Consider the following 142501-nt stretch of genomic DNA (forward strand, 5'->3'; position numbering starts at 1 on the left):
CTCAGAGCTGGAATGTAGCCGAACGTGCAAAACCACATCTAATGACGAGATTACGCATTAATGTGACCGGCGCTAAGACCATCGAACTCATGACACTTGAGAGCCCAGCTTCATCACAAACAGCTGCATGGATTCGAACCCAGGTTCTCAGGGATGCTGGCTCCGTGCTCTGACCCACCTGCTACTCTTTGGAAAACTTGATGTCCCATGCTGGTAGTCTCTCTAGCCAAGTCTGGCTTTTAAGATTTCAGTTTGCTGCTGCTGCTGTTGTTGTTTTAGCGTTCCAGTGGCAGGTGCGGCCTTATAAGAATGGCTTAAGGAATGATTTATGGGTTTTTTTTCTTTCCCCATTTCGCTTGCATCATTATCTCGCTCCAACTCAGTTGCGCTCTGCGAAAGAACAGGAGGCAATCGCCATCGCATGTGGGTGAACATGGACGTCACACTTGCCAACGCCACTGATCTTAGAGATAGGCTTGCCAATGTGGAACCTTTCTAACCGCGCACCAATGTTCGAAGCAAAAAAAGCGTTGTAAATAGTTTTGAATATCGATAGACTTCCGCATAAAGCGGTTGTGTTCACAAGCACGATATATACGCAATGCACAAGTTCGTGTGTGGCTTATGATTGATATTCGAGGGCAGTACTGCAGGTGTCAGGTTGCATATTCATAAGGCTAAGTCGGTGTACATCACTGGTATAATGAATGCATGAATGCATACACACGTGTGTGTAAATGTGTAAGGCTATATGGGGATACTTTCTTTCCTTTCTAAGCGTGAAATGAAATACATGCGTCGGTACATTCATGACGTACAGAGCGAGTTTGTGTAATTGTATGGGAAGCGGTGCTACAACACATGACGACGTGAGTTTGAGTCCCTGTCACTGTCAGTGGCGAGTAGTAACGAAACTGGGCATGGGCCTCACCTAGGTCGACTCAGTCTTAAATGAGTATACATCGTGCAGCGTGAAAACATGAACATTGGACAAAGGCGGACAGGCATTGTGTCGGTCACACCACTCCCTCATTCACCAACTCTCAAAGCAATTCAATAGGCACATCACATCCATCAAACAATGGAATGCTTGCTCTTCAGCCACCAAATATGAGATATTAATCTACTGCCGGATGTCCTCGTCCAAGCCACCTCCAACTCTTACGATCCTGCGATGCAACAATCCATCAATCACCTGCACGTGAGCTAATGTTTATAGCGAGACTTACGTACGAGTGGAAAGTATGGGTGCGGTTGGATTGGAGGTTGTTGATAAAGCGCTGAGCTTATGAGCTCCCTCCTCTAAAGCGACCGTGGTCAATGCTGCTCGACAGAGCGGAAGAGATGACATAATTCCGAGTGAAGTGCTACGAGTGCACAGAATTCTAAAGGCATGAGGTGTCCAGGTGACTCAGGGGATCAGCAGAGGGGCAGGGCACCGAGCCGTTGTCTGCGGATTGGGGTCCTAGGATGGAAAGCGTATTATACTGGTAGGAACCACCTGGATCCACCAGCCCACAGGGGATTATTGTGTCCGTCCGTCGTGCAGGGAGGTGCTGGGTGGGGAGGGGCTGGGTGGAGGGTGTGAGGAGTGGGGAGGTGCTGGTCATCCCGTGGTGCCCTTATAAAACTCAACGTTTAACCTACTCACGCCGGCTTGTGCCCGCCCTCACAGTCGGGCATATTTGCGGAATACACCACGCCGCCGTTGACCCTGGCCATTGACCGAGCAACCCAACGTTCCTACCAGCTCCCTCCGCAGGACAATGTGTTTACTCTTTTTTCCGATTACATGCTCTCCCGGGTAATACATACGATCTCCCCACAGCAACAAATGATCCTGACTATTCATGGTGATTGGTTCCCCTTACATATTTTTGCACCCCCTTATTTTGGTGTAACAAAGTGTTTTTTTGTTGTTGCGCATAAGTCTATAACCAAGTAATTTCCAAACATATTTGTGAAACAGCTGCTCGGTTTTCTTTCAGGATAGTTTAAAGTTTCTCATACAATGTTGGGGCCAAACGCCGTCCTCGATAATCTCGCCCTGGACCTCTAATCCTCATCCCGGGGTACAAATAAGTCAGGAGGCAAAATGTTTGCCGAATATTGGAATTTATATTTCAGCCGCCGGTTATCACTCCAGGTTCTCAAATTGTAGCCAGCTGACGGTCCTGGCACGATCGCCAATGACTACAAACTAAATAAAACCTCCACATACATTTTGGTTAATCACGTAGTTTGGCACATTTTTAGCTGTGAAATGAAATTAAAAAAAACCCCATTTAGTTTGCCTGCCACGCAATAACAAATCTCTGTAGTAGCAGGGCATGTGGGGGGGTACATCCCCCCCGAGTGTGAATAACTTTTTAAAAAATCTAATATTCCTTTCAAAAATTCCTTTCCACTTTTGGAATATTCCAGCATCTCCCTAATCACTCTGTATGTATCAGAGCATGAGGGAGATGCACCACCTAGTGTAGACGAAAGGCAATGTCACCCTTCAGAGCTTATTTTGTGTAAAACTTGTAAATACTAATTCCGGTTGGCCCTCCGATGAGTTGTAAAGTTTTACCGTGTGTTGTTCGGCACGAAGACTACACATGCGGGGAGCTTCCTGAGGAATTGAACATTAGAAAGTAAACATTTTCAGATCCTTTTTTTTTCAGATCCTGAGGAAGCTCCCAGCACGTGCAGAAAAACATCGGACATCGCACCAAACAACACACAGCAGAACCCCAATAACATATCGTAGAAATACAGCACAAGCGTGAATATCAACACAGTGAAAATTCATGTCTCATGACTTCAGATTTCAATTCAGATACAATTTTATAAAATATTATTATAAAAGTATACAAGGAGCAAATCATGAGCAGATTGTCTGACTTTATTGTAATGAGTTGTAAGTGTGGCGTATCTAGTAGGCATGTAACAATTCACCAACCCAGCGATTTTATTTTTCACGATTCAGGATAGCAATTCGTATTTTCTTGTCGGAGTTTTAACACCTCTTTTGTATTCCTCATTTCTTAATATCCAATCGGTACAATTTAGTCTGCTCCATTAGCCTAAATGTAACAGCGTACATTGGTATGGTGTGGTTGGCATGGGCCCTGACAAAACAGGGCCGCTTGTCCGCCTTTTTGGCGAGATCGGTGCCGAGGTGAGATGTTATCTACCTTGCCTGGTATACAGGTCGTGGATTTCATCCCGACCCTGACACCTGTATATTTGGAGTTTGCATGTTCTCCCCGTGGTCGCGTGGATATTCCTCCGGGCCCTCCGGTTTTTCCTTCTACATTTAGAAACATGCATTGAAGAGTATTTGGCTGCTATACATTTACACACGATAAGCCACTTCGTTGAGCTATCATTTGTGGCCAGGTCGCTTCTGAAAAAGAGCTACATAGCTCAGTGGGTTTTACCTGGTAAATAAAAAAAATAAGTTAATTTTTCGATTTAAAGCTTTCGTGACTGCAAGGATTCATCTTCTTGGTTTTTTCCGTAAAGTCACGTAGAAGGGAAATAATAAAATAAATAAAATAAAACATAAAATAAAAATTCTCACGAGGTTTCGGCCACAACACAAGCCCTCGTAAGGACGGCTGCTTGTGTTGTGGCCGAAACGTCGTGAGAATTTTTATTTTATTATGTTTTATTTTTATTCTTTTATTATTTCCCTTCTACGTGACTTTACCGAAAGAACCAAGAAGAAGTTTATTTTTTATTTTTGTAGCCGTGTCTGGGCCCCTCCAGCCCGTGGTTCCCAGTGCAGTCGCACCATTTGCACACTCGAAAGCTATGCAACCTTACTTAGAATACTCGCTGCATAAATCATAAACACATTTAATCACCTCTAAGCGAAATTGATGTGGCAAATAGGATGAAATTCCCATCAATTCCAGATTACTCTGTTTTCCGCACAAATACTCGAATAACAGAATCAAGTAAAAAATTAAGTTTGTGCACCTAATCGATTCAGGGTCACAGATAGCGGAAACAATGAATAACAGACACGAGGATAAGACGGATTTCACCATTACATCTTCTCACACACAACTTAACGCGTGGATCATGAGGGCAATCGAGCAGTGGTGAGCTATCGAGTGTGCAGGCAGTCCAACTGCATCAGGGCCCACAGGGCAGAGAGCATCAGTTGGCGGGCTACGAAGGCATCTGTGAAAGAAAGCTTCATAGCTCATCGGATTCCTCCAGTCTAAATATAGATTCTGAACTAATTAAACCACGCTACGCCGCCCCCCCCCGCCCGCTAGCGAGGGAAACATTTTTAATCACTGGATGGACGCATCGTTACATTCCCAGTTTCCACAGCGTAGCAGAGTATTGTTGTGCGTCACCCCGTAGCACCGGTCCCAGTGCAGGCTACAGCGCCATGGCGAGCCACGCGGCCATGAGGCACAGGCCTCCGAAGGGCGTGACCCTGCCCAGCGAGCGATGGCCCGTCAGGCTGAGCAGATAGCATGACCCGGAGAAGAGCAATATCCCGGTGGTCATCAGCGACCCTGCCTGTGAGGTCGGCAGAGATGGGTAGGGACACACACGTGGCGAGCGGGTGGGCACACACAGCTGCTCGGTGAGCAAAGGGCATGCACACTCAGTAATATTCCATCATGCCTTAGTAGGCATGGCTCAGCCGTAGATAGTGCGGCTCGCATTGGGAAGGTTGCGAGTTCAAAAGCTGGTTGAGAATTGAGTCAGCCCATCATCACTCCAGCAACGATGAAATAAGTACCACTTTGCGAGGAAATAAACAGTGGCTGTACGAAGCTGTGATTAACTCCTTCCATTAAAATGTTGAATTTTTACCACTCGCTCGAAAAGGTTTGCGCCCGTCAATTTCTCATTTCAGTACGGAGAAGTTTTTTTGTTGGAAGACCACTCCAACCCTGCCGTACAATACAATACAAAGTGCCAAACCTCTAGACATCATTCACCTACCATCCTTGTCAATGAACCCAAGTGATGTATTCATAAACAGGGGCACACAACGTGTCTCGAACAACAGTGCTTAAAATGTATTAAAAGTAGTAAAAGGGTAAGTTTTAAAGGTCGGACCACAAAACGAAAGTCAGAGGGGTGAAATGCAAGATCCAATTGCATTGTACAATACTTGGGTATGTTGAAATAAAAGGGTTTGGTTCCACCATCAAGTGATGTTGCTGTAGGCCTAACTATTCACAATACACATTTTCCCAATTCTTAAACATATATCCCATGCAATGGTTGCCAAATAAGGTCTAGGGCGGAAAACACACCGTGTGCATCAAGATTAATGTTAGTTATTATTAACCTTGGCAAAGTCCATTCTATTTCTGCACGATACTTATTTATACAGGGCTATTAAATACATATCATCTATTAATAAAAACAGTAATAATTCACATTGCTGACTAATAATAATGCTAACATTACTTTCGTATTACTAAGCATGGGAATTGATCCTCAGACGCACAACTCCATTGAGCAATCGTGGGTTTATTTTCAAGTTCAAACAACGGGCATGGTCAAATCAACATCGGTCATTGTCTATCCACTGCTAGATGAAGGCCCCCAAATTCCACCAGCACCCATTAAATCCCGTGATGCCAGCATCCATCTCTCTCCATCTCCGTGGTGCTCCATCCTCTCAAGAACATTTTCTTATTCGGCTGACATTCTCCTTCGCAATTCTCGTCCATAAACCAAAATGCATCCTTGTCATGTGGTACCCGGACAAATGCCACACACTCCTCTTACATCTATGTACATGATCACCCCACTGCTGGATCAGGGGTTGCCCATGCCATGCGGGTTGTGGGAGTTTTGACCATACTTCACCATGCTGGTCAGTGTGGGTTGAGGATTGTGATGGACTGTGCTGCAGTGCCCTCTACTTATCGCTGGAGCCTATAACAACCTGATGTGCATGGTGGTCACCCATTGAAGCACTGTCCAGGCTACAAAATCCCACTTTTGCTTCCGATATATGACACAATGAGATGCATTCCGGGTGCATGGCGATTTGGTCACGTTTCCCCGTTACGGTAAATTATCATTCCACTCGGCCTCACGCAACGCTTGAGCACCACGCAGACATTTGTAGACTCACCAGCAAGGGCCGACTGGCCTGCGGGACAGCCAGCATCGCCAGCGTGTGTATGAAGTGGTACCGGTTCGCCGTCTCGAACACCTGCACACGGGCACAACACATGCGTCGGTGGCCGGGTGGCTCAGACGTCAAATCATTGAGCTGGAAATGAACGAAATCCTGGGTTTGAAACCAGGCAGGCGCCTGTGATTGAACGGGGTTCTCTGGTATGGTTAAGTTATGGTCTCATGCTGGTCAGTAAAGACCGTACAAAAAACCCCCTAGAATTTGTTTCTTGGATAAATTTAGTCTCCAAGAATGAAAAATATGAGTTGTTTCTGTCGAGCGACAGAACGTTGTTACTCCTGGTGGCAGAGTAGGTAAGTGCTGCACCCTAACGTGACAACGCACCCATCAGGGGGCAGCAAGCACGCATTGAGACAGGAAAATGGAACATGTGGATTGAAGAACGTGCACCACCCATTTCTGTCAACCCATACGGTTTACTCGTATTCTTGTACACGAAAATTGAGTTTTCAAGTTCATATGGCGTACAGCCATTTCAATAAGGGTAAAAAAAAAATCTGTCTAATTTGTTTGTGTTTCTCCCTTGTGATGGGAGAACTTTGTAGGATGAACGTTGAGATTTATAAGGGGCACGGGGTGACCAATAAGTTCTGAATTGGTCTGTAATTAGGTAGGGCACTGATAAGGGGTTGACAGGTATGGTATAGTGTATAATGTAGTGCGTAGTGTAGTGTAGAGGATGAACGTTGAGATTTATAAGTGGCACGGAGTTGTCCAGTAAGGTCTGAATTGGTCTGTAATTAGGTAGGGCACTGATAAGGGGTTGACAGGTATGGTATAGTGTAGTGTATAATGTAGTGCGTAGTGAGTGGGGCTTGGTCAGGACACTTGGCTGAAGGAGGTTCATGGCCGGAGGTGGAGACTTCACGATTCATGCGGCCAAGAGGGAACTCACGCTGCATGAACAACAACATGAGCCCACGTGCATGAGATAGAAGTTCGATGGGCTTGTTGGGTAGCAAGACCACGTGATCCGGCGACAGGCGAGGCCTTTATCCAGCAGTGAATAGATTCTGGCTATTGGTTGTAAACAGTCGCACGACCCCCAGTGATATGGTCTGTGTGTGCGTGTGTAGGAGGTACATACACTTTTGAGGTAAGCATCTGAAGTCGCAGGCTTGAACTCTGCACAGGAGAGACAATGTATATTGCATGCATTGATCACGTGGACTAAACACACACACACAGGTGAGTTTAATGCTGGTGGTTCTACACACTGTGACACAGCACACATAGGCTGAGGCTACTTGGTAAAAATTTAACTTTGGACCAAAATAAGCCCGACTTTTGCACGCTGACTGGATGAATTAGCAAATACTGCAGTGTCTACCTTATTCATACCCATCAACCCCTTATCACCTTATCACAGACCAATTCAGATCTTATTGGTCACCCCGTGCCCTTATAAATCTCAACGTTCATCCTATCACAAGGGAGAAACACAAATAGACTAAAATCAAAATTCCCCTGTACAAGAATACGGTTAAACCGTATGGGTTGACAGCTATGGGTGAAGTATGGTCGAATCGCCACCTGTTTCGCAGGGGATGCCCTCATCCAGCAGTGGATCAACATATATACTATATGACTATATGTGTAAAGCAAAACATTAACAAAGAGGCTCCCTCCCCGACTTTAATTGCTCAAGACGATATAGCAACGAGTCAGAGCGCGTCTTATAGAATCTGTCTCAAGAGAGCAAGGAGGAGACGTCTCCTAATGTGGCAACACTTCTGCTGACAGGCGTGCAACTTGAACAGACATCTCGGTTCATGGTGACTGGTAAGTGTATGGTAAGTGGTAAGTGTATGGGTAAGATGGTAAGTGTATGGTAAGTGTATGTTAAGAGGTAAGATGGTAAGTGTTAAGATGTTAAGAGGTAAGTATATGGTAAGTAGTAAGAGGTAAGTGTGTGGTAAGAGGTAAGTGTATGTTAAGTGTTAAGATGTTAAGAGGTAAGTGTATGGTAAGTGTATGGTAAGTAGCAAGATGTTAAGTAGTAAGTAGTAGTAAGTGTATGGTAAGTAGTAACATGGTAAGTGTATGGTAAGTAGCAAGATGTTAAGTAGTAAGTAGTAGTAAGTGTATGGTAAGTAGTAACATGGTAAGTGTATGGTAAGTAGTAATATGTTAAGAAGTAAGTGTATGTTAAGATGTTAAGTAGTAAGTGTGTAGTAAGTAGTAAGATGTTAAGAAGTAAGTAGTAAGTGTGTAGTAAGTGTTGTGTAGTGTGTTAAGTAGTAAGATGTAAAGTAGTGTGTGGTAAGTGTTAAGAAGTGTATGGTAAGTTCAGATGTTAAGTAGTGTGTGGTAAGTAGTAAGATGTAAAGAAGTAAGAGTATGTTAAGTAGTAAGAAGTAGTAAGTAGTAAGAAGTAGTAAGAAGTAGTAAGAAGTAATAAGAAGTAGTAAGAAGTAGTAAGAAGTAGTGTGTGTGCGTAGTCTTCGTGCTGCACTGTACACGCACTGCACTGTACGCACTGTGCGCTCCGTACGCGCCCAGACCGACCGCTAAGAACCCCGAGATCCCGGCCACCGTCAGGAACACTTTCTCCGCCATGGAGTCCCGATAATCGATAATCGATGTAATGCTTTGAAGTAAAAATAAGCTAGTTTACTCGGCTCGAGCAGAGATGAGTAGGAAACGTTGCGGCCTATGGGGCCTGCGTCGATTGCGTAACCAAAGCAACGGCAGCTCGCTGTTGCAATAACATAGAACGGATAGGGCCGATGCATGCTTGTCCAGTGTAACAAATGTAATGCGGAAGTCAGTTTTCACCTTGCCACATCAGAGGGTTTACCTCCAGGTGAAGGCGCAAGCCTCTGCAGTCGCGAAGCGGCCAAACCCAACGTCGCGTTCGTACGCGCGGCTGATGTTTCAACGCTCCGTCTCCGCGGCGGATGTTCCTCTCGCTGTGCAAACACCCCCCCCCCCTCAAAAATATGCTTTTTCTGAAATATTTTGCTGTTTTTTCCTGGATTTTTTCTGTTTGCGTAGTCACTTTAAGATGTTTTCTTGTTCGTGTTTTTTGTTTGTTGCACCCGATTCAAGAGCCGAATGGCTCAGGACTATATATATGAAAGGCAAAGTTGTGATTATGTGTGTCTGTTCAAAATGTTTTGCGTACTTCCCGACATGCAACAAACTTGAAATTTGCCATGTGGGTACTTTCCAGACTGTACACCATGCAAAAATGATAAAAATACACTTTAGTTTTTTGGGGGGGCGGGGGAGCTCAATAATGCATAGCTTTTTTGCACGGCAAGTGAGCTGTGACGTCACATCTGTCACGTGACCCGCGCACGTGGAAGCGTCACGCGTTGTGTAGTGGTTAGCGCGCCGCGCTACGAACCCGGCGACTCGAGTTCGATTCCCGCTCACGGCCACCACCGGTGACGATTATTTCAACCGCTCCTGGGCCTCCTCTAGGTCGACTCAGCCTCAAACGAGTAACTGCTGTGTGTGAACATCACCACTGGGGAGACAAAGGCGGCCGGGCGTGCTATTGCCACCCACCCCCTCGTACCAAATTAATGAAAACTGCAACTGATAAACGTTTTCCCGCCAAAACTGCAAAATTCCTACAGCGCGCGTGCGCTTGCTCGTTCGCTCGCCCATTGGCAGAGAGCACCGCCGTCATCGCCGTTGCCTCGCAGCCATTGGCTAAAGGGGTTGACGACGCTGGCCAATCAGGTGCGGCGCCCCCCACCCCCCACCCCACCGCGCTCGCTGTCGAGAATCAGCAGTGGAAGGTTGGCGGAGGCGACTTCTCTGAGCGGTGAGGGTCGTCGTTGGCGTCGTTATCGGCGTCTTTCGCCTTCATTCTTTCGGCGGGGGGATTTGACCTCAACGCCTCCTCTCGAGATACGTTCCCGCCGGCGATTTTGAGGGGAATTCTCCGCTGTCGCTTGGCTCGCCTCAGGTTCGCGAGCGGCGGCGGGGTCCGTTCGCTCAAAATGGCGGCACCTGCTGGCCTCGGTTGGCGTCAAATCGCTGCTGAGAAGTGACTCGTTTTACAATTAAATTACCGCTATTTGCAATCGCCGACATGAATTAAGTTGTGTTAATTGGTCTGCGGTTGCGAGCGTGCATTGTTGGGACTGTGTGTGGCTGTGGGGTTCGTGGTGATTCGTCGGTTGGGCGAGATGGGTCCATGTGAAGGCCCTCTGTTTGGACCCAGGCCCCTTGAATTCACAACATTTCACTTTATACTTTAAATACTATTACAATAGTATCTAGAATGAACACAAACAGTTGTTGTTGTTGCTGCAATATTGCTTGTGCATTTATTGGATTTATACGTAGCCCCTGAAATAGTTGTTAAATTGTAGATGCATGGGGTTTGTTCCGGGCTTGTCTGACGTGAGTTTATATTCTGCAATAAATAAGGAATAACACTTGAATATTGCGGTCAATAATGTTGTAATGGAATTCTAGCAATGTTTAAAACCACAGTTCGTGCTGTTGTAGCACTGAAATAAGCAAATACACGCCTCCATATAATCGTTCCCTCAAAAAAAAGATGCAAGTTGCACTAATTATATTTTTCAGAACGATGCTGATTGCTGTGTTACGTATATTATCGTTTTATGGCGAACTAGGACCCATAACTTCGATAAGGGATATGTATATAAACACGTGGACATCTGGCAGTTCACCAGCCTGGCTGCTGATGAGGCACTGAATGTCAAAACCGACGCAAGCGTTGTACTTGTGTTGAACCATTGCTGTTGCTAATGAAATGCGTGAAACCTTGATTTTTCTATGTGTGTGTATAGGGACGTGAGTGAAGGAGACGTGTGTGTGCTTGTTTATTTCATTACATTCTCCACGACGCTGATAGCGATGCACAATACAGTATTAATGGCGTTATATAATTGTGTTTGTCGCCGCGCCAATATGTGATGTTGTTACTCAACGTGTCGTCGGCGAATAATCATCTCACTTGTGTCTGAGCAATATTAGATGTTTATTTGGGTTGTGTCTTTACGTAACGTGGTCATTCACGAAAAGTACGGAACAAAGACTGAAAAGTGCACGGAGAAGCATGGAGAGATGTTTGAAAGTTACATTGAGACGCAGAAAACATGCAGGTTAATGGCATAAACCAAACTTAAGAACAGGCAATTGGTTTGTACATGATAAGTAATGGCTTCAGAGGAGGATGATAAAGGATGATCAAGAATAAAGACAGAGTGACAGCCAAGAAAAGGTGTTATAGGGGCCGTCCATAAATGACGTCACGCGATTTTCGACGATTTTTGACCCCCCCCCCATCGTCGCAAAAGTCAGACCCCCCCTCAAATATGACGTCACAAAGCTCTGCCCCCCCCCCCCAAGAAAAACACATGCTTCAAATTGCTTTAAACTATTGTCATTGCAGTTCGTATTTAATGTGGCGCTGCACTCTGATGTAGGAGAAAACATTTATTAAAAAGTCTACTTTATTAAGTAGAACGTGTTTATGTTTATTTAAAGTTGCGCATTTTGATGTGACGTCACATTTCTCAACCCCCCCCCCTCGTTACATATCGTCACAAATGTCTGACCTAGGTGCGTGACGTCATTTATGGACGGCCCCTTAGTACATTGCAGTATTGTGAGGTGGCAGCGGATGGGTTCGATGATCTTGAATGAAAGTTTATGGTCATGGTTAATTTGATGTTGTGCCACAATGGTAGTTGACATTTTGTCTGTAGATGAGTGACCCTTAGCAATGCGATCTTTGGTCGTGTTGACTTGAGTGCAGTTTGCACTGATCATTGTTATTTATCTATCAATTGTTACATTATTACTACACTGATAATCATGAACAATTTCCATGATCTACTGCTTTGGGAGGCCTTCTTCTAGCAGTGGATTGACAAAACCCTGCAAATTATACAATTTTGGAATATTAAAGTGCTTCCACTGCCTTAATAGCAGTTGCTATTTGTTTACCGAAAGATTGCTTTCTTTTTGTATGTCACTGTGTTGAACTTAGTTCCGCTGTATGCAGTTGTTTTGAGCTGCTTAATTAGCCTGAAGTCATACTAGTTTTTACAATGATTAAATTACTTGCTTGGTTTTTTACAAATCAGGTTTCCCTTTTAAGAATTGCTGTATTGATTTTTTTTTTAGCGCCCTGTACAGCGCTTTACGTTACATCTCATCTCAAACATTTGAAAGGGCACCCCCCCCCCCCACCACTGGCAGCACCTGGTCTGCATAGACATTAATCGGCCATTAGGGGGCGGTGGTTGCTATGCATAATTCCAATTGGAGTTATTTGCCTCGGCAGATTTCAGTATTTAGAATGCCATTTGAACATAGAAATCAACTTTATACACGTGGTGTGAAAAGTGCATTGTTCTCTAGAATTGTATGTGGTCATACTCCAAAATGTGAAATTATTTATGAAATTGCATGTGAGCCCCGGATTGGTTGTAACTTAGCAGTGTAGTTGTGTTTAATGATTATTTCACAATTGGTATAAAACCAATGATTCACTCACCGCATTTCATAACTTGTTTTATCCTTAACTCATTGTTTTTTTTGTGTTTATTATTTAGGTTTGCGTAATGCACACCAGAAACTTACAGACAGCAGAGCCTAAAGAGCTGGCTGGACACGCGTAAGATCTACTTGTTTCATGTTTCCCTTGCATGCATATTTTAGACATTTAAATGACACCTCATTTGGGTCATCTATAACAGAACTTGTGTTTACAATGAAATAATTTTATTTGGAAATGTATCAGTCCACTGTTGGATGAAGGCCTCACCACGCTGTGTCGATGAAGAGAGTAGTTGATTTATCAAATCTCATAATTGTAGTGATTGCCGGTTGGTGAACTTGGGAGACCCAGCACGAGTTCATATATCGCTCACCACTGATGTTAGCTGTAGTCAAAAATATAACTGGTTGCCAGATTCAGAGCATAGAACCTGTGTTAAATGTTAGATAATACAGCCGTTTGTCAATCCATGGCTGGATGAGGGCCTTCCAACTGCATGTAGATGAAATCCACATTAGGGTGTACATTGTTCATGAATATAAAACGAGGGATAATTTTATAATTTGCATTTAAGACACCATTGCAATATACAACATTGTTTATTATGTACTACGTTCAATCAAAAGCATTATTAGCTTCGTTATTTTTTCATGCTTTGGTCAAGTATATATAAAGGCTGAACAGGCCAATTAAAAATGACCATTCTCAAATAAATTATTTGAGAGAGTTCATGATCATTTGAGGAGAGATCGGCCACTTTCAAATTTTCTGAGGAACAGTTCTTAAAATGCATGGCTCTCCAGTGACTGCTGCTTTGACATTAAAACGTCTTAAAACAATGTTCTTTAACTTAATTTTCTGGCAGACCACAAAATAGCATTGTGTTTGCAGAGGACGACTTGATGTATTGTGTCAGGAGTAGGAATTTTATGGCAGTACAGACAATCCACATGTACTTGTGATCACAGTTCTGTGCATGGTTTTTCCTGTTCTCTCTTGTTTAACTAATTTTCATCTCGCTAATATTCATTGTCCACAATTCTCTCACCACTATCTCCTGTTTATCTCTTTCATCACTCATCTATATGGCAAGCCGTGTCGCCCAGTGGATCGTAGCTCAGCGGGTCACTTGCAAGAGCCTTAGCGGGCCACATCTGTCCCATGGCCGACGAGTTTTTAATAACCTTGTCTTAAAGTACAAACCAACAGAATATGTTCTTAAGTGTGGTCTTAAGCGCGCTGTTAATTGGATGTAAATATTCCCGCTAGGTCCGTGAAAGCGGTGGACTCCAGGCCTAGCAGTCCACACTCGCCCGCCACCAAGAAGCGATGCGCACACGTGGGGACCCCGAACCTCATCGGCCGCGCCTCCCTGCGGCAGCGTCCCGAGTCTCCGCGGAGCGCGGCGCCGCGTACACCCGCCACTCGCTCGCCGGACAAGCCGCGCTCCCCCGCCAAGCACGGGGTGCGGTTCCCTTCTTCCCATCTTTGAGGCAGAACTCTGCAGAAAGAGCTCTGAGGGTTGGAGGCGGGGGGACCTGTCTGGATAAATAAAGGACTTACGCAGGCGGATATATCGTGTCAAAACCCAAGAGTCGGGAGAAAAATCTAAATTGCACTCTGGAAATAATGAAAAGCCTGCAAGGAAATGCTGACTATTAGCTGCATCTTAACACTGTGCAGGAACGTCACGTACCAGGCAGTCCTAGGCTAGTACTGCCATGTAATTACTTTTGCATTGGATTGTGCGATCCAGATTTTCAGTGGTTTTAATGGAATTAATATTTTTCCTCTTGTATTTTTATGAACTAAAAAACTATGTAAACAATGTTACATGTTATAAATATGTTAAATTGGTGTAAAGGGGTTTTTTGAGGAAAGGCATGTATGCCCCAAAATGAGCCTGGTATTTCAAGAACATGCTGGGATTCGATCAGTTTTTTGATTTCCAATAATTTAGGTGACATTGATTATTTTATCTAATATGTAGTCTAGTTAGCATTATTTCTGCTGCGGTCTCATTTATTTTGACCCATTTAATTTGCCTCAAGTTAACATTTGAACATAATTTGTGTGAAATGGAAATAATTCTAATGTTCATTGCATGTACTGTTAGTGTAATAAAATCAATGTAGGCTTTTTATTGGTATTGCATTAAATAAAGAGGCACATTAATACAGGCTTCTCATGAAATAGAAGGGATTGCCGCATGCTGTTCTCCCCTTTGCAATGAACATTAGAAGTTGCATTTAGAAAGTTTCCTATTCGTTTTATTGAATATAGTTATTAATAATCACATTTTTTTCCTGTTTGGCGTATGTTGAAGAAAATTGTACTTGAACAAGGACTATCATGTAATGTAAATGCAAGCAATTTTGTTCTGTCTTTCATGAATGACCAGTGCTGTATTAATTGAACTAATGATTTGCATGTCAATTCGCTTCACACTTTTAGAGTCCGACGCAGAAGGTGGCACAGCCTCGCCGTTCGACCAGAGGTAGCAGTGCTTCACCGGCCACGGTTTCAGCCAAACGCACACCGCAAAAATCTCCCGCGCCGAGGACGAGCAAGCAACCATCTGGGCCGGCCTCGATCAAAACTCCCAACTCGTTTGCGGTCTCCTCGCGTCCATCCACCCAGGGGAAGAACTCTACTCTCAGCCGCTCGCCAAAACAGCCACAGTCGCCCGCACTTTCGTCTTCATCCAGAAAATTAACCAAGGTCGTCAGGGTTCCGGTATTGCTTGTGGAATTGGGGCATGCTGTGACACAGAGGTCGCCCGTCACCAGGACGAGGAGGACGCTGCCAGTTCCGTCTTCGTTGCCCAGCTCGAGCCGCCTCTTGCATGCTTTGGAGCGTAACAATCTGTCGCCCACAAAGTGTATGCCTATCGTGAGGCTCACGCCCTTAAAGAAGCTTGAAACAACCTGCGTAAAATTGTCTCCCAGCAGCGTGAAGAACGACAAGGAGATAGAGAGCTCTGTGAGTGGTATGCGGATGCTGAGGTCGCAGCGTAAGGGAATTTCTCTTTCCACAACACTCAGTAAAGTTGTGAAGAGTCTCTCCAGCGAACTGCTGAAAGTAGACTCCTCAACGAAAGACAAAAAAACCTGCAGCCCTGAGCGAGAGTCTCCACAAAGCTCCCAAAATTCACCGCTTGAAGATAATTCTCAAAATAAGCTGACAATAAAGTCATTTTACGGAACTATATTGGACAAAAGTGGAAAAGCTTGTTACAAGACACCACTGGACAGGAAGGCAGGGCGACTCAAAGAGGAGGAGGAGGTACACAAACAAGCAAAGATTGTTTGCGACAAAATCTCTCATTCTGGAGACATCTCAAAGACAGAAGTAATACAGGTCCAGAGTAAGGCAGCCACAACAGCGGAAGTGAAACCGTCATCTTCGAAGGGTGAAGGGCATCTCGTAAGCAAGGTCGGTAGTGGTAGTGCTGACAGGAGTCCGACCAGCCCCATGAACCAGCTCTCCGACCTGAGAAAACGATTCGCGGAATTGGGGGAGGAGGCGGAGGAGGAGCTCAAGGAGGCAAAGAGGAAAAAGTGTGAAGCTGAGAATGGCGAGACCAGCAATGGTGAACACGTATTTGACGAGGTGCCAGCCGATGAGACTGATGAAGAGGCGGAGAAAAGCGCAGCGAACGACGTTGCTTTAGTGGCAGAGGAGCCCTGGAAGAAGATCTGGAAGAAGACGGAGTCGGACGCAGCCAAACAGAAGCCACGGATTTACGTGGGAGCTGCGTTCTTCAGCCCTAAGCTAATTCGGCCAGGAAAAATGCGCAGTAACGTGGCACGGGTAGGCAATGCAAGCAATGGCATCAGAAAGCTGGCGATTGGGACAGCCTCACCAGCCACCGGCACTAGCAGAGGCTCCAGACTCTTTGCTGAGAGCCACGAGTCAAAGATGCTGATTCCCTCTACATCCTTCGTGTATGAAGCATCGGCCGCCGATTGCAAACCCCGAGTGGTTGCACCAGTTGCTGGCGCCGACAGGATCAGTCATTATGATGATGCAGATGATGGCACTGCGGCAGTGGAAGCGGTGGATGAGGGTGGTGAATGTGGGAGTGGACAATCGAGAGGGATGAATTTCAGCGTGAAGAGCTTATGTGAGGACTGGGAGGAGATTGCGGCTGAGAGTGGTACAGCTTTGTCCAAGGTGCTTATCTAACCCCCCCCCCCCCCACTAATCCACGAGCCTCCGCATGTCCCTGGGTGGTGGTCTTACAAATGGTATGGCTTATTATGATGAAAATATTCAATTGTCTATTGTCACATTCATTGCATATCCTGATTTAATGATGGCATAAAAAATTATACTGTACTTTTAATTTGTCTTAAAAAGCCTCACCGAGTACCGAAGTCTATTTTAGGAAGAACCTGCATTGAAGCATTTTTGCAAATTTCTTGTAACTTGCCTAGTGTTCGTTCCACTATTTAATGAGTGCATAGCATGTGGAATGAGATCGGAGAAAACTCACACTTTGAGGGGATTAATACTCTAAAAGTTTGGATATTCTGTTTCCCGAACCATTTACCCGTCCCGCTCAGCCGATTTACGTGGTTTCACAAATCTTCACGGCTGCTGATGTAAGCGTGTAATATCCACTTGCTTCATTTCAGGACGCAGAGCTGGCGCCATCGGAGGATGCGGTGTCGCTGTCGTCATGTAAAAAACATGCCTGCAAAGCTGGGGATGACAGGGAGAGCAATGGTAACACTTGCTGCGACGTCTGTCGCAATCACAAGCAGTTTTAATTGTTTATATATGTACGAGTACATCGATAGAGCCACAGCTCATGGTTTTGTTCATGCTTTACAACTAAGGTTGAAAATGTTTGGTGCATTAATTGGCTATCCATTCGTAATGGCACATTATAACTTTCAGAAAGATGATCCATTGTGAAAGAACCTGTAGCGTAGAGTGTTGATACTATCGGGGACTTCCTGTATTGAAACGGGCCAAATTGATCAACGTTGGCCAAAACCTAGATGCACAAACTTTCTGAATGAAATAATCCATGTATATGCATGATGTTTCCAAACTTGTTATCTTCTATTTACCACTCAGCTGGAAGCACAAATATATTTTCCAGTTTATTGTGTACATTGCAAATGTTGTTGTCCAGGCTGTGTATTCTCATGAATTGCAATTTTTGCTGCTCATGTTGTAGAAACCCTTTGGTGGCATTGCATAACCATATTCTGATTGTGATATACTTGTAAATACAATATTTACATGCAGGAAATTTCATTCAACCTCAAAATATAATAGCTCTTGTGCATCATGGAGTGTCTGAAATGACTTTAAAGTTTTATTATTGATAAAATAGACTTTAAAATCATGGGCAGGTGTGTCCATGGCATGGATGACTGTGATGTCACTCCCATATATTTTATTATATCAGTGCTGTGGTTTTACAATAGCACGGCTTAGTCTAGTGCTTGTCTACTACATATCGAACACCTCAAAAGAACCCTAAGTACGTTTTTTATGCATTCAAGATTATCTAGTGGGGTTTCTCTCTTCACAAACATTCTTAATATAACCCCTTCAAACCAACTGGTTGCTGGTAATTAAGTATTACATTCGGTATTCAGAGGTGTGTTCATATTTGCTCTTATTCAGTCAAACAGGTTTGTCCTGGATCAATTGTGAGTGTCCTCAGCTTAGGCAAGACAAAAGATGATAACAATCCCACTGTATGCTAAAATATAGAACGTTTTAAACACATGATACAACTTTAAATAGTGGAAAGAAAATTCTACCCTTGGAACAATAACTCAAGACCGCATATGAGTCTTGCATTTTTTTTCATTATAGTTTTTTGTGTTGCGTTGTCCTTCCCATGCACCTCCGATTAGCACGTTTGGCTTCTGGGCTATTGCCCAGTGCTGTGAGGTAAAACCTCGGCCTGGGTGTTACCGTGTTTATTGCATATGAATCGCGAACACAATTGTCAGGCATTGACATGTGCTGTAATCGTGGTTGTTTTGTGCTGTGTTCAGAGTCTCCGGTGACGAAAGCCGTGTACCCGATATTCGGCACGGCAGGCCGCCCTGGACCACCTTGTGGGAGGTCAGTCGGGGGTACCTCGCACCAGGCGATATCGGCGTCGAAACGTTTTGGCCCTTTTGTCAGTCCACTGCGGGATGATGAGAGCCTTCCCCCACGCCGTATTGGTTGTGGGCCGGTTATTTGACCACGCTTCACGCTGGTTAGTACAGGTGGGCTGTGGTCATCCAGACTTTGGTCATCAAAAGCAGACTGTACAGCGTATAACAACGCAATGCCCGATCCACAAATACAAAAGGAGACAACACAGCGATACACTCCGCTGCTGTTCTTGACCCGGTTGTCTGGCTTAATCCACCTGAAAGTGAAATTATTGTATTTGTTGCTCTGCATTTACATCATCAGCCGTACGAAAGAAGAAGACGTACAGGAAGGTGAAAGCTTGGGAGCGTAGATGCGGGTGAAAATAAGTGCAGTGCAACAATTGATCCTGATGTACTGCTGACCACGTAGTATGGCCTTGGAGCTACTTACAATCTGATCTGCAAGCTCAACCCTGGTTTGCATCTGAGATACAAAAGGAGAGTTGGCACCTTCCAGGTTATTTGGTCATAAACATCATTGGATACATTGAACTCTTGATCTATATTGACTTTTTTCAGATGCATGCATCTCTCAAGGCCATTTTGACGTGATTCTGCAGGTTAAAGGGGGGCAAGCATCCACTTTCACCACGGCAGGGCACGCCGGTGCCCCCCACCACACCCGTGCTGCCCCCTCCGTCACCACCATGTTCCCCGGAAAATGCTGTGGACGTTGCCTCGTCGTCGCCACCACCCGCTGTTACTCCTGCCGTCAAACCGGACCCCGTGTCCACCCACAAACTCCGGAGGCCTCGCAAGCAGACGGATGACGACGAACAGCTCATCATTGTGAGTGTCGAGTGGCAGCGGCGTTCAGCGTGTGCCCGCAAATAAAATTGGCGGGTATATCATCTCCTGCATATAATGGGAGTTTTAAAGGAAGTTGCATCACAAAAAAAAACATCTTTCTTGTTGAAAACCACCCAAGGCTTTGTGTCCTGGGCTCTGGCCTGAGTTTGAGGCTTTTAGTAAGAATTTAAGCTTTTAAAATGGACTTTATCTAGTTTTGGTGCCCTCGCAGCATTCACTGCAGTGAAAAGTAAAAAAATTGTCACATCAGTGGCAGCACTTGGGTATGCCTGAAAATCACTTTAAAAGTCCTCTTTTCTCATTAAAAGTTTTAATACTCATTTTGTACAGCCCATAGTAATGGCATCAGACCATTACTGTAGTCTCGACAGCTTTCTTGCCTTGAACAACCCGTACCGACTAGCATGGTGAAGTATGGTTAAAATAACCTCCACGACACATGTTGTGGGCATGCCATCCAGCAATGGATTGACAAAAGGGTCTGTTGGGGGGAGCAGGCGCTGTGAGAGCCACCACGTGTCGCAGTGTGTGACGGTGCTGTGCGTTGGCAGGATGCGGGGCAGACGCGGGTGGGCGTGCAGACTTGTGACACGTGCGGAATGATGTACTCGGCTGCCAGCCCCGAGGATGAGGCCCAGCACCTGCAATTCCACAAGCGCTTCATCAGCACCATCCGCTTTGTGGTGAGGTGCCCCCTCCTGCCTGCCCGCCTGCCTGTTCTCAACTTCACATTTACACTAAACGTGTCACCATCAATGTTTTTATTAACTTGGATTCCGTCATCCTTGGCGCTTTCATACTTTGTCAGTTTTGTTATTCGTGTAATGAAGTGTTTTTTGGCAAAAAAACACCCCACGACATGTAGCAATTAAAAATGTGGTAATTTGTCAACGTATATTAACGTTCCGATTTAAAGCTTTCGTGACTGCAGGGATTCATCTTCTTGGTTCTTTCGGTAAAGTCACGTAGAATGGAAATAATAACATAAGTCAAATAAAACGTAATAAAAAAAATCATATTTTATTATATTACTTTATTATGTTTTATTTTTAATAAAATAACAAAAATAAAACATAATAAAATATATTATTTAATTATGTTTTATTATTTCATTTTTTCCATTCTACGTGACTTTACCGAAAGAACCAAGAAGAGGTATATTAACGTCTGTCTTTCCTATTTTGAAGAAGAGACATTTCTCAATACTTAGCCTATTGTACAGGGTGCTTCAAAAAAATGTTAGCACTTATATGGGACTATCGTTTTTAATGGAAAAAGAATGGATAATACACTGTAACATGTATTTTAATAGCTTCAAAAAGTCCGTCTCCACTTGTTCGCCATCATTGTCAACACATGCCTGGAATCTTCTCCAGGTGGACTGCAGAGTGCGGAGGCACACATCTTGTTGTATTATTGCAAATTCTCAGAAGTGTGAACAGTTTTTTGAAGCACCCTGTTCGTGTTTTTGTCAGTGTAATGAAGTATATGGTGGGCACAGTTGTTAAATAATAAAGACTGTAGTGCATATGAGGGGTTATGTAAGTGGGTATAATGGCAGCTTAAGCCAGACAGTGTGACAACTAAAATTTAATTATATTGATCTCATTAATATAAGTTGTAATCGATCCATTTATTCTAGATTTGAAGCTTTCGTGACTGCAATGATTCATATTCTCAGGTTTTTTCGGTAAAGTCACGTAGGTAAAACATTAAAAGTAATGAAAGTAAAATAAAACAAAACAAAAATAAAAATAAAATTCACGACGTTTCGGAGGCAACACAAGTCTCCGTCATCAGGTGGGACCGTCACAGCCAGATTAGCTGCATCAAGTGAAGCAATGATTCAAAATGTAATCCCTTATAAGCAAGTTGAAGGGGGGGAGGAGAGGGGGGGGGAGTTCATCAGAATGTGGTAGCCAATGAATGGAACGTATCGGGTGGGAGGGGGAGGGAGCCAACAAAACATTTGGCGACGGCTTGGACGCGGCTGCTGCGCACGCCAACACAATGGGCAGAAAGGGGGGAGGGGAGGTCTGATACACATGATAGAACAAAGGAACGAAAATGCCCATGTTTATACCAATGCAGGCTGAAAAATGAAGAGAGTACTGTTAAAAATAACTGGGGATGTTAACACTCGGTGAAGTAAATTAAAATAGTGCCTGTCAGATAAGATGGTCCAAAAAGTGTAATTAAGTCTTTTTTGCGTGGTTAATAACATCTTTCCAGTGATTACTGAGTTTGTACCCATCATCACGGTTGAAATTATGTCTGTGTTTGTATATTTGTATGGCTTCGTGTACAAACCTTTGATGGTAGCCAGGAGGCTTGCAGAGAACCTTGGTCTCGGAAAAGACAATATCATGAGAGCCCGCCGAGTTGTAGCAATGATCGGCAACGGCCGAAGAATCAGTTCTGCCGTGTTTCAGATCTGACTTGTGCTCGCGGACACGATCAGCAACATGACGTTTTGTTTCTCCAATGTAGCAATCACCACAAATGCAACTCAATTTGTAGACTCCAGGATACTGTAAGTCAGGAACGACATCCTTCACAGATGGAATCAGATCACGGATTTTATGCACTGTGCTGAATCGGACTTGGATCTTATGTTTGTTTAGAATTTTGGAGATCTTTTTGGTCACGCCTGCTATGTATGGTAACGTGATAGTTTTGGTCGGAGTTTCATGTGGTTGTTTCTGTGTGGTGGGAGAGACAGCTTGGCGGATAGTACGGTCAGAGTATCCGTTCATCCTGAGGGCCCGATGTACATGTCTTAATTCATCAGTCAGGTGGTGTTGGTCAGAAATGCCATGGGCTCTGTGGTATAGCGTTTTGATGAGAGAATTCTTTTGAGATGGGTGGTGGTGGGAATCCGGTTTCAGGTAGGAATCTGTGTGGGTGGCTTTCCTGTAGACAGAATGTCCCAAGGATCCGTCAAGCCTCCTCTTAAACAGAATATCCAAGAATGGTAGTTTACCGTCTTTCTCCACTTCCATGGTGAATCTGATAGATGGGTGTCTAGAATTGATGTGGTCCAAGAAGTGGTTCAATGCTGGGAGGCCATGTGGCCAGATGACGAAAGTGTCATCCACATATCTCTTCCACAGGGAAGGACGCAGGGTGGATGTCTGGATGGCGTCTGATTCAAACTTTTCCATGAAAATGTTGGCTATAACTGGTGACAAGGGGGAGCCCATAGGGGTACCCTCATTCTGTTTGTAGAAGGTGCCATTCCAGGTAAAATAGGTGTTGGTGAGGCAATGCCTAACCAGCGCAGGTACATCAGAATTCAATCCCTGTTGGACTAAGTCCTCAATTATTGTTAGGGTGTCCGGTACTGGGACTTTGGTAAACAAAGATACTACATCAAAGCTGACGAGAATGTCATCAGGAGATAGTACCATGTCCTTAACCATAGAGACTAATTGGGTTGAGTTGAGTACTGCCGAAGAGGTCTTGCCTGTGAAGGGGAGCAGAGTATCTGATAGAAAACGGGCTAGTTTGTACGTCGGAGAGTTTATCGTCGACACGATGGGTCGTAGCGGGGTGCCTTCTTTATGGATTTTAGGAAGACCATAGAGTCTGGGAGGTCTTGCCGCCGATGGTTTTAGAGAGGGACGTTTGCTTGGTTCGATTAGGGAAGTCGAACTCATGATGATACTGTTGGTTTTTGTCGTTAGGCTTTTAGTGGGATCGTTTTTAATTTTGGAGTAACTCCCATCATTAAGAAGGTCCAGGATTTTGTTGTTGTATGAATCTTTATCCATGATGACCGTGGCATTGCCCTTGTCTGCCGAGAGGATGACTATATCATCTCTCTTTTTTAAATTCGCGAGTTCAGAGCGTTCGTTTTTGCTGATGTTACTAGTGGGTTTCTTAGCATTCTTGAGAATAGTAGCTATTTCAACTCTTGCTACATCAGCATGGATGTGTCCTATGCCTCTGAGGGCTACATCAATCTGAGAAATCATATCCTCTACTGGTATATATTTAGGGGTGACGGCGAAATTTAGTCCTTTGGCCAGTACCGTTTTTAGATTGTCAGAGATTGGAATGTTACTCTGATTAATCACGGTCTTGTTAACATCCAGCTTTGCGATGTGTGGCTCTGGTTTCTTTTTAGATAGGAGGTTGAATTTAGAAATCAGGTTAGCTTTGCATTTGGCTGACATTGAGTCAGCAGAAGCAGAAGTCATGTTATCAACGTGGTTCCAATCAGAAGGTGACATTTTTTGTGTTAACATTAGATGTGTTTGTAAGAGAGTCTTGTCTAAATTATCGAGTTCAGATCGGAGTAACCTTATTCTCTCCGAGATTAGTGATAGGCTAGCTTTAAATAAGATCTGTTTGGAGTTCGGTGAGGACACAGCAGCGGATGTGAGTGTGAAAGCGATGGGTATTACCTTGTTATCGCGGCATCTCTTGAGGAAGGCCAGCGTCTCGAGAAGCTGTGACTTCTTGTCTCGTCTGTTAAAAACTCTAACAGATAGGTTGAATTCCTCCCCGTAGAGGGCATTAATTCTAGATTTGAAGCTTTCGTGACTGCAATGATTCATATTCTCAGGTTTTTTCGGTAAAGTCACGTAGGTAAAACATTAAAAGTAATGAAAGTAAAATAAAACAAAACAAAAATAAAAATAAAATTCACGACGTTTCGGAGGCAACACAAGTCTCCGTCATCAGGTGGGACCGTCACAGCCAGATTAGCTGCATCAAGTGAAGCAATGATTCAAAATGTAATCCCTTATAAGCAAGTTGAAGGGGGGGAGGAGAGGGGGGGGGAGTTCATCAGAATGTGGTAGCCAATGAATGGAACGTATCGGGAGGGAGGGGGGGTGGGAGGGGGAGGGAGCCAACAAAACATTTGGCGACGGCTTGGACGCGGCTGCTGCGCACGCCAACACAATGGGCAGAAAGGGGGGAGGGGAGGTCTGATACACATGATAGAACAAAGGAACGAAAATGCCCATGTTTATACCAATGCAGGCTGAAAAATGAAGAGAGTACTGTTAAAAATAACTGGGGATGTTAACACTCAGTGAAGTAAATTAAAATAGTGCCTGTCAGATAAGATGGTCCAAAAAGTGTAATTAAGTCTTTTTTGCGTGGTTAATAACATCTTTCCAGTGATTACTGAGTTTGTACCCATCATCACGGTTGAAATTATGTCTGTGTTTGTATATTTGTATGGCTTCGTGTACAAACCTTTGATGGTAGCCAGGAGGCTTGCAGAGAACCTTGGTCTCGGAAAAGACAATATCATGAGAGCCCGCCGAGTTGTAGCAATGATCGGCAACGGCCGAAGAATCAGTTCTGCCGTGTTTCAGATCTGACTTGTGCTCGCGGACACGATCAGCAACATGACGTTTTGTTTCTCCAATGTAGCAATCACCACAAATGCAACTCAATTTGTAGACTCCAGGATACTGTAAGTCAGGAACGACATCCTTCACAGATGGAATCAGATCACGGATTTTATGCACTGTGCTGAATCGGACTTGGATCTTATGTTTGTTTAGAATTTTGGAGATCTTTTTGGTCACGCCTGCTATGTATGGTAACGTGATAGTTTTGGTCGGAGTTTCATGTGGTTGTTTCTGTGTGGTGGGAGAGACAGCTTGGCGGATAGTACGGTCAGAGTATCCGTTCATCCTGAGGGCCCGATGTACATGTCTTAATTCATCAGTCAGGTGGTGTTGGTCAGAAATGCCATGGGCTCTGTGGTATAGCGTTTTGATGAGAGAATTCTTTTGAGATGGGTGGTGGTGGGAATCCGGTTTCAGGTAGGAATCTGTGTGGGTGGCTTTCCTGTAGACAGAATGTCCCAAGGATCCGTCAAGCCTCCTCTTAAACAGAATATCCAAGAATGGTAGTTTACCGTCTTTCTCCACTTCCATGGTGAATCTGATAGATGGGTGTCTAGAATTGATGTGGTCCAAGAAGTGGTTCAATGCTGGGAGGCCATGTGGCCAGATGACGAAAGTGTCATCCACATATCTCTTCCACAGGGAAGGACGCAGGGTGGATGTCTGGATGGCGTCTGATTTGAATTGATTTGAATCAGACGCCATCCAGACATCCACCCTGCGTCCTTCCCTGTGGAAGAGATATGTGGATGACACTTTCGTCATCTGGCCACATGGCCTCCCAGCATTGAACCACTTCTTGGACCACATCAATTCTAGACACCCATCTATCAGATTCACCATGGAAGTGGAGAAAGACGGTAAACTACCATTCTTGGATATTCTGTTTAAGAGGAGGCTTGACGGATCCTTGGGACATTCTGTCTACAGGAAAGCCACCCACACAGATTCCTACCTGAAACCGGATTCCCACCACCACCCATCTCAAAAGAATTCTCTCATCAAAACGCTATACCACAGAGCCCATGGCATTTCTGACCAACACCACCTGACTGATGAATTAAGACATGTACATCGGGCCCTCAGGATGAACGGATACTCTGACCGTACTATCCGCCAAGCTGTCTCTCCCACCACACAGAAACAACCACATGAAACTCCGACCAAAACTATCACGTTACCATACATAGCAGGCGTGACCAAAAAGATCTCCAAAATTCTAAACAAACATAAGATCCAAGTCCGATTCAGCACAGTGCATAAAATCCGTGATCTGATTCCATCTGTGAAGGATGTCGTTCCTGACTTACAGTATCCTGGAGTCTACAAATTGAGTTGCATTTGTGGTGATTGCTACATTGGAGAAACAAAACGTCATGTTGCTGATCGTGTCCGCGAGCACAAGTCAGATCTGAAACACGGCAGAACTGATTCTTCGGCCGTTGCCGATCATTGCTACAACTCGGCGGGCTCTCATGATATTGTCTTTTCCGAGACCAAGGTTCTCTGCAAGCCTCCTGGCTACCATCAAAGGTTTGTACACGAAGCCATACAAATATACAAACACAGACATAATTTCAACCGTGATGATGGGTACAAACTCAGTAATCACTGGAAAGATGTTATTAACCACGCAAAAAAGACTTAATTACACTTTTTGGACCATCTTATCTGACAGGCACTATTTTAATTTACTTCACCGAGTGTTAACATCCCCAGTTATTTTTAACAGTACTCTCTTCATTTTTCAGCCTGCATTGGTATAAACATGGGCATTTTCGTTCCTTTGTTCTATCATGTGTATCAGACCTCCCCTCCCCCCTTTCTGCCCATTGTGTTGGCGTGCGCAGCAGCCGCGTCCAAGCCGTCGCCAAATGTTTTGTTGGCTCCCTCCCCCTCCCACCCCCCTCCCTCCCGATACGTTCCATTCATTGGCTACCACATTCTGATGAACTCCCCCCCCCTCTCCTCCCCCCCTTCAACTTGCTTATAAGGGATTACATTTTGAATCATTGCTTCACTTGATGCAGCTAATCTGGCTGTGACGGTCCCACCTGATGACGGAGACTTGTGTTGCCTCCGAAACGTCGTGAATTTTATTTTTATTTTTGTTTTGTTTTATTTTACTTTCATTACTTTTAATGTTTTACCTACGTGACTTTACCGAAAAAACCTGAGAATATGAATCATTGCAGTCACGAAAGCTTCAAATCTAGAATTAATGCCCTCTACGGGGAGGAATTCCACCTATCTGTTAGAGTTTTTAACAGACGAGACAAGAAGTCACAGCTTCTCGAGACGCTGGCCTTCCTCAAGAGATGCCGCGATAACAAGGTAATACCCATCGCTTTCACACTCACATCCGCTGCTGTGTCCTCACCGAACTCCAAACAGATCTTATTTAAAGCTAGCCTATCACTAATCTCGGAGAGAATAAGGTTACTCCGATCTGAACTCGATAATTTAGACAAGACTCTCTTACAAACACATCTAATGTTAACACAAAAAATGTCACCTTCTGATTGGAACCACGTTGATAACATGACTTCTGCTTCTGCTGACTCAATGTCAGCCAAATGCAAAGCTAACCTGATTTCTAAATTCAACCTCCTATCTAAAAAGAAACCAGAGCCACACATCGCAAAGCTGGATGTTAACAAGACCGTGATTAATCAGAGTAACATTCCAATCTCTGACAATCTAAAAACGGTACTGGCCAAAGGACTAAATTTCGCCGTCACCCCTAAATATATACCAGTAGAGGATATGATTTCTCAGATTGATGTAGCCCTCAGAGGCATAGGACACATCCATGCTGATGTAGCAAGAGTTGAAATAGCTACTATTCTCAAGAATGCTAAGAAACCCACTAGTAACATCAGCAAAAACGAACGCTCTGAACTCGCGAATTTAAAAAAGAGAGATGATATAGTCATCCTCTCGGCAGACAAGGGCAATGCCACGGTCATCATGGATAAAGATTCATACAACAACAAAATCCTGGACCTTCTTAATGATGGGAGTTACTCCAAAATTTAAAAACGATCCCACTAAAAGCCTAACGACAAAAACCAACAGTATCATCATGAGTTCGACTTCCCTAATCGAACCAAGCAAACGTCCCTCTCTAAAACCATCGGCGGCAAGACCTCCCAGACTCTATGGTCTTCCTAAAATCCATAAAGAAGGCACCCCGCTACGACCCATCGTGTCGACGATAAACTCTCCGACGTACAAACTAGCCCGTTTTCTATCAGATACTCTGCTCCCCTTCACAGGCAAGACCTCTTCGGCAGTACTCAACTCAACCCAATTAGTCTCTATGGTTAAGGACATGGTACTATCTCCTGATGACATTCTCGTCAGCTTTGATGTAGTATCTTTGTTTACCAAAGTCCCAGTACCGGACACCCTAACAATAATTGAGGACTTAGTCCAACAGGGATTGAATTCTGATGTACCTGCGCTGGTTAGGCATTGCCTCACCAACACCTATTTTACCTGGAATGGCACCTTCTACAAACAGAATGAGGGTACCCCTATGGGCTCCCCCTTGTCACCAGTTATAGCCAACATTTTCATGGAAAAGTTTGAATCAGACGCCATCCAGACATCCACCCTGCGTCCTTCCCTGTGGAAGAGATATGTGGATGACACTTTAGTCATCTGGCCACATGGCCTCCCAGCATTGAACCACTTCTTGGACCACATCAATTCTAGACACCCATCTATCAGATTCACCATGGAAGTGGAGAAAGACGGTAAACTACCATTCTTGGATATTCTGTTTAAGAGGAGGCTTGACGGATCCTTGGGACATTCTGTCTACAGGAAAGCCACCCACACAGATTCCTACCTGAAACCGGATTCCCACCACCACCCATCTCAAAAGAAGTCTCTCATCAAAACGCTATACCACAGAGCCCATGGCATTTCTGACCAACACCACCTGACTGATGAATTAAGACATGTACATCGGGCCCTCAGGATGAACGGATACTCTGACCGTACTATCCGCCAAGCTGTCTCTCCCACCACACAGAAACAACCACATGAAACTCCGACCAAAACTATCACGTTACCATACATAGCAGGCGTGACCAAAAAGATCTCCAAAATTCTAAACAAACATAAGATCCAAGTCCGATTCAGCACAGTGCATAAAATCCGTGATCTGATTCCATCTGTGAAGGATGTCGTTCCTGACTTACAGTATCCTGGAGTCTACAAATTGAGTTGCATTTGTGGTGATTGCTACATTGGAGAAACAAAACGTCATGTTGCTGATCGTGTCCGCGAGCACAAGTCAGATCTGAAACACGGCAGAACTGATTCTTCGGCCGTTGCCGATCATTGCTACAACTCGGCGGGCTCTCATGATATTGTCTTTTCCGAGACCAAGGTTCTCTGCAAGCCTCCTGGCTACCATCAAAGGTTTGTACACGAAGCCATACAAATATACAAACACAGACATAATTTCAACCGTGATGATGGGTACAAACTCAGTAATCACTGGAAAGATGTTATTAACCACGCAAAAAAGACTTAATTACACTTTTTGGACCATCTTATCTGACAGGCACTATTTTAATTTACTTCACCGAGTGTTAACATCCCCAGTTATTTTTAACAGTACTCTCTTCATTTTTCAGCCTGCATTGGTATAAACATGGGCATTTTCGTTCCTTTGTTCTATCATGTGTATCAGACCTCCCCTCCCCCCTTTCTGCCCATTGTGTTGGCGTGCGCAGCAGCCGCGTCCAAGCCGTCGCCAAATGTTTTGTTGGCTCCCTCCCCCTCCCACCCCCCTCCCTCCCGATACGTTCCATTCATTGGCTACCACATTCTGATGAACTCCCCCCCCCTCTCCTCCCCCCCTTCAACTTGCTTATAAGGGATTACATTTTGAATCATTGCTTCACTTGATGCAGCTAATCTGGCTGTGACGGTCCCACCTGATGACGGAGACTTGTGTTGCCTCCGAAACGTCGTGAATTTTATTTTTATTTTTGTTTTGTTTTATTTTACTTTCATTACTTTTAATGTTTTACCTACGTGACTTTACCGAAAAAACCTGAGAATATGAATTTGTAATCGATCCTTCAAAGAAATGGTTTTAGAGTGAGCACACGGTAGTGTTTAATATGGAAAGTAGAACAAGAATATTGTTGGCAGGTACAGAGGAACATGATGTGCCTTTCCTAGTTGCCAGCATTTATTTCTAAGGGCTGTTGTAAACCGTTGTGCAAGCACTGGCTCTCCTAACACGTGGTGTGTAACGTACAGGGCTGGAAGAAAGAGAGGGTGATTGGGGAGTTTCCTGACGGAAAGATCATCCTAGTACTTCCCGGGGACCCCAAATACGCTCTGAAAAAGGTGCTCCAGCGCAAACATTCACACTCTCAATATTGCCTTCTGTGTAAAAAGTTGTGTTTTTAATAGTTTTTTATGCGATGAGGCTGTCAATATCTGAGGGCTTGAGTCTGTTATTTGCGTGTAGGTAGTTTATTGTTGTGATATGTGACAGTGAAATATGCATCATTGTCTGCACAGTGTACAATGTGTGTCCCTAACATGGGGCAAAATACAATTAAAGATATTATGACTTTCATGGGTGTTTTCGTCAAAATGATTAATCAGCTGTGGATGGGAATTGTTGGGAGGAATATGTCTTCACCGTTACAATATCAGCACTTTTCAGCATTTTTTGGCAGATATAGAATACTCTTGTGTTGCGCTTGCATGATGAATCATAACCTATGGCTGTGCCTGTTAAATTAAGTATCTGCTCCTTTTATCGGGAGTTTTGGGTGGATTATAGGTTCGATATTAAACACTCAACACAGTTCAATGTCAGGTGTGTATTAGTGTGGCACAAAAAAACCCACAAAACATACTGCACTCACTGTTCTTTACAAAACTGATGTGTATGAATTTGCACTTCTCGGCATGTGGTTTGGCATAATGGCATTTTTATTGCATGGGCGGGATGTGTGCGTGAGTGGGCATGTGGTTAGCATGATAGGTGCAATTTGAGATCCGTTAAAGTTTAAGCCACCCAGCGCAATGCTTGTTGTGAGCATCTGTCCTGCACTTTCCTTTGTTGCTGTGTACCTCACCTGACTCATGTGCCTTGGTGATATTACCGCCAATTAGTTCGTGAATGACGGTTTTTATTTTTTGGTTTTCATGTTGTCAGGTAGAGGAGGTGCGGGAGTTGGTGGACGCAGATCTCGGCTTCCACGTGGCGGGCTTGCGCAATCCATCCCGCACGAAGACTCTGCTCTTTGTGTCCAACGACAAAAAGGTGGTGGGCTGTCTCATCGCCGAGCACATCACCAAGGTAAGATGTCCATCCTCTTGATGATTTCACTCATTGCTGTTTGCTCATTGGAACTTCCAAACGTGTGTTGTATATTTAAAGCAGCTGCTGGGAAAGTAGATGGTTTGCTGTTTTTATTTTATTTTGAAGTAAGTTTTGTGAGTCCTGCATTCATCTCTAACCATAATGGATGGTTTATTATTGAATGCTGCTAATGAATATTGGCAGTTACATATGATAGCCATTGAATTATTTAATCATTATACATGTTGGCCCTGCCTGTTAATTGCAGTGTGTGTTGGTTTTTAATTTTCCCACCATAGATTTGCTCACTCTTAATGACATTTTATTGATTGTTTATCATCAGCTTTTGGAAGGTTGCGAGCCTTAAATCATAATTAATTAATCATGTCAGGTTAGGGTCTTTAGGCTGTGTCTGGCTATTAATGTATAGTCAAGCTCCATCTCTCGATCCTTCACCAGGTCCTGAAGACTCATCCGGTTTCTTCCACTTTTAATCCATGCTGCAATTATTTACGCTGCAGGGTTACCGAGTTTTGCCAGATAAGCAGCCAAAGCCAGACCAGGATGCCGCCGCCTCGCCACAGACGGCCAGCGCTGGCGACGACACGAAACCCGGAGCGGCTCCACTGCTGGATGGCGAGCTGGCTGACATCAACGGGGCAACCAGATCCCCGCAGCCCACGGCGGCGACGACCAAAGTTGAGGCTTCACCGGAGCAGAGCAGCAGACCCCCCGAGGAAGGGGTCGGGCGAGGAGAGGGTGATGGAGCGGCGGTGGCCGTGGCGGCGGTGCCGGTGGCGGCAGCAGCGCAGGGTCTCGGCGAGCCGCTCGAGGCGCTTCTGGAGAGGCAGCAGGCGTGGTGCTGCTCCTCCGTGGCAGAGCCAGCCATCTGTGGCGTGAGCCGCATCTGGGTGTTCAGCCTCATGCGCCGGCGTGGCATCGCCACTCGCATGGTGGACTGTCTGCGGTGAGCGACGGTTTGTCCTTATGTTTAGGTAACCAGAGGACGATGGCACTAGGTGGTTCACACAGACCAAATCATCTCATTGAATCACAGCAGAAATATATAGTCGGTTACGATTGAGTGTTATTTGGAATATGCCAACTGTAAGGCACTTAAGTGGCTTTTTAATGGAAAGTGAAGGATTTTGTAAGGTTTTGGGTAATGGATCTGCAGAAAAGAGATGGAAGCCAGATACATTTTCGGTACTCTGTTTATGAGACCACATTTTACAATGTGTTTAAGTCCCTAATGCAAAGCTTTGACTGCGCTTTATGTCCACACGATGCCCATTTTTACCACTTACTCCTGCTGCATGGGTGTCACAGGAGGAACTTCTCGTACGGAGTGTACCTGAGCAAGAACGAGCTGGCCTTCTCGGACCCCACTCCGGACGGCAAGCTGTTCGCCATGCGCTACTGCCAGACTCCACGCTTCCTCGTCTACAACTTCATCAACTGACGAGACCCGCCCGGGACGGACGGGTCGTGCTGTGAAACCTCCCGACTGCTGCAGCCAAAGATCGATGTCTGGTGTTTGCGGCAAGGATTAATTCAGGATGTTGAGATGATGGTGGAATCTTGCTGATTACAGGTCGATTTTTCTACATTGGCCACTAGAGAGTGCTATCAAGTGGGTTCCACTGTAAGCGTTGGTTTGCATTTCGTTTTAAATGCCTTCAAAGTTTACCTGTGCTGCGGTTTGTGCGCTGCGCGTGACCTCGGGAGCCCGCAGAGAGCTTTAACTTTGTCTCTTCCACCCGCTCTCGTCCGTGCACCATCAAGCCTGTGCCTCTGCAGCAGCCACATCCATGCTCAATGGCATAGCGTGGTTGCCATGGGCTCTGGTGCAAGGCGTGAAATTGGGGCCCCTGTCAAAAATGGTCCACTCCTTCGTAGCCCGACGCTGGGGCCCATCCAACCTATGGGCCTTGCTGCAGTTTTAACTGCACACTTGATAGCTACGACCCTGCCGATTAATCTGTGCTGCAGATCCAACCCTTGTGGGCATTTTCAAGTTATTATACGCCAAGGGTCAGATTTACATCTAAACCAAGTGGCCAACACTCTTTGCTTGCGCAATTTTCACCATTGTTAGTGAAGAAGACATCGTCACACTTTTGGCCAGAAATGGTACAGAGGGAGAAAATTCTCAAAACACGTGAATCGGAGACCCTGTCAGCGCATTTGCCGAGACCTGAAAGCTGGCTTGCAAGTTGCCGTAAATATGAATGTACAGTACTAGAGTGGTGGGTGGATTGTGCCCAGATATCCTCACTTTGGGAGAATGTGGCTGTTAAGAGCTGCAGGCCACTACCATGTTGGGCTTTTTACGGAAACTGTTAGCCACGGGTTTGCCCTGATAGCGATCAGAAAATATCCTTTTTGGGATAAATTTGAGCCCGTATCCTAGCAGCTCGTGTAAAAGCCCTTTCCTAGGATTAATGACTAATGGTGCCCATTGCCGTGTGCCCTTCAGTATAAAATAACAATAATGTTCAGCCCCTTGTCAATCCACTGCTGGATGAAGGTCACCACACGCTCTGTTGGTCATGAGGGTTTTTTTGGCCATATTTTATTATGCTGGTCAGTGCCCTTTTAGTATGGCACAGAGCTGGTATTTAACCAAACCTTTCACGGGGGGGATCTGGAAAGCCCACTGCACTGCATAAGCATTTCCACTCGGACCTTTGCTACCTTGCGTGCCTTCTTGGTATGTGTGGCCATCAGCTGCCCCCCCCACCCCCTCCATTCGTCTTGCCCCTGCATCTGTTGATGGCAGGGAGTGTTGAAGTTTTTCACAAGTTCAAGACCAAGTGCCAACACTCGACAGTGTTGCTTAATCAAAGTGCGTTTGAGAGTCCGTTTTGCTTTTAATGCCTACGGTAGCAGTTGGGGCATTGGAGTATTTCATCCTGTTCATGAGTGTTGCAGCATTGAGACATTTATTTTGGGATGAAGTTAGTATATGTTGTGATAATTTTTTTTAACAAAAAGCGTTATTTGAACCTTTAAAAAGGAATAAAACATTGATTGTATTTTCTTGTGCTTTGTTTTTGATGGTCGTGCGTGCTGGTGCTAACAACCGTCTTACAAGCCACGCACACATTTTCTGCAAAGAGGATCTGCAATCAACTTAGAAAATATTTCTTTTGGCTAAAAAAAATAACCATGTTGTTTGGCTAAAATATTTGAATTTGGACAGCATGGCTAAATCTAGAATACCGTACAAGGCAATGTAAAGTCTGCAAAGTACATGTTTGCAGAGTCAGAGTATAATAGTATTTGTGAAGTGAAACCTTTGTCCACTGAGCGTGCCTATACGTAGTCTGCTGCTTTGAATTCAAGGCTCACAGTGCAATGGAACCCACAGGCCGAAGGGGGCCCAATGCGCTGGACAATAAAGAGGAAAATATGTAAATTTTACGGTGGAGGGGGGCACCGAGGGGGGATACATTTGACGGGGGGTGCCCAGGAGGATACATTTGACGGGGGGGGAGGGGGGCAAGCTTCTGGTTTGTGGGATCGGATGTTGAAGCTGAAGCCTGCGGGGTGGATGTGGCCAGGAGGTGGCAGTACAGTTGAAATTAGATGTCTCGGTCCAGTTTCCGCCCAAACAAAATGTAGCTTAGCATGATGGAAATATGTGAATGGCAGGACGCGCGTGAAAAAATAACTTGAGCTTTAGTGAGGATTTTCAGAATAAAAAAAACCCCACGCAATAACAGGACGAACTTCAGCACCATTACTGAGCACGTGCCTGAAACGTCAGCAAAAACAACGCGATCACGGTTGTAATAGAAAAGAGCACTTCTTGAATTAACCACGGTTATAGGAGTTTGGGGAAAACAGACCGTGGAAGGGAATTCCAAGCCGAGCAATGTGAGAAGGTAGAAAGGGAAAGTCGTGTTACGTGTGGGGACTGAACAGTGAATGAGACGAGACCGTGTGGTACACCCAGCCCTCAACATCGGTCGAGGATATCGATGAGTGAAGTCCATGGGAACACGTCGCATTGGTCGTAGCGATAGAAGCTCGATAAGGATGCAACAGGCTGCGATGCCCCGTTGCTACCCCATATCTTACAGCGTTCTAATACCACCTATCTGTTTTTACTCTCGAAATATATTTGACAGCATCAACCACGACCTGATTTAAATCTATTCGGTGCGTTCCCCGTTTCACACCGAGAGAAAATCAACACACACAAACAGACCACCCCACTACCGCCACCTCCATCTCCCCAACACACACACACAGACCAACCCCACTACTACCACCATCACCTCCATCTCCCCAACACACACAGACCAACTCCACTACTGCCACCATCACCTCCATCTCCCCAACACACACACAGACCAACCCCACCACCGCCACCTCCTCCTCCTCCCCCGTCTCCCCAAAGTTTGTTTTCACGGACAAATCGCATTGGCTGACAGCGCCGGCTAATCGGAGGAGTGGAACTCTTCGGCCGAGCCAGGCTTCAACCACGCCCACGTGGCGTGCCGAACCGGTGGGGGGGAGGAGAATCATCAGCAGGCAGGCACCACACCACACAGACAGCAGCAGCAAGTCCCGGAGTGGCAAATCAGTTTTTAAGAGCCTCCACAACCACCAATTTGCCGGCCGGTTCGATGTGCTGTGACGAACGCCTTTAGCAGGCAGCGTGAAAGTCCTTTCATAAGCCACGGGGCTGGTTTGAGAAGCTTAGCGTCGCTCGAAACGTCTGAGCGGTCTTCCCACCCTGCCTCCTCCCTCCCCGTGTTTTGGAGGAGAGGCGCAAAAGCTGTTGTCTTTTTCATATCTCACGAAAGGATTTGGAATTTTTGGAGAGGCTCGTTTATGCAAACAGCCCCCCCCCCAGGAGGAGGGGGGGCTGCCCCCCACCCCCACCTTAAGTCAGTTTTAAATCGAATTGATTGACGCGAGTGATAGTTTCAGTGTTTGGATCGGCAGCTGCCCGAAGCGGCTGGCTCCATTGCCCCGAGTCCGCGATGGAGGAGCGAATGAAGATTCTGGACAAGTTGGTCCGGGACTGCCACTCGCGTGTGAGCGCCGGGACTCTGCTGGTAAGGAATGGGGTGTGTGTGTGTGTGGTGTGGGGTGTAGTGTGTGTGGTGTGTGGGGTGTGTGTGTGTGGTGTGTGGGGTGTGTGTGTGTGGTGTGTGATGTGTGTGTGGTGTGTGTGGGGCGTGGGTGGTGGTGTGCTGTGTGTGGTGTGAGTGGTGTGTGGTGTGGGCGATGTAGTGTGTGGGAGTGTGTGTGGTGTGGGTGGGTTTAGTGTAGGTGTGTGTAGTGTGTGTGGTGTGTGTGGTGGGTGTGTGTAGTGTGTGTAGTGTGTATGTGGTGTGGCTGTGTGTGGGTGTGTGTGTGATGTAGGGTGTGTGTAGTGTGTGGTGGGTGTGGTGTAGCTGTGTGTAGTGTGTGTGTAGTGTGTGGGTGTAGTGTGGGTGTGGTGTGTGGGGTGTGTGTGGTGTGTGATGTGTGTGTGGGGCGTGGGTGGTGGTGTGCTGTGTGTGGTGTGAGTGGTGTGTGGTGTGGGCGATGCAGTGTGTGGGAGTGTGTGTGGTGTGGGTGGGTTTAGTGTAGGTGTGTGTAGTGTGTGTGGTGGGTGTGTGTAGTGTGTGTAGTGTGTATGTGGTGTGGCTGTGTGTGGGTGTGTGGGTGATGTAGGGTGTGTGTAGTGTGTGGTGTGTGTGGTGGGTGTGGTGTAGCTGTGTGTAGTGTGTGGGTGTGGTGTGGTGTGTGGGCGTGGTGTGTGGGGGGTGGGTGGGTGGGGTGTGTGTGTGTGGTGTGTGTGTGTATGTGTGTGTGTGTAGTGTGTGTGTGTAGTGTGTGTGTGTATGTGTGTGTGTGTAGTGTGTGTGTGTGTAGTGTGTGTGTTAGTGTGTGTGTGTAGTGTGTGTGTGTAGTGTGTGTGTGTAGTGTGTGTGTGTAGTGTGTGTGTGTAGTGTGTGTGTGTAGTGTGTGTGTGTAGTGTGTGTGTGTAGTGTGTGTGTGTAGTGTGTGTGTGTAGTGTGTGTGTGTAGTGTGTGTGTGTAGTGTGTGTGTGTAGTGTGTGTGTGTAGTGTGTGTGTGTAGTGTGTGTGTGTAGTGTGTGTGTGTAGTGTGTGTGTGTAGTGTGTGTGTGTAGTGTGTGTGTGTAGTGTGTGTGTGTAGTGTGTGTGTGTAGTGTGTGTAGTGTGTGTGTGTAGTGTGTGTGTGTAGTGTGTGGGTGTGTGTAGTGTGTGGGTGTGTAGTGTGTGTGTAGTGTGTGGGTGTGTGTGGGGGGGGAGCGGTGGTGCAGTGATCAGCGCACTACGCTCCAATCTCGGTGAACAGAGTTCGATTCCCGCTCGGGGTCAACAGCTCCATTGCGGGTATTTAGTTGTCTGTGAGCGTAATCCGAGCCGGTCCCGGGTCTCGCCTAGGTCGACTCGGCATTGAAATTAAACGTCGGCGCTTGTGTGGGCAAAGGCTGGCGAGCGTGGTGATGATGGCCACCCGCCCCCTCGTGTGTGCCGACCCTTCATAGGTGCTACTCGCCCACAGCACTCGTCCCAATCGTCTGTTTGAAGCTATACGGGGGACCTTTGTTTGGGAGAGGAGCGGTGGGCGCATCGGTTAGCGCACTGCGCTACGAACCTGGTGAACAGAGTTGGAGCCCCCGCCACGGTTAACATGACCGTGTGAGTGGCAAAATTACATCGTTTCTGGGCATCGCCTAGGTCTACTCAGCCGTAAACGAGTCTGGTGTGTTTAAAACATCAAAGGCGTCCGGGCGTGGTGCCGGTTCGCATGTCCATGTCCTCGTACACGTGCCTGTCTTAATAGGTGCTCGCTAACAACAGCCTGTGTAAGACTGTAGGGAGAGTCTTTGAGTTTTTGTTGTTGCTGTTGTTGTGTTTAATGGCACCGAAAACCCACCTGGGTCCGATTCCCACCACCGGGTGACCGATTCCGTGCGTGCGAAGGTTTTCGAAAGCGTGTTTGAGTGTATTCGTTGGGTGAACGAAACGTTGCTTCTTTGTGCGTGTTCTCCGGGTCACATGCAGAAAGGGGAAGTCGCTCCAAAGATTGGGACATGGGCACACTGTACGCCCCTTGCTTGGAGGAAAAGTATTGAGGTTGTTTGCAGGGCAAGCCGTGCTGTCGGCTTAGCGGGAGGGCATTGCCAAAGTTCGAACCAATGTCACTCGGCAGAAGTTATCACAAGTGGGCTTCGCTCCACTCCTGACGCTTGGAGAGCTGATTGGGGAGACCGAAAGAACTCACGGGACGGACAAGCTCGTTGTGAAATACCCAATGCAGAAGATCTTCCTGGGTTTAGATCTTCCCCCCGTTGGCCGTGGTCCACCCTAAAACCGCATCCGCTGTGGCAGCAGTAGACGCAGATGCCAACCTGGTGATGCACAGAGGGGAAATGTTCAACTGTGGCCATCCAGAGCAGACACCGTGACAACGTAAAGCGACGCAATGCCCCGATCCACAAATGCGAAGGAGTCCTCACACGAATGATGATGATGGTGACAGACCACTCCGCTGCTCCTTACGCGGTTATCAGGGCTTGGCCACCTCAAGTTTCATTTATTTGGTGTAGCCCTGTGAGCCATTCGGCTCTTGAATCGGGTGCAACCGCAAAAAACAAAAAACATGAACAAGAAAACATCTTAAAGTGACTATGTGCAAACAGAAAATCCAAGAAAAGACAGCAAAATATCGCAGTACCTGAATGCGACATTGTAGAAGTTGCTCTCCATCGACATCGTCGGTCTTACGACGACGACGGCAAGACGACGAAGACGACGATTCCACTCCTCCTGGCGGAAGAGCTGCCACTGTGGAGCTCCAGGGGGGCTCCAGTGAGACGAATCTTCCCGACAAGTTGAGGTGTGGTGGTGGTGGTGGGGTGGTGGTCTCTGGCCCTCCATCACAAAGAGATAGCGAATCTCAGCCGAGTGAGAGGACTGATAAGACGGAGAGAGAGAGGGCGACCATCACGATTGGTGGCTGTTTCATAATGGCACAGATAAAGATCGCCAATTTTGCATTCCGATGCCGCTTGCGGGAACCTCTCACGCAGTTTGAGGTTGGAATCGGGTGGCGTGTGACCAGCAACGACGGCCGTCTTTGTCTCCCTCGGTGCCTCTTCTCTTTTCGTATGGATGAATAGCCGCAGATTAAAGTTGCAATTTTAGATGTTGTTATCTGACTCAATTGTCTGTTCAGAAGCGGAGTGGATCTCGTCCCGTTCCTCCTTCAAAGGGGTGAATGTGGCAGCAGCAGCGGCGGCGGCGGAGTGTTTACAATGCGCGAGCCGACGACGGTTTTGGATCCGTGTCCGCACCACTCGCAGGCCGCCGAATCTTCGATGGCGCCATCTGTGGCATCGTTGGGGCGGCCGCGTCGGCCACGTGGCCCCGGCTCCCTGATTCGGGTGACGGGTCGACCGCTGGCGGCGTGGAAGGTTGCAACCGGGGAGGTTCGCTGGTCGGGTCTCCGCACGCGACGTTGGACGTTGACGTGGGCCACGGTCCACACTCGCTTCCGTTTCTCGCCCTCCTTGGTATTTGTCGCGTGGAGTGTGAGGCTGCAGCTGCCGCTGCGATCCCCAGTGGCGATGTTTGCACACCGACCTTGGCATCTCATTTGAGGATGAAGTTGGCGGACCGCTACCTGCAATGGCCACCGTGGTGCGTGGGGTCGGCCTTCATCCGGTAGTGGATTGATGAAAGGGCATGTTCATAACTCGAAGAAGGACCAGGATAGGTTCTTATACCGCAAGACACTGATGTTATCCGTGGGCTCTGCAATACAAATGAATTTGCAAACGTGGATTTGTAATACGTATTGCCATCCCTACAAACACCGTTGTAATTTGCTTGCGGTCATGTTACGTATGTGCTGGGCCCCACCAGAGGAATGTGGAATTTCCACCACAGGCCCAGGGACTCCGCCCATCGGGCGTGTGAGCACGGAGACACTGTTGACTGACACACGTGAAAGTAATCAAAACAACGACGTTTGATTCATGAAGCAGCGGTGTCGTGATGTAAACAGCCATTATTAAATCCAGCGGTGTGTGTCGGAGTAAGTGGAGTTGAAGTGACCAGTTCACCTGGAATGCGCCCTATCTCATCAGATCTCAGAATCTAAGCAATGCGGAGCGTGGACAGTGCCTCGAAGGGTGACCGCGGTGCGTAACAAGTGCTATAGGCTCTGGGGATGCGTGGTGGATAGAGGCCAGAGCAGAACAAAAATAATCCATTGTTATACTGTACTTCTATAGCCCCACGCCACATCTGTGCTCTCCACCAACCTGCGCAGACGAGGGTGGTGAAGTATGGTCGACGGAAACCCCATGATCTGCACGGTGTGGAGAGGCCACTCATCCATCAGTGGGTTGACATGTACAGTACAGGCAGTAGTTAAACACCTTGGTTCACATGATCAGGGAAAAAATGCGTCCTCTGTTTATCCGGGGAATATTTACTTGTGGAGTCTCAAGACTGCTATTCAAGAGGAGCCATGCTCTTTGGAATGTTTGGCCAGATCCGTTAATGAGTGTTTTAACGGAACACGTGGAGCAGTGAACATACGCATGCTAAGAGACCTCATCCGCCACGGAGATGGAGCGATGAAATCGGCTTGTGGGCACGCGCTCAGTGACATAGCAGGGTCGTGAGACAGGGTAATGGCTTCGGGGAGGCCTTCATCCAGCAGTGGAGTGTTATTGGCTTGTGACGACGATGATAATGGATGGGTGTGACTGGTCATCTGCACATAATGTTTAAAACCGAGATGGCACATTGAGTGCAGATGGTGGGAAATGAGTCGTGGACTTAAGAGTTAAATTCTAGATTTGAAGCTTTCGTGACTGCAAGGATTCATACTCTTAGTTTTTTCGGTAAAGTCACGTAGTTAAAAGAAATGAAATAAAAATTATTTTATAATTTTATTTAATTAATTTTAATTTCATTTTTTTTACTTAAGAGTTAAACTCCGTCGCAACGTATTTGAAGCATCCTCGCTGTGCTTTCATCTTTCCTCCTGCAAAACGTTCCTGTGCACGAGTTGCCTAATTTTTTCAACATTTTACCAGCTAAGGCCCCGCCAATGAGCTACGTAGCTCTTTTTCAGAAGCGTCTTGGCCACAAATGATAGCTCAACGAAGGTGGCTTATCACGTGGACATTTATTAGCAGCCAAACATTCTCAACTGACGTGAGATGTCCACTCTCGTTGTGATTCATTGCCCTCTTTTTGAAGTCTTTTGTGTGGGTGCTAAATGGCCACCATTCCTGTCGTCCAGAGACTTTAGTAATGTAATATATTGCTGTTTATGTTACTCAGGAAGAGCCTCACTGAGTCTCAAGACTCTTCTTTTTTAAGAGGGTTTTGCTGTTTTGGGACGTTTGGCCAATTCCGTGATTGAGAGTTTATCTTCGCGTTGGGAGGAAACGGCAGAGCCTGAGGAAAATCCACCACGCATACTCGGGTGGGGAGGTGACGCTCAATACTCCGCAAACATAGATTCAGTTAACAAACCGACCCAATACATTCGTTATGCGTATGCCCACTGGACATGAGTGATGATATCGGTTCATGCGCAGGAGTGAGACGGTTTGTGGCACCGTGCAGCAGTGGATAGACAATGGCCGATTAAAATGTAAATTGAAGGCCACTGCCTTACCTGGCCACCTTGCAGCCCGTTGCCTCACTCCTATTGCACCTGGAATGCCCTGGCGGTCACCCCAGGCTCAAACCAGCTCAGCTTCCGACTTCAAACGAGGTCGGGAGCATTCCAGTTCATTTGGTAACTGTATCAAAAATGTACTTTACATAAAATAATGAAATAAAAAGCCTACATCAGTTGGCCTTTGCAGCTAGAGTTGGTCCTGGTTTCCATTGCGTGAGATAATGGACCTCGCCGATCAGATAAAAGCGTGGTGGCTTGTCGTCCGTGATGACCCATTCGTGCATATGTTTGCAAGTCTAATGCTACATTTGAACAGAGGGGCCTCGTGACAACTCTAACCATCAGCGATCCTACGAACTGTCACAAGTCAGCGCCGTCCTCATGGTGAAGAGACCTTGTCATGGGGATGGGCGCTGCGGTGGCGAGATGTTAACTGCCTCGCCCGGTATACAGCAGGTCGTGGGTTCGATCCCGACCCTTGACGCCTGCTGCTGTATATTTGGAGTTTTCATGCCTCTCTCCCTGTGGACTCGTGGATTTTTCACCCGGGTCCTCCGGTTTTCCCCTCCACGTTTAGAATAGACGTGCGTTTAGAGGACTTGCCTGCTATAAGTTTCCACGTGATAAGCCACTTCGTTGAGCTATCATTTGTGGTTAGGTCACTTCTGAAAAAGAGCTATGTAGCTCAGTGTGGACCTTTACTGGTAAAATAAAATAAAAACTTAGATAAAAAAATGTTCAACACAGTTGGGGGTTCCCTGCAACTCACAAATCTCATGGAACTGAAACACCGTTGTTTCGGTTTTGCTTCCGATAAGTCACGCTGGAGAGCGTTTAAACAAATTCTGCTGGGTAACGTAACGCCTCGAAGGCCCATGGGCCGTCATCACCCATTACTTGGCGACTCGGCCGCGAATTTTTATTTCATTCCAATAAAATCAATCTAAGTGTTGTGCTCACACAGGCCTGGCTCTGAGTGAATCCCACATGTATGCATGGGAAGTCACGGCCGTGCGAAAGCAAGAGGCGCGTTCCGCCGGGCCGCACTGGACAAGAGTAGGAAACGAAACAAAATCGCGCCGCGATTATCCACGTCGCTCGCCAAAACAGGCCCCGCGTCGAGCGGGAAGTGCGTGCCACCAGGGTCGGTGTTTGTTGCCGGGCAGGAAGCCACCCTCTAGCGATTGGCAATCCCAGGCGTGATGTGTTGCGCGCGCTGCTGATGCTCCTGTTGCTGCTTCTCCTGCTGCTGCTGCTGCTGCTCCTGCTGCTGCTGCTGCTGCTGCTCTGCTGCTGCTGCTGCTCCTGCTGTTCCTCCTGCTGCTGCTCCTGCTGCTGCTCCTGCTGCTGCGGCTGCTCCTGCTGCTGCTGCTCCTGCTCCTGCTGCTGCTGCTGCTGCTGTAGCTGCTGCTGCTCCTGCTGCTGCTGCTGCTGCTCCTGCTGCTCCTGCTGCTGCTGCGGCTGCTCATGTTGCTGCTGCTACTGCTGCTTTTCCTGCTGATACTGCTGCTGCTGCTCCTCCTACTGACGCTGCTGCTACCCTTCCTGTTATACCAGTTTTCTCGCGGATAACTTCAGTGTCCTTTAAATAGTACTGTAATAATTACTTGATTCAAATTATTTTTAACGTATGTATGTTGAACTTCCTCTGCACCGTACGTAGCCAACCGCGCTGATCGGTGGTGCGGGGGAAGGACAACAAACTAAACACAAAAAGCAGTTCTAAAGAAAGTACTTTTCAATCCAGATTTAAAAGTGCATAGCTTCAGTGGCTTGCACTCATCATCAGTAGCCGTGATCTGTCCGCTGCTGAATGAAGGCTTCCAAAAGTTGTTAGCCATGTCTCGCTTGCAAACCAACTTGAGTTTGTTGCTTCTCTCCTTGGCCTGTGACTCCTTCGTGAGTCACCACGGCCACCGACCATCATCTCTTGCAAGCTACGTGGCCTGTCCACTCTCCTTAACAGTTTGAGTGAAGTTTCCCAACTTGCACCTGTTTTCTAATCCACGTGTTCCTCCGTAATGCCAAGCACGCATCTCCGCGGGCAAAAGACATTCGATTCTTGCAATTGACTAGTGACAAATCGACCGATGCGTAAAATCTGCTAGGCAGTACGTGAGTGGGCGATGGAAGAGAAATCTTCCCTGAACTTTGCATTCGACCCGGCGCTGGTTGTGCGCGTGGCAAACACCGTGGAGGCGGCGAGGGTTGGTGGATCGCACAGATTCGTGAAATGCATCAAGGTCACCGTCTCCCTGGGCTTGCCAGGCCGTTCGAGTTTCACGTTTATTTTGTTTAACAAGGTGATGAATCGTGGGAACAGGATGAGTTTCATTTGCGAGCGCGACCAGGCCCATTTGTCTTGTCGGCTGGGGGGCGATGATTGCTGCTGTGCATGTAGAATCCCAATTGAGTCATTTGCGATGTCATTTTTTAAATGAGCAAATTTCAACCCCATTCATTATTATACTGATTGTTGCCGATGTTGAATGTGAGGCCGTTCGAGCCACTTGGGGACGGTTATTAGTTTTTATAACGGCCACGTGTTGTACCGTAGTGATGATACAGAGGTGTAGTACAGCATTTAAGGCTTGGAATTGCAATTAGTAAAAATATATCTCTGATCAATTAAGCGTAGTCTGCCAACTTGATTACAAGGTTATTGATTCATGTGCCTCATGGTTAAACTATAAACCATAAACACTAACTATTTTTTAATTTCAACAGGTCATGCCCACTGAGCTATAATACAGCTCTTTTTCATAAGCGACCTGGTCGCAAATGATAGCCCAATGAAGCGGCTTATCACGTCGAAATTTATAGCAGCCAAAAACGCGTATTGTGGATTCGAAATGTGGAGGGAAAAACCGGAGTACCTGGAAAAAATCCACGCGACCACGGAGAGAACACGCACACTCCAAATATACAGCAGGCCTCAGGGTCGGGATCGAACCCACGACATCCTGTATAGCAGGCGAGGTAGTTAATATCTCGCCACCCATGGCGAACTAAACCCATTAAGACGCATGACGCGGCATTGCCTGTCTCGCGAGGGGCGATCTTCGATCCCATCGCCCGGTGGTGTTGCTGGAGGGAGGAGTGGGAATTGCATTGCTCCTTGCGAAACTCTACTTGGCAGAACGGACGGAGGTTCAAGCCTCACGCTATAAAAATAATCGCACTGATTGTGCCAGATGTCCGCGGCTTGCTGTGAACGCGCTATTCCGTCACGGGCAGGCCGGAGCCCCCCCCCCGCCGCTCAAAATACAAACTGGAGCTGCAAGAGTGCTGCTTGGGGGGATGCCTTCATCCAGCAGATACATTGATATCGTCATCATTGTCGTCGTGAGCCATGCTTAATCCACTGCTGAATGAAAGTGTCCCCAAGACACTGCCACCTCTCGCGATCCTGCGATGCAATAATCAACTCGCCCGGTGAGCATGCCGACGCTGGGCCAACGCTGGGCCAATGCTGGGCCAACGCTGGGCCAATGCTGGCACGTGGTTGTACCGACCTTGGCCCAACCACGTTCCACGCTCGCCAGGCGGCACCCGCTGATTTCATCGCTCCATCTCTCCCCAACCCCGCTGACGGACACGTTGCATCCCAAAGGCCGGATCGACAAAAAAGGGCCACGATAAAATTCACAAACGTGTTGAGAGCTGCCGTATGCTGCCAGCCAGCCGAGGGGGCACGGTCAAAAACGACCGCAGTCAATTAACATAGCGCACCCACCGACGTGTAAACAAGCGCGCAGCCACAACGGAGATGGGCCGTTGAGAGCCGGGATTCAAACTCGGAGAGAGAAAATAAACAATCGCACTGTACGAGCAGCGCGGGCAGGATGAGAGCAGCGGTGCTTCCCCCCCCAACCCCCCCCCCTCTTGCAGATCGTCATCTTGTTACGCTCAGTCGACGGGGACGAGGTTTGTTCTCCGCCTGTCGTCCGAGTAGTTCGCTGCGTCGAGCGGAACGGCGGCTGACTGACGGACCGAAGTGGCGAGCGGAGTGGCTCGTGTGCGGCGGAGTTGCACGCGACCGATACCGCTTGTGCGTGGACGTCCTCTGCAACAAGTTGCTCTTAGTAGAGACACCGTAAAGATGGAATGTGAGGCCAACGTTGGTCCATATGTTGGAGGACGACTGCCTCCAACTGGCCAGTAGCATCCTTCACGATAATACAGGTTTTTGTTGGGTTAGATCGCTTAAATATATAAATGTGTCGTTAAACCCGCCTGTTTAGAGTATCACACGTGCAGTGCAGCGTTTCTCTTCATGAACTCAATAGCAATTACGTCGCAAGGCAAACATTGAGGAAGTCCGGATTGAGAGATGAGTTTGTGAGTGTGTGAACAAGCGAGCGAGCGTGTTGCCCTGACACCTCTTTGACAAAGGTGTAGAGGTTAACGGACGGCGATGATAACGACGTTCGTTGTTGTGCCATTGACCCTCCACCACCCGACGACGAGGTTGCCGCGTGAACGTGCGAAGATGCTGCGGCAGTGTTTGCAATAAGTGCCGGCGGGTCGATCGCCCTGTGACCGCTAAAGCTGCAGCTCATCGACGGCGGCGGTGGAACTTCGTGAATATTCAGTGGTCCCCCCCCCCGCCACGTTCTTTGCTCTCTTCACGTTCAACACAATGGCCGCCTGTGAGACCCCTCGAGCTGTTTATGACAATGGAGTGATTGTTTAGAATTGCGCCCGTGCAGAAGAGCACTCTCATTGAAGTGGGACCCTCTGCGAAACTCCTCCTGCGGCGCGCTGGAGGGGAAGGTGCCCCCCTACAACTCCGGCGGTTCACAGTCCAGCATCTCTCGTAGCACCCACTTATGCCCCCCCCCCTGCCCCGTTCCGTTTCCCAAAAAAAAGGTGCACGCAGAAGCGTGGGGGGGGGGGGCGTGGTGCCTGTTTTTGAGTGGACATCTGTGAGAAAAGAGCTTTATAGCTCGCCTGGTTCCTCCAATATAAATAAACATTCTGATTTGATTCTGGAGTTGCATCGAGGCGGAAGAGGAGCGCGCGGATTAGAGCGCACGCACGCGGCGCGACGACAGAATGTGGACCCTGGTAAGGAAAGCAGCGCAGAAAACACGCAACTCGTGCGTCGGGACCACCGCGCCGGAAGAGAGGTGCATGCTCATCGACGGGGCGGGACGCGTCACGGCCCGCGGCCGGAGGAGGCGACGTCGCCGAGGGCACGTCGGCTGTGGAGATGGAGCAGCGGGATCGGCTCGTGTGCCCCGCATGCCACCGCAATGTCGTGAGGGATGGCGATGGATTTTGGGAGGCCATTCGTCCTGGGGTGGGATAGGTCGCGTCTGATGGTGATGAAGGATGCCCCAGTCCGTATTTTGGTAAATGTGTCCGGATTGTTTGATGGCAGGAGCCCTCCTCCTCCCTCTCCACCATCCCTACCCTCCCCACCACCCACCCCCCTCCTCCACCTCCTCCATCACGACAATGCCAGACCACCCACGCTGGCCTCACAACATCGTTGCATAATTCGGGTGGACTTTCCACGTTACACCCCAGGTCTGCTGTGGCACTCTCACATTTCTGTCCATGCGGTCCTCCTTTTTGAAAGGGCGCCCCCCTGCACCCGGCTTGTACGGGGCGCTGCCTGCGTCTGGTTACGGGCGTCGCTGACGGATCTGCACCGGTGATGGAATACTGGCAACCGGTGCCGCATTGGCACAAGGCCTTTGTCTTGAATCGTCATCTTAATAAAGGGGGGGGGGGGGCATTCCCTCCGAGGCTCGAAGCTCCTCTCCGCTGTCGCCAACCCGACAAGCAGCACGACGTGGGGGAGGCCCTCATCCAGCAGTGGATTGACAAAAGAGCTGTGCGTGTGCTCAGACTTTCTGTTGGTGACCCCGTGACCTGTTGCTGCGATCCATGGGGGAGAGAGTCCGGCTCTCCCTCGTGTTTTTGAGCCGTGCGGCACGATGTCCGACGTTTCGCTCTGACGTGCCGGCAGCCTCTTCAGGAACTGCGTAGAGCAGCAGAGTTTCCGTTCAATTTAGTCCCTGCGGCGGCAGCCCCCAGCACGTCGAGACAGAATGCCGAGGTGGTAGCGGGCACGCCTGTAGTCCAGCACTTTGGATGTGGGGGTTGATGGATCACACTCGTGTTGTGAATCTCCCTTCCCGTGGGCCTCGAGGTGCCATACCCTGGTTCGCCGGCAGAAAGCAACACAGCAAATGTTGGACCTCGAAAGTGTTCCGTCTGTATGGGATAGAGCGTTGCCCCCTCGCACACACCCGTGGGTTTTCTCCGCTCCCTCCGATTTATTGCCACATGCAAACACTCATTTATTTAGTTAATCCTCTTCATCCCCTATATGGGACATAAAGGCCGCAATGAGTTTCCCTCCACCTCTTCCTGTCCTTGGCAACATGTTGAGCCTCGCCCCGAGAGAGGTCGATCGCTGCCACCAGCTCGTCCTTCACGGTCTCGCGCCACGTTGGTCTCGGCTCTCCCGGGTCTCCTTTTGCCCGGCGGTGTCCATCTGTGGGCAATTTTTGGAATACTGTACGTCCCTGGTTCATTGTGAGAACGTGTCCGAGCCATCCGAGTCGCCGTCTCATTCATGACTTGGCTGAAAACGACTTAATATATAGAGGACCACAGAGCTTGGGCATTTGTTGTTGCTGGCTCACCGCCTGGCTGCTCCTGCTGCTGACTTCCCACTCCTCTGCGGTGCCTCCTCGCGCCTCCCAGTCGTCCTCTCTCTGTGTCTCTCTCGACGAGAGCGACGAGCGAATACCGTGCGACGGCGGCAGTGGCGGCGCAGCGAGTCGAAATCATTGTCATGATGAACACCACGCGGTACAACCCGAGTGCGAAAAGTTTGCCGTCGTGCAAACCGCTCCGATGCGCTCTTGGGGTCACGGCTTCGTGCTGTTCGCACGGCGGCGGCATCTTGCGACGCGGTCACGGCCGCCCGCTCTTCCACTCCGAGTCGTCGCGTCGCTGTAGCCCCTCGGTTGGGGGATTTAAGTGGGGCCAAGTTTGTGATGGTTCCAGACGCGGCCTTGCTTGGCAAACATGGCGTGGTGTAGCCCCTGCCAGTGGCCTTGGTGTGGAGTCTGTAGAATCGAGGTGTGTGTACGTGTGTACGTGTGTGTAGCGGTTAGGGCACTGCGCTACGAACCTGGCGACCCGAGTTCGATTCTCTGAACCGGTCCTGTGCCTCCCCTAGGTCGACTCAGCCTCAAATGAGTACCTGGTGCGATGTGTGAGCATTGCCACTAGGGAGACAAAGGCGGCCGGGCGTGGTGTTGGCCACCCACCCCCTCGTGTGCCGTGCCGGCCTTCATAGGTGCTCGCTAACAGCACTTGCCCCTACAGTCTAAGGCTATACGGGGGATCTTTGTCTTTGTATGCACGTTGTACATGTGTAAGTCTGTCGAACTTCTTTCGTACCGTACATAGCCAGCCGTGCTAATCGGAGGTGTGGGGGAAGGACAAACGACACGTCGATACACCGAGAGTAAAAACGCCCATTCCTAATGCTCGCAAATGCAACAATATGGGCGTCAAATTGTGTCCAATGACAAATGAATGTTACACGGCCCAGCCATAGCGCGTTCGTTTCTTGCAGCTTGTCGCGGTGATTTTCGTGGTTCGAATTGGACAGGCAGCCTTGGCTAATGCTGCCGGGTGTATTAACCGCAAAATACGCAGCCCCTTCACAGCGAGCGTTTGCAGATTCTAGGAGGAGTTGTCCATTGTGTTGCTGGCACCACAGTCCCAGTTTGACTAATTTTTTTAAGTTAACTCGCAAGCGGTGAGTACGCGGTTAAACAGCCTCCTTTCGCCCACAGGGGAAGGGTCGGTGGGGAAACATGCAGCAGCAGGCGGAGCCATGGCAGAACCTCCCAACAGTTGCCGGTCTTGGCGCTGATGGGAAAAACAAAACACAACGTCCCGCACGTTCAGAGCACGGCTCTGAACTTAATTTGCTTCCTTTTTTTAGCTGCGGTATTTGGCATGTATATATTTTTTTAACAGCATAGATATTTTTAAACTTTGCCATTAAAAGGCAGTTTATCACAAGATGTGGCTTTTAAATCGGCCTCAACTCCGCCTCTCCGCCAAAAATCTGCCAGGCTCGTTCCTCGCACACAAATTTGGTGTTGCAACGATCCCCGTGGTTTTCTTTTTGTCCTGGGGGGGGAGGGGTGGGGCAGGCTGGGTGATTTTTTTCTTGGGACCGGCAGTGACCCCAAAAGGATCCGCGGTCCGCCAAGGCGAGCGCCACGATTCCCGTCGTCTGCTGTCGGCACTTCTGCTGCTTCTCGTCGCCGATTCGGGCTGCCTCCTGCGAGCTGCGCTGAGGATGGGCAAGAGTTCGGAGTTTTTATTTTGTGGAAGAAAAATATTTAATTGCATTTCTTAATAAACAAAAAATTGGGGGGCTCGTTCCCCCGCGCTGCCCACTTAATTATCGCGGTCACCACACCGCGAGCCCGTGGGTGGTCACGTGTGTGGTCACGTGGGTGGTTAACATGGGAGTTCTAGCCTCTTCTCGCGCACGATGGCAGCAGCGATGCGGTTCGGGAGCTCGATGCCGATGTCGAGGTCTGCTGCTGCAGGCCACGAAGCGAGGGCGTCACGGGGAGACAGTTGGTGTGGTTGGAGACGGTGTCCTCGTGTTGATCGCCACCCCCCTCCCCCACGCGTTGTGAACGCAGCCAACGCCGTCGAGTGGGCACAATGGAATCCTGCGCGACGATCACTTTGGTTGCTGGAGGAGGAGAAGAAGCTGCTGCCGGCGTGTGGTGCGAAACGTCGGGCATCATGCCCGGCCGATGCCGCGCGGTGGCGCCGCGACGGCTCTCCCGGCGGTGGTCGCGTTCTCTCCTTGTCCTTCTGGAATGCTCTTCCTAGATTAGGAAGCTGCTGGGACCTATGCACTTTGAAATCATCTAGATCGAAAACGAATTTCTTTCGAACTGATTTTTGCGGTTAGTTTGTTTGTCTTTCACGCGCACCTCCGATTAGCATGGTTGGCTTCTTACGGTGTGAAAGAAGTTCAACATGCACGCATACGTAGGCTCACGCAGAGACCCATAGACTCGCGTCGACCCGTATGCCCGCACAGAGACCCGTAGACTCATGGTTGGCTACGTAGGCAGCGCTCGCTGCCTTTGAGGTGTGGGGGGGTGGGGGGAGTCGACCCGACGCGAACATTCTTCTGAAATGAAAACAGCAGAGAGAGAGAGAAAAAAAACACAAATTCCCCAAAAGATTTTTCACAGCTCTCGGTTTGCTTTTTAAATTCCTTGTTTTTTGTCGCGTAAATCTCGCAGCGGCCGGTTTCGGGAATAGTTTAGCCCTCCGCATGCTATCGCGGCCAAGATATTTAATAATTCATTGCTGCTTCATCCCCAAACCCAAAATAGCTTTTCGGTGTCTTAAAAAAACAAACGGCGGGGCGCTTTTGGGTTCCCTGATAATCTTTTTGCAGGAGCAGAAGAAAAAAAAACCTGCGAAGGATTAAAACTGCTTCCTGTTGCTCCACCGGCTTACGGGGTGTCATGAAATATTTACCGAAGGGGAACTCTCGGTTCTTGCCAACGATTATCACCAATACTTGAAAGGGAAAAAAACGAAACCCTAAATTTCCACTACCCCCCCCACCTCCCCGCGGAACGTTCAGTCGAGTTGTACACCACGTGAGGGTCCCTACTGGACACCTGTGAAAAAGAGCTTCATAGCTCATCGGATTTCTCAGGGCTCGCTCATGAAAACGAGCTCTCACCCGGCTAAAAAAAATGAAAAATCTACTTGAAACTTGAACACACGGCTGGGAGTGCCGCCGTCGATTCATCGACTGGAATCGATTCTCACGCTCGTGACGCAAGACGCCGGCTCCTGTGTCGTGCGCGTTCGCCCCCTCGTATGCCGTGGGAGATTTCCCCCGCGTTTTCCCGTTGTCTTCCCCGTGAAGATAAACGTCAATGGAATTCGCCAAGCATCACCAATGGAGCAGCACGCTCCCGATAAAGGGATCTCTTAATTCTCCGAGTAGTGGCTTTCATGGATGATTGACCGGAGGCGTTGTTCTTCCCCCGCACCTTCGACTCGCACGGCTGGCTACGTACCCTGCGAAAGAAGTTCAGCACACGTACATGCGTTCCAGGACTTGTGTATGAATGTCTGACTCTTCCGTCGGGTACGTGGGCCGCGTGACCGACCAGTCGGCGTTTGGAAGGTGTTTTCTGGTTCAAAGACTGCATCCTCGTTTCTGTTGTCGATCATGCCATTGCGCGTGGTCACGTGACTCTCGGAATTTGCTGTCCGTGTAGGGTCGGTGAGGTCTTGCAGTCATTTTAGTGCATTTTTCTGTCCCGCTCCGCAATGTTAATCGCGATTGCGCCGTCAGCGGTCACGTGGGCACGAGACGAAGAATCCTTTCGGAAATGTCGCGACCCTTCGTGTTCGGAGAGCAACCCACGGACGAGGGTATCGCAGACCTACCCCTGAGGTCTCTCTCAGCGACCTTTGGTCCACAGAGTCAAGGGCGGCACTCTGCCAAGCGCCCTGCTTCAAAGAGCAATGTTCGTCGCGCGACCGTCAAACTTTTATTTTTAAAGCTCCGAGCTGGTATTTGGCTGAATTAAGTGCAGAGCTAATTTTTTTTTGTTACATTCGTTGGTGACCTGAATTTAAACCTAGGATCTCACCGCAGGATGATGACCTCTGAGCCGTCCAGCCACTCCCCGCCTCTTTGTAAGGCTATGGTTGTCTTTGTAAGGCTATTGGGTCTCTTTGTAAGGATGTGGGTCTTTGTGTGAGTCTGTGGGACTCTCTGTGAGTCTGTGGGTCTCTGTGTGAGTCTGTGGGTCTCTACATGAGCCTGTGTCTTTCTGTGAGTCTGTGGGTCTCTCTGAGTCTGTGGGTCTCACCATGAGCCTGTGGGTCTATCTGAGTCTGTGGGTCTCTCCATGAGCCTGTGGGTCTCTCTGAACATGTGGCTCTCTGTGTGAGTCTGTGGGTCTCTCTGAGCCTGTGGGTCTTTGTGTGAGTCTGTGGGTCTCTCTGAGCCTGTGGCTCTCTGTGTGAGTCTGTGGGTCTCTCTGAGCCTGTGGCTCTCTGTGAGTCTGCGGGTCTCTCTGAGCCTGTGGCTCTCTGTGTGAGTCTGCGGGTCTCTCTGAGCCTGTGGCTCTCTGTGTGAGTCTGTGGGTCTCTCTGAGCCTGTGGCTCTCTGTGTGAGTCTGCGGGTCTCTCTGAGCCTGTGGCTCTCTGTGAGTCTGTGGGTCTCTCTGAGCCTGTGGCTCTCTGTGTGAGTCTGTGGGTCTCTCTGAGCCTGTGGCTCTCTGTGTGAGTCTGCGGGTCTCTCTGAGCCTGTGGCTCTCTGTGTGAGTCTGCGGGTCTCTCTGAGCCTGTGGCTCTCTGTGTGAGTCTGCGGGTCTCTCTGAGCCTGTGGCTCTCTGTGTGAGTCTGTGGGTCTCTCTGAGCCTGTGGCTCTCTGTGTGAGTCTGCGGGTCTCTCTGAGCCTGTGGCTCTCTGTGTGAGTCTGCGGGTCTGCGCTCTGTGTTCGCTGTGCTTATTTGAACAAAATTTCTCGTCTGTTCATAAAAGTCTTCCCCGTCCGTTTGACTCAACATCGACTTGTACAGAAGAGGGACGCTTTGTTTGGAATCATCACGCGCTGAATGTACAGTCTCACTGCTGGATGGAGGCCTCCCCACGTCCGATTTGTCACAGGGGGTTGTTTGACCATACTTCACCACGCTGGTCAGTGGGGATTGGTGAAGGGGTTGGGGGAGGCGTAGCACCGGTTCGGGTGTCTTAAAACTGTGCTTCGCTGGGTCCGGAACACAGTTATTGCAACAACAACAACATTCACTTCTTGGTTCTTTCGGTAAAGTCACGTAGAAGGGAAATAATAAAATAAAACATAATAAAAGAAATGTTTTATTTTTATTATTTTATTACTTCCCTTCTACGTGACTTTACCGAAAGAACCAAGAAGATGAATCCCTGCAGCCACGAAAGCTTTAAATCGAAATTTAACAACAACAACAACAATAATGAAAGAACGAACGAACGATGCCGTCGCTTGCTCGCCACCGTCTGAGACCCCCCCCTCGCTCCCCCAGCCCTGGCTCGTGTCCCCAACGCCCCTCGACCATCAACGCCAAACATGGAGCTGCCTCTGGGCTTTTGGTCGGCGGGACTCGGTTTCTGACGTCAGTCACCGGGGCGGGGGGGGGTGAAAGGAGTTGGGGGGTGAAAGGAGTGGGGGGGGGAAAGGAGTGGGGGGGGGGAAGGAGTGGGGGGGGGAAGGAGTGGGGGGGTGAAGGGAGTGGGGGGAAGGGAGTGGGGGGGGGAAGGAGTGGGGGGGGGGTGAAGGTAGTGGGGGGAAGGATTTGGGGGGGGGGGTGAAGGGAGTGGGGGGAAGGGAGTGGGGGGGGCCTTGTGGTTGAGCTTCTCTCGTCGGGGCCGGGCCACTGGACCTGTGGGTAGAGATGGGATGGGGAGGGTCAGAGGAGAGAGGGGGAGGGAAGAGGAGAGGATAGAGGAGGAGGAGGAGAGGGGAGTTGTGTATGTGTTTGTTTGTATGTATGTTTGTCTGTGTGTCTGTCTGTCTGTATATGTGTGTCTGTTTGTCTGCATGTCTGTGTGTGTGTGTTTGTGGGGAGCGGTGGTGTAGCGGTTAGCGCGCTGCGCTACCAACTTGGCGACCTGGGTTCGATTCCCGCTCACGGCCAACACCGGTGACGATTATCTGAACCGGTCCTGGGCCTTCCCTAGGTCGACTCAGCTTCAAATGAGTATCTGGTGCGATGTGTAAACATCGCCACTGGGGAGACAAAGGCGGCCGGGCGTGGTGTTGGCCACCCACCCCCTCGTGTGCCGTGCTGGCCTTCATAGGTGCTCGCTAGCAGCATTTGCCCCTACAGTCTGTTAAGGCTATATGGGGGATTTTTGATCTTTGTGTGTTTGTTTGTGCAAGAATGAGCACTTGGCTTGCAATAAGTAGACTACAAGTCCATATGTCTTGCCGTCATTGTATTCATCATCGGCAGTGATTAAACCAACACCGACTTCATTGCCAGTATTTTAGTATCATTGTTATTCCCGTAATTGACTAAATAATCCAGTCTTTTTATTGGTCATATCTGGTTATCATCATAAGCCCCACTTTTGTTATCATCATCATCGAGCTTCCGGGATGCAATTTCCGAATTGTTAAAATCTCCAACTTTTGGGATCTTTCCACCCATAACCCCGCACTCGGCAGTTTGCGGGACACGTTCCCTCTCTCCTCCACCACCACCGCCCCGCGTGCTATCGAGGGCACGCTGCCCCCCTTCCCCGGGCCAGAGGTTCGCTTTCGTAACGGACCCCAGGAATTCTCATCCGCTTGTGCCACTCCATCTCCCCAGCGGCTGAACGAGACGCCCGCCCGGCCCGCCCGCCCGCCAGCGTTCACGCGTCGCCCGCGTTCTGTGTTTTCGGGGCGCCCGTGTTTATCTGCCTTGCTCAGCGCTCGCCCGCGCGCCTCTCCCTTGGCCAAGAGGAAGCGATGACGCGGCGGCTCGCGCATCCTGCCCCCCTCGCATCCAGGATGCGCCGTTACAGGAGCGCGCCTTCACTGGCCGCTTACTTTATTGACCGAACGCTCGCACTCGGCACTGTACGTGTGTGTCGAGCTTCTTCCGCACCGCACGTAAACAACCGTGCTCAACGCAAAAAGCCGTTTTGAAGAAATGGGTTTTCAAATCTAGATGTAAAAGTGCATAGCTCCAGTGGTTTCCTAATATCGGAAGGAAGTGCGTTCCAGACGGCGACAGAAGCGCAACACGAAGTTCTTTACCGCTGCGGGCCGGCGTTCGTTGTGCCCGTGGGAAAGGAGCGTCCACAAATATTTGCCGCCTCTCTCTTTCTGAGCCGAGAGTCACGCGTCGGTGCGTTGACGCGTTGACGCGTTGACGCGTTGACGCGTTGACGCGTTGACGCGTTGACGCTTTGGTGCGTTGACGCTTTGGTGCGTCAGCAGCTCGGAGGAGTTTCTGCCTCCCACGTGCTTCCATTCCGCCGCGCCTCTTCTCTGGGTCACATCGGAATCTCCGTACTTGTGACTGGAGAAATCCGATGAGCTATGAAGCTCTTTTTCACAGATGTGCGGTCGGGGCAGGCCAGACCGCTACAACAACAAACAGTACGCAAACACGAGTCGCTTAAAAATATACCAATTAAACAATTTTTTTTTTATCTTAGCAGGTAAAGGCTCCCCCACTGAGGTTATGAACTTATTTTCCAGAGGCGACCTGGCAACAAATGATGCCCTTGCATAGAGATCCACACACTTGCGTACTCCTACATGGTCCATAGATTTGCGTACAGACCCACAGAGTTGTGTACTCCTACACGATCCATTTCCACGCGATGCCGCGCAGAGGGCAGAGTGCGCAAAGAAGCGTCGGAGAGACGCACACTTGGAATGTACACCGGGAGACACGAAGAGGAGCGCTGAGGAGAGTGAGTGGGCATTGACAGGGACTCGTCACAATGAGAGTGAGTGGGCATTGACAGGAACTCGTCACAAGAACGATCTCATGGCCAGAGACCAAGACGAGGGCGAAACCACGGCCTGGATCACGCTCGCCGCGGAGACGGAACCGCGAAAAACCGGCTCCGTGAGCGGGCGCTGGGCGGATGCTCTTGTCGTGAGACCGTGAGAGGTGGTGCCGGATTGGGGAAGCCTTCGTCCAGCGGTGGACAGATCACGTCTGTTAGTGGTGAATAATTGTGATATTTTTTTAATGACGATTAACAGTGATACGTTTCCTGTCTCTCTCGCAGGACGGCTTTGAGGCGTTGGTGCAGGACCTGGACTTCCCGGCGTTGCGCAAGAACAAGAACATCGAAAGCTTCCTCAACAGATGTAAGTCTCGGGATGCCGGCGCTCCAGAACTTGACCGCTCACGGCTTGGGAAGGCCTTCATCCAGCAGCGGAATGACCGTGGCTGATTCTGATGGTTGATAACCAACAGACCCTGTGCTCGTTGTTGTCGGTGCTGGCTCGTTGCCTCCGACGTTGCCGTCACGAACCCACCGAGCCCCCTACTTCTAACGTGACATCTTCTCGAATGAGTCCGGGCGGCGGTGGCTGCGCTGCTGCTGCTGCTGCACGTGGCTGCCCGTAATCCAGCACCGTGGAGGCAGCGGCGAGGGTTGGTGGACCACACACGGATGTTGCGAAACTCCCTTCCCGTGGGCGTCGAGGAGGAAGCCCGTACCCTCGCTCGCCGGGAGAAGACAGTACAGCAATTGTGGACTCGTGTCATCCGTGTCTTCTGCGTGGGATAGCTTTGGTCCCCTCGCACGTGTGAGTTTTCTCCGGTTTCCTCCGGCTTGTAGTAATCGCTCACGAATTGGCCAGTAACACCTTGATGTATAGAGGACGGCAGAGCTTGGCGGGGGAGAATTTGTCACCGGCTCGCTGCTTTGCGTCTGCCCTCCTTCCTTTCCAGCTCCTCGTCTGTGGCTCCTCGGAGCTGGGAGTCGTTCTCTTCTTGTGCGGGCGAGTACTGCCAGGGCGGGCGTGCGAGTATCGTGCGGTGGCGCCGTGTTACAAGCTGATGTCGCGTGCGCAGCGTCAGCAGTAAAACTCAACGACACTTCCCGTCGCCGCGTCGTCGTGGTGCCACCCCCCCCGCTCCCCCCCCCTCCCCCAAGACCCGGCAACATTTCCTTATACACCGACGCATCCAGGCTGACGCGCGTCACGTGTTTATTGACGCGCTCGGAATATTAAATGATAACCCACGCGAGTAAATAAATGATGAATACATTGTTGAATTGACAGCCCCCTTTTGCCGTTCCGCCGTTGGGCGAAGGGCTCCCCCACGCGGCAGCGCCCTGTTCGGTTGTAAGGGTCGTTGGGCCACATCTCGTCGCTGGCCTTCATCCAGCAGTGGATGGGCCATGGCTCAGTCCGGCGTTGAACCCAGTCCCTCACGAGGTTACACTGAAAGTCCTCCGCTGGCCGTTGTCCACTCTGGCCAACGTGCGATGACTGCTGCCGCAGTACCGTGCCTGGGATATGACCGCATGCGTGCAGCCCTTTTGACAATCTACTGTTGGATGAGGGCCTCGCCGCGCCGCGTGGGGTTGTGAGGGGCTATTTGATCGTACTTCACCACGTTGGTCCGTGCCGGTTTGGTGAAAGGCGGGGAGCATCATTGTTGGAGCGTAGAAATGCAGTACAACAATGGACGTTGCTGGACTGCCCTCTGGCGACAACGTAGCCTGCAACACGGTGGTGCCACAAATCCCAGCGCTGTCCAGGCTCAACCCAGCTTAGCTTCCGAGATCCGATGATTTCGGGCGCATTACGGGTAATGTGATCACATGTGCACGTAGAATACTTGAGCTGCGTGTGTGTGTGCGTGTGCCGCTGCGAATTCGACAATGCGATCGTCTGCCCGGGCCGACTTTAGTTTGCGTAGATTCATGTCTGTGCAGTAGCCTTGGTAGCTCATGCGGACGCGGTGGTTTCCCCTCCGGTTTATAATCGCAAAATGTTGGTGTACCCTTCATTGTTGTTCTTCTTATTATTATTTATTTGTTTTGTCATCGCTTTTATTGCGACCCACGTCAGTCACTCTCGCACACAAAACGAGACTCATCCTGGTCCCCCCGGAGTTGTCGTCAGCTGGCCACGTGACAACATCGACTTGACACTTGACCCGAGTGCTGTTGGAAATCACTTGGTGGGGGGGGGGGGAGATGTTAGCGTTGTCGTGTATGTGACGAGCCCCCCCCCCCCACCGACACACCGCTGCTTGAATAATTGACGTTGCTCTTCATCGGCGGGGAGCGGCCCTTGAGATTCCGTCTTGCATCCCGGGAGGTCCCGGCGAGGTGGCAGATTCGTAATGAATGCCACTCGAGACGTATGAACAAGAGCGGCAAGATGAAGAATTACAATCACTGGGCAGTAACACCGCTGCTAAGCGAGGGAGCAAACAGACTTGGCCGTTGCGGCACCGATGCTCTGGGACAACCCCGTTTCCTCCCTTGACATCGTCAGGTCTGCCTTCAAAACCAAATATCCTGAGGCAGAAGATTGTTGCCGGATACGGACACATTTTGCAAATGTGATTTGTAACTTTGAACGTTAGCCGCGTACCTTTTCGATAGTTCAGTGTTAATGTAATTGAGGGACTGTTTGTTGTTGTCTTGGTGTGGTCTGGGTTTATTGTTGTTGTTGTTGTTGTTTTGGTGTGGTTAATGACTTTTTGTCTTTGTGTGGTCCGGGAGTTGTTGTTGTTGTCTTGGTGTGGTCTAGGATTGTTTTTGTTGTTGTCTTGGACTGTTGTTGTTATTGTTGTTTCGCTGCCTTGCACTACTATGTTTAATTTAAATGTCTTTATTTATTTTGAGTGACTTGCTTACCTTTTCTCCATCTTGCTCTCATATTTATTTATTCGTCGTTGTAACTTGCTGAGCCACCCCTACTGGTGGACATCTGTGAAAAAGATTCCTCCAGGATAAATAATCGTTCTGATTCTGACAAAGTCTGAGAGGAGACATTCCAGGGTGTCACGGTGGCTAGGAGGTGTTAACTACCTCGCCTGGTATACAGGAGGTCGCGGGTTCGATCCCGACCCTGACACCAGTATATTTGGAGTTTGCGTGTCTCTCTCTCCGTGGTCGCGTGGATTTTCCTCTGTCGTCCTCCGGTATTTCCCTCCACAGTCAGAAATATTCATTTAAAGTATTTGGCTGCTATACATTTCCACCTGATAAGCCACTTCGTTGAGCTATCATTTGTGGCCAGGGTCGCTTCTGAAAGAGAGCTACGCAGCTCGGGGGGCCTTACTTGGTCAAATTAAATATTGTTTTAGTTTATAGTTGAAGTAAGGAGTCCGAGACACTGATCCGCGTGACCCATGGGGCCTGTTGCCCTGAACGTCGCCCATCGCATGCGTTGTCCTTCGGGGCGTCGTTAGTGGTGAATCGTCGAGTTGTCTTCATTATGTCTCCTTGTGCAACACTGCCGGTGAAGTGTCGCCCACTCGTTGTTGCGTACGAGCAAAATCGGGACCCATAATCCACTCTTAAATGTGCACTCAAGGTATATATGTGATTTCTACACATCTCAAATGCTTTCTTTTTGTTACAGCCATTTGTCAATTAGCAGCTGGGTGAAGGCCTCCCTCCCCGCACGATGTTGTCCGTGCTGGACAGCGCTGTGGCACAGGACTGGTTCGGATTTCACTCACCACCGATGTTAGCCGTGTATCGGAATCGCACTCGGGTTGCCACATTTATAGCGCAGCGCGCCCACTGCAACACTACCGCTCCGTAAACACACACACACACGTGCACGCTCGCGGTCTGTCGCTATTCAAATGCCACGGAGAAGACTCGAAGTGCGTGAGGGTAATCCTCCGCTGCTGCCTCCTGCATTATTAATCGCGGGTTGACAGCGCAATAAAGGTTGTCATGGATGGGCATTAACACATTTCTTGCATTGTGCAAGGTTATTCATGTTATTGTAAGAGCTTGGGGAAAACAGACGGTGAAGATGATGATGATGATGGGAGGAGGAGGAGGGGGAATTCCAAGATGGAGCAGTGTGAGGGAAGAAGCTGAACTATAAGCGTTGTGAGCTGCTGTGTGGTGAGCGGGTCGGCGGACGAGCGGGCGAGTGAGCATGCGAGCGGGTGAGCGAGTGAGTGAGTGAACGAGCAAGCGTAAGTGTGCGTGAGCGAGCGAGTCACTGTCCACACGCGGTTGGTGAAATGAAGCGGTTCGGTGTCTGGTCGACCTTCACCTTGGTTGAGCGAAATCGAGTTGAAGCGTGCGCCTTGGCCAACGGCACACCGCCGGCGCGTGTCACCGCACAGATGAGAAGGCGGTGGGCAAGGTGCACGACCTGCGCATGAACGTCCACGACTTCGAGCTCCTCAAGGTGATCGGCAGAGGAGCCTTCGGTGTGGTGCAGCTGGTGAGTTTGGTCGCTGTGCCATCCAAAGTCGCTCTTTGATGCAAATTTGTGGATTCTTTACCTTGATTATTTCGATGACGATGATGATGATGATCATGGGTCAGAAACCGGAATAAGAAGAAGAGATTTTTTTCGAATTCCGTAAAAAAACCTCAATATTTCAAGAGCCGCATTGCATGTGAAATACGAAACGGTGGCTCCTTAATAAATAATAAATAACGTCACAAATCAGTCCTTAAAGAGCCCCGTTTAGGCTCCGGAGCCGCAGGTTGGCGACCCCTGAGCACGATGATGTGACGTGCCTCATTATGACGATGATCGTGATAATGTAACATGCCTCGTTATGATGATGATCGTGACGATGATCGTGATGATGTGACGTGCCTCATTATTATAACGATGATGACGATCACGATGATGTGTCGGTGCCTCATATCCCGGTGCCCCTTGGCGCGACGCAGGTGCGGCACAAGCAGACGCGGCGCGTCCACGCAATGAAGCGGCTTAACAAGGGCGAGATGCTCAAGCGCTCCGACTCGGCCTTCTTCTGGGAGGAGAGGGACATCATGGCCTTCGCCAACAGCTCCTGGATCATCCAGGTTCGACTCCCGTCTCGTGCCGCCACCGCATGGCCGCCGGTGATCGTGGTGATGATCGCCGTGAGTGGTGGGTGGTGCAGCGGTTAGGCACGCCGCGGTACGATGCCGGCTCCCCTGGGTTCGACTCCCGGTCACAGGTAGCGTCGCTCGCCGCTAGGGGTGGCACCTCTAAGGCACAACATACCAGGAAACTGTCGTCGTGGGAAGAAAGAATATTTAAGAATACCGGAAGTGCGGGGGGAGTAACAGTGAAATGTGCAGTGGACACCTACGGGGCTATCTGCCCATGGATCGTGATGATGAATTTTACATCGCGTCGTTCACGAAAATTGCATCTCACAATGGAGCCCACCCCCTCTCCCCCCCACGCTCTCTGCCCAGCTGTTCTCGGCGTTCCAGGACGAGCGCTACCTCTACATGGTGATGGAGTACATGCCGGGGGGCGACCTCGTCAGCCTCATGAGCAACTACGACGTCCCCGAGAAGTGGGCACGCTTCTACACGGCCGAGGTGGTGCTGGCCCTCGACGCCATCCACTCCATGGGCTTCATCCACCGGTGGGCGCCCGCCACGGCCGTGGTGCCACCAGGGCCGGATTGACCCGTAGGCCAATGAGGCCTTAGGCCCTCATATTGTGTAGGCCCTCCGTTCCCTGTAGAAGTAACAGCGGAGTGACGGCGGCGCGGCCAGTCGTCAAAAAAACAAAAACGTGTCTTTGAATTTCGTTGACGGCGTTCGTGACTTTGCGACCGCTGAAGCTTGGAGGGAGTGAGTGAGTGATGCGTGTGGCACAGTTCGGCGCCAGCTATCGTAGGGTGCGGTCGTGTCGCTACAGTTCTCCGGGGTGAGTACAACGTCTTTAAAAACAACGGCGCCGCTACGCCTCTCTAAATACAATTAACCCTTGACCGCTTGCACGTTCTGAGATTCGGGGGCGAACGGGACACCACCCAGCCTGCAAATTTACGGACGTCATAGGGACGGGAAAGGGTTAACGGGTGCACGCTGACAGCAAATGCCCCAACGGTGTCCGTTCAAGGCTATGCAGTGGACCTCTTTGTGCGGGGGGACGTGTGTCTTCGGTGCAGGGACATCAAGCCGGACAACATGCTGCTGGACAAGCTCGGCCACCTCAAGCTCGCCGACTTCGGCACCTGCATGAAGATGGATGCCGTGAGTGACCCGCTTAACTGCCCACCCCCACCCTCACCTCCCACTTGGCCTTCGCCGGCTCTCCTGGCCACCTTTGTCTCCCCAAGTGGTGATCAGGTTTGTTGCTTCACGTGTGACCAAGGGTGAGAAACTCAGCGGGAGGGCAGGACGAGTCTCGTTCGCAAGAGTGGCCTGCGTCACTCGAAATGACAAAAGCAAAGCGAATCGAATAAAGTACAGCGGTGCAACAAATAGAAATTGGCACGAAAACAAATGTCCCATGCGAACAGCACTTGCCTGGTCAGGCTATTGGGGCATCTTTGGCTTTGTTACAAATGTGCATGCGTGTATGTGTAAGTGTGCGGGTGTATATTTGTTCGTGTGTACCTCTGCGCGTGCCCGTGTATAAGTACACGTACCCGTGCGTCAACGCACTCGCGCATCTAAACGTGCACGCGGTCGACTCGGCCTTCAAAGAGGACCTGGTGTGGCGCGTCGACATCGCCACTGGGGAGACAACGGAGGCGGCCGGACGCGTGACGCTGGCCGCCCCCACCCCCTCGTGTGCCGCGCCGGCCTTCACGGGTGCCGCGCCACTCGCTGTGACGGCACTCGCCCCAACGCCCCCCGTTAAAGGTTCCGTGGGGGGGGGGGCACCTTTGTCTGCGCAGGAGGGCATGGTGCGCTCTAACACGGCGGTGGGCACGCCGGACTACATCTCCCCCGAGGTTCTCAAGTCGCAGGGCGGGGACGGCTACTACGGCCGCGAGTGCGACTGGTGGTCCGTGGGCGTCTTCCTCTTCGAGATGCTCGTCGGTGAGCCGCACGCGACGGCGGCCGAGCGACCTTCCCCCCCCGCCCCCCCCGCCCCCCCCCTTCCCCCCCCACGGGACTCGCGTCCAGAGGCAGTGGGAAACGCGGCCAGAATAGGCGCCGAAACAAACTGCCCGAGGCTCTGTGGTCCTTCTGTGGTCCTTCTGTGGTCCTGTTTTGCTACGACGAGCCGCGACCCCGGGTCGCGCGATCCATCTCTGAGCCACGTCGTCCACCGACTCGGGTCATGTGATCGCGCCCCCCTTCCCCCCCCCCCACGTCACGCTACCGCACCGCACCGTACACATGACCACCCCGTGTCGCAAGACTGCCCCACGTCACATGTGACACGAGCCAATCACCGAGGTTGGCCCTCTTAGACATGAGCTCTAGGGGAGTGTTGTTGGCGTAGCTGAACCGATACCACCAACACGTTCAGTAACACGTTCAGTGACACACATTCGTTACCAAGATGTGTATGTGTGTATGTATGTTGAACTTCTTTCACACCGTACGGAGCCAACCGCACTAATCGGAGGTGCGGAGGAAGGACAACAAACTAAACACGAAAATCAGCTCTAAAGAAATACGTTTTCAACCTATATTTGAAAGTCCATAGCTCCAGTTGCTTCCTGATATCGTAAGGAACGTTCCAGACGCTCTTCCACTGCTGTGCAGTTTGTTTGACACGGTCTTCACGAGCCCCCAGAGATAGTGAAAGAGACATGCACAGCCCCAGGGCTTGGACCCAGGATCTTAGCAGTACTGGCTCGCTGCACGTGGCCATTATAACCCCCCCCCCCCTCTTAGACCAGGGAGTGAATCGGCCCCAGGGATAGGCCCCAAAATCTCAGAATTGCTGGTTACCGCCCACCAAGTTGCTGACATACACGCACACAAAGTCAAAGGTCCCCTGTGTAGCCTACACAGGCTGTCTTGGCCAAGTGCTGTGTTAGCAAGCAGCTGTGAGGGTCAGCACGGCACACGAGGGAGTTGTGTGGCTGGCTCTCATGCCTGGCCGCCTTTGTCTCCCAAGTGTTGATATTTACTTGGCACAGCCCCGGTTCCGATATTCGATGCCGGTGTTGGGCATGAGCGGGAATCGAACTCGGGTCGCCTCATTCGTAGCGCAGTGTTCTTAACCGCTGCGCCACCACTGCCTTGCGTGCACACACGCACACACGCAGGCGACACCCCGTTCTACGCGGAGTCGCTCGTGGGGACGTACAGCAAGATCATGGATCACCGCAACTCGCTCTGCTTCCCGGACGACGCCAGCGTCTCCAAGGAGGCGCGCAGCCTCATCTGCGCCTTCCTCACCGACAGGTGCGAGACGGTTGTGGAGCCACGGGGGGGTTTGAATATATACACACACACACATGTTGGCCCCAAACAATAAGAATAACCCATCCCCTTTTTCGATTTAAAGCTTTCGTGACTGCAGGGATTCGTCTTCTTGGTTCTTTCGGTAAAGTCACGTAGAAGGGAAATAATAAAATAATAAAAATAAAATAATTTAGACGCTGTCTTTCCGACAGAGCTGTTCTTCACCCGAGGACGGCTGCTTGCGTTGCGGCCGAAACATCGTGAGAATTGTATTTTATTATGTTTTATTTATATTATTTTATTATTTCCCTTCTACGTGACTTTACCGAAAGAACCAAGAAGATGAACCCATCCCCTCTCTCCCAATGTGCAGCTGTGCAAGGGCGCCCCCATCGTTGGTCATGTCCGCCACCTAGTGGCGACAAAAAAAAGATGTTGCGCACGAATAGCAAGGTCGCTCGCGCCGTTCGAGATTTACAACGAAATCACGGCCACGCGCAGCCCTGTTGTTTGTCTAGGCCACCGCTTAATGGCGGGCCCTCTCCCCCCGTGCTGTGGGCAGTGGGAGCGCGGCATCGCTGTGCAGCGGTGGATTTGCTGCCACAGGCTCCTGTTGACCACCGCGTGGCTCCACAGCAGCCTGTGGCCTACTTGTCTAATGCGTGGAAGTCGCCCATCAAAGCGGATGAGCAAATCGACTCGGAAATGTGCCCGATCTCATCGATCTCATCGGGTGCATTCCTAGTTGACCTTGGTCAATCCAAAACGATGCAGGGCTCTACCCTGCGCCCACACATGTGGACTTGTATCATCGGGTGCAGGGTAGATCCCTGGATCGTTTTTGGTTTTAACTTCCCTAAATTATGTTCCAGCACGCCGGCACGGCGATTATTTTTGTTGTTGCTGCTGTGAATTACACCTGCAAACCAGCACCGTGGAGGCAGCGAGGGTTGGTGGATCACAGAAACGTTGCGAAACTCCCTTCCCGTGGGCATCGAGGTGCCATACCCTGGCTCGTCAGAAGGCAGTACAGCAAATGTGGACTCCTAACATCTGTCTCTTTGGTATGGGATAGCGTTGGCCCCTTTCGCACCTGTGGGTTTTTTTTCCCGAATTGTCTGAAAACATCTTAATATAGAGAGGACCACAGAGCTTGGGTAATTGTTGGTAGCTTCTCGGCTTGTGCGCCACGTGCGCTGCACGTGACTGCGTCTCCGCCCCAGCAGTGCGGCTTGGCACGTTGTTGAGGACTCTCCGTTACGGCGGCCAGAAGGTTTGGGTTAGAAGCCTCGAGTAGGAAACCATCAATCTGGTCGAGTGACTCGGATATTGGCCATCGATGGCAAACACCGGAAGACGGAAGGGGAGGACCTTGTCGCGACTGCCCTCTGGTGGCAGTGGCGTGAATATTTATTTTCACTCGGGCCGTGTTTTTGTTTACGTGGGTCAAAGTTCGTAGGTTGTGCGTGGCTCATCATGGTAGATCATGGCACCTGGTCGGCTCGTCCCGGTCTCAACGGCATCAACACAAACCACTTTGAACCTGACGGAACAAATGAGCTTCCTTCTCGGACAGACGCGCACGGAAGTGTTGGGATACCGCGCTGGCAGTGATGCACCAGCACGGATATCGAATAACTCGACACGATCGTGAACACCACCGTGGCCCGAATGAGGAAACGTTGTACCAGGGGTGGCATTTTGCGTCGCGAGGATTTTGGCGGCCTGTGACCGCCTTGTTCTAGTTCCTGCCAAGGGCTTCTCGACACTTCGCGCCTCTCCCGTCGCCCCCACTGATGTCCTCTTCTTCCCCCCCCCTCACTCCCCCAAAGTGTGCAGACACTACTGACTCGACCGCATGTAGGGCAGAGGTCGCAAACGGGTTTTGATTCCTTACCCGTACCCGTACCCAGCCGCACCAGGGTCGCAAATGGGTACCCGTACCCGTATCCGGCCGGGTACGGGTACCCGTTCCCTACCCGTACCCTACCCGAAATGAGTGACAAACGGTTACTCAACAGTGACTCACGGCCTACCCGTACCCGGCCGCACCAGGGTCGCAAACGGCTACCCGTACCTGGCCGGGTACAGGTAGCCGGGTATCGGGTAGGGTAGTGTGTGTAGGCGCCTACAGAAGAAATGTCTTTTTTATTGGAGGGGGGTGAGGGGGGAGTGAAACTTTTTAGTAGGGAGGAGGTCGATAATTGTTGTCAACCTGTTGGATCAACTTTTTACACCCACATCTGGGGGGGGGGGGGGGGTCCACTTTGTTTAACTTTCAGATTCAGGCCTTCTGAAAGGCTCTCGTCATTTAGTTGACGGACAAACGGAACGTCGGGCTTTCACAACAGATGGTTCTTCTTCGTAACAGAAAGATCAGCCTTGTTGAAGGGCCATTGCCCACGACGTCGCTCAATACATTTTCCTTTCCTCTTCTGGGCGGTCTTATTGATGAACGTATTGATTTGTCCACGAACACGCGGGTGAAATGTGACGCGTATCGTACTACATTATAAAAAACAGTTTTGCTGGTTAGTGTGTGTGCGGGCGGGCGGGCGGGCGAGTGCGTGGCGGTGTCATCGCCACGTGGATCTACTTGATGGAGTCACTCGCATCCCCACAGCGTCGAGCACACATTCCTTGTGTGCTTGACGCCGTGTTGGGTCCCGTGGGCTAGCAGCGACTCGCTGGTGTTATCTATTTATTTGTTGTTTGTTTGTTTGTTTATTCCAGGGAGGTTCGCCTAGGGCGGACCGGTGTGGATGAGATCAAGAGGCACCCGTTTTTCCGCAACGACCAGTGGACGTGGCAGAACATCAGAGAGAGTGCGTGCGCCCGTCGCTGTCGTTTCCCGTTTCCGTGGTCTTCCGCCCGTGTCTCCGTCTGTCCTCGTCGGTTTGTGCCTCTCGCCACGTTCCTTAGCGTGTCTAGATTAGTCGGCGTTCCCATCCGTCTGTATCTCTCTTCGTCTCCACCTGTCCATCTTACCATCTGTCCATGTTTCTGCGTCTCTTTCTCCATGTCGCCATCCCCCCATGTCTTCGTGTCCCCATCTGTCCACGTCTCCGTGATCTTTTGTCCCCATGTCCCCATGTCCCCATGTCCCCGTGTCCCTGTGTCCCCGTGTCCCCGTGTCCCCGTGTCTCCGTGTCCACACGTCTCAATGTCCCCGTCTCTCCATGCGCCCAGCTCTCCGTGTCTCCGAGTCGCTTTGACCCTCCACGTCTCCATGTCCCTGCATTTCCATAACGCTCTCCGTCTTCCCGGGCCGCCCCTTGTCCCCGGGGTGTCCCCGTGTCTCCCCGCGTAGCCGTGGCCCCCGTGGTGCCCGAGCTGGCGAGCGATGCGGACGCCAGCTGCTTCGACGACGTCTCCGAGCAGGAGAAGGCCGAGGAGGAGGCCTTCTCCGTGCCCAAGGCCTTCCTGGGCAACCAGCTTCCCTTCATCGGCTTCACGTACCACAGCACCTACCGGTACGCCGACCGCTTTCTACCGCTCGTCATCACCACCAGCCGTGGTCTATCCGTTGCTAGATGATGGCCTCCCCCAAGCCTCACGATCCTGCGATGTAACAATCCATTCTAGCACTAGCCGATATTCGTCGCTTCGTCTCGTCGAAAGTTTGTCTGGTTTTTTAAGTCTCCCACTTAAATAGGAAATTCTCGAGCATTCGGGATAAATATTGGCACGAAGACTTGGGCCGGATAAGACAAAATTGGGGATGATGTAAAACTCGCGTCCGTGAGGATGTAGACCACACGTGAGTTTAGCGAGACCGAGCGGGAGTGTAGACGCTAAGCACGCCGTCGGTTTTTATTGCGAGTCAAAGTAATATGATTACTTGTTAAAGTAATCATATTTTTTTAAAGAAGGTAATCGGCTTTTGTCGGCGCCGTGTCAGCCGACCCTAGGTGAGTGAGGAGCAGCGATAGTTAAAGCGGCGCGCGTGTGAAGTTACTTTCACCGTTTAATGCGCAACCCGGATCATCGGGTCGTGTCGCCGGTCGTGTCGGTGGACTTGTCGTTGGTCGTGTCGGCGACGACTGCAGGCTGCTGGAAACCGACGAGGTGGACACACCGTGTGGACGAGGAGGTGGCACAACGACTCGAGGAGGAGACAACCAGGCGAGTGCTCTGCCCTTGTGCCACCCTGTGCTGATGATTGCTGCCGTGCACGATCCCAATTGAGTAAATTGCAGTGTCATTTTTCAGCATGTAGATGTTTTAGCCCACATCAGTTCCGTTGCACGTGTGCGTTTGTTTATCTTTCGGAGGAAACCATGCAGAACAGGGGGGAGAACGTATCAGCTCCACACTCTCACACGCACACACTAACACCTACCAATATTTGCACGATTTGCTACGTACCGTGCGAAAGAAGTTCAACACACGTACGTAGAAATTGCACTCGCTCACATTGCAGGATAGAGGCAGGTCATACAAACCCTCACGCAGCGAAAGTGCCCGAGCCAGAAATCGAACCCAGGCCCGAAACGTGGGGCATGGCGTTGTACAACCCAGACCCTCGTGGGAGATCTGTCCGGTGTTGTCGTCGTCGTTGAGCCGTAGCTGGAACGGGGGGACGGCCTTCGCTTCCGTTGACGGGAACGCCGAGCGACGAGGATGTGATTTCAACAAAAGCGGCGTCGAAACGGACGGGTCTGTCCGGGTCGGCCACCCGCAAAAAATATTTCCCTACACGGCCCACCACGTCCAGTATACCACCCGCTGCGCTGCGAACCCGGTGGCCTGAGTTCGATTCCCGCTCACGGTCAACACCAGTGACCGTTATCTGATCCGCGGCTGCTCCTCTCCTAAGTCGACTCGGCCTCAAATGAGTACCTGGTGCGGGGTGTAAACGTCGCCATTGGGGAGACAAAGGCGGCCAGGCGCGGTGCAGACCACCCACCCCCTCGTGCGCCGTGCCGGCCTTCGTAGGTGCTCGCTTAACAGCACTTGGCCCTGCCTCCTGCGCCGCTGACCTTTGCTTGGCATCCGAGATGTGTCGAGGTTGGGCGCGTTCCGCGTGATTTGGTCACGGGCCCGTGACCGACCCACCCGATCGTGACCGACTCGCGACTCGCCACCACCACCACCACCACCACCTCCGTGCTTCCGTGCCGTCTAATTATTCTTTCTTCCTGCGTTTGTGTTCCGACGCTGCCGACCCCGTCGCCGCCGCCGTCACGTCGCGAGCAGACCAAGGAGCAGGTGAGGGCGGTGCCGTGGCTTTCGTGCCATCGCAGCAGCAACCACCTTGAATCGCCGAGTCACAACCAGAATGTTGATTTTATTTCTTTACGCTGGAGGGACCGATGAGCTATATACACGTGTCCAGTAGGGGCTGGTCACGAAGTTACAACAACAAACGGTACAAAAAACACGATAGGAGTGCAAAGTATAGGAGAGGTAAACACATCACTTGCAAAAAATATTCAAAGAAAACTAAACTACTTATCTTACCAGCTAAAGCCCACTGAGCTATTTACTTATTTCAAAAGAGACCTGGCCACAAATGATAGCTCACCGAAGTGGCTTATCATGTGGACATTTACAGCAGCAAAATACTCAAGAAATTATTTTATTTATTTAGCTAATTTTGCTGAAACACCCACACAGTGTCTCCTCAACTTAGAGGCGCGATCCACCCCTGTCTTCTTCCCCTCCCTCCCTCCCCTCCCTCCCCTCCCCTCCCCTCCCCTCTCACCCTCCCCTCTCACCCTCCCTCCCCCCACCATCGTCCATCCTGCATCCACCAGGTGGAGGCCCTGCAGCTGGAAGTTCTCCAGCTGAAGGAGCAGCTGCACGCGGAGATGCAGGCCAAGGACGAGACGGAGCAGAAATTCAGGTGGGGGGGGGGGGGGCGCCTGCTACCAGTGCCTGAGAGTGGTTTGATCGCCCGCGAACATTTGTCCAGGATGAATGAGGTGTTTGTTCCCCCGGCAGAACCAATGGTACTGAACTCTGCCGCCGTCGCTGCTGTGCGAGCGACTATCTCTGCCGCTGCTCTGTGCGCCCGTGTGCAGGTCGACCAACGTGCGCCTGGAGAAACTCATCACCGAGTGGGACACGGAGGTGAGGGGCGGTGGTGGTGGTGGTGGTGGGGGGCGGTTGGGCCACGCACGATCACTTCGTGCGTTCGTGCACGTGCGGGGTGGGTGCGTGCGTGCGCATGTGTGTGCGTGTAGCGGTCTGCGCGGCGCGCGACGAATCCAGCGACCCGAGTCCGATTCACCGCCAACACCGGGTGACCATTATATGAACCAGTCCTGGGACTCTCCTAGGTCGACTCGGCCTCAAATGAGTACCCGGTGCGATGCGTATAAAACATTGCCACGAGGGTGACGAAGGCTGGCCACGTCCCCCTCCCCTCGTGTGCCGCGCCGGCCTCCGTAGGTGCTACTCGCCTTCATACGCGCGACACTTTCCCCAACAGCGTGCTAAGGCTGCACGGGGGGGTGGTGGTGGGGGATCTCCGTCTTTGCGCAGGTGGAGGGGCGCAAGGCCCTGGAGGCGGCTCTGCGCCAGCTGGAGCGGGACAGGGCGCTGCTGCAGCACCGGGCGGCGGACGGGCAGCGCCGTGCAGAGCAGGAGTCGGAGAGGAGGCGCGCCCAGGAGGCCGAAGGTCCGCGAGCGCCACCGCACGCCCCACCGCCACGCCCCACCACCACGCCCCACCGCCACCACACGCCCCACCGCCACGCCCCACCGCCGCACTTAGGCAGTCACAGTTGACCTTGACGTTGACCCCAGGAGAAACGGACCAGCGGATGGGCGAGCTGACGGGAGACGCGTGAGAGTCGTGCATTCCGGGCCTAGCAATGAGCGACCCACGAGATAAAATAATAAACACGCAATCTACTGATAATAAAAGGGTTTTTTTTTGGGTTATATTAGCACGGTTGGCTACGTATGGTGCGAAATAAGTTCTACATACATACATAGATCGCGTCAATATAAACCCGTCACCACCCGACGCAGCCAATTAGTAAGGTTTGTCACGTAAACTAAACGTGACAATTACTTTCTACTTCAGCACAACGGTGTGTTGGAGAGTAAACCCACAACATCCACAAGTCGAGTACGACGTACTTATGCCGTCTAACCCAAGAAAAGAAAAAAAACTTCACTTAATAGGGAACGGCGGCTGCTGTTTTTGTTCGTCCGTCCGCGGTTGAAGTCTGCGACACTGCTGCTGCTGCTGCTGCTACTGCTGTGCCGTCCTTGCAGTGCTGTCGCTCAAGGAGCAGCTGGAGGAGACTCGCAAGCGGAACCAGAGCTCGCAGGCGTCCAGCGAGAGGGCCGTCCAGCTGCAGAAGCAGGTGGGGTGCTCGCCCTCGCTCACACTCACCCCCCCATCTCCTCTTGTGACCTCTTGACCTCTCTTGCCCGCCCACCGCTGAAGGAGAGAGGTCTTGTCGCTGCTCAGGGCGGGGGTGGAGAGGTCTGCGTGTCTCCGCGTCCCCGCATGTCCCCATGTAGCTGGAGGAGATGTCGTCCCTGCTCAAGGCGGAGGTTGGAGGGGTTAGCTCGTCTCGGTGTCTCCGTGCAATCGTGTCTCCGTGCAATCGTGTCCCCGTGTCCCCGCGTCCCCGCGTCCCCGCACGTCTCCCCGCAGCTGGAGGAGGTAACGTCCCTGCTCAAGGCGGAGGGGGAGGGCTCGGCGCGGCACCGCAAGGCGCAGGCCGACTCGGCGCGCTCGCTCGCCGCCCTGGAGGCCGCGCACTCGGAGCTGCAGGAGAAGGCCCGAGGCCTGGAGGGCATCAAGCTGGCGCTGGAGAAGGAGCGCATCTCGCTGCAGTCGGCGCTGGAGGCCGAGCGGAGGGACCGCACTACCGGGCACGAAGCGTTCACAGAGGCACAAGGTGCGAACGGGCGGCGCCAGCCACTCAATCGCCCAGCCACTCAACCACTCAGCCACTCAACCACCCAGCCACGCAAACGCCCAGCTACTCAACCACTCAGCCACTCAACCACCCAGCCACTCAACCACTCAACCACGCAAACGCCCAACCACCCAGCCACTCAACTGCCCAGCCACTTAACCACCCAGCCACGCAAACGCCCAACCACTCAACCACCCAGCCACTCAACCACTCAACCACTCAACCACTCAACCCACCCAATCACCAAATCACTCAACCACCCAATCACTCAACCGGTCAACCACCCAACAAACCACTCAATAACCAACGACGGCTCCCATCTCTCTTTGCTTTCAAGTCTCCCCTAAATACCGTGCTGCTCCACCATGTGCCTTCAGTGCTTCATTTATCTCTTGCGTGAGCGAGTGGGTTGGTGAGTGGGTGGGTGGGTGAGTGGTTGGGTGGGTGGGTGAGTGGGTGGGTGGGTGAGTGGTTGGGGGTGGGTGAGTGGGGTTGGGTGGGTGGCTGAGTGAGTGCGTGGGTGAGTGGTTGGGTGGGTGGGTGGGTGAGTGGGTGAGTGGGTGGATGGGTGAGTGGGTAGATGGGTGGGTGAGTGGGTGAGTGGGTGGGTGGGTGAGTGGGTGGGTGGGTGAGTGGGTGGGTGGGTGAGTGGGTGGGTGGGTCCATGGACAAGTGAATGCCCCAAGAGTTTGTTGTAGGATATTCGGGGAATCTTTCTATTTGTGTACATGCGTGTGTACATGCGTGTGTACATGCGTTTGTGTGTCCGTGTGGTGTTCCCAGGTCGCGTGTCCGCGCTGGAGGAGGAGGCTCGGGGCCTGAAGCTCAGCCTGACGAAGGCCGAGACGGAGAGCCGGCATCTCCAGGAGCGACTCATTGACCTGGAGAAGGTCAGCGCACTCCCCGACCTGCCTCTCATCACCCCCCCCCGCCTCAACTCTGTCTCTTAACCCTTTTCCACTGGCACACCCGAGCCGTGCCAGCGCGGGGGCCCTCACGGGGCACGGGTGGTTTTCCACTGGCTGTTACCCGTGCCGAGCCGGAACCAGGCCGTGATGCGCTGCTTGCCTCGCAAGACGCCTGTAATCTGGCTCGGGGCCAAGGCAGGGCCAGGGGGCGACACTAATAATGCGTTGACCGCGCGCGCGACGTCTGCGAAGGCATCGTCACGGCAATCGTCTGCACGCGTCTCTCGCCTCCTGCCGTTGCGCGCGACGTCAGCAGCACGGCTCGGATGTGCAGTGGAAAACCAGCACTGGCGCCTCGAGAGCCGTGCCGGGCTAGCTCGGTACGGCTCGGATGTGCAGTGGAAAAATAGATATTTCTGTCAGCCCTCCCCATCTATATCGGCTGTATCTTTGGGGGGATGAGGTGCCCGGGTTGTTCTGGGGGTCGGAGTGCTGAACCAGCCCCACCGACTTGAGACCTGGGTTCAAATCTGCAATTCAGCTCGCTCCACATTAGAACGCGGTTTCATCACGCCGCGCTTAACTCGCGAATCGCAACGTTGCAAGCTCAGCCGTCGCAAACTTCCGCCCCCTGACGCCGGCCAGCCAAATCTGAACGGGGGGGCGATGAGAGACTCGGGGTGAGGGGGCCGCTCTGTAACAACTCGGTGACCCCGTGACCCCTCCTCCCACCGCAGGAGAAGAACGGCGCGGAGATCGAGCTGAGCTACAAGCTGCGCGCCGCCCAGCAGAGCCTGGAGCACGAGGTGGCGGCGCACCGAGCCACGATGGCGCGGCTCGACGACAAGCACACATCCATCGAGGGTGCCAAGTCACAAGCCGTGCGCGGTGAGTGGCGGCGCTCGGTGAGCAGTGGTGAGTGGTGGTGAGTGGTGGTGAGTGGTGAGTGGTGAGTGTCTGGGGAGTGGTGAGTGTCTGGGGAGTGGTGAGTGTCTGGTGAGTGGTGAGTGTCTGGTGAGTGGTGAGTGTCTGGTGAGTGGTGAGTGGTGAGTGTCTGGGGAGTGGTGAGTGTCTGGTGAGTGGTGATTGGTGAGTAGGTGGTGAGTGTCTTGGGAGTGGTGAGTGTCTGGTGAGTGGTGAGTGGTGAGTGGTGGTGAGTGTCTTGGGAGTGGTGAGTGTCTGGAGAGTGCTGATTGGTGAGTGGTGGTGAGTGTCTGGGGAGTGGTGAGTGTCTGGTGAGTGGTGAGTGGTGAGTGTCTGGTGATTGGTGAGTGTCTGGGGAGTGGTGAGTGTCTGGGGAGTGGTGAGTGGTGAGTGGTGGTGAGTGTCTGGGGAGTGGTGAGTGTCTGGGGAGTGGTGAGTGTCTTTTGAGTGGTAAGTGGTGAGTGTCTGGGGAGTGGTGAGTGTCTGGTGAGTGGTGAGTGGTGGTGAGTGTCTTGGGAGTGGTGAGTGTCTGGAGAGTGCTGATTGGTGAGTGGTGGTGAGTGTCTGGGGAGTGGTGAGTGTCTGGTGAGTGGTGAGTGGTGAGTGTCTGGTGATTGGTGAGTGTCTGGGGAGTGGTGAGTGTCTGGGGAGTGGTGAGTGGTGAGTGGTGGTGAGTGTCTGGGGAGTGGTGAGTGTCTGGGGAGTGGTGAGTGGTGAGTGGTGGTGAGTGTCTTGGGAGTGGTGAGTGTCTGGTGAGTGGTGAGTGGTGAGTGTCTGGTGATTGGTGAGTGTCTGGGGAGTGGTGAGTGTCTGGGGAGTGGTGAGTGGTGAGTGGTGGTGAGTGTCTGGGGAGTGGTGAGTGGTGGTGAGTGTCTGGGGAGTGGTGAGTGGTGGTGAGTGTCTGGGGAGTGGTGAGTGTCTGGGGAGTGGTGAGTGTCTTTTGAGTGGTGATTGGTGAGTGTCTGGGGAGTGGTGAGTGGTGAGTGGTGGTGAGTGTCTGGGGAGTGGTGAGTGTCTTTTGAGTGGTGATTGGTGAGTGTCTGGGGAGTGGTGAGTGGTGGTGAGTGTCTGGGGAGTGGTGAGTGTCTGGGGAGTGGTGAGTGTCTTTTGAGTGGTGATTGGTGAGTGTCTGGGGAGTGGTGAGTGGTGGTGAGTGTCTGGGGAGTGGTGAGTGTCTTTTGAGTGGTGATTGGTGAGTGTCTGGGGAGTGGTGAGTGGTGGTGAGTGTCTGGGGAGTGGTGAGTGTCTGGGGAGTGGTGAGTGTCTTTTGAGTGGTGATTGGTGAGTGTCTGGGGAGTGGTGAGTGGTGAGTGGTGGTGAGTGTCTGGGGAGTGGTGAGTGTCTGGGGAGTGGTGAGTGTCTGGGGAGTGGTGAGTGGTGGTGAGTGTCTGGGGAGTGGTGAGTGTCTTTTGAGTGGTAAGTGGTGAGTGCTGGTGTTTGGCGAGCGGCGGCACGTGCGGCATGAGCGCACACGAGGGGCCGGGCTCGACCCGCGACGCCCCACGTTGACCGCGACCCCCGTCGGGCCGCGTCACCGCCCTGCGTGCGCTCGTCGCGAGCAGAGACGGAGAAGATGGTGGCGGAGGAGCGGTCGTGGCGCCAGCGCGCCGAGGCGCACGCCGTCGCGCTGGAGAGGCGCCTGCACGAGGCCGAGTGCGACGTGCGACAGGCGCGGCACAAAGCGACGCAGCTCGGCCTCAGCCGGGAGGCGCTGGAGGAGCAGGTGAGCCCCCTCCCCAGACTGGCCACCCGCCCACTGACCCACCGACCTAACCACTTGCGCAACCAGCCACGCACCGACCCACCGGCTCACAGGACTAGCCACCCACCCACCGACGCACCGACACTGACCCACCTACCAGACCACCCACCCACCCACCGACCAACCGACCCACCCACCCACCGACCCAACCACCCACCCACCCAACGACCCACCAAACCACTGATCCACCCACCCACCCAACCACCCACCCACCCAACGACCCACCCACCCACCGACCCAACCACCCACCCAACCACCCACCCACCCAACGACCCACCAAACCACTGACCCACCCACCGACCCCCCCCCCCCCCGTCTCTCCCCCCTCACCCCCGGCCGCCCCCCCAGGTGAAGACGCTGTCGCTGAAGGTGGAGCAGGAGGCGCAGCGGAGGCAGCTGACGCAGGGCGACCTGAAGCAGCAGGCGCAGCAGGCGACGGCGCTGCGCACGAGCGAGAAGCAGCTGAAGCAGGAGATGAACGCGCTGCAGGAAGCGCGCATCGCTCTGGAGAAGCAGCTCGCTCACATGCGCAGGTGCATCACTCACGCACGAGCGTGGCGATGGTGACAGTGATGATGATTTGATGACGATGATGTGACGATGATGTGATGATGATGACGACAATGATTTGATGATGATGACAACGATGATGATGTGATGATGGTGATGATGATGACGATGATTTGATGATGATGACAACGAGGATGATGTGATGATGGTGATGATGACGACCACGATGATTTGATGATGATGACAACGAGGATGATGAGATGATGGTGATGATGATGACGATGATGTGATGATGACAACGAGGATGATGTGATGATGGTGATGCTGATGACAATGATGTGATGATGACGACGATGATGGTGATAACGACGACGATATGATGACGACGATAATGTGGTGATGTGACGATTGTGACGCTGATGTGATGATGACGACGCAACGATGACTGTGTCCGTCCGTGCGCGTGCGCAGGGAGAAGCAGGACAACGAGGGGCAGATGCGGGAGCTGCAGGAGCAGCTGGAGGCTGAGCACTACTTCTCCGTGAGTCGCCGCCGCCACAGAGCTTTAAGCGTCCGGGTTCGACTCCCTTTCGGGTTTTATTTTTGTATTTTGTTGTTGTATTATCAGTGGTGCTGAGCACAGGGCCCAGCAACAAGCAGCACCTTTGAAGTTGCAGTAGAGAAGCGTTTCTTGAATTGAGCCGGGTTGTTGTTGTTGTTGTGAGACCTCGGGGGGGGGGACGGGGGACGGGGGAGTTCCACCGATCTGCGACAACATACACCCGGGCGGCCAGAGGCTGCCGGGAACTTGGCTTGAACTTTAACCCCCCCCCCCCCCCCCCCCCCGGGTGACCTCCGGTTATTCCACAAATGAACTCGCCCACCATCACCCCGTTCGCCGCGAGCGCCGTCGAGGGTCCGACCGGCCGCTGTCCGTCCGCTCTCCGCCCTCCTGTGGGCACGCAGACGCTGTACAAGACGCAGGTGCGGGAGCTGAAGGAGGATGCCGAGGAGAGGCTGAGAGCGTGCAAGGAGCTCCAGACGCAGGAGCAGGAGCTGCGCGACGAGCGGTGAGACTCGAACTTCACCGTGAAACTCACCGTCACCGTGAACCTCACCGTGAAACTCACCGTCACCGTGAAACTCACCGTCACCGTGAAACTCACCGTCACCGTGAAACTCACCGTCACCGTGAAACTCACCGTCACCGTGAAACTCACCGTCACCGTGACCCTCACCGTCACCGTGAAACTCACCGTCACCGTGAACCTCACCGTGAAACTCACCGTCACCGTGAAACTCACCGTCACCGTGAAACTCACCGTCACCGTGAAACTCACCGTCACCGTGAAACTCACCGTCACCGTGACCCTCACCGTCACCGTGAACCTCACCCCGGGGATCCGTTCCTCGCTGAAGTATTCTCCGGTTTTGCTGGGCGAGTGCGGAGCAAGGGTGGTACGTGACACGTGACTCGTAGCCAGCCACAGCGAGAGAGGTGTATGCTGGACGTGGTGTGCCGGGGTGCGCGGGAATATTTCCTGGGTCGCCCGACACCGGACAGACCCGGCCGGAGGTTGAGCGCTTTGCCGTTACGTCCGCAAGCACGTTGCTCGCACTGCAACGTCGCCATCAACACCGTCACTCGCACCATTTCACCACCATCGCCATGCCTCACTTCACGCCAACAGTTTTAGTTTTTGCTTTAATTGGAGGCTCTCTTTGTGGACTGGCTGGACAGCTTGTTTTGTACAACTTTTCTGCTTTTTGTATTGTTGTTATTCATAATTAACCTTAACTTTCGATTTAAAGCTTTCGTGACTGCAGGGATTCATCTTCTTGGTTCTTTCGGTAAAGTCACGTAGAAGGGAAATAATAAAATATTAAAAATCAACATAATAAAATAATTCTCACCTTAACTTTACAGTTCGATACGCGACTTGTCGCTTGAAACTGCATTTAGGCATCGCCAGGTCAGGACCCAGGAAGTCGGAACCACCGCGTCACCTGACCCAGCTTCTTTCAGTCGGTGTCATGACCTCCCAGGAACAAGCAATCAGATTGAATCCTGATGTTAACCGTTGGAATTTAATGTATGACGATGTTATTCTAGTTCTATGTATGTACGTAGGTTGAACTTCTTTCGCACCGTACGTAGCCCACCGCGCTAATTGGAGGTGCGGGGGAAGGCCAACAAAATAAAACACAAAAATTAACCCGTAAAAACAAAGTTTTTCACTATAAATCCTTTATATGCATGGCATCGGTTTTATTTTATTATTCATTTCTGTTTTTGTTGAGTAAGGGTTTTATTTTTATCACATTGGTATTTTAAATAAAATATGACATTTTTTTTTCGTAAAAAGTGGAAATTTTTGGAAAAAAATTTTCACGAAAATAAATTGTCACGCACAACGAGTCTGTGTGCAAAATGTCAGCTCGATTGGATCACGGGAAGTGGGTTAAAAAACGACCGAAAGATTTGCACTGTCGTAAGCGCGCAAGCAAGCAAGCAAGTGAACTTAATATAAAGGATTTTAAAAAGCAGTTTTGTGTTGATTGTTGCTGTTTGTTGTTTTGTCGGTGGCGGCGGTGGCAGGGACTCTCTGGCGGCTCAGCTGGAGCTGACGCTGACCAAGGTGGACTCGGAGCAGCTGGCGCGCTCCATCGCGGAGGAGCAGTACTCGGACCTGGAGAAGGAGAAGACCATGAAGGAGCTGGAGTTGAAGGAGCTGGTGACGCGGCACCGCACCGACACCGGGGACCTTGAGGCACAGCGCTCCGCCGTGAGTCGAACGCACGCACGGTGATACACACGCACGGTGATACACACGCACAGTGACACGCACGGTGACACGTACGCACAGTGACACACCCACGCACACACATGCGATTCCCGCTCACAATTGGTACCAGTGACAATTATCTGAATCGGTCCTGGGCCTGCCCTAGGTCTACTCAGCCTCAAATGAGTACCTTATGCGGTGTGTAAACATCGCCAACCGGGGAGACAAAGGCGGCCGGGCGTGGTGCTGGCCACCCACCCCCTAGTGTGCTGTGCCAGCCTTCTTAGGAACCTGCTAACAGCACTTGCCCCAACAGTCTGTTAAGGCTACACGGGGGATCTTTGTGTACAAAAACACACGTTGATGGAGTTGGCCCAACATTTCAATATCGGACCGCAGAACTTGGGTAATTATTGGTGACGATTCTGGGATGGCTGCCACTAGGAAGGTGCCCTTCAAATAATTGTAGACGAGATGCGGTGCAAGGCGCTTTGAGTTGTCGATGCATTTAAGCAAACACCGTATAAATGAAGAAGATGATTATTAATTAATTTTAATGTTATAAGCGATATCGATGACCCCTGTGGCTGCTCTGTAGCTCGCAGAGGCCAACAAGAAGCTGACGGACGACATCGCTGCTCTGACGGCCGAGAAGGAGGAACTGACGCAGAAGTTCACCGCGATGCAAGAAGGTGGGCACCTCACTGCAGAAAAAACTTCGCTTGCACGCACACACGCACACACGCTCGCATGCACGCACACACGCACACACGCTCGCACGCACGCACACACGCATACACGCTCGCACGCACACACGCACGCAAGCGACCCTTAGCCGGCCTGCGATGGTGGCAACCACGCTGCACATGACTGCTGCGATCCAGCGTTGTGGAGACAGCAGCGAGGGGTTGGCGGATCGCCGCACACACACACACGGGTGTTCTGAAACTCCCCTTCTTCCAGTGGGAGTCGAGAAGGGGCCCGCTACCCTGGCTCGCCAGGAGAAGGCGGTATAGGGTGTTGCCCCCTCGCACGAGTGGGGTTTTGTCTGGGTGCTCCGGTAAAAAATGCTCATGAATTCACCGATAACACCTTAATATGTAGAGGACCGCAGCGCTTGGGCATTTGTTGGCGCCGGCTCAGCGCGTGGCTGTCGTGTGCGTACCATGTGCGTCATGTGTGTGTCATGCATGTGTCGGTATGCGCCATGTTAGCACCTCCGATTCGCACGGTTAGCTACTTACGGCGCGAAAAAAGTTCAACATACATTCATACGTACACGTGTATCATTGCGCGTCATGCATGTGTCACGTATGTGTGTGGCAAGCAGAGCTCGACAGCCTGAAGAAGGAGCATGCGACTCTGTCCATCGTCAAGGCTCAGGTGGAGAAGCAGCTGCAGGTGGAGAAAACGCTCAAGACTCAGGTGCGCTGGCGTGCGTGTGCGCGCACGCCTATGCGTCCGTGTGTTCATGCGTTTGCGTGTTTGCGTGTCCATGCGTGTTCGTGCACTGACTCGCATAGTTCCCCGTAGACTTATGTAGAAACCTATGGACGTGCACAGGGACCCGTAGACTCTCATAGGGACCTACAGACTGACGTTGGGCCCTGTCGTACCGTTGGATGCGTGCGTGCGGGCGCGCCCGGCAGGCCGTGAACAAGCTGGCGGAGGTGATGAACCGCAAGGACATGAAGATGGACCGACGTCAGGCGAGCGCCACCGACCTGAAGCGCAAGGAAAAGGAAAACCGCAAGCTGCAGCTGGAGCTGAACCAGGAGCGCGACAAGTACGGGCAGATGGAGGCCAAGTACCAGCGCGAGGTCAACGACATGCAGAACGTGGGTCTCTCTCCGCATCCGCCTGTGTGTGGTGTGTGTGTGTGTGGTGTGTGGTGTGTGTGTGTGGTGTGTGGTGTGTGTGTGTGTGTGGTGTGTGTGTGTGTGGTGTGTGTGTTGTGATTGTGTGTGGTGTGTGTGTGTGGTGTGTGTGTGTGTGTGGTGTGTGTGTGTGTGGTGTGTGTGTGTGTGGTGTGTGTGTGTGGTGTGTGGTGTGTGTGTGTGTGGTGTGTGGTGTGTGGTGTGTGTGTGTGGTGTGTGTGTGTGTGGTGTGTGTGTGTGTGGTGTGTGTGTGTGGTGTGTGGTGTGTGTGTGTGGTGTGTGTGTGTGTGGTGTGTGTGTGTGTGGTGTGTGTGTGTGTGTGATGTGTGTGTGTGTGGTGTGTGTGTGTGGTGTGTGGTGTGTGTGTGTGTGTGGTGTGTGTGTGTGGTGTGTGTGTGTGGTGTGTGGTGTGTGTGTTGTGATTGTGTGTGGTGTGTGTGTTGTGATTGTGTGTGTGGTGTGGTGTGTGTGTGTGGTGTGTGTGTGGTGTGTGTGTGTGGTGTGTGGTGTGTGTGTGTGGTGTGTGTGTTGTGATTGTGTGTGGTGTGTGTGTTGTGATTGTGTGTGGTGTGGTGTGTGTGTGTGGTGTGTGTGTGTGTGGTGTGTGTGTGTGGTGTGTGTGTGTGGTGTGTGTGTGTGTGGTGTGTGTGGTGTGTGTGTGGTGTGTGTGTGTGTGGTGTGTGTGTGTGGTGTGTGTGTGGTGTGTGTGTGGTGTGTGTGTGTGTGTGGTGTGTGTGCGTGTGTGTGTGTGGTGTGTGTGGTGTGTGTGTGTGTGTGTGGTGTGTGTGTGGTGTGTGGTGTGTGTGTGGTGTGTGTGGTGTGTGTGTAGTGTGTGTGTGTGTGGTGTGTGGGTAGTGTGTGTGTGTGGTGTGTGTGTGTGGTGTGTGTGGTGTGTGTGCGTGTGTGTGTGTGGTGTGTGTGTGTGGTGTGTGTGCGTGTGCCGGTCGTCGTCGCTGCGGTGGCTTGATGGCAAATTTGTGGGAGGCTCGGACGTTTTGGAACCCCTTCCCACCTCCACCACCTCCACCACCTCCACCACCGGATTCCTCCTGCAGTATAAATAGAGATTCTGATTGTGATCATGCCCTAATGTTGGCCGAGTCTCTCTCGCTGTCGCCTTGAAAGCAGCAATGTTTTTTTTCTATGTTTCCCCAATTCTATGCCGATCGAAGTCGCATGGTCACGATGTCGAGGAATCACATTCGGAATGGTGTTCGAGAACGGTCCGCGGAGGCGGATATCACAGAGCTCCCTCCGAGAACCCTGCAAGTGACCTCCGGTCAATGCAGTAGAGGGCAGCACTAAGCCGCCCTGCCACAGGGAGTCACTTCCATGGCATTTGAGTCAAACCGAGATTTCGAATTCTCAGCGCTGGAATTGAAGCCGGTGCGGTGAGTAAACATCGCCGCTCGGCAAAGGCGGCTGCTGGCCACGCCCACTGCCTCGTGCGCCGTTCCGACCTTCGTAGGTGTTCGCTGACAGCACTTGCCCCATCCGTCTGTTAAGGTTTGCCGGGGGATCTTTGACGTGGAAGTCTGTGAGTCTCTCTGCATGCCTGCGGATGTAAAGCATTAAGGGGCCAGGGAGAGACCATCAACCCCACTACTCTTGAGTACCCCGTTTAATAATCCCAGGCCCGTGGCTGGATTCGAACCCAGGATCTCAGTGGTAACCAGCTCAACCATCTGACCTCTGAGCCACCCGGCCGCAGTGAGCTATCAGTTGACCCCACGACGGCGATGATTGCGAGGATGGCGATGATTGCGATGATGGCGATTCGTGATGTTTGACCGGTGCCCCCCCCCATGGCATGCTGCCCTGCACAGCAAATGCTGGAGGAGAGCCAGAAGGTGCTGGAGCTGCAGATGGCTCTGGACAGCCGCGACAGCGACATGGAGCAGCTGCGCGCCGCCCAGCACAGCGCCGGCACGGACGCCACCGGGGCGCTGGTGCCGCACGCCGACCCCGCGTGGACGCTTGTGCACGGCCTCGCCGACGGTGAGGGGCCTTGGGGGGGTCGCATGCGCCACCACGCCTCATCGTCGTCATCGTCATCGTCGTCAACATCATCATCGTCGTCAACGTCGTCATCGTCGTCAACGTCGCCCTCCATCATCCTGCTCATCTCTCCTCCTTTAGCTCCCCCTCGCCATCCTCCTTCTCCCTGCTCATCCTCCACCATAGAATCCTCCTTCTCATTATCATCATCGCCCTCCCCCTGGCCGGGGTGGGGGGCGGAGTGCGGGAGGGGGGGTCGGGGCGTTGGGGGCATCGTTCTGCATCGCTTGCAATATCATCACGAACTCGATTCTGCACCAACTCCACCTGGGCTTCTCAACTCCAGTCCCTCGTCGCGACCTTGTCGTGATTTCCGATCGTACGTAGGCACGCGCCAATCAGGCCCCAGTGCTGTGGGTTAGAGGCAGGCACGTGCAGCGTAGCCACCGCCGCTCGGCTGCACGCAGCTGACGAGCGGTGGTCGTGGGACGCCGTATGGTCGAGAGGGCCGGAGCTGAGCATATAACAATAATCATAATTCTAGATTTTAAGCTTTCGTGACTGCAAGGATTTATACTCTGGTTTTTTCGGTAAAGTCACGTAGGTAAAAAATTTAATTAAATAAGTGAAAACAACTAAATTAAATCTTCAGGTGGAAGACGTAAGCTTGTGTTGCCTCTGAAACGTCGTGATTAAATTTAGTTGTTTTCATTTATTTTATTTTAACCTACGTGACTTTACCGAAAAATACCAAAGAGTAATAATCATCATTTTCAGACCTGCACCTCCAATTATCACGGTCGCGAAAGAAGTTCAACAAACATACATGACCAGTTTCGGCTTCATGGGTTCTCATCGGCATTGTCTCAGGCCTGTTAAACAAACATCGCTGGATTTTTCGGTATTCGTTTGACAAAGCCAGAGGGCTTCCATGAACACTTTCCCCCGGAAACTGAAGCCGCCCTCGATTTTCTCGTTTGCCCACTTTTATTTCATTCCTAATTTTTCTGCTCGTTTAACAACCAAAAGGACTCCTGCTGCTGCTGCTGCTGCTGTCTCGCTGTCTTCAGCTGCCATTTAAGATTAAACATTTTCGTCCCCGTGACCCTGTGTGTGTGTGTGCTGGGAATTGATCACACACAGAGACACGCACAGTTGATCTCTAGATTATGCAAAAGAATCACTTGAGCTGAATGTGTACCCCCTTCTTTCACACGTGGATATATCGAAATATAACATTTCTCAGCCCTCGCTCGCTCCACCACTGCATGAAAAGCCTCCCCACGTCGTCTTGATCTTGGGTGGTTGTTTGACCATACTTCACCACCTGTGCGGGCGGGTGAATAACAAGAAGACTACGGGGACCGGTTTCAGACATCACTCGCCACCGATGTTAACCGTGACCAGGAGTAAATACTGGAGGTGTCGGCTGGGTTCATGGCGCAGTGCGCTAACCACTGCACCACCACTCTACCCGCAGCTAGCCGCTAACGGTATTCCGCGTTGACCCACACGTTGCGTGCAGGGGGAAAATCCCGCCGCCGGCTTCTGGCTAACTCCGGCATTATCTGGTCCCTTATCTCCTCTGCCTCTTCCTCCTCCTTATCATCTCAACCACCCAGTTACCCCCCACACCGCCCTTCCTCCCTCTCACCTTCACCACTCGCCCAGTGGCTGGGAAAGCTTTGGGCAATGTTTGTTTGGTGGAGTCGGAGACGACTCGGGTCCAGTGCCGCCACCACCACCACCTCTGTTGCCTTGCAGAGAGAGAGAGCCCTCTTGAAATATTTACTGAAGGATTTGAAAAGGCCCTGCCGTCTGATAAGCGATAACATTGTGCTTCCTCGTCTGCCTGTTCTTCTCTCTTAAGTGGCGTTTATTGACACAGGCTTTTCACAAAACCTCGGCACGTTGACATAATTTCTAATAACAATAAATTATAGTCCTTTGTCAATCAACTGCTGGATGAAGGCCCCCCCCCTCCCGTGCCATGTCAGTAGTAGGGTTGTGGGTTGTTCGACCACAACCACATAGGCATGAGGTTAGTACTCTGATGGCCACCCATTCAAGTACGAACCAGGCTCTCAAGCCCGCTTAGCTTTTTGCTATCTGATGAGATCGGAGACCTTCTGAGTGCAACTTTGTTCTGCTCTGCGATGGCCTAGTGCAGGCTGAGTGCTGCGAGATACCAGCAGTGGAAAGCGGACATCGCAGAACCGCTTCTGAAATCTCTTCGAGTGACCTCTCGTTCACCGAGAGTGACGTCTGTCGCTATGGCGGTCGGTCCGATCATTCTCAAGTGTTTGACTTTAGCAACATTGGGGTGCAGCCTGCGGCGACTGGGCTGAGACCATCAACTCGCTGCACTTGAGAATCCGCTTTCATCACGGGCAGCGGTTAACACCGGCGATCCGAACCGAGGATCTTAGTGGTGGGAGAGCGGCGCACTGAACCCTCAGAGCCACCCAGGTCTTCCGTCTGTCAGAAGCAGGAGTACGTACGTGGGTGCATGCGCACGTACGTCGTCGTGTGTGTATGTGTACAGCCGTCTGTCCGTGATGCTATTGTCAGCAGCAACAGCACTTGCAACTGAGACCGAGTCAGACGAGTCGTCAAAAAGACAAAAAAGACAAAGCTCCCCCGTATAGCCTCAGCAGACTGTTGGGGCAAGTGTTGTTAGCGAGCACCTATAAAGGCCGGCACGGCACACGAGGGGGCGGGTGGCCAACACCACGCCCGGCCGCCTTTGTCCTCCTAGCGGCAATGTTTACACATTGCACCAGGTACTCATTTGAGGCTGAGTCGACCTAGGGGAGGCCCTTGACCGGTTCAAATAATCGTCACTGGTGTTGGCCGTGAGCGGGAATCGAACCTGGGTCTTCAGGTTCGTTGCGCAGCGTAGCGCTAACCGCTGCACCACCGCTCCCCACAAGACATCACACACACACACACACACGTGCACGCGCGTGCACGTGTGTGTGTGTAAATATACACCCCTTCAGTGTTTAAAAAGACACGTGGCGCGAAGAGGACAAATATTTAGGCCTTGGTGCACAATGGGGAAAACTGTTGGTCCCGCACAAAGCAAGAAGCGTGGCGGGTCGTCTATCCACTGTCATCATCTACCAGCCATGATCAGTCCGCTGCTGTATGACATCCTTCCCAGGCCATCAACGTCCTTCACAATCCTGCAATGCAGCGATCCACCTGGCACCGGCACACGACCCCCATTTCATTGCTCCATCTCTCGGGTGGACGTACACTCTCCTCTCGGGCGAGTAGCCTCTTAGGGCTGCCGTTCCGTCGTTTAGTCTCGGCCACTGGTCATCGTCGGCCGTCTCGCGACCCACCGGCCTTCTCGCGACACGCACTGCCCAAGGCCACTGAACTTTTCTTAGCAGTCGAATGTGCCGTCCCCTGGCCTGCGTGCGTTCTCCCATGCACGTGCTCCTCTTCCTGTCTCTGTGTCATTCCCAGCATGCACCTCTCCGTGCTGCTTTGCATGGAGAGGTGAACGCTTCGGTGGCAGCTTTTGTGTTCCCCTCGCGAAGGTCGGCGCTTCCGATTCGTGCGACTTCCAGCGGACGGTATCCACCGACCCTATTGTTCCATGGATACAGCTGCTCAACCTGAGCTATAAACGCTCCGATACTCGTATTGTCTTTGTGTTGTTCGCCTCTTGGCGTTCTCTGGTCTGACACAGGTGAGGCAAGGCCATAAAGAAGGCTGCTGTCTCTGGTGTAGGCCAATCATTTTAAAAGACAATGCAAATATTACCAGAGCCACATGTTTACATGCATGCTCACCACAAGTATGTGTGGTTAATGCAGAGTTGAGTCCTTGCTAAAAGGTTTTTGTTTGGTGTTTGAACGTCTTAACACAACTCCTGTTTCATTGCCAGATAGGGCAGAGACTATTCTTATTTTTCATACTACCCACTCGTGTTGCCACATCACATCCTGTGTCTGCGGCCGTCAGAGCCCTCCCTGCCCCGCTGCTGTAATTCGTTCTCCGCTTGATCTGGTCTGCTGAACGGTTGACCCGCCCGCTCGCCCACTCGCTCGTTTCGTTTGAGATGCTTTGTGACGCATAATGCAGCTGCATGTTCTTCACTCTTTATACATCGGCTCAATCAAGCGATATTACGATTCATAATTAATGTGTTTTTGGTCATGTCATTGCCACTTTTTTTTAATACTTTAACCCTAAACCACCCAATATACGGCCAATGTTGAAGAGCAAGCAACAATTTTTGCACTTTCATCATAAAATTATTCCGAAGTATCGGATTTTATTGTAAGTCCAGGAGTCCGATGAACTGAATTAATATAATTATTTTATCAACAATTACCGCGTAGACTCGCAGGGCGTCCGAATGCGGGCGCGTCTCAGGACGGTGGACGGAGCCAGTGGGGCATACCCAGGGATATGGAACAGAGGTCGATAATTTGATTCCGAGCGACCTTATCGTCTTTTTGTGTTTAATATTCCTTTCAAAAATACGGGTTTCAACGCTTCACGCCAATACCCCCCCCCCCCCCCGCAAGTGCTCCACTCTTCAAACAAGTTGCCAAACTCGTACTCCTGGATGCACGCTGCCTCCCAGACTCGCTCTCACGCTGCGTTCACAATGGCCAGCGTTGTCCTCGTGATTTATTAGTCAGGTAGGGCCGGCTGCCACAGGACAGGATCGTGGCAGGGGTGGCGGGCGCGCTGGTGGCGGGCGACCCGCTGGAATTTGCCGTGCGTGGGAGTAGCGTGGCGGCGGCTGTGCGCTGTTGACTCTATGGCTGCCTGTGGCCTCTGTGGTTTTTTTGCAGATGACCTATCCCACACATGTCTATCCAGCAACACACCTACCCGCCTAGCCAAGCTATCCACCCACCTATACACGTACCCACCTACCCACCCAGCAAACTACCCACCTACCTGCCCAGAAAACTACCCACGTACCCACCTACCTACCCAGCAAACTACTCACCTACCTGCCCTGAAAACTACCCACCTACACACCCAGCAAACTACCCACCTACCTGCTCAGAAAACTACCCACCAATCCACCCAGCAAACTACCCACCGATCCACCCAGAAACCTGCGTACAGTGCTGCTGCGCACCTTCTTTGTGTGCCGCTAAATCCATCTCTGCATCGTAACCAACTTATTTTCTTTTGCTCCATCTGTACTTGTAATTATGTTTTCTGTAGAAATGCATTCGCCCCCCCCCTCACCGATTCCTGTGTATACATGGGCATGTTTGTCGGGGAGACGCTCTATAACATTTAAAGTTGTTGTGCTTGTAAGCCGATGGAAGTTTACCAGAGCTAGAGAGAAAGATCTGCGTTGAACGCAGTCGATACGAGGCCACGGGGTCGGTGAACGAGGACGTTGGATGGAAGGACGGAGGGGGAAGGGGACGAGTGGTAGGCAGAGGATCGGGACGCTGGAGGAGCTGAAGTGGGGTGGAGGGGGCGTTTGTGGATGGAGACCTGCCCGTTCAGACGGAGCGCCAGAGTCGACGCTCTTGCGACTCCGTAAAAAACACGCGGCTTCGTTGAATTCCCCCCCCCCCCAAAATAACGTTGCCTTCATCACCCTCTGGGCTTTCCACATCCGATGTCTTCCCTATCGTTGTGGTCAGCAGCAGGACAATGATGCGTCTGTACGACGATGCCCCGGGTTTCACCTTTCTTTGAAATCGTCAGCGCAGGCGAGCCGTGATTGCCACCCCTGACTCTCCATGCCGTCTCGCACCCTCCCCCCCGTGTCCCCAACCCTTGACGACCTCTGCCCTCCAGACTCGCGCCTCGAAGGGTGGCTTTCGCTGCCAAACAAGAGCAACATCAAGCGCTACGGCTGGAAGAAGCAGGTGACCGCCGTTTACGCCACGCGCCGCTCACACGGCATGCAACCCCGGTGACGGTGGAGACGACCGCCATTGTCTCCCTTGTGATGACCGCGTCCGCGTGTCTGCGAGCGATATCCGCGCGTCAGAATCCTTGCGTCTGCACGCGCATTTTGTGCTTCTGCGCAACCGTTTGGGCCTCTGCGCCCGTGCGTGCGGCCGTGCGTGCGTGTCGCCGTGCGTCCCCCCAGACCCCCGACCCCGCCGCGCGTCACCCCACCGTTTGTCTCCGCCGCAGTTTGTGGTGGTCAGCAGCAAGAAGATCCTCTTCTACAACGACGAGCAGGACCGAGTCCACGCCAGTCCCAGCATGGTGATCGACCTGGAGTGAGTCGCTCGCAGACATCCATCCTCGCTCCCTGACCTCGCTCGGCAACGCCGCTCCGATAATAAACACAAGCACGAGTTTCAGCTTTGATCGCGAGCGCCCCCTCACAACACGTTTGAAAGGGGGCACCCCCAGTGGCAGCTGTCCCTGTGCGGCGCGAGGTGGACTCGGCACCTGAAGCGGGAGCTGAACTCGCTCGACCGCCGGGCCACGGGACACGTTTGCGTAATTCCCATTGTGCATTGCTGGTGGTGAGCGCTGAGTGCCGATCGGGCATTGCGTGCGCTCGTGTGATCGTGTCTGTGCGTGCGTGTGCGTCCACAGCAAACTGTTCCACGTGAGGGCGGTCACGCAAGGAGACGTTTACAGGGCCGACGCCAAGGACATCCCGCAGATATTTCAGGTGGTGGTCGTGATGCTGTTGCGCTTTGCCTCTTCGTAAACATTTTGCTCCACCACGTCTTTGGAAAAACCCACGGGCATCATCGTCATCATAATCAGTCATCATCAATCCACTGCTGGATGAAGGCCCTCCTATTGCCAGTACCGGCGTTCACAGAGTGGTACGTTGCAGGTTGTGCTTCAACACCGCCGAGAGAGGCAACACCAAGACGGTCGATATCACCACCTCGCTCTCCCCTCGCTCTCCCCCCCTCTCCCCTCCCTCTCCACTCCCTCTCCCCTCGCTCTCCCCTCCCTCTCCCCTCGCTCTCCCCTCCCCCTACCTCCCTCTCCCCTCCCTCTCCCCCCCCCTCTCCCCCCCTCTCCCCCCCTCTCCCCCCCTCTCCCCCCCTCTCCTCTCGCTCTCCCCTCGCTCTCCCCCCCCTCTCCCCTCCCTCTCCACTCCCTCTCCCCTCGCTCTCCCCCCTCTCCCCTCCCTCTCCACTCCCTCTCCCCTCGCTCTCCCCTCTCCCTACCTCCCTCTCCCCTCCCTCTCCCCCCCCCTCTCCCCCCCTCTCCCCCCCTCTCCTCTCGCTCTCCCCTCGCTCTCCCCCCCCTCTCCCCTCCCTCTCCACTCCCTCTCCCCTCGCTCTCCCCCCCCTCTCCCCTCTCTCTCCACTCCCTCTCCCCTCGCTCTCCCCTCCCTCTCCCCTCGCTCTCCCCTCCCCCTACCCCCCTCTCCCCTCCCTCTCCCCCCCCCTCCCCCCCTCTCCTCTCGCTCTCCCCTCGCTCCTCTCCCCAGATCCTGTACGCGAACGAGGGCGAGAGCCGCAAGGACCAGGACCCCGAGTCGACGGGCGCCCCGCCGCCGCCGCCGGCGGCAGCCTGCCTGCCGCACCGCGGCCACGAGTTCATCCCCACGCTCTACCACTTCCCCACCGGCTGCGAGGCGTGCGCCAAGCCGCTGTGGAACGTCTTCAAGCCGCCCGCCGCGCTCGAGTGCCAGCGCTGCCACTTCCGCTGCCACCGCGACCACATGGAGCGTGGCGAGGAGGTCGTGCCGCTCTGCAAGGGTGAGCCGCAGCGCGTGCCACACCGACGGAGTCGTTCTCCCGGTGATCGCGTACGCCGGTCAATCCCGCTCACCCGGTGATCCCGATCACCGATCATCTCAATCACCGGTCATCCCATTCACAAGAGGTCCGATTCATGGGGGAGGGGGGGTCCTTTCAAATGTGTGAGATGCGATGTTACGCGACTCGCTTATCGCACGCAAAGCGATCCGAGACTCCCCGGGGTGGTGGTGACCTTGCAGCACTGCATGGCGCACGTTTGGCAGCCGTCAGAGCTGGTGCATCAACCTTAGCGTTTCAATATCACCACGGACGCATCTCTCCCCTGTCTCTCTCTCTCCCCACCCGTGCCCCTCCCCACTGTCCGCTCCCTCCCACGCCGCAGTGACCTTCGACATAACCTGCGCCAAGGTGCTGCTGCTGCTGGCGTCCACGCCGGACGAGCAGAAGCAGTGGGTGTCCCGTCTGCTCAAGCGCGTGCCCAAGAAGCCACCGGGCCTCGCCGACCAATTCCTGCGCGGCTCTCCCCGCGCCTCTGGCCGGGCCCAGGCCACCAAGGACTCGTTCCGGCGCCAGGCCCGCCCGCCGCCGCCCAATGCCGCCGCCGCCGCCAAGACCAGGTCAGCATCGCTGGAGCGCGGCGCCTCCGCCATGGCGGCCGCCGCTGCGGCGTGGACCGGGTCGGCGGGGGAGCTGGGTTCGGCGTGCACGTACGGTTCGGTGTCGGCACTGGAGTGCTGGGCCGGGCGCGAGTCCGAGACGGATTCCGGCTCGGACTTGGGGACCCCGTGCGCACCGGCCGGCGTGGCCCGGCCCTCGGATCCGGCCGTGGCCGAGCCGGATCCCGAGCCGGAAGGCGCGACGGCCGCTTCTGTTCCGGCCGCGTCGACATCTCCGGAACCGCCGCCGTCGCTCTCGGCGACGGTTCCGGAGCCGCCGTTGTCGGCGGCGGCGTGGCCGCAGCAGTCGTTTCCGGCCATCTTTGCCGGCCCGGGCTCTGTGCTGGCGTCCGTGCTGGCCTCGTCGGGGTTTGCGACGGGCCAGCCGGCGCCGCACGGCTCCGGGTCGGCCTCCGCGCTCGCCTCCGTGCTGGCGTCGGTTTTCTCGTCGGCGATCGTCGCCCGGTCCGCCGTCCCCGCTCACGTCCCGGCACGTGCCGGAACGTCGACCGAACCGCCCGCCGGGGCCTCCCCGGAAACGGTCGATGGCGAAGAGGAAAGCGAGTAACGCCGACGGTTCGCGCCATGCTCGGAGCGCCCCGGGTCTCGGCCTATGGCACAAGGGGCCGGGCCTCGTGCCGTGAGCCACGAGGCCTCGCCCTCGCGCAGTGGCGCTATTCTCACGAACCGCACGGGATCGGTTCGGTTAGGGGACCGGCTTGCCGTGGGGACGAGGGCACGTTTTGCGCAGCCTGGTTGCGGCGCTGAGCTGGCGCGCGTGGGTAGCGGGGCATCGGAGAAGGCCGGCCGACTGGCCGGCCGTCCGTCGGATGGCAAAGCTGCTCGCTCACAGCTCGAGTTGGGCGCAGGAACGTCAGAGGCTCCGACCGCCACTCCCATCCGTCGTTGTCCGCCAGTCATTCCGTTCTCCACCGTTGTCATTGTCTGTTATTTCTCCCCGTGTCCCTCGCACTTTTAAATTGTTTCATTTTTGATCACACACGCATATTATTTTTTTACTTGCACTCTAATTTTACATGTTTTTTGTCTGCACGCCATCTCCTTTCCATTGTTGATTTTGTCCGTTTTAGTTTTGCTGCGATTTATTTTTAACGTTCGCTTTTATTTGCTTTGTGTCGTGTGCCACCCCCCCTGTCGTCCTCCGTGCCTTTTAGTTAATGTCGGCCATTGTGAAGATCCACCCCGCTGTGTCCCACCATCATCCCCCCACGCTGTCCCGCTCATTCCCCCGAGACGGAACGCTCGGCGCGATGTTTACCCGGCGTTCAAAACACGAAGACTCTACTTCCAAAAAAAAAACGTCCTTCCCCCCCCATCGCCATGAAGAATCGCGGCTCGGATCGTTGGGTGCCATCTCGGCCGAGCCGTGCGAACACTGCCGCCGGAAAGGAATTACACGTCGGGCACATCTTAAACACGACGCTGTTTTAATGCCTCCGTTGCTTGTGATGATTGTAATTATGGTTCGTATAATTGTGTTGATGACGGTCTGTGGCCCAGCCTGCTTGTCCCCAGGGAGTTGTGGGCAACGCTGCGGGGAGCCGAAGAAACGACGGTGGCGGTGATGGTCGCTGTCTTTCTGCGGTCCTTGCCGTCTTACGGGGAAGGCGTCAAGGCAGGATTTTCTGTCGAGCCGGTGGTTGAGGAACCTTTTCCTTGCTTAGGGCCTCAAATCGAGTTTTCAGATACCTGCCTTCGAGAGGTCCCTTGAAGTGATGGAAGTGGTCGAGGTGAGCTCAAGTTTTGAACGCGGTGGTGTCCCGTTGCCTGTCAGGTCCACAATATTCCTCACGCTCGATTGGTGCGGCTTCGACGCTTGTGGCGATGGGGGTAAAGTTTGTTTTGTAGTGGTAGGTCATGATGAAGTTAATTTGTGGGCCGTATCTGGCTCCTTGGACCAAATAAGTTCCCCATCTCCCCCCCCCCCCAGCTGTCGAGAATACCCCAGCCGGCAGGTATGCGGGTGTGTACGTATTCGTGTGTGTGTGCGTACGTATGCGTGTGTGTGTGTGTGTGCGTGTGCTCAGTATAAACACACGTGTGGGAAGCGGAGGTGCAGTGGCGAGCGCGTTGAGTAATCGAACCCGAGTTGGATTACCGGCCAAGGCTAAAATTGGTGGCGAGTGATATGTGAACCGGTTCTGGGCCTCTCCTAGGTCAACTCGGCCTTAAAAACGGTACATTGTGTAAATATTAAGCATTGGGAAGAGAAAGAGGTCGCTTGGAATGTGGTGCTGACGGCACCGCCCGTTAATCAGGTGCTCGCTAACAGTCGATACGGCGATGTGCGGGGGGGGGGGGGGGGGTTGGATCTGCATCTAGAATAAAAGAACGAATTTCGGCAGTAATACCGCACACGTGAACAAAGACATCGCCGCTTTCGCTATTGCCGCCGCCTTACAATAGAAACGAACAACCTGACGTTTCGGGCAGTGGCCCAGAGCAGAGAGAGAGAGAGGGAAGTCGTCTAACCCGAGTCCTACCTAGTCGTAGTCAGCGCAGTGGTTGGCACGCGGCGTGGTAAGACCCGAAACCGCGGTTCCTTTCCCAAGCCGCGGGCAACGTCATTGGCGAGCGATATCTCAACCGGTCCCGCGCCGCCCGTTCCCCTTCGCCAGCCCCGCTGTCGCCATTGCGGTGAAGTATGGTGAAGGAACCCCGAAAGCGGACACGGCACACGGAGGGAGGCATTCCTCCAGCAGCGGAATTGGCAAAGTCCCGCACCGCCGATTAGCACGGTTGGCTACGTACGGTGTGAAAGAAGTTGAGCATGTACACAAACGAAGGAAGTATTAATGGCGAATGTTGTGTTTTTGATGTGCTTCTTGTTTACAGGTCACCATATAAAGTGGTCCAGATGTCTTGTGACCACCCCCCTCCCCTCAATTGATCCCTGACATTTTTTTTACCTTTGCATATTCATTTTTGTTTTAAATAACCCTTTTAAAAAAGATCAAGTTTTACAGAATTCAATGGGGGGAAAGTCACAAGACATCTGGACCACTCCGTATTTAAATGTACTCGTCTATGTGTGAGTCGGCTCATCACCTGTCACTGTGATTGTGACATGAGTGGAGCAACTCTGGTACACGCATAAACACTGCTGTGAAGATGAATTTGCATGCTGCAGGATGTGCGTGGGAAGAAGGATTGAGAAAACACGAAAGCGGGTTCAAGCCAAGAAGTCGAAAATTCACATTTTTACAAAGTATCCTTTGTATCAAACGCTGCGGTGTTCTTTGTGATACACGCACATATCCGAGGTATGTGGTGCCGATTTTCAGATGAATCAAACAAAGATATTTGAAAATCGGGCCGATGTAGATACGACATTTCGGTTGATCAAGGGAAAAAAAAGGAAAAAGTTCGATTTCCGATTGATCCGAAGCTTCTGACGTCACAGGAAACGATGTCACTTCTGTTTCGTCGCTTCCAAAGCAACTCCTCCCACCCGAGGTGACGTCACGTGACGTCGGGGCACGTGACGTTTTGGCGCGAAGACGCGTTCAATTACCGCGTACTGCACGCCGTCCGGAAGGTCTGAAATTGCCCTCGAAAATCCAGCGTCGTCCAAATGTTTAGCGTCCCCCAAGCTCATCGCAGCATAAGCGGCGTTGTCATTTTAGCCGGAACGCAGTTCCCTTGAATTCCCACCACGTCCGCCTCGGCCTTCGTGGTCCCCGTGGTTTCAGTCGCGTTGCCAACCACTCCCGGATTGGCCGGGAGTCTCTCCCGGAATTTGCAACGATCTCCCGGTGACTATTGAGAGCAATCCGGCAGATTTTAAGAGGATATTTTTGTAAAATAAATGGATAATAATTAACATTTGTGCATAATGCAGGTTTTTTTTGGGTTAGATCGCGTAAATATAAATGTGTCGTTAAACCCGCCACCACCCGACACAGCCAACTAGTAAGGGCTGTCACGTAAACAGAACGTGGCCAATTCGTCACTAGTACAGCAACACCGGTGTGTTGGAGAGCCAAGCCACAACATTTACAATCGGAGTACGACGTTTCGCCAGCAATTACAACTAGCTTCATCAGGCGACAGCCAAATCTGGCGAAACGTCGAACTCAGATTGTAAATGTTGTGGCTTGGCTCTGCAACACACCGGCGTTGCTGGACTAGTGACGAATTGCCATGTTGTGTTTACGTGACAACCCTGACTAATTGGCTGTGTCGGGTGGTGGCGGGTTTAACGACACATTTATATATTTACACGATCTACCAAAAAAAACCCCCTGTATTATGGATGACATTGGTCGCAAAAGCCTACGTGTTAAACCGCATTTTATCCGTAGATCCCAATGACCAGGATTTATACAGAAGTTCATTTTTTTTATCAATGACAATCCTTACACCCACGCGATAAGATGGTGGCTCGACATTGATTTTGTCAACGGGGTTGAACAGTACAACATTGCATCATGTTGTAAAATAATAATAATAAAAATCCTCCCGGATTAGCTTCAATCGAGAGTTGGCCACCCACCGTGTGTACAATGATAGCGGATTGTTGCGGATTGGCGTTCAGTGCCTCGCGCCAATAAAAACCCCAGCCGACGAGCACAATTTGCCCTCTTGTGCAAGAACACAAACATAATTTGCCTCTGACGCCTTTCCAAGCTAAATAACAGCTGCCTGTACCAAGCCAAAGTCGCGGTCACGTTGAAGAAAAACAAAAGCACATTCCTAACGTTTCTACTTTACAATTGTCGCTATTACTTTTACCGCCATGGGGAGGGAAAGTCACTTGGTGGTTGATATCCACCAGCACTCGGGCAGACGAATCTTCGTAGAGTGTTCAGCAGAGGTCGCAACCGGGTACCCGATACCCGTACCCTACCCGGCTACCCGTACCCGGCCGGGTACGGGTACCCGTTTGCGACCCTGGTGCGGCCGGGTACGGGTAGACCGTGAGTCACTGGTGAGTCACCGTTTGTCACTCATTTCCCAACGTCTTGTCTCTTCTCACAATTCAAGTTCCTAGAATCAACCCACCGCGCCTGCAACATGGCTTCATCCCAGAGGTCGCAATCAGGTACCCGATACCCGTACCCTACCCGGCCGGGTACGGGTAGGGTACGGCCGGGTACGGGTACCCGTTTGCGACCTTGGTGCGGCCGGGTACGGGTAAGGAATCAAAACCCGTTTGCGACCTCTGGTGTTTAGCAATTCGTGCTGCTGTTGGGGGGGGGGGGGGGGGCCGGAGTAAACCGGCCATGCCCTGCTGCCGTGGCCAACGCGTTGTAACAGTCCGCTGTGTTGCAGGGGGGGGGGGGGGTCCCAAGCGTGCTCGTGATCTTTTTCGCTTCCAGCTTCAGTCGGCGACGAGTTCGGTTGAGCGTCTGGGGCGCACGATCGCGGCTGTGAAGGGCGGAGTTTACTATCGTTTTATTTATGAGGCACGGTAAATATTTTTTTATATATATATAAATCTATACGGTATATGTATCGTTACAAGTCGGTCCTGCACGCAATATATAAAACGATGGTCACCTATGAATGTGTGTGTATATGCGTATATGTCTCTGTAGGTGCACCAAGCCTGGCACAGGCGCCGTGATGACATCGCCACTTAGTGGCGAATGGTGGTTGTGTGTGTGTGTGGGGAGCAGTGGTGCAGTGGTGGTTAGCGCGCTGCGCCAATAACCCAAAGACCACCCGAGTTCGATTCCCGCTCACGACCTATAAGCAGTGCCGGATTTTCCCAGTAGCACAAGTTGCTACAGGCCCGCACTTTCAAGCTATCAATTCCGGTTCAGTGATTCTGCACTTGCTCTATTACTACAGTACTATACCGCCTTCAACTTTTATGAACGACTGGGTGTTTAAGGTTAGCGATTTGTCGTATTATCTGGCTGTATAGCAAATGAAAAATACAATTACTTTACTATGCAAGTACATTTTTTTATATTTATTAGTTTTTTTTATTTAGCGCCCCTTTTTTAACATATGCTACAAGCCCCGCACTACCTTCATCCGGCACTGCCAATAAGTGATGCATATTTGAACTGCTCCTGGTCCTCCACTAGGTCGACTCGGCCTCAAATGAGTATCTGCTGTGGTGTGTAAACATCAGCACTGGGGAGACAAAGGCGGCCGGGCGTGGTGTTGGACACCCAGCCCCTCGTGTACCGTGCCGGCCTTCGTAGGTGCTCACAAGCAGCACTTGCCCCAAGTTGGTTACAGGCTATACGGGGGATCTTTGTGTATGAGCTTGACCTTTTCTTGGTAATTTTTTTAATGTTTTGGTTTAATGTGATTAAGGAGTCACCCCCATCACTGCCACCAACACCAAAATAGTGAAACTGCTTTGTGTGATTGTAAAGCCATCGTCTGTATAAATCAAAGCAGGTCTGCACGATGCATGAGAGTGTCACATTTTGGACGTTGTTGTTTCTTCGAACCCTTACCAGGGCCTTCTCGGCTGCCGTAACTCATTCTGGCTCCGTTTCCGACGGCGATGTGAGTCTCCGATCCGGAGAAACCGATGCACGATGCAATCCGGGGGTTTCGCACAGACTCGGGTGCACGGGCTGGGCTCTTACATCGAGGACAACATCCGCGCTTGGGATGTTTGTGAAGCCCTTAGGCGGAACGCTTGCAGTCTTTCTGGACCGCAGTCTGGACTTGCACTGCGCCGAGGTATTTGTGACGTGCGCTCATCGTCAATTGCCAACCTGGGACATTGTTTTGGGATTCCTGCGTTTGGCTTTGCGCGCATTTATATTTTGGCTGTCGGCGTGATGTCGGTAAAGGAAAATGGTTGGGCTTCAAAGGTGGCCAGAGAATAGCAGGTCAACAGTGCATCGTTGAATCCCATCCGTGCAGAGATTAGCATGGGTGGTGGTGGTGGTGGGTGTACTCTGGGCACTTTCGTTTCCCACGCACACGAAGCCAAACACTCTTTAGTGGAATTGGGCTCGCGGACTTAAGCATTGGCATTTCAAGCTCCCGAACGCATCGCTGCCACCGTAGCAAGAACAGAATGTAGCCAGGGCTCTCGTGAAAAAAGTCTTAACACTCGGCGAGAGCTTTTCTGCATATAAACAATGGGACAACTGTGACGTCACACGACTGTGACGTCACCACGCATCATCAGTCGAGTTGTAATTTCAACGTAATCTTTATTTCAATATTTTCCGAAACGTGACGATCGAACGAAAACAGGAGTGCGACAGAGATTCAATTTCCCCCGCCCCAACACCCCCCCCCTCTCCGAGCTAGTTTTACAAATAAAAATAAACAAAATAACGAGCGAGAAAGACAAATATTTAAAAATAGCACCAAGCACGCTGAACGTGCAGGGGGCTACAAGCGGCTGGACCCTAATCTTAGCCAAAGCCTTCATCCGCAAATAAATATCCAGAGACGTGAAGGGGGCACCACGGCCGCGTCAAGGCTACGCCAGCCAACAAGGTTCCCCTCGGCAATGAGCAGGTGGGGGGTGGAGGCGAGGCATGAACAAGTGGTTCGGAAATTGTGTACATTCAAAACAAGTGGGCCCGGCTCGCTCGAGAGGGGCCGAGCTGTGGAGTGCTCGGGCGTTGTCACTGCCCTCGAGTGGCCCAGGCACCCCGCCGGGCTCTCCTCTCCTCTCGCTCTCCCCCCCCAATGCGGTCACGGTAGGCGGCAATGCCGGGCCACGCTGCCGCTAATCGGCGGAGCCGGCACTGCTGTGAATCCGTGGTTAAAGGCACGCGGCCGTGGTCTCAGCCCGGTTACCACTGACTGCAAGTAAATACAACTAACTTTTTGTTGATTTTGTCTTCACCGAAATTTGGCATCTTCATGAGAATTAAAAATTCACGGTTTGACCGTCATGCAAAGCAAACGGCGATCTCACAGCAAAGTGTGGAAAAGTGCGCCCCCTACTGTCGTGAAGATAAAAAAAAAGGCCTTGCGAAGGCTCCTCCATTCTTAAACACGTGGGGGGCGGGGTGGGGGGGGGGTCGCACAACAGCGCTGTGACACTTTACCAATGGATCCCTCAACTTACGGTCGGCACGACCGCCACGATTGCGCGTCGGAAACAAAGGTGCACACTTTGGGGTAAAAGGACAAAGAAATAAATTGAGCGAGAGAGCCGGAGTTGAACTCGCAGTCCGAAATGTTGATGAGTACCAAGCTCAATATGAATTGGAATCTAACCGAAGGCTGTTTTATTGAGAGACGTGCCAGGGGTGCGCTCGACTGCACCTTGAACGCCTCCATTTGACAAGTCGAGCGCTCTCGATCGAATCCCTCTCCGTTTCGGTCGACATTAAGCGCACCTCAAGCATCGCTGCCCTGCTGTCTGGTCGATTAGTAATCGATAACGATGACTCGTGATAATTGTATCCACTCGTGTGTGTGAGAATCGAAAGCTTTCGATTCCTATGCCCTCAATGTGCCCGATCTTGCCGGATTTTGGAAGCTAAGCGGCGGCGAGCCTGGTTAGCGATTGGATGGGCGGGCAACACCATGGGACTTGCCGGGTGTTTGTCGACCCCTTGTACAAAGCTCGGTGGGTTTTCCCTGGTTATCTTCCACAACGAAAGCCAAACTCTGAGTTTGTGAAATTGACGGCCAAAGCGTCCCAATTTGGCAGGACACTCCTTAAAAACAGAGCCCTGAGTCTCGGTGAGGCTTTCCTGGGCGAGTTCCTGGCTTTTACGACGGATGCTGAGGCAACGACCCTGGGTGGCTCGAGAGGAGGTGGAGTTCACGCGTGTGTTATTGCGACAATTGAAGCGCCCTCATCTGACGGTTCGGTAAACGACAAAAGCTTGGGACGTCTCCTAATGATACATTTTCAGCCGGAGTGCAACTTCTCACTAACGACATATTTCTCAACCCACAAAACTTTCATGCTTGCTCAAGCTGCACCTGATTGACAGATCTTGGCTACGGCGTCCAGAATTTGTATTTACAGGCCCATCTTATTCAAATCCCAGGTAAGTTGGGCACACACATTCTGAACGCCGCCAAACCTGTTTTCGGGCCGTGCCACGCTCCGTTCGGCACGACGTCCGCGCCGGTTCGCTCCGCGTGCCCCCCGGATGGCTCCTTCAATCAACTTTGGTCAGGCAACGTGGAGCGAAGCGTCGAACCACGCGCGGCACGGCGCAAAGAGCGCGTCGGAGAAGCCGTGCGGCGGCCCCCTCCTGCATTCGTTTCTTAAACTCAAGTCGGCTCCCGTCGACGGAACACCGGGCGACTGGGCGTAAGCGCCGGACGTCCGAGCGAGCTGGCTTCCCGTCGACGCTTTAAGCCGACGGCATTTCCATTCGTCTCCGGTGTGCGTGGTGTCCGCGCTAGCAAGTCTTTGAATTGCCGGAGCGGTGGCAGGGCAGTTCGCGCGCCCCGCTATGAACCCGCGCTACGAACCCGCGAAACCTTTCAATTCACAACCACCGCCGCCGTCACCAGCAACAAGCGTCGTCTAAACCGAACCCGCGCTTCCACCACCACCGCGTCGACCGGGCTGGTGAAGTATGGACAACAACACACAACCCCCCCCCCCGAGAGACCCGACAAAAACATTTGGGAGGCCTTCTTCCAGCAGTGGAGTGAGAAAGGTCTGTAAATTAAAAATAAAACATTTCGTACGATTCAACAAGCGGAGAGCGTCTCTTCGCGTGGCTAACTGGCAGTGATGAGCATTCGCTATCGCGCGCGTGAATCTTACAGAATTCATGCCCCCACCCAACCCCCACCTCCCCCCCACCTTCCGATCCCATGTGGAATTGTAGCTGCAACGGTTGCACCTCAACAGCAGTCTTCATTGTTTTTGTTGTGTCCCAACAGCGGTGCGAGTACGCACCGCGGCCGCGCTTTGGGGTCGGGGCGGAGGAAGGGTTACGGCTCGGGCGAGGCTCGTGGGTTTGGGCTTGAACCGAACCCCGGAAGCGTTTGCGGTCATCGCGACATCAAAGACATCGTGCAGTGGCTGACTACGAGCGTCTCAGCGGAGACGTTGACGTTAAACGCTTTACGCAATATATATATTTCAAAGTAACACGAGCGAGCCGAGAGTCGGGCCGCGACCAAGCGACTTTGTCGGATGCGTTGACACGGGACGCGAGCAAAGTGACCCCGCGGGAAAGGCTGGGATGGTGGTGACGCTCGGACAGAGAAGGGCAGCACATTTTGGTACAAGGGCAGGCACCAGCTCACACAGCTTGGTACAAGAGCAGGCACCAGCTCACACACCTTGGTACAAGGGCAGGCACCAGCTCACACACCTTGGTACAAGGGCAGGCACCAGCTCACACACCTTGGTACAAGGGCAGGCACCAGCTCACACAGCTTGGTACAAGGGCAGGCACCAGCTCGAACACCCCCAAAGAACCCACTGGGGGTTGATTTCACCTGGGTTGAGAGTTCGACTCCCGCTGTGGTCCCACGGTGCGCGAGTTAAAGTGCACAAACGATGCGATCCTCCGCCCCCAACCCTGTACCACCCCCGTATTTCACTGCACTACGCATCTGTACCACCCCCGTGTGTGTCACTGCACTACGCACCTGCACTACACACCTGTACCACCCCGTGTCACTGCACTACACACCTGCACTACACACCTGCACTGCACACCTGCACTACACACCTGTACCACCCCGTGTGTCACTGCACTACACACCTGCACTACACACCTGCACCACCCCGTGTGTGTCACTGCACTTCGCACTTTTTTAGCGATGGCCAGCGGACGGGGCTTACATTCGTTGGTCTCTCAAAAGGCTGCTTCAGTGGCGGTGGGGGCTAGCCGGTACAATATATATTTGTGTTTTTTACGCAGCGGTAAATATAACATTCCACATTTCCCCCCCTATATTCACTTGCCCTAATGGGGCAAAAGTCGACTCTACAATTTACTCGGGTTCATTCGGAAGCCGGGCATCCCTGGTAAAAACAAAACGCGGTTGATGCCCACCACGACATCCGGAATATACAGACCGCGTCGGCGTCGGGGGTGGGGTTCAGACGTAGAACGTCTCGTCCCATTGTATTGCATCTTCAAAGTCACCGGTGGACTTGCCGCTGCGTTCTACGGTCACGTGGGCACCGAGATCGGTGGACCCTCGACGAGTGAGGAGCGGCTGACTGATTCAACCCGCACCACTCGCACGTAACCACGCGTTATAAACATTTTTCGCAAGCGCTGGAAATCCGCAACTCCCGGGGAGGTTACAGTCTACCCACGGGCGATGGAGAGTTCACATCCCCGCTTCACGGCGGAACGCCACGCGAAGGCGTTCGTTAGTATCGGAGGAGGGGTTGGGGGGGTGGTTTCATTGACCCCTGGGGGCTCTCGTCTCGATTGGCCACTAGCTCAGTTTCCCCGCTCGGCTTTTTGAAGGTTAATCTTTGTTGAAGTCGCGTCAAGCGCGGGTGGGAGCGGGCGGGCACAGAATATTTATAAAAACGACGGCAACTTTATTTTTCCGACAACCGGTTCCCCCCCCCCGCCCCCCCCCCGCGGTTAAGTTACAAAACGCGATTCGAGATCTAGTCCGGAAGATAAAACATAAAACATTCGACGACGACGCTCGACTCCGTTGTTCGTGTTTAAAAGGTCACCGCACGCTCCTCCCAAGGCCGGAGTTCGCTCCTCCCCCGTCGCTCCCACGGCCGCATCGCCCCGGCCTTCACCAGCAGCACGTGAGCCCCCCCCCCCCGCCCCCCCTCCTCTAACTTCTCATCTAGACCTTGGTGTCTAAAAACAATCTAAATGTAAAAGGTGCTTCCCTGCAACTGCTTGCTCACGCTACTGTTGGCGGAGGGGGGGCCCTGAACAACGCTCCAGGGAGCCCTGTGTGGGCCCCCCCCACCCCCTCCCTCCTAGATTGTATTTGGTCTACTCTTCCACGCTGGCCACCGCCGGTGCCTTCGAAGAGGCGGGCGCGGGCGCGCACGCCTCGCGCTGTACGCGACCGAACGTGGTGCCGTGGCGAACCCATTTACAGTACGCTGCTGGGTGTACAGACGAGATGGCGGTAGCGGATTTTAAGAAACCTGCGCCGTTGAAATTCAACGGCCGAGTGCACGCACACCAAGAGACCGAAGCTGGGACCCTCTGGATCGCACACACCACAGCGGCCGTCTCGGTCACCGTCGACACAAACTCATGTACACACATGGGGGGCGGGGGGGGGGGCGCTCTAGTCTAAATGTAGATGTTGGCTTTTTGTCGAGGCTGGCGGTGGGAGAGGGGTCCGGGCCCCCCTTCCTCTCACAGCCGCTTGCCCGGCTTCACCTTGCAGGAGGGCGCGGTCGTTATGAGCCCCCTGTGTCGCATCATCGTGTTGGCTTTCGCGTCCTTCGCCGCCTGAAGCCTTCTGCAAGGCGACTGCTGATTGGACAGCTGCTGCTCCTTGATGACTGCGGTCGAGGGTCAGGTGGGTGGCAACAAGACAAGAGCGACGGTCGTTAACGGAGCGAGAGGGTCGGGCCCGTGACCTGCCTGCGGGCGGGCGTTCGACACTTCACGTGGCCTCAACGTGCACATAGCCTGGCACAAGCGTCGTGGTGACGTCACCGCCACTTAGTGGCGAATGGCCGTTGTTGTTGTGTGTAGCGAGTTGGCACAGTTGGCGCATCTGTCAGTCATCGCAAGTCTGTCAACCCATGCCACCCTGGGTCTGTTCCGTGAACTCCTGCAAGCGAGCCCTTGGACGCTTCATGTGGCCTCAAAGTGCACCGAGCATGGCACAACCGCCGTGGTGAAGTCACCGCCACTTCGTGGTGAACCACGGTTATTCTGGGTAGTAGTGAGTGTGAGATAGCGAGTGTGTAGGTAAGTGAGTGTACGATGATACGAGTGTGTGGATAAGTGTGTGCGTAAGAGAGTAAATCAGTGTGTCGGTGTGCGGGTGTGTAACCGAGTGAGCTTGAGCGTGGCTATATGAGTGAGTGGCTGTATGAGTGAGCATACGAGTGACTATGAGTGTGAGTGAGTGTACGAGTGAGTGATTGATTGACTGTATGAGTGAGTGAGCATGAGTGAGTTTGAGAGTGACTGAGTGAGCATGAGTGCGACGATAGGAGGAAGCGAGAGTGAGTGTACGAGTGAGTGAGTGTACGAGTGAATGAGTGAGTGTACGAGTGAGTGAGTGTTCGAGTGAGTGAGTGAGTGAGTGTACGAGTGAGTGAGTGAGAGTACGAGTGAGTGTACGAGTGAGTGAGTGAGTGTACGAGTGAGTGAATGTGTGTACGAGTGAGTGAGTGAGTGTACGAATGAGCGAGTGAGTGTACGAGTGAGTGAGTGAGTGTGTGTGTGAGTGTACAAGTGAGTGAGTGAGTGGCTATCCGAGCGAGTGTGTGAGAGTGGTTGAGGCGCTGTCCGCACCACCGTCTCGCCCGTGGATTCCTGTCGCCAGACTCAGATCTTCGGGCAGCTCCTGAGCCTGCGCCACCGCCACGCGGCTCCTCTTCTCCCCGTCCACGTCGTCGTCATCCTGCGACGAACACACACACACATACACACCGTCGTCACCACCACCACCCACATATCCTCTCTCGTCTCGGCTACATACACGCACGTGTACATGCATGCAAAGACAAAGATCCCCCGTGCAGCCTTAACAGACTGTTGGGGCAAGTGCTGTTCGCGGGCACCTACGAAAGGCCGGCACGGCACGCGAGGCGGAGGTGTGGCTGGAACCACGACCTTTGTCTCCCCAGTACCGATGTTTACGCACCGCACCAGTTAATAATTTAATGCTGAGTCGACCTAGGGGAGGCCCAGGACCTGTTCAGATATTCGTCATGGGCAATCGAACTCGTGTCGCCAGCTTTGTAGTGCAGTGCGCTAACCTCTGCGCCACCAATCTCCACAGCATGTGTGATATACACATACACACACACGTGTGCATGCACGCACTTTGCAAACGTAACATTTCGGTTTTTTTTTTAATATAATCGCTTCACTTGCCAGGTTTTGGTCGTCGTCTTCAAGCTCGTTAAACGTTCTCTTGATGTTCGGCGAACAAAATCTGTGAAAGGCGCGCAAAGAAACAGGGAGAGGGTGCACGCTTGCAATTACAGAAGACGAGCCCCACGCACAGGAGAACACAACGAGAGTTCACGTTACACATCGGTCTGGCGCCGCGCAGTTCCCGTGAGAAACCACAGACACGCACGCGGCGGAGGCAGCCACAAGCGGCGCTACCGACGATTGCCCAAGCTCTGTGGACTTACACATCGGGATGTTCGGGCAACTCCCATTAATGTGGCAGGAAACCGGGGCACGCGGTAGCCCATACAGGCGGAACGAGTGGAGTTCGCACTTTGCCGTACCGCCTTCGGACCAGCCAGTGTACGGCACACCCCCTTGACGCGCACACGGGGAAGGGATTTTCTCGACGTCCGTGTGTGTTCCGTCAACCCCTCGCTGCTGCTACCTCTAGCGCTGGATTACAGGCCACTTGCATAGCCACCACCGTCCAAGCACGTAAGAGACGCAATCACAGTTAACCGTGAGAAATATAAAAGTTGGGCAGGTTACGTCACGATGGCTAAGAAGGGATGGTGGCCGAGACCAAGGGGGGAGCGGCAGTCCAAGGAAGGAGACTGCTGGGAACGCAGCAGCAGCAGAGGTACCGACGGGCTGGGCCTCACCTTTTCAGTGACAAGACGACTCCTCCTTCCATCTCCATCTCGCTGAGCCCCTCTGAAGCGGGGAGGGGGGGGGGGTTGGAAAGGAAAGCAAAACTCAAAAAAGCAATCGCTGTTTGTCGAGTGCTGAGGCGGCAGGGAATAAGACGGGCGGCGTCGCACGCACGCACGCACGCACGCACGCATCCCGTCGCACGTTCCCGCACGCAGTTTGGTCTTTGTAAGGGGTTAATTGAATCGCGGGTTTACGGAAGCGAACGGGCAGCGGGTTCGGTGTTTTTGGCGAGCCGATCGCACGCAACGACAAATGCGGTCCATTGGATGATCGCGCTCGTCGCGTGACCCCTTTGATGAGCGTGTTACGGGTCGACTCTGGACGACCGAGGGGATCGGTGCATGGAGGGGGGGGGGGGCGGTACCTGGGTCTCCGTGCCGCCGGTCCACCTCTTCCACCTTGACGAGGAGGCTCCCCTCCAGGTGCGTCACGCCGGCCTGCGTCACGCGCACACACGGCCCCCCGCGGTCACGCGCGGCAACCACCACCACTACTACCACCACCACTCAATGGCCGGTGCCTAGGACCGCTGCTACAGTTGCAGCTATCGAACACGGGCGGCGAGACTCGGCACAGGCTACACCTGCGCACTCGTGCACACGGGGATCTTTGACGTACGTGTACATGTGAGAGTGCGTGCGCACACGCATTTCCGATGACACTGGGCACGTGCGCTCGTACGTGTACATACACACACACACACATGCACGTGTGGTGACGTCAACGGTGAAATCCAGGTTGCGTGCGTGCATCGCACCAGGGACGTCTCTGCGTTGGCGTCGCCGTTGGTGGCCGCGTGCCGCGCGCCGGCGCTGCTCCTCGCCCGCGCCGCCATGGAAGCCAGGCAGACGATCACTGCACACGGGGGGTTGCAATGCATCACTAAACTATAAACCAGTAGACAATTTTTATTTATTTTATCAGTTAGGGCTCACTGAGCCATAAAGCTTTTTTCAGAAGAGACCTGGCCATAAATGATAGTTCAACGAAGTGGCTTATCACGTGGAGATTTACCGCAGCCAAATACTCTGAATGTATGTTGATTCTAAATTTTGAAAAACCGGAGGACCCGGAGAAAAATTCATGCGACCACGGGGAGAGAGACACGCACACTCCTAAAATGCAGGTGTCAGGGTCGGGATCGAACCCACTACCTCCTGTATACCAGGCGAGGTAGTTAAGATATCGGCACCACGGTGCTACATTGAGAAGGTCCCGCTACTTTGGGATGTTTAGCCAATTCCATTCCAGAGCGTTTGACTGGCAAGTCCTGATGAGCAAGCATCCAAACACTGACCTGGCTGCATATTAGTACCGAGTATACTTGGCATTCCTTTGGCGTCATGCATATGGGAAAACATGAGGTGTCTGGAGGTAACACAAGTAAGAGGACATCATCGCTCAAATCGTGTGTGTGTGACATCTGCTTACCATCCTCTTGCTTGATGACCACGGTGGGCTGATGGCAGATACCTTGAATCTTCTTCGACCCTTGAACTATGACATCGTCCATGGTGGACGAGTCGGCCGTGTCATGTGACCTGGGCTTTATGGCCGTGCTGCTGATGACCTGTGGGGTAGTGCAAATGTCAGAGGTTACGGGACGCCACCCACGTAACTATTCACCCCTCGATCTGTTCAAGGAGTCGTGGCGATTCGGTGTCTTTTACTGCCTCTCAGGCAATGAACAACAATCTGACCAAATTTATGTCGTAGGACCCTCCCACCACCCAGCCAACACGAATCAAACTGCAACGTATGCAAGCGTTTGATGCGCCAATTATTACAATTCTCACAACTGATTCCAGCAACTATATACAAATTTCACCTCTATATTTGGTTTTGAGCATTGTCTTTCATGTCAACGGCGAACGGAAAACGACAGTAATTAACTTGTTAAAACGCCTGTATGCATGACGGTTTAAAGAAATACATCTGTGTCGGACTTTCCCAGAAATATTTGCGAGTCAAAGGTGGGAGAACCACGCATTAATGGCATTTTTTTAACGTTGAATTCATGGTAAAATGTATCCCGACAGTTGTGACATTTCTGCCGTTGGGAATTCGGTCCAGCCCACAATTCGACACCAGGCCAGAGAATCTGGACCGCAGCTGAAGATTCCCACGGTACTCGACCTGGTCGTCCCACGATAACGTGGGAGCAATGAAAAAAAACCTCACCCCGAAGCTCACTGGCTTCTCCACTTGCTTCTCCTCCACCGCGCTCTTCTCCACAGGTCGCACCACCTCCACCCTTTGACCCTGCCCTTGCTCCTGACAGGTCACGACGCTCATGGGCGCCGCAGGCCCCACCACGTGGCTGCCAGTGGTGCTGCCGGTGCCACCGCCGGCGCCAACGCTATGCTCATTCGCATCGCCCCTGCAGTCGGCGGTCGCCCCCGCCTGCTCCTTAACCACGCAGTCCGAGCTGGTGACCCAACGCTTGCGCTGGGCGAACTCCAGCAGCAGGGCGGCCTCCAGCGGCAGGGTGTCCGTGTCGAGCGATGCCACCGCTCCCGCCGGTGCCTCCTGGGTGGCCAGGCTCATGATGATGCTCGCCGGCTCCTGCGCGTGGCTCTGCGCATGCAGCCACGGATCGCACGCCAACATTAGGCCAACGTTGCCGTGTTTACTGGGGTGATCGATTTCAAATCGGTTGAACGGCCGCCTCGTGCCGCACCTGCGTGCGGCTGCGTCGTCAAGGGCAACGTCTCATGCGTGGGGAAACAAAATGGCCGCCTGTTTCTATTGCAAGCTCTCGTCGTGACTTATCAATAAAAAAAACTTGTCACCATTATCTGATTCGGTTATGGGCCTCCCCCTAGGTCGACTTAGCCTCCGATGAGTACTTGGTGGTGGTGTGTAAATATAGCCACGAGGGAGATAAAGGCGGCTGAGCGTGATGCTGGCCACCCACCCCCTCGTGTGCCGTGCTGGCCTAAAATGGGTTATCGTTATTTCGTAAGTATGTGTGTCTACTGCATGCTAGTGTGTACATCTGTCTCTGACGATGCGAGTGTCTGCATATGTTTGTCACCTACATATTTGTGTTCGTCTATTTGTGAGTATATGTGAGAATGTGTATGTATGTCTACTACATATTAGTTTTCATGTATTTCAGAGTATCTGTGTGAATGTATGTGTATGTCTACTACATATGTGTATCTGTATCTCTGAATATCTCTATGTGCATATGCGTCTACTGCATATTAGTGTGTCTATATCTCAGTATCTTTGTGAGTGTGTATATGTCTACTACATATTTCTGTATCTCTATCTCGTAGTATCTGCGAGTGCGTATGTGTGTCTACTGCATATTAGTGTATCTCTATCTCGGAGTATCTGTGCGAGTGTCCGTCCATCCGTGCCTCTTCGTGCACGGTTACTCCACCGAGCGTCCAGCGGCACATTCCATCCTCCCCCGTGCTCCCCCTCCTCTTACCCCAACGCGCCGGCTCTGCCGCCCCCCCCCCCCATGCACGGGAGCCTTCCCCCCCCCCCGCAACGTGCCGTGCGAGGCCAAACAACGACCGCCACCGCCCGCTCTCCGCTCGCGTTCCCAGGCAGGGGGGCGGGAGCGCCCGCGATGTTATCGGCGTGGAGGGGTTGGCGGCGGGGTGGGGAACCAGAAAATGTTGCCGCGATCGCTCGCAGCCGCGTCCCCGCAAACCGGTCCGGTTGGAACACCGATGCGGGAGAGAACCGTTAAATGCATCGCAGAGCGGTTCGGGTTTTTTTTCTTCCCCCTCCCCCATCTGCCCCCCCCCCCACCCTCCCTGGCCCCAACGGTATCGCATGTACAGGAGGGCAGTACAGAAAGTCGGTCGCCTGACCCTAAGCACCCCCCCCCTCCCCCCGCCGCGTGCCGGTTTTGAGCGTTTGGAATTTCGTCCGGTAACGTTGCGTGGGCCGATTGCACGCACGGCGAAGCTCGGCAGGCAACACGAGCCCGGTTAATTTTCGGAGGGTCGAACAACACCATGGCTTGCCAGGTGTTGTAGGTGGCGAGGAGTAACCAGGAGATGGCATTACTGAGCCTCACACCACCCCCCCCCGCCCCCCCCCCCCGCGTCGCATACAAGTGGTGGGTTTTGTCCCAGGCCAAGCCAAGCCACTTATTAATTAATGTAAGAGGCCAAAACGTCCCCTACGCTGGACGGTCCGGATAACGACTCGGCTCACTTCGGGTCCTACCCATTGGTATTGCGGACGTGGCTCATCACCCACCCCCCCCCCCCCCCCGCTGCGGAACGCTGGCAATGGTTCAAGCGTCGCGACGCGCTGACCACACGGCCCGAACCGGAGTGACACACCACGGCCCTCTCTCTCACCTCCTTGGCGCTCGGTCGGTCTCGCTCTCCCGCCTGCCCGCTCCCGGGCGCCTTGATCACCAGCGTCATGTGACCCTCCGTGTCGCGAGATTGCGGGGAGTAGCCGGAGCTCTCTGAGATGGGAACATGGGGGGTGCAAGCGGCACAAGATTGGGGCCGAACGTCAGCTACGAGGAACCGTGAATCGCACATCATCGTCATCCTTACAGGGTCAAATCATAGCCCGTGGTTCAGGGATCACAGACGCATAGCCGGCACCGCTGAGAACCTGAACTCGAATCCAGGACTCAGTCGCGTGACCACGAATTAAACCGGGTTCTCAAGTGTCGCTGGTTGATGGTTTCAATGAAGTCACCATAGGCTCACATGGAGATCCGCAGACTCGCGTAGAACGAGTTGCGAGTAGACCGGAATTGTTGCGAGGTGATGGTTTTCAACACAGCCACCGATGACCACACACCCGGAATGTACATAAGACCGTCTCATTACAAACCATGCTGTCTACGAGCCCGAACTGCGGCCAATGTCGTTGGATCTCAGAAGCTGACCCCCACAGGGACGACGCGAATACCGGACGCGCTCTCACAAAACGAACGGCCCTCTGGACCCGCTCGAACGCTGGAGGTTTGCGGCTGCAGGAGCGGGGGGGGGGGGGGGGGCAATCCGCGAGCGCCCGTGCGGGGGATGGCGCCTTAAGCAGGGTAGGGGGCACAGCTGGTGCATCATCGGCCAGTCATCTCAGTCAGTCAGCCCATGCCACCTGGGTCTGTCCCGTGACCTCCCGGCCTGGCACAAGCGCCGTGGTGACGTTAACGCCACTAAGTGGTGAATGTCGACTGGTGTTGTTGGTTTGCGTGTATTAAGGCTGAGTGAGGAGTGAGGACGAGTGGTGCAGTGGTTAGCACGCTGCGCTATGATGTGGATCAGAAACGTGGATATTTACAAGAAAGTATTGAATAAGGAACGGACGCAGGCTTGAAGTTGTATTGAGGCACAGGAAGAGCGGCGCGCGGGTTTCAGACTGTGTGCAAATGAGAGACACTTCATGTGACAGCCTCCAAGTGCACCTGGCCTGGCACAGGCACCATGGTGTGGTTACCTCACTGGTCAGCGAGTGGCGAACGGCAGGTATCGGTATTATCGGTCCGACCATCCGCGCACGGGTACTTAACGTACTGCCCGCGGCGCGCGTGTGACGAGTCGAGCGCGCGGCTTTGTTCCCCGTGTCGGGCGCATCGCTGCACGCCAGTGAATCGCATCGCACCTGACTACCGCCTGCGTTTATAGGGGACGGTGAGGAATGAGAGGGAAGATAAGGGGTGGTCCGCGTGTGCGTGCCCGTCTGTGCGTGTGTGTGTGTGTGTGTCTGTGCTGATGGGTGTGTGTGCGCGTCTGTGCTTGTGGGTGTGTGTGCGCGTCTGTGTAAATGTGTCTTTATATGTCTGCGTGCTTAGTGGAGTAGTGTAGTGGGGAGCGCGCTGCACTACGAACCTGGCGACCCGAGTTCGATTCCTGCTCATGGCAAACACCAGTGACGATTATTTTAACCGGTTCTGGGCCTCGCCTAGGTCGACTCGGCCTCAAATGAGTACCTGGCGCGGTGTGTAAACATCGCTACACGGGGAGGGGGGGGGGTGTGAGGACGGAGGATCTTTGTCAAAATTCATCACTGCGAGCGTCACGTGGACACAGAGGACAAACCACCCGAGGCCAATTAGCGGCAGCTGAATTAAAACTCCAAAAGGTTGAAAGAAAAAAGAGGCCGAAGAGAAAAGAAAGGAGAGGGGGGCAGGAGAGGGGGGCGGGAGGGGGGGAGAGCTTTGAAGGCACCTGTGCACGCATGCCGATCCCAAGTTCAGGTTTCTTTTTAAATCACCCGACCCCGACCGACACGCAGACTCGGCGGTAATTTGGTGGCCGGTTCACGCGTCGGGGCACGCTTGGCTTGCAGCGAGAGAGCTCTCCACCCCCCCCCCCTCGCGCGCTTCCGTTCAGCCCATCATCATCACCGTGTGTCCGCCACGGTGGATAAAACTCGTACCGCTTTGTGGGGGCACGTCAACGGAGGTTGTTTTTTTTATTTCCTCCCGTTAATGGACTCCGGGGGCTCTGTCACAGTAGGAAGGTGGAATTTCCTTTCCACCACTGCCTCTAGGTTTGCCGACGGACGCGGGCGGGCGGGCGGGCGAGCGAGCGAGCGACAGCGCACAGTCTGGTGCGTAGTAACCAGCTAGGACGACCGTGACCCATAACCTCGCTTGGACGCAACAACAGGCGAGACATTTCATTCGTCAGTCCGTGAAGTCGCCGCGCTCACTGGCGGCGCGCTCGTTGTGCACGGCCGGGGGGGGGGGGGTGCGAGCGCTCGCTGCGACCCACACGGAGCCAGCGAGCCGTCGTATTGGTTAAGAGTCTCGTCCGAGAATCGGGAGAACCGCTCGATTAGCACGGTTGGCTACGAGCGGTGCGAAAGAAGTTCAATGTACGTGCAACTTTGATGGAGGGTAAGGTGGGGGGGATGGCTGCATCCTTCCTTTCAAATTTGTTTTGAGTGACAGTTGAGAGCAGCACTCGAAAACTACCCATGAGGAGAGGGGGTGGGAAAGAGGGGGGGGGGGGGTGGAAGAGGGGCAGGGGTGGGGGAGGGCAGCCCGCGGGGGGGGGGGCAGCGCTGATGGGTTTCATCAGGCCTCCTAAACAGGGCTCTGAAATTGATTTTGAAAACAAGCATTCAATGGATTTTCGGTGTGGTCGAAACATCAATGAATACCGACTGTGGATCCGCCCCAAGACAGTTGTTGGGAGAGGGGAGAGAGAAAGTACCCCCCCCACCCCCCCCCCCGTGTCGCCCCCCACACTCCACCTCCCCCTGGAGCCTGGGATCCCGTGACAGCGGCAAAGTGGTCTAAGCAAAGTCACGTAGAAGGGAAATAATAATAAAATGTTATTTTATTATTATTTTATTATTTTCCTTCTACGTGACTTTACCGAAAGAACCAATAATATGAATCTCTGCAGTCGAGAAAGCTTTAAATCGAAATTTGGTCCGAGCAAGTTCTATATCATTTTGTTCGTACGATTGTGGATGCGAGCGGGGTACATCAACAACAAAAAACAACAAAAAACAGCAAGATACACAACCCGCAGAAGACACAGGGGAGGGGTGGGGTTGACAAAGACACGCTCGAGTGAAGCCCACAGATTTCACTTCTCGTCGAACGGTGCGTGGCTTCCCTGTGGCGAGCAAGTGGGCGTGAGACCGGGACACTGAACCCATAACACCTTGGGGTTTGTCCTGTGACCCCATCCCCCTCCCCCCTCCAGCGAACCTACCTTGCACCTAGCCTAGCACAATTACCGCGATGTCACATCTACTCAGAGGCGAATGGTTCTTGTTGTTGTTTGCGCTTGTGAGCGTGCTTATTCATCTGTGTGCGTGTCTCTGAAAGTGTGTCTGTGTGCGTGCATGCCCGTCGTTTTGTCGGACTGCGTGATCGTGTGCGTCAGTGTGTATCGGTATGAGTGCGTGCGAGTGACTGCGTCTCTGTATCTGTACGAGTGTGTGTGTCTAACGGTCTGTGCGTACGTGTATATGCTTGTATCCGTGTGTGCGTGTACTTGCACGCGTCTATCTATACGTCTGTACATCTGCTTATTTCTCTGCAACGCCTCTATGAGTTTGTCTGTGTGTGTTCGTGTTTTCCCCTCTGTGCGCATACCTTGATGCGCGGTATGCTCCAGTGTGTGTGCGCGACTTGATATTCGTATGCGGGCGTCTAACGGCATATGCGGTAACGCAGAACCCCCATGTGGGTGTGGACTACGTGTCCGTGTAAGACTTGTATATTTAGGTAACTTTGTGTAAGACTTTGCGTCAAATTCCACTCGTTTTGAGATTCCATCTTCACCGCGCGCTTTGCTTCTGTCTTTCTCTTTAAAGGCGACCCCTTTGCGAATTACCAATCATCAAACTCCGTTCTGCTTCGTCCACCCACTGCCCTAGCCAGCGACATTCTCTATCGCTTCTCCGTTGGAGTCTCTGGTAAACTTTCCTTGTTCGGCTCCTATCGTTAAACCACGAGCTCTGCGCATTTCGTGAGTCGTGTGTGGATTGTACATCGGCAGTTCGCCAGTATTGATTCAAGCGAGCCCGACTGCTGCTGCTGATGATGAGACACTGCGTGTCGAAACCGGCCCGTAGTTTTGCTTGTGCTTAACCAATGCCGCTGGAAATTACGCACATCCAGAAAGCCGTGCGGCTGATGGAAAGTATAAAAATCCTTTTTTACATAAAAGTTGATGCTTATTAATTTCGTGTTTTAAAAAAAGTGCGCGTTTAATGTTCTGTGTTCACATCTGCCTCTTTCTCACGAACATCTCCCCTTCCGTAGCAGCACTTCCTCTTTGTGCTGCACCGCAACGAGAGGGCGATGGAGTCAGGGTGCTCTTCGTCTAGCAGTGGATAGATCATGGCTGACGATAACGATGATGAAGACGATGTGAACCATTTATCCCAGCAGCCCACGCGATGCCAACGGCAAACATCTCAAACTGGTCCTGGGCTTCACCTAGGTCAACTCAGCCCAAAGCGATGAGCCGATATTGTATTATTGTATTATGCGGTCATACTCGGCACCGAGGAGACAAAGGCGGTCGGGCACGCCCCCGACAACCTGGGTTCAACACCCGTTGAGCGGCAAACATCTGAACCTGTCCTGGGTCTCCCCTTGGTCGACTCGGCCTTTAAAATAAAATTGACATGTGTGTGTGTGTAAGAATATCAGCGGCGGATTTAAAACCAATAAAAGAAACCTCACGCCACCGTTGAGTTGAAGGTGCCGCGCCGGGAGATTGAACCGGCGACAGCTGCCATCGTGGCCCGTGCCCCTTGCGCCGAACGACCCGGGGCCACATTTGCGAACACTAAATGTGGCCTTAAAAAAAGTTGCGCGTTTTGTTCTTTCAACAACAACACAAAAAACAAGTATATAGCAGGAGCAGTGATAGTTTTAAAAAAAAGTTAATAAATAACAGTGGCTGAGCCGACGGATGATCTGGCAGCGGCAACAGGAGGGACCGGTTTTGCCGTGGCTGTGAGGAGGGTGTGGGGCAGACGGCGGTTCTGAAACCCAACGCGTTCTGGGAAATGGTCGCGTTACATTCGCTCAAAACCAAACAATTCGCAGGCTCCCAGACGCCTCGCCCCCGTCCCACCACCACCCCGAGTAGAACAAGAATGTACACGCGACACTTCCCACCAGCATCAGCAGCACCTTCACCGTTTAGCAGCGCACATGGGGGGGGGGGGGGTGATGGGGGGGGCTCAGATAGGGCCCAGGTGTTTTCCCCAATTCCACCCCCCACCACACCACCCACCACCACCACACCACACGACCACCATACCATCCACCACCACACCACACGACCACCACACCACCCACCACCACCACCCACACCACACCATCCACCACACCAACACACCACCCACCACACCAACACACCACCCACCACACCAACACACCACCCACCACACCACCCACCACACCACCACCCACACCACCCACACCACCCACACCACCACCACCCACACCACCACCACCGGGGGTTGGCTCCGCTACTCTGCCTTCGTTGTTTTGTGTTCGCAGGTGGCGGCCGCGTGGCCGTTCGTTGTTGGCGCACCAATCCAGAGGTCCGCCGGTAGCCGTATCGAAACTATCTCCCGGCGCGGCATTTGTAAACGGGGACACGTTTCTGAAATCTCCACTATCACCCACGCCCCGCGCTCCCTTCGCTGGCGTGGAGCGGTGGCACGGTGGTTAGTGTGGGGCGGTGGTTAGCGAAGAGTGGTGGCACGGTGGTTAGCGTGGAGTGGTGGCACGGTGGTTAGCGCACCGCGGCTATGAACTTAACGACCCGAGCTCGATTTGCCGGCCGTGTCCAACGTCTACGATGAGCGATATCTGAACCGGTCCTGGTATTCCCGCCACCTCCTTTGCCAAACTCCCACTGACCGTTGTGGTGAAGTATGGTCAAACAACGCAGGCGACTGACACGGCATCGGGAGGCCTCACGCCAGTAGTGAATTGGCAAATGACAGATGATTACCAATGTAAAATCAGATTTTTCCTGATTCTGGTCAATACTAAACTCCAGCCCTAACATCACTCCAACCCCAAACCAGCACCAATTTGGAGACTTCCGTAAAACGATGGTTTCATCATTATCATCATCAACCTTTGGCATTCTAATAAAAACCTATCCGTACGCCCTTTGCGCTAACTCTATTCAACAAAATGTCATCTGGCGATGATGCTGCAGCTGCATTGTCAGTGGTGCACAAGCACAATTAACACACTCACACCCATCAATAACACCGTGGCCTTAAAATGAAATTGAAGTATATATAAAATAGACGACGTTTCGGGCAATGACCCTTTGTAGTATATATATATAGAGAGAGATGGAGTTAATAAGGGTGAATAATTAAGGGTGCGAGACCTGCACGTAACTCCACACGGACCGCTGCGGGTAGGCTCACCAGCAAAATAAGAATCACCGTGACCTATGACCCCAATGCGGCTGCAATCGGCAACGTGGCCTCGATGGGAAAAATGAGAACAAAAATCCAAGAAAGAGAGAGAGAAACACACACGGACGGAGACATCTCAGCTGAAATGTCACCACCCCACCACCCCCTCCGCACATCGCATTCCGCCCACGAGAATGCGTGTCGGCTCATGCGAACCCCAGCGATTCCTAATCCCATTCACTTTCCTGTGAATGTGCGCGCGCGCGTGTCTGTGTGTATGCATGTGTGCGTGCGTGCGTTTGTGCGTGGTGCTGGCCACCCACCCACCTCGTGTGCCACTGTGCCGGTCTTTATAGGTGCTGCTACTCGCTGACAGCACTTGCCCCAACAGTCTGTTAAGGCTATACGGGGATCTTTGTCTTTGGCCATACCACACCTATATGCACCGTGCCGGCCTAACTAGGTGCTCGTTGACAGCACTTGCCTCCTCAGCCGTGTGTATGCTACACGGGGGGTCTTTGTGCGTGTGTCTTTGTGCGTGTGTGTCTGTCTGTGTGTCTGTCTGTGTGTGTCTCTGTGCGATAGTGCAGCGGTTAGCGCGCTGCGCTATGAACCCGGCGACACGAGTTCGATTCCCGCTCACGGCCAACACCAGTGACGATTATCTGAACCGGTCCCGAGCCTCCCCTAGGTCGACTCAGCCTCAAATGAGTACCTGGTGCGGTGTGTAAACATTGCCGCTAGGGAGACAAAGGCGGTCGGGCGTGGTGCTGGCCACCCACCCCCTCGTGTACCGTTCCGCCTTCATAGGTGCTCGCTAACAGCACTTGCCCCTACAGTCTGTTAAGGCTACACGGGGGATCTTTGTCTCTGTGTGTGTCTGTGTGTGTGTCTGTGTGTGTGCAGCACTTGAACCTGATGGCGGCACCCTGGTTCTTGCACGATGTCCGTGATGCAGTCACTTTTAGTCTCTGTTGATGGTCGGCGACGCGGCAATCGACTCGTCTCGACGAGCTGTGCACGATGCACCACTACGGTGCGTACCGCGAGCGCTCAGGGTTTCGACGCAATCGTCCTCGCTGCGTTTCGACATCGAGGAGTGGCACCGATTTCGGATTGATTGGTACCCCAGTCGCAGAGTTAAGTACACCCCTAGAAAGAATAGTGTCCCAGAAATAACATATCTTATTGCCTCGGGAGTTTTGTATTATTTGGTACCCTGCGGTGCCGCCATAAGGATCATTTGCCCCATAAAGTCTGTTCAAGGCTATACGGGGAACTTTGTATGTGTGTGTGCGAGTACCTGGTGCGGTGTGTAAACATCATCACGAGGGAGACAAAGGCGGCCGGGCGTGGTGCTGGCCACACCCCCTTGTGTTCTCGTTCCAGCCTTCATTGGTGCTCGCTAACAGTACTTGCCCCAACAGTGTGTTCCAGGCTATACGGGGGATCTTTGTCTTTGTGTGTGGGCATACCTGTGTGCACAGTTAAGCTGTATAGGTGTGAGAGATTTAATCCCGATGGCAATTACTGACCGACTTGTAATTTGGTGAGTTGGTGCTAAGTGTGTGTCTGAATGTGTGAGCGAGTGCATGGGGGGGCCGGGCGTGGTGCTGGCCACCCACCCATCCCCTCGTGCGCCGCAGCGCTGCTGCTCGCTCACGGCCACTTGCCCCAACAGTTTGTAGAGGCTATACGGGGCTCTCAATGTCCTGATAGTGGCATTGCCTTTGTACTGTTCGACTTTTGGCGTCCTCTGGTCTAACACTGTTTGAGACGTCGCAGTTTTTTGTTATTTTCTTTGAACCTATCTAAGTGACTTTACCGAAAGACCCAAATTATATTAATCGACGGAGTGAGTGGACTGGTGGCCACGGGAGGTAATGACAGGGGAGTCAGCCTGCAGTACGGATGAACTGGTGGCTACGGGAAGTAATGACAGGGGAGTCAGCCTGCAGTACGGATGAACTGGTGGCCATGGGAATGATCGAGAATAGGAGCGTGGCCAGGTCTAGAACCAGCGAGAAGATTCGGGAATGGGGGCGTGGCCTCACATCGTATATAAGGGGTAGATGCGAGGGAGACTCGGGGCTGTTGCAGTGGGGGGGGGTCTCCGCCTGTCCAAGTGTGAGCACGTGGCTCCTTAATAAAATAAACCATCTCAAGGCGAGTGCGTCGGAGTCGTCTTTACACCAACACCCGCCATTCGCCACTAAGTGGCCGTGACGTCACCACGGCGCCTGTGCCAGGCCAGGTGCACTTTGAGGCCACGTGAAGCGTCAAAGGCTCGATGACAGGGGGTCTTGGGACAGACCCAGCAGGTGACTGAGAAGACTGGCAGATGCACCAGCCGTGCTCCCTACTGTGCCAACTTTCTGCATCTTAGCCGCCCGGCGCTCCGCTCGTTGTTGTGAGCGTCGCTCCCTCCGCCCTCCGTTGTTGCTGGAGGGCGACTGCCTCCAACTGCCCAGTAGCAGCGTCCTTCACGAGCCTCATTCGCACGCACACACACACCCGCCCGCCCGTACACACACACACACACACGCGCGCACACATACACACACACGCGCGCACACCGGCCCACCCGTGCATTTCCCCTCTGCGGTTTCTGGCCATGGCTCCAGGTGCGGCTCGTGCCGAGCGAGCGAGAGAGCGGAAGGCGGAGTTCGTCTGCGCGTGTGTGTGCATGTCTGCGCGCGTGTCCGTGTGTGTGGGTGGGTACGTGTCTGCGTGTGCGTGTATGTCAGCGTGTGTGTGCCTGTGCGCGCGCGTGTGTGTGCATGTCTGCGCGCGTGTCCGTGTGTGTGGGTGGGTACGTGTCTGCGTGTGCGTGTATGTCAGCGTGTGTGTGCCTGTGCGCGCGCGTGTGTGTGCATGTCTGCGCGCGTGTCCGTGTGTGTGGGTGGGTACGTGTCTGCGTGTGCGTGTATGTCAGCGTGTGTGTGCCTGTGCGCGCGCGTGTGTGTGCATGTCTGCGCGCATGTCCGTGTGTGTGGGTGGGTACGTGTCTGCGTGTGCGTGTATGTCAGCGTGTGTGTGCCTGTGCGCGCGCGTGTGTGTGCATGTCTGCGCGCGTGTCCGTGTGTGTGGGTGGGTGGGTACGTGTCTGCGTGTGCGTGTATGTCAGCGTGTGTGTGCCTGTGCGCGCGCGTGTGTGTGCATGTCTGCGCGCGTGTCCGTGTGTGTGGGTGGGTGGGTACGTGTCTGCGTGTGCGTGTATGTCAGCGTGTGTGTGCCTGTGCGCGCGCGTGTGTGTGCATGTCTGCGCGCGTGTCCGTGTGTGTGGGTGGGTACGTGTCTGCGTGTGCGTGTATGTCAGCGTGTGTGTGCCTGTGCGCGCGCGTGTGTGTGTATGTCTGTGCGTGTGTACAGTAAGTGTCCCGCCGTTGTATATGGGTACGTGCCTGCGTGTACGTGTGGGGCAATGCGCACGAGGGAGTGTGTGTGTGTGGGTGCCTTTGTCTTTATCGGTGTGGATTTGTGCGCTCGCTTACTGCACTTGCCCCAATAGTCCACAAAGACCCGAGCGCCTTGGCGTGCGCGCATTTGTCCGTGCGTTCTAAACTCATCTGTTCAGCCACGCGCGCGTTCCCTCGGGCGCTTAAAGCGTGGCGACCTCTCAGACCGCACACACCACGGATCATCACCACCACCACCACTACCACCGCCGCTTTTCACTTCGTTCTCCCCTCCAACTTTAGATCCAACAATCAAGTCCCCAAGCGTCAAACTCCGCTCACAACAACAGTCCGGCTGTGCTCGAGTCTGCGCGCCGAGCAATAAACACGTTAATTTGTTACTAATCAGCCCGATAACCCCCGCTAGCGGTCTCAACGACGTCGCGAGTAACAAACCATTTTACCGAGCCTCCACTGTTTAGTTGCTACGCATGAGCCGAGCAAAATCGCCATCGTCACCATCGTCACCATCGTCATCCCACCACCGCACGTCACGGCAACTTGCGACCGAAGCAGCCTCGCCACGCACGAGCTCTCCTCTCGGTTGTTTTTGCTCCCATTTCTATTCGCTTCATCGTTGACATTGTGGGGCGGGGGGGGAGGTGTGAGCCACGTCAATTTCCAATCGGAGAGGAAATTTTCGGCAGCGAGGCGCCCTCCAGCACCCAAACGTGGCCAACCGACTGAGATTGTCACGTGGTGCGAAAGCGTCTTCACGAAATGAACGGTCCTGGTGGTTTTGGCTCGCCCACGGGTGACTCGTGAGACTCCACTCGACAGGATGTACCGCAGTGGGCTCCACAGAGGTCAACGTTAAAAAAATAAACACGAAACTTTTTCATTTCAATTTATTTTATCAGGTGTAATGCTCACGGGGCTATGTAGCTCTTATTCAGAAGCGCCCTGGCTATCACAAATGATAGCTCAACCAAGTGGCTTGTCATCGCGTACACATTTATAGCAGCCAAATACTCGAAACGCGCGTTTCTAAATGGAGAGAAAATCCGGAGGACCCGGGAGAAAAATCCACACAACCACGGGGGGAACACGCAAACTCCAAATATACAGCATGTTGCAGGGGTCGTGATCGAACCCACGGCCTCTTGTACACCAGGCGAGGTAGTCAACATCTTGCCACAGCGGTGAGATGTTGACTACCTCACGCCAAAGTGAACAAAAGGCAGAGACAACGGCGATGCAGCACCGCATGCCGCTCAATCGGAACACGCGCAGCACCTAAACGTCGCACGACCCTCGTGGGAAGGCGTCTTGAGACTCTGCGACACCTTTCCTGGGCGAATAAGGGCGACGATACTCGCGACAAATCGTGTTCCCGACAGCGGCCGAGGTCACAATGACCGCGTGCCGCGCCACGGAGCCCGACTCGGGTTGTCCATTACGTCTGGGACACGCTGCGCTACGACACGCTGCGCTACGACGCTCTCGTTATTATTATTATTGCCATCGTCGTCGTCGATTTCCGCGAGTGGCGCTCACCTCTGGAGTGGTTCGCCGGCGCCTTGAAGCAGGGCGGCGCTCCGGTGCGCCCGCACGACACCACGCACGAGCCTGCCGCGCCACCGCCGCCACCGCCCGTGGCACCGCCGCCACGCTCCGTGCGCAGCGCCGCGCCGTGCGGCTCGCCGCTCCGCTCCAGCGCTGCTTCGGCCTGCGGCCCCGGGAGGGCGCTGGGACCACCGCGCGTCACAACTCCGCGTTACAACGTGGTGGTGCCGTGGTGGTGGTGCCGTGGTGGTGGTGCCGTGGTGGTGGTGCCGTGGTGGTGGTGCCGTGGTGGTGGTGCCGTGGTGATGGTGCAGTGGTGATGGTGCAGTGGTGATGGTGCAGTGGTGATGGTGCAGTGGTGATGGTGCAGTGGTGATGGTGCAGTGGTGGTGGTACCGTGAAGGTGGTGCCGTGGTGGTACTGTGATGGTGGTAGTGGTGCCGTGGTGGTGGTGGTGGCAGTGGTACCGCGGTGGTGCCGTGATGGTGCGTTGGTGGTAGTGGCCGTGATGGTGCGTTGGTGGTGGTGGCCGTGGTGGTGGTGGCAGTGGTGCTGTGATGGTGCCGTGATGGTAGCATGATGGTGGTGGTGGTAGCAGTAGTGCCGTAGTGGTGCCGTGATGGTGCCATGGTGGTGGTGGTGGTGCCGTGGTGGTGGTGTCGTGATGGTGGTGCCATGGTGGTGGTGCAGTGGTGGTGGTGCAGCCCGTGCCCTGCTCACCTGGGCGAGCGTCTGACTGCCTCAAGCGTGTCCTTCAGTGAGCGGTTCTCCTCCGTGAGGGCGTTCCTCTCGTTAACTGTGCACAGCCCGGGCAGAAACGACCGGAGGCAAACATCACGCACACGCAGGGATCCCCCGAAAGCTTCCTGGGAATAATTTAGTCGTCTCCATAAAATTGATCAACACATTCGCCGACTACACCGTGCGGTCTTAACAGAAAAAAAATCGATAAAGAGACCAACTTACATCAGGCCATGTCTGTGCTATGAGGAAGAGCCAATGGTCAAAACGTCACCGATTACTGACGCTTCCTTTTAAGGCCACGTGCCCACAGGTGTTGGTGACGGAGCGTGTCGAGTTTGCTTTTCTGAATCATCGGACACAAACCGTCGGAAGCTCGGACGCGAAGCAACAGACGACGACGACAACAATGACAGCCTGCACAGACATTCATGTGCCAGTAGGGGGGATGATTGCATCGTGGATATGGTGGTGACGGTTGTGATGATGGTTATGGTGGTGGTGATGATTATGGTGGTGGCAATAATGCTTTTGGTGGTGGTTGCGATGATGGCTATGGTGGTTGTGATGGCGGCTATGGTAGTGGGATGATTATGGTTATGGTGGTGGTGGCAATGATGGTTTTGGTGGTGGTCGTGATGATGGGTATGGTGGTGGTGGTTGTGATTTGATGATGGCTATGGTGATGGTTGTGACGATGGCTATGGTGGTGGTGATGATTATGGTTATGGTAGTGGTGGCAATGATGGTTTTGGTGGTGGTTGTGACGATGGGTATTGGTGGTGGTGGTTGTGATTTGATGATGGCTATGGTGATGGTTGCGACGATGGCTATGGTGATGGTTGCGACGATGGAGATGATCGTGGTGGTGATGTGGTGTGCGCTGCACGCACTGAGCTCTGTGATGAGCTTGAGGTTCTGCTGCCGGACGCTCTCGAACTCCACCTGCTTGCGCCGCATGTGCTCCTCCGTCACGATGCAGCGATCGCACACGCCAGCACGGAGCCTGCCAGAGACGCGGGGTTCAGTGGGCGGGGCCTCGCGAGCGGTAGGCGGGGCTAACGACGGTGGGCGGGGTCACATCTATGGTGTCACCAGACACATCACGCGAGGCGTGGCTTGTCGGGGGTTTCCCACCTTCGGGAGGCAGGATGTTGGGGGCATCCCATTTTTAAAAAGGGGCCTGAGTAATCGACCAAACCACCAAAGTATCGATTCCAATTAATAGTCGATTCGTCGACTTAACGGTACCAGCGCTGCTCAAGTCCTCCTCCCTCCTCACCTGTCCTCCAGCACCTTGATGTTCTCATTGAGAAGCTTCTGCTGCTCCCTCAGCTGCTGATTGGCAGTGAACACCTTCTCCAGCCTGAGTGAACACGCACGCACGCACGGCACCGTCCGTTGAGTGGACGGGCAAAGACCTCGTAGACCCTCGTTCAGAGAGAGCAAGGCGCTTCGTGCGCCCCGGCCTTGTTATGGTCCAATTTGTTGCCAAATCTGAGATGAAACCACGAAACCACAAAACCACTCCACCGGGGATCAGCACGCAGCAGCAGCAGCAGCAACATCGCCCCCGACTGCGAAATTACTGCAGACCGTGCGTCTGCGCGGAACACAGCAGCGCCTTCCTGTACTCCAATTAGCCCTGTGCTATAAGAACAATAGCACAAACACCAAATATACTCAATGATTATTATCACCACGACGATTATTTCAATGAACGCTCTATTTTACACAACCATGGCACGAATTTCGATTTAAAGCTTTCGTGACTGCAGGGATTCATCTTCTTGGTTCTTTTGGTAAAGTCACGTAGAAGGGAAGTAATAAAAAAATAAAAATTAAACAAAATAATTCTCACGACGTTTCGGCCACAACGCAAGCAGCCGTCCTCAGGTGAAGAACAGGTCTGTCAGAAAGACAGCTTGCGGGCGCCAACGTGCGAGCGCTAGCACGTGGTGCTAACTTGCGGCCGCTAATGTGCAGCGCTAGCTTGTGGCCACTAGTGTGTGGGAGCTAGCGTGCGGCACTAGTGTGCAGCGCTAGCGTGCGGCGCTAGCTTGTGGGTACTAACATGCGGGTGCTAGCGTGCGGCGCTAGTGTGTGGGCACTAATGCGCACTGTAGCATTCAGTGGTTAGACCCCTGCCCCAGGGTCTCGCCACGTAAACCACGGGTGGGTGCCAAGACGCCGGTGGTGTCGGAGACTCTTATTCTCGTTCAGCCGCGGCGCGGCGGTTGCTGCACTCACCTCGCTCGGCGTTACATTCGATTACCGACCACCGCCGAACAAACCGATCGTGGACGCACCCCCCTCACTGCCGTCTGTCCTCACCGACGCGCACGCTGACCGCGCGTGGTGAAGTATGGTCGAACACCACCCCCCTCCCCACCCCCGTTCCCTCCCATGATTGACATGGCATGGGCAGGCATCCGCTCTGGCAGTGGATTGCCCGTCCACAGTCGTGAACTTGCTGTCGTGCGTTCACGTTTGTCGCGCGCGGGCGTTGTAGTCAAGGCAAAGGTGCAGCCCTGCAATGCCCCTCGTTCGAGCCACCGCTGGCGGAAGGGGACTCCACCCGAGCCAACTCCGCCAGAGAGAGAGAGAGAGTCTCGCCTCCTCTTTCACACTGGCCAAGGCAGACAGACCCGACGACGACGTCTTGGAACATGGGCACCCACACTTTGCCCCACCCACCCGCGGATCGACTAACCGTGGCGCGCATCATAACACGACGTCGTCACGCTGGCAACATTGCAACTCGTTGCGTCGTTCATCCGCGGGACACTTCACGCGCCGCTCGCCCGCCACGGAATTCCAAAGGGCTGAGCAATGGGCGGAGGAGGGGGGAGGCGGCGGTGATGATGATGATGTGATGTCTGTAGGAGCCTCTAAGCTCAGGGCAATGCCAATGGCATAAGTCACTTCCGACACGCAGCGACGGCAATAAACCGCCCGGCTATGGCAGTGCAACGACTTGAAACACATAAGAACAAGACCCCACCCCCCTCACCCTGTATAGCCTCAGCAGGCTCCTGGGGCAAGTGCTGCGGTGAGCGAGTGGCACTTCTGAAGGCTGGGACGGCATACCAGGGGGGGGGGGGTGGGGGGGTGGCCAGCACCACGCCTGGACGCATTTGCCTCTCACCGCACCAGGTACTCATTTAAGACTGAGTCGACCTAGGGGAGGCCCAGCACCGGTCCTCATGGATACCGGCCATGCACGAGAATCGAACATGGTTTCGCCGGTTTTCGTAGCGCAGCGCGCTAAACACTACGCCACCGCTCCCCACATACATACAAAGATAAAGGTTCCCCGTATAGCCTTAACAAAGACAAACGTAGCCTTTAATAGACTGCTGGGGGCAAGTGCCGTTTGTCTGTGAGGCCAACAACGGTGAAGGATGCGATGCCCATTTTCAATAAGAGGGAGTTGAGTCCGGCACGCTTCCCCGGTGGTCGTGTGAACGCCGCAGTTGGACTCGCAAACCTGTCAACCCCTTATCAGTGTCTACCTCATTCATACCTGTCAACCCCTTATCAGTGCCCTACCTTATTACAGACCAAGTCAGACCTCATTGGTCACCTCGTGCTCCTTATAAATCTCAGCGTATATCCTACAAAGTCCCATCACAAGGGAGAAACTCAAACAAATAGACACGTTGGATTTTCTTTTTGCACGTATTGAAACGACTGTACGCCGTATGGACCTGCCTGAAAACTCAATTTCCCTGCACAAGAACACGGGGTAATGAACCGTGTGGGTTGACAGCTGCGGCCTGACTCTGGAGAGATAAAGTCGACAGCGACTGCCCAGTGGCTTGCCCGCCCCGCACTCAGCAAGTGCCACTCGTTGCCGCGTAGAACAAACACAAGACCCCCCCCCCCCTAAGAGGGGGGAGACGCAGAGAGGTATGTCCCGGTCGCTCAGAGCCACCAAACAAAGGTTTCTTTTTTTAAGGGCCCCCCCCCCCACGCCACCCCCCCCCTACGGAATGCGATTTGCTGAGAGCTTCGTAAGCCGATCTGAGTGGGGGTGGTGGGGCTTGTTGGAGATGATGAAGAAGAAAGGGGCTTTCTGCGTCCTTTATTGAATGTGCCGAGTCACTTTTTAGATTTGTGGTGGAGTGGGGAAGCTCTCCACCCTACCACTCTTACGGCTCGACTTGCGCTCTCTCTCTCTCTCGGAGCGCGCGCACACGCAAGCCACTCAGCTGTAGATACACACACACCTGTAGATATACACACGCACACCTGTAGATAGACACACACACGCACACACCTATAGATACACACACACCCACACACGCCTGTAGATACACACACCTGTAGACACATACGCCAACACACACAGACGGCCGGACACGCAAGCCACTCACCTGTGGACACGCACAAAGATCCCCGTGTAGCCTTAACATACTGTAGGGGCAAGTGCTGTTAGCGAGCACCTATTAATGCCTGCACAGCACACTAGGAGGTGGGTGGCCAACACCACGCCCAACCGCCTTTGTTTCCCTAGCGGCGATGTTTACACACCTCACCAGGTACTCGTTTGAGGCTAACTCGACCTAAGGGAGGCCCAGGACCGATTCAGATAATGGTCACTGCTGGTGTTGGCCGTGAGCGGGAATCAAACTCGGGTCGCTGGGTGCGTAGCGCAGCGCGCTAACAGCTGCACCACCCCTCCCCCTAAACACACACCTGTAGACACCCAACTCACCTGGAGACACACACACACGCAACGGTACACACATGGACACGTGCGCCCCACCACATTTCACTGAGGGATTTTTTTCCCCCTATCATCAAAGGCCCTGAAAGTGCCGCTGCCGACAGCCCGTCGCGGGAACGGTCGCCACCACCCTGCGGGTTATTTTGAAACGCGCGCTCCACGCCGCGACGAGTTGCCAACTCTTGACAAAACACGTGGCCCGGAGCCTTCTTGGCGGCGCATTCGGCTCCGTCGGTCAGCGGCGCTCGGACAAGGGAGGCGCTCGCTCGGAATTGCCATTGAGAGACGGAAGGAAGAGGAGCAAACGTTGACGAGAGAGAAGATGAGGCAGATCAACAGCGACGTCATTGCAAGGGTTAAGAAACGTGAGCGGGGCTCGGCCCGGAAGCGTCACGCCAGAAGGGATGATGGACGGTATGTAGATGTGTGTGTGTGTATGTTGGAACTTCTTTCGCACCGTACGTCGGCAACCGTGCTAAATCTCAGGTGCGGGGGTGGTCGAGGCTAACGACGGAGCATCAGCCAAAGGAGGCGACGCGCCCTAGGGGACGTTCACGGTGGAGATGGAGCGATTAAAACGGATGGCGTGAAGGTTCTGGGCATTTCCATCACATCAGAGAGACGGGGTACGGCTTGTGGAGGGCCTTCATCCAGCAGCGGATTGACCACGGCTGGTGGTGATGATGACGGTGACGACGAAGATGAATCCACGAACGACTCGTGTGAGTCAAGTGGCGCATGTCGAGTTTGTGGGGATGTGGACGGGGTTCGCACTACTCACATACAGCGCTCCTGCTTCAGCTTGGACAGCTGCTGCGTCAGCCCTGCACGCGGAGAGCGAGAGGGTCACGGGGAGAGCATTGGCGGTGGTGATAATCATCATCATCATCATCCTAGCGCTGACGACGACAACGATGATGATGATAGCAGTGACGATGCTATTGATGGTGATGATGATGGCAGTATTCATGATTGCAGTATTGATGACAATGCTAGTATTGATTATGATGATAATATTGATGATGCGAGTGTTCATAATAGCATTGATGATGATGGCAACAATGATGACGACGACAGAAGAGACTTCGATTATATGATGACAGTACACGTGGTGGCAATGACGACGCCAAACCAGGCGATGACAATGATGACGGTAACCGTGACTACGACAGCACAGCTGGGTAGATGATAACGACGACGACCCCTACCTTGCACCTCCCTCTCGTGCGCGTCCAGCAGCCGCCGCAGGACCTCGCTGAAGCTCTCCCCCGCCGCCGCAGGGGCGGCCCCCCTCTCCCTGTCGGCCGCGCCGAGGCCCCCCGCCAGCAGAGGGTGGCTCCCCACCGGGTGGGCCCCGGCGGGCCCCGCCCCGGAGGCCAGCGGCCCGCCGCCCTGGGCCCCGTGCCCGCGCGAGCTCCCGTTGAGCGTCCGCGCGCCCACGGGGACGCTGCTGGAGCGCGAGAGGGCGGCGTGCGCCACGGAGGCGCGAGACTCCGACATGACGGTGACGACGACGACGACCGAGCGGGGAGGGCGAGCGTGCACGTGTCCACCTCCTCCTCCTCCACCTTCTCCACCACCACCTCTACCGCCTCCTCCACCACCACTGCCGCACGATGCGTGCGTCCGCTGGGAAAAGACAACAGCAGCAGCAGCAGACATTATGGGACCTCCTTTGCCAGTACCAAAATATACTAAAAGGGGTTTCCCCCTTTTTTCTGGCAACAAAACTGACACCTTTTGCAAAAGGCGCACTTTTGGCGTCATCTGCTCGAGCACCATATGAGACTAGGCTCAAAAGAAAGCTGTCTCTGGTGTGGACCAATCAGTTTCAAGGACAATGCATACATTATCAGAGTATTGATTTTTGTTTGCATTTGACTGCAAGTGTTGTGGTTAATGTAAGCATGTTGCTATAAAAAAGGGGAAAAACCCTATTAGCAGCAGCAGAGTTTGTGAAGTCAGCATGGCGAGACCGCGAGAGATTGCGACGCGTTTGTGGAGGCCTTCATCCAGCAGTGGATAGATCAGAGCTGCTTATGCTGCTGATGTAAGAGGCAGTCATAACGGGACAGGGCTGAGTGGGTATGGGCGCCAGGTGAGTGCCTCCCGACCCCAGTGGAACGAGACGGCAGCCGGGTGCTTCTGAGTCACTACCTGGCAGGCACACATTTCTCCGTGACGTCTTCCAAATTAATTCCCCAAACATTCCGCTTGCGGAGAGACACGCGAGTTTCACGTGCAGGCCCGTTTGTCACTCCACAGCTGGATGAAGGCCTCCCCACCCCGTGTCGATCATGGGGGGTTGTTTGACCATACTTCACCACGCTGGTCAGCATAGTATTTGAAGTAGGGGCCGGGGGGTGTGGGGTAAAGGGCAGACCTAGGACACAAGGACAAGTTCATATATCACTCGCCACCGATGTTAGCCGTGACGAGAAATTGAACTCGGGATCGATGGGTCCAAAGCGCAGCGTGCTAACCGCTGTGCCACCACTCTCCACCCAATTTCATACCATCACAACATACCAAGCCTCCCCGTAACATGAAGGGAACTGCCAGGTTCTTAATTCGACAGGGGTCAGCGACCAGCAAAAATATCCAGTGACCCGCCACGCGACATCCAGTACTCCTCTCGCTGTATAGGTCGTGGCCACTACGGTCATTTTCCACCGGCGAATTATTCGGTGATAATTTTTTGCCGGGCGGCGGCGGTGGTGGCTACGCTGCACATGGCCTATAGCAGCGAGGGTTAGTGGATAGTCGCAAACACGTCGCGAAAATCCCTTCCCATGGACGTCGAGGAGGTGACCATACCATGGCTCGCCAGGAGAAGGCGGTACAGCGAGTGAACTGATCGCCACCGGTTTATTCCATCCGTACGGGGGGGATGGAGCATTGGCCCCTCGCGCAAGGCGTGGGTTTTATCCGGTTTGCTCCCCACCTTGCATAATAAACACAACTCATCATTCATTGGCTTCAAAACATCTTCGTAAAATAAAAACACGTTTATAAAATCACAACGCAGCGGCAGGACGCTCCTGAAAAATGAGCACCAAAGACCCCGCGTGGCTTTCGTGGATGAATAAGTGAAGCGCGCGTATAATGCACGATTATCATTATTATTAAATTATTATCCGGGAGAATTTAAGCCCTGGGCATTCTGCTGCGAAACTGTTATCCGGTAACCTGGGCGCCGCGCGTGTTGTGCCAGGAACCGGTTTCACCCGGCCCGGGCTGGGCCCTGCGCCGTGACGTCACGGCGCACGCTGTGTCCTCACGTCGCGTCCCGGTACCGTGACGTCAGGACACCTGGGTGGTGGTGGTGGGAGCGGTGGTGCGGCGGTTAGCGCTACGCTGCTCTACGAACCCGGCGACCCGAGTTCGATTCCCGCTCGCGGCCGCCAACATTGGTGACAATGATCTGATCTGGTCCTGGGGTCTCCACTAGGTCAGCTCAGCCTCAAATGAGTACCCGGTGCGGTGCAAACATCGCCACTGGGGAGACAAAGGCGGCCGGGCGTGGTGCTGGCCACTCCACCCCCTCGTGTGCCGTGCCGGCCTTCATGAGGCGCTCGCTAACAGCACTTTCCCCAACAGTCTGTCGAGGCTACACGGGGGATCTTTGACTTTGGTGGGCAGAGCCACACTCCCAGTGCAAGCGAGATCCTACCCCCCATAACTCTACACCCCCCCCCCACCCCCGCTCCAACACCTAACCAACTAGCCTGCAGCCAGACACTGCAATCGTGTTACTAGCTATACCTATAACCCTAACAAACTAGCCCGCAGCCAGAGACAACTTGGAACTAGCTCTACCTGTGTAGTGACATAGAATCGGTCACGTAGCAGCACAGCGCCGGCTGCTGGCAGGGAAGGGGATCTGCAGCTTGCAGCAGCCCCGACTGACAGCAGGTCACGTGATAGAGCAGAGGGATCTAGGTGAAGGGTCACGGAAGGGGCACGTCGAGAACCCGCTAGTAGATTCCAGAAGGGGTCGTAGCCGGGGGCGGAGCCAGGCCACGTGACAGTATAAGAGGGGCCCCGGGAGGGGAGCTCGGGGCTGTCGTGTGGAGTGGGGTCCCCGTCGTGCTGCTGCTGCTGCTGGAGTCTTCACCGTCTCGGCGTCGCCAGTCAGGCAGTCTACCGGCTGTCCTCACTGGGACCCGTAGTTACTAAGTGTTACAGTCAGGTCGTGTTAATAAACAGGGTGCCTCCTACTCTTTGTGTCCGAGTCAGTCACTACACCTGCAGCCCGAACCAGCCAGCTTGCAGCCAGATACTGCAAGCTTGGTATTAGCTATATCCCTAACCATAACTAACTAGCCAATCAGCTACTAGTTCTACCCCGAGCCAGCTAGCCAATCGGACGCAAGTGCCAGCTGTACCCCTAACCCTAACCAAGGAGGCAGCCACGAGCAACGAGGCGGCTTCCCACCACTCAAGGCTACTCTCACCTGTCCCCCGCTCTTCACGAACGCCGTCAGCGTTTTGGCGTTCATGGCGCCCTCTGCTGTCGCCGAATGCCAAAGAGGCGCGTGACACCACTGACAAGAGGCGCGTGCCCCACCACTGAAGTGACGCCACGGTGCCCAATGCAAAATGTAGCTCGTCGAATTTATTGCGACGGACGGGACGTGGGGGGGGGGTGTAACCCATCGTCATCACGATCCATGGGGGAAGATAGTCCGTAGCAGGTGTCCACTGCACGCTTCGTCAATTTGTTTCCACTATCCTCTCTGTCCTGTGCCAATGTGCTCAGGTAGTGTGCTAACATCGGCTGTGTTGAAGTTCCACACTGCGCAGGTCGCAACGACACACATATATCACCCACCAACTCACCCACCTGTTCACCTACCTACTCAATCATTCACCTACTCACCAAATCACCCACACACCTATTCACCTACCCACGCAATCACCTAATCACCCACTCACCCACCCACTGAACCACACTGCAACCTCATTTCTCTCTCCGCTTCTTTCCTCGCACTGCTCAACCTTTGGTGAAGTTCCCTCACCACCATCATCGTCCTCGTCGTCTCTCCCCCCCCCCCCCCCAACTCTTCCTATAACAGCATCGCGCTTAGCTCAAGACCACGTGTCCAGGCATAGTATCTATCAATGCCGCAAGGGTGCTTTTTGTTGCTGGTCGCTTCTGGTTGTTGGCATTATTTAAAAAAGAATACGACTCCAGCGAAACTCGATCATTCACATCGGAGCGACGTGAATTGTTCCGAATTTAATCGAGTTCTCCCAATCGGTAAGACAAAACAATCACCCTATCCCCCCCACTCCCAAAGACAAAGTTCCCCCGTATAGCCTTAACAGACTGGTGGGGCAAGTGGTCTGAGCGAGCACCTGCGAAGGCCGGCTCGGCATACGAGGTGGCCAGCACCACGCCCGGCCGCCTTCGTCTCCTTCGTGGCGATTTTAACACACCGCACCAGGTACTCATTCGAGGCCGAGTCGACCTAGGGGAGGCCCAGGACCGGTTCAAATAATCGTCACAGGTGTTGGCCCTAAGCGACCCCCCCCCATCCCTCCTAAACTCGTTCCTCTTCCCCACAAACTGGCTATGCTAAGCACGCCTATTTGTATTTGGTGGTGTTGACTATTGTGATTACACTCATCCATGTGCGATTGGAATGGATCTACAACACACACACGCGCACACAAAGGTAACACCCCCCCCCCCCCCATGTGCACACACATAAAGACAAAGACCTCCACCCCATATAGTCTTTAACAGAATGCTCTTACGTTTTGTCGATAAAGTCACGTAGGTAAAGAAATAAATAATAATAAAAAATTAAATAATAATAATATAAATTAAGAATAAAATTTAAAAAATCCCTACGTGAATTTACCGAAAAAAACCTAAGAGTATGAATCCTTGCAGTCACGAAAGCTTCACATCTAGAATCTTTAACAGAATGTCGGGGCAAGTGCTGTTAGCGAACACCGAAAAGTGCAGCACACGCACGGAGGCATCGGGTGGCCAGCACCACACTCGGCCGCGTTTGTCTCCCCAATGTTCGTAGCGCAGTGCGCTAACCACTGTCACACGACTCGACACTTACACACGCACAATCACATAGATGCGCGCTCACATACACCACTTGTAGCTGTATGGAGAGCGGTGGTGCAATGGTTAGCGCACTGCACTACGAACTTGCGTATCTGGGTTCAATTCCCAGTCACGTCTAACCACAGACGCAGGTTCTATCTGAATCGGTGCTGGGCCCTCCCCTAGGTTGACTCAGCCTCAAATGAGTATCTGGTGCGGTGTGTAAACATCAGCACTGGGGAGACAGACAGTTTTGGCGTGGTGTTCACCACACCATCCCCTCGAGCGACGTCACGGCACTTGACCCCACCAGTCTGTGTAGGCTACACGGGGGATCTTTGTCTTTGTGTGCCCGTGTGTTAGGTGTATGCGTGAAAGCCACGTGTGCGTGAGATCACAGCATTGAGAATTAAGAAAACAAGACAAAGATGACCCCCGTATCGGTTTTAAAAAATAGATTCTTGGGGCAAGTGCTGTTAGCGAGGACATATATGAAGGTCGGGACGGTACACGAGGGGGTGGATGGCCAGCACCACGCCGGGCCGTCTTTGTCTCCCCAGTGCTGATGTTTATAAACCACACCAGGTACTCATTTAAGGCTGAGTCGACCTATGGGATAGTCCAATACGGTTTCGGATATCGCTCGCCACTGTTGTGAGCCGTGGCCTGGAATCGAACTCGTAACGCGATGCGCCAACTGATGCGCCACCGCTCCCCACACACAGGAATAACAACGAAACACGCACACGAACAACCCGTTTGTCAATCCACTGCTGGATGAGGGCATCTCCGTGCTGTGCACGTAGTGGAGGGTAGTTTGACCACGCTTCATACCTGTCAACGCATATTGGTTTACCCCGTATTCTTGTGCAGGAAAATGAGTTCAGGTCCATACGGGCAAAAATGTCTTTGTGTTTCTCCCTTGTGATGAGACTTTGTAGGATGAACGTTGAGATTTATAAGGGTCGCGGGGTGACCAATAAGGTCTGAATTGTTCGGTCTGTAATAAGGTAGGGCGCTGATAAGGGGTTGACAGGTATGAGACCACGCTGGTCAGCCGCGGGTTAATGAATGTGTGGGAAGGGCTGGTATAGAACAATGATTCGTCGCAGTATTTTCTGCACTGCCCTCTACTGCCCACACTACCTACTGCACTCGTTTATTTTTTCGTGCCCAGTGCTCATCCTAACCAGGCACTTATCCAGGCTCAAACCTGCTGAGCTTCTCAGGTCTAACGGGACAGGACTATTTGGTCACAGGCAAGTCACATTGGTACACGTAAACGCAAATACACATGGAAAAAAATACAAATACCCCCTCTATAGCCTTAAACTGTTGGGGCAAGTGCTATTAGCGAGCACCTATTAAGGCCGAGACAGCACACGAGGGGGTGGGTGGCCAACACCACGCTCGGCCGCCTTTGTCTCCCTAGTGGCGATGTTTAGACACGGCACCAGCTACCCATGAGGCCGAGTCGACCTAGGGGAGGCCCAGGACCGGTTCAGATAATCGTCACTGGTGTTGGCCGTGAGCGTCAATCGAACCCGGGTCGCCGGGTTCATAGCGCAGCGCGCTGACCGCTACACACATACAAACGAAATCAAAAGTAGATTTAATTAAGACCCCCCCCCCAATCCCAGCAAATGTATGGGGGGGGGGGGCTTCATTGAAGCCGCATCGCCAATGCAGCCTCGAGTCGCTGCGTCCTCCCGACTGCCTGAAACGCCGGAGTCGTGAACGTGCCACGGCTCCTGCGAGCGAGGAGGTGGTGGTGGAGGAGGTAGTGGTGGAGGAGGTGGTGGTGGTGGTGGAGGAGGAGGTGGTGGAGGAGCAGGAGGTGGTGGTGGAGGAGGAGCAGGAGGTGGTGGTGGAGGTCGTTGTCTCGACACGCGGTCGTGTCTCGACACGCACGCCCGCGTGTTTGTCATAGCTCAGAGCCGCGTCCCTCTCTGCGGCCCACGGTTTCACCCCCCCCCGCCCCAAAAACGGAACAAAGCGAGCAGAGCCCCCCCCAACCCCCCCACCCCCATTGTGCAGAGAGCCGCACGGATCGTCCTGGGTCAAGTTCTGTTTGCGAGCACCTATTGTTATTATTATCACGACGGCGCACGAGATGGAGGGGGGGGTCCAGCAACCACGCTCGCTCGCTCGCTCGCTCGCACGATCTCTCCCGCCTTTGTCTTCCCCAGTGCTGATGTGGTTTGCGTCGCATCAAAGGTGCTCCGCATTTAAGGCTGAGTCGACCTATTGGAGCGATATACCTTTTGATTTAGTTTGTGTGTGTGTGTATGATGCTATAGCCACCCGCGAACAGCACGTGCTCCAACAGTCTCGGGGTGTGATGTGCCCCTGTGTTGTCTCTGTGGGCGACACGGGGCGGTAGGTTGCCTCGGCCTCTTGGGTGTTCGCTATAATCGCCACTGGGGAGACAAAGGCGGCCGGGCGTGGTGTTGGCCACCCAACCCCCTTTGTCGTGCCGTCTCGGCCTTAATAGGTGCTCGCTAACAGCACTTGCCCCAACAGTTTAAGGCTATGGGGGTATTCGTATTTTGTCCACGTGTATGTGCGGTACGTGTACCAATGTGACTTGCATGTGACCAAATCGTCAGGTTCGCATATCACTCGCCGCTGATGTTAGCCGTGGGCCCGCAATCGAACCGAGGTTGGTTTAGTTCGTAGCGCAGCGCTCACTCGGCCTTTGGCTTCCCTGCCTCGCCGTGAAGACACGCTTAACGAGCCAGATGCTTGCTCATTTAATGCCGAGTCGACGTTTCGGCCGAGGGACCGGTTCAGACACCACGTGTTGTTGTTGTTGTTAGTGGTGTTGTCCGTGGACGAGCCTCGATCTTAGACTCCCCATGAAATAGCCGCGCGTGGCCACCGAGCCCCATATTGATGTGTACACACGTGTGTGTACACGTGTGTGTACACGTGTGTGTACACACACCACACACGTGTGTGTACACACACCACACACGTGTGTGTACACACACCACACACGTGTGTGTACACACACCACACACGTGTGTGTACACACACCACACACGTGTGTGTACACACACCACACACGTGTGTGTACACACACCACACACGTGTGTGTACACACACCACACACGTGTGTGTACACACACCACACACGTGTGTGTACACGTGGGTACGAACCATCATCACACATTGGTTGCATAAACCACCGCGCCACGTGCGTGCCTGTGTGTACGGGGAGCGGTGGCGTTGTTGTTAGCGCACTGCGTTACGAACCCGGCTAAATAACATTTTGCGATTATCCGAACCGGTCATAGAACCCCGCAAGGTCGGCTCAGCCTTGAATTGAATTAGTACCTGGTGTGGTGTGCGTGTAAACACCAGCATTGGGAAGGAGAGACAAAAGCGGCCGGGCGTGGTGATGACCACACAAACCGCTCTCTCGTGCTAAGTGCCGGCGTTGATAGGCGCTCGCTAACAGCACTTGCCCCAACACTGTGTTCAAGGCTATACGGGGTATCTTTGATGTTGTACATGTGTGTTGTGTGTATAGGTGTTTGTGCGTGTCTGTATGTAATTGTGTTTATGTCTTCGGTATATAGACCAAGTAGAAGTGGTTTTGTATTGTGCATAGGCCTACGTGCGTACATGCAAACGATGTACACGTGCGTATGCGCGTGTCATCCTGTGCGCTTCAGCTAAACGCGTGCGCGCGCGCGTTCAGATATGCGTAAACACACACAAACGTACACACACACAAACGTACACACACACAAACGTACACGCACACACACAAACGTACACGCACACACACAAACGTACACACACACAAACGTACACACACACAAACGTACACACACACAAACGTACACACACTCGTCGTATATTTACCAGGATGCGAACTGGGGTCCTCCTCCTCCTCGGCTCCCCGTGATCGTCGACTCTTCGTCCCGTGCACGATGTGTGCGGGATGGGGGGGGGCGCGCAAGGAACAACGTCTCGGTCGGCAAGGAATGAGGACTGTGAGCAATGGGCGAGAGCAATTCTCTATATTTCAGGTCGTGACAAGTCAAGGCTGGTCCGTCTGGAGCGAGGGCGCGCGTGCATCTGTGTTCCTGCGGTGTCGCGCGCGTGTGCGCTCTCGTGTGTGTGTGTATGTGCGTGTACGGTTATAACAAGGCATTCACCCACCCACCAACCCCTCCATCCATCCTCCTCCACCCACCACTCACTTCACCCCCACCCCTCCACCACTCACCTCAGCCAGACCAACCGCCTCCTGTGTAATTGCCACTGTTCCGGATCGTCTGGCATAACCGGTTTGTGAAGGGGCGAGGCAGCGTTTGGCGATGGCGCGTGTGGAGGCGTGTGCGTGTGTGCGCGGCGTGGAGATGCGCGCGCGTGTGTGTGTGTGGGAGCGGTGGTGTAGCGGTTAGCGCGAACCCAGCGACCCGAGTTCGATTACCGCTCACGACCAACACCAGTGGCGATGATCTGAACTGATCCTGGGCCTCCTCTAGGTCGACTCAGCCTCAAATGAGTACCTGCTCCGATGTGTAATAACATCGCTACGAGGGAGACAAAGGCGACCGGGCGTGGTGCTGGTCACCCACCCACTCGTGTGCCCAACTGGCCTTCATAGGCACTCGCTAACAGCACTTGTCCCAACAGTCTGTTAAGGCTATATGGGGGATTTTGTCTTTGTGTGTGTGTGAGCAAGGGAACTGCATCGGCAAGGTGGTGAGTCACAGTTCTCTCAAGCGGTCTGAGCAGAGCCAGAGAGTCACGGAGCGAGTCACGGAGCGAGTCACGGAGCGAGTCACGGAGCGAGTCACGGAGCGAGTCACGGAGCGAGTCACGGAGCGAGTCACGGAGCGAGTCACGGGGAGAGTCACGGGGAGAGTCACGGGGAGAGTCACGGGGAGAGTCACGGGGAGAGTCACGGGGAGAGTCACGGGGAGAGTCACGGGGAGAGTCACGGGGAGAGTCACGGGGAGAGTCACGGGGAGAGTCACGGGGAGAGTCACGGGGAGAGTCACGGGGAGAGTCACGGGGAGAGTCACGGGGAGAGTCACGGGGAGAGTCACGGGGAGAGTCACGGGGAGAGTCACGGGGAGAGTCACGGGGAGAGTCACGGGGAGAGTCACGGGGAGAGTCACGGGGAGAGTCACGGGGAGAGTCACGGGGAGAGTCACGGGGAGAGTCACGGGGAGAGTCACGGGGAGAGTCACGGGGAGAGTCACGGGGAGAGTCACGGGGAGAGTCACGGAGAGAGTCACGGAGAGAGTCACGGAGAGACGAGGATGGAGTAGATGGCTCAACGAACTCTTCCTATCAGCACCTCCTCGTATAAACAATCACATCAAGCGTCGCGTCTCTGTGCAGGAGCGCAATAACATTGCTAGCTGACGATAAGTCGTGTTCTGTCCACTGCTGGATGAAGTCCTCCCCCACGTGGGGTGCAATATGACCAACCATAGGGATTTGCCCGATGAACCTACTGACTCGTCGAGGCAGGGAAGCCAAAAGGCGAGCGAGTGCTGCGATACGAACCCGAGCACTGCGCTACCAACTTCAGCCACCTGAGTTGAATTCCCGGCCACGGCTAGCATCAGTGGCGAGTGACCTCGGAACCAGTCACCGATCCCATTTCCCCTCGAATGACCAACTTGGCCCGGTGCACGACATCCAGGTGAGATGTCGCGGTGGCGGTGGCGATGTCCGCAGTCACCCCCCACGTACTCCCTGAGCTCTTGAGCCAGCGACGTGACACTCACACACCCGCCGTGGGGAAGTATGGCCAAATATCCGCCCCGACTCGCAGGGCGGTGGCAAGGAGGCCCTCCATCCGACAGTGGATTTACTACAACAACAACAACAACAACAAAGCGCCCTCCGTGCATTTCGTGAAGAAGGGTCGTTGCCCGAAACGTCTGTTATGGCCACACCGTGTTGTTGTTGTTGTTGAGTCGGCGCGTGTTGAGCGTCGTGTTGCTGGCTGAGCTTGCGCAGCGATGGCAACGCAGCAGCAGCAGCAGCAGGATCAGCAAATAAAGAATTCGTGAAATGTAACATCAAGTTGATTTGCTTAATCAGAACCCCAACTCTCATCCACAGAATCACTACTGTATTAGTGACTCAATCGCAATAATAATAAAAATGATTATTATTATATTGTGTCTGTGTTCTGTCTGTGTGTGCTCCCTGTGTGTGTGCTGTCTGTATGTGTGTGTCTGTGTGTGTGTCTCTGTGTGTGTGCTGTCTGTGTGTCTGTGTGTTTGCTCCCTGTGTGTCTGTGCTCCGTGTGTGTGTGTGTGCTCCCTGTGTGTCTGTGTGCTCCCTGTGTGTGTGTCTGTGTGTGTGTGTGTGTCTGTGTGCTCCCTGTGTGTGTCTCTGTGTGTGTACTCCCTGTGTGTGTGTGTGCTCCCTGTGTGTCTGTGTGCTCCCTGTGTGTCTGTGTGCTCCCTGTGTGTGCTGTGTGTGTGTGTGTCTCTGTGTGTGTACTCCCTGTGTGTCTGTGTGCTCCCTGTGTGTCTGTGTGCTCCCTGTGTGTGTGCCCCCTGTGTGTGTGTGTCTGTGTGTCTGTGTGCTCCCTGTGTGTGTGTGTGCTCCCTGTGTGTGTGTGTGCTCCCTGTGTGTCTGTGTGCTCCCTGTGTGTGTGTCTGTGTGTGTGTGTGCTCCCTGTGTGTGTGTCTGTGTGTGTGTGTGTGCTCCCTGTGTGTGTGTGCTCCCTGTGTGTGTGTGTGCTCCCTGTGTGTGTGTGTGCTCCCTGTGTGTCTGTGTGCTCCCTGTTTGTGTGTCTGTGTGTGTGTGTGCCCCCTGTGTGTGTGTGCGGTGTGTGTGTGCTGTGTGTGTGCGGGTTGTAACGAGTCCGGTAACGGCGCGTGGCGGTGGCGCTGCGGTTCGTGCCACTGACACGCGATGCCGCCTCGAGCGCAGCTCAATTCCTGGCCGCGAATACCATCGGTGGCGAGTGCCACCCCTAGGTCGACTCGGCCTTCAATGTCTGAGCACGATGTGCCAGTGAGCCACACCACCACTCGTGCAGAGGTGCGACGCTTGCTCCAGCGGTCTGTGCGAGGCAACACATGGGATCTGTGTCTGTGTGTGTGTGTGCATGTAACACACGTGCGTGTGTGTACGTGTCGATGTATGTGTCTATGGCTATATGTATCTGTGCGTCTGTGTGTGTATGTATGTATGTATGTGTGCGTCTCGGTGTTTGTGTCTATGTGTGTCTATATGTGTCTCTATGTGTGTCTATATGTGTCTCTATGTGTGTCTATGTGTCTCTATGTGTGTCTATGTTTCTCTGTGTGTGTCTATGTGTGTCTCTGTGTGTCTATGTGTGTCTATGTGTGTCTATGTGTCTCTGTGTGGTGTCTCTATGTGTCTCTATGTGTGTCTCTGTGTGTCTCTATGTGTCTCTTTGTGTCTCTGTGTGTGTCTCCGTGTGTCTCTATGTGTGCGTGCTGAGAGCTCCATCTGTCCCTGGGCTCTCGCCTTCACACCAGAGGAGTTGATGTGGCTAGGCTTTGTGTGTTATGAGTCGAGTTCGGGGGGGGGGGATGCGTGAAACGTCGAATGCACGACCAACACACGACCACCGTCATTAAGCAGCACAGCGCCCAAGCTCCGCTGAGCGACTGAGCAAGAGACACAAAACACAGCGCTACTAAAGCAAACCCAAATAAACATTCCAAGAAAACAACACATTACGCACTGTTACAAACACCGCGTAAAACAGGGGAACACAACGCAAACAAATACAACTAACACACAACACTCAAAACACGTCGATCAACACAGTCCCCCCCCACGCCCGTGTCTGTTCGACTGGCACAAGAACACAGATGTAGAAAAACCAACACGCAGCAAGGCAACATCAGCGCGGACAGAGACGCGAGACACGACGCGACCGATCTGGAGGGTGTGGATGGCTGAGCGGGGTTGACAGGTGGGCTGAGCACAGCGGCTCCCGTTAGGAAAGTTTCATCACGTGATGGTAACGACACGAGATGGGGAGAGCGCACACGCAGGTAAAGACGAAACCCCCCCCCCCCGTATGACCTTAAATAGACTGTTGGGGCAAGTGCTGTTGGGGCGAGTGCTGTTTATCTCTCGTTCCGTGGCAGTGCCTGCATCTGAGCTGTCATCTGCGCCGGTGATTCATTTCATCCGAAACAAAATGGAACTCTGTTCCCGAAATTATTCTGACAACGCCGCTCTAATCTCGCTTTGTTTCTTGTGTCCTGTGGCGGGGAGCGGTGGTGCAGCGGTTAGCGCGCTGCGCTACGCACCTGGCGGCCTCAGTTTCGATTCACGCCCAACACCAGTGACGATTATCGGAACCGGTTCTGGGCCACCCCCTAGGTCGACTCAGCCTCAAATGAGCGGTGTGTAAACATCGCCATCGGGGAGACAAAGGCGTCCACGACGTGGTGCTCGCCACCCCTCGTGTGCCGTGCCGGCCTTCATAGGTGCTCGCTAACAGCACTTGCCCAAAAATATGTTTCGGCTATACGGGAGGTCTTTGCCTTGTGTGTGTC

The 142501-nt window shown here is 52.8% G+C and overlaps 4 protein-coding genes across 8 annotated transcripts; 2 read left to right on the plus strand and 2 right to left on the minus strand.

Annotated features, from left to right (window-relative positions):
* Window positions 1–2874: 2874 nt before the first annotated feature.
* On the minus strand, window positions 2875–8877 carry LOC144938547 (transmembrane protein 256 homolog). The gene is made up of 4 exons (XM_078866469.1): window positions 8659–8877; window positions 7266–7303; window positions 6113–6193; window positions 2875–4530 (listed from the first exon to the last, which is right to left on the minus strand). The coding sequence occupies exons 1-4, from the start codon at window positions 8735–8737 to the stop codon at window positions 4387–4389; spliced, it is 342 nt and encodes a 113-aa protein (XP_078722595.1). The 5' UTR covers window positions 8738–8877; the 3' UTR covers window positions 2875–4386.
* Window positions 8811–34416, plus strand: LOC144938433 (uncharacterized). Its single transcript, XM_078866214.1, has 12 exons — window positions 8811–8814; window positions 9803–9956; window positions 13944–14139; window positions 15129–16850; window positions 17315–17405; window positions 18701–18770; window positions 19411–19639; window positions 20212–20343; window positions 30319–30408; window positions 31232–31375; window positions 31900–32345; window positions 32708–34416. The coding sequence occupies exons 1-12, from the start codon at window positions 8811–8813 to the stop codon at window positions 32838–32840; spliced, it is 3411 nt and encodes a 1136-aa protein (XP_078722340.1). The 3' UTR covers window positions 32841–34416.
* Window positions 34417–35873: 1457 nt separating this feature from the next.
* Window positions 35874–97452, plus strand: LOC144938548 (rho-associated protein kinase 2-like). 5 transcript variants are annotated; one of them, XM_078866473.1, is made up of 34 exons: window positions 39654–39926; window positions 56882–56963; window positions 60937–61037; window positions 61499–61636; window positions 62018–62193; window positions 62725–62809; window positions 63460–63604; window positions 64789–64927; window positions 67661–67752; window positions 68238–68400; window positions 68977–69052; window positions 70127–70138; window positions 70687–70775; window positions 70954–71002; window positions 71417–71552; window positions 72158–72249; window positions 72546–72792; window positions 73597–73703; window positions 74459–74609; window positions 76208–76368; window positions 76756–76940; window positions 77389–77458; window positions 77884–77987; window positions 79517–79703; window positions 80302–80395; window positions 81034–81128; window positions 81353–81541; window positions 83407–83578; window positions 89375–89445; window positions 89720–89808; window positions 90134–90212; window positions 90993–91263; window positions 91649–91883; window positions 93444–97452. In XM_078866473.1, the coding sequence occupies exons 1-34, from the start codon at window positions 39669–39671 to the stop codon at window positions 93652–93654; spliced, it is 4551 nt and encodes a 1516-aa protein (XP_078722599.1). In that variant the 5' UTR covers window positions 39654–39668; the 3' UTR covers window positions 93655–97452. The 5 variants fall into 5 exon arrangements, with proteins under 5 accessions (XP_078722597.1, XP_078722599.1, XP_078722600.1 ...); XM_078866474.1 differs by having other exon boundaries at window positions 93098–93585; XM_078866471.1 differs by lacking the exons at window positions 39654–39926; window positions 93444–97452 and adding an exon at window positions 35874–36450 and having other exon boundaries at window positions 91649–92615.
* A 6377-nt stretch (window positions 97453–103829) lies between these two features.
* On the minus strand, window positions 103830–129167 carry LOC144938553 (uncharacterized). The gene is made up of 15 exons (XM_078866484.1): window positions 129109–129167; window positions 128682–128724; window positions 124451–124534; window positions 124062–124174; window positions 123148–123223; window positions 122419–122609; window positions 110935–111047; window positions 108785–109180; window positions 108035–108173; window positions 107361–107458; window positions 106968–107040; window positions 106552–106603; window positions 105866–105926; window positions 105281–105389; window positions 103830–104313 (listed from the first exon to the last, which is right to left on the minus strand). Coding segments are annotated over exons 2-15 (1656 nt in total). The 5' UTR covers window positions 128684–128724; window positions 129109–129167; the 3' UTR covers window positions 103830–104164.
* Between the last annotated feature and the right edge of the window lie 13334 nt (window positions 129168–142501).

The sequence above is a fragment of the Lampetra fluviatilis genome, chromosome 22 (genome assembly GCF_964198595.1).
Source record: "Lampetra fluviatilis chromosome 22, kcLamFluv1.1, whole genome shotgun sequence".
Classification (NCBI taxonomy): domain Eukaryota; kingdom Metazoa; phylum Chordata; class Hyperoartia; order Petromyzontiformes; family Petromyzontidae; genus Lampetra; species Lampetra fluviatilis.

Bases quoted from the DNA above. Each gene is read 5' to 3' on its own strand.
- LOC144938547 (XM_078866469.1), bottom strand. From the start codon at position 8,737: ATGGCGGAGAAAGTGTTCCTGACGGTGGCCGGGATCTCGGGGTTCTTA. The intron at 7,304-8,658 runs GTGCGTACAGTG...TCTCCTGTGCAG, and splicing joins GGGCGCGTACGGAGCGCACA to AGTTCAAGCCTGCGACTTCA. The intron at 4,531-6,112 runs GTGAGTCTACAA...CCGACCTCACAG, and splicing joins AGGCCAGTCGGCCCTTGCTG to GCAGGGTCGCTGATGACCAC.
- LOC144938433 (XM_078866214.1), top strand. The intron at 19,640-20,211 runs GTGAGTGTCGAG...GTGCGTTGGCAG, and splicing joins ACGACGAACAGCTCATCATT to GATGCGGGGCAGACGCGGGT. The intron at 30,409-31,231 runs GTGCTCCAGCGC...TCATGTTGTCAG, and splicing joins CCAAATACGCTCTGAAAAAG to GTAGAGGAGGTGCGGGAGTT.
- LOC144938548 (XM_078866470.1), top strand. From the start codon at position 39,669: ATGCGCGAGCCGACGACGGTTTTGGATCCGTGTCCGCACCACTCGCAG. The intron at 77,988-79,516 runs GTGAGACTCGAA...CGGCGGTGGCAG, and splicing joins CAGGAGCTGCGCGACGAGCG to GGACTCTCTGGCGGCTCAGC. The intron at 89,809-90,133 runs GTGAGTCGCTCG...GTGCGTCCACAG, and splicing joins AGCATGGTGATCGACCTGGA to CAAACTGTTCCACGTGAGGG.
- LOC144938553 (XM_078866484.1), bottom strand. The intron at 123,224-124,061 runs GTGCGTGCAGCG...GGCTGTGCACAG, and splicing joins CAAGCTCATCACAGAGCTCA to TTAACGAGAGGAACGCCCTC. The intron at 106,604-106,967 runs GTACCGCCCCCC...TCCCCGCTTCAG, and splicing joins CCGGCGGCACGGAGACCCAG to AGGGGCTCAGCGAGATGGAG.